The following is a 144,179-nucleotide window of genomic DNA, read 5'->3' on the forward strand; positions in this document are numbered from 1 at the left end:
ATCTGCAAAAAGCTACCGCACTGTTGTTAGAGTCTGACCCAGAATTGATCGAAGTTTTGTCCATAGTAGTCCTACGTCAACCCCGCGGTAATGTAACAGACATTACCCACCCTAATTTTTTGTTCTAAATTTTCTCTCCATGGACCAGTGCACGAGTTCACGAATTTGACGTTTGAACGGTGCCGAATTCACTCGTTGCCATGATCACACAAATAACACGGAGCGTCAGATAGTAAACTCGTGCATTGGTCCATATGCCGATATGAACATAAAAAGGTTACTAGACCCGATTATTATGATTCAGAACAATTTGGGAACTCGAAAGGAAGTTTGTTTGTTCTTTATTCTTTATCTCGATATCTCCCTATCTCTATGGTCGATATCTTAGATATCGAGATGTGGAGTGGCGACTGTATCACAATTAAATGATCAGCATCAAATTATCAGAATAAGTAGAATTTTCATGAACTAGCACGAACTACAATATCTTTACATTGAAGAGGATATTTTTTGATTGAAAATTTGAATTTTCTTTATTAGGTAGCTAGAAACTTTACAGTTTACTATAGAAAATATCATGTAAAATTAAGTTCACTAAGAGGCTCATAAAAGAAGCGAACCAAATGACGCCTTTTTACGTCCGTTTTTAAAATTACATGTACCGTTTTGATTCATATTACGGACAGCTTCATATTCCGGACACTCACGTTTGTATGGGAAACATTTCACACGAAATGTTTCAATTTTCGCCGTCCAAAAGTTCTCATTTTCGAGGCTCGTTTTATTAGGTTTTTTTTCCATAAATATCATTGCAAATTTATAATGCCCAACTACCTTAGACGTCTCTTAAGTGGTTAAACGATTTCAATTGATGATTTGACTGTTCCATTAATGATTATCATGAGCTGTCCGTAATTCGAATCATAGCGTCCGGAATATGAGGCAAAAGTGAGGGAGCGTCCGGAATAATAATCACGAAAAGGCCACACGTTTTGATTTATTTAAAATTATTCAAGTTGCGAACGCGTATTCTTTACCCACCATCAGAAAGTTAAGGGCTTCCGACGCTTGATAACGCTAAGAATTCATACAGAATGATTTATTTTGTATTGTCCAAGCTGGGTTAAACTTCACTGAGGCCTTAAGTGTCCGTAATATGAATCAAAACGGTATTATGCAGGAATGAAAAAAAAAAACTTACCATCTAATATTTATAACTCAGTGTCTCCCTCCTGGAATTATACCATTTATCTTCTATACACTAATGAATTACACTTGCAGAATCACACACTTCGAAAAAATCGTGTAATTTTGTGTCATATAAGACCGACATATTAAAGCAAGTAAAATGACACAAAATTACGTTAGAATTCATTTTACACTCGTGGTTTTGTGAGCAAAACTAGTAATTTTACTAGTGTCAATGTTGTGTGCCGTAAATTTCAAACATGACGTAATTGATAATTGCATATCAACATAACCTCAAACATTCCAAGGGATTCCCCGCACTCATTTATTTCGGATACTAATTGTGAGTAATAATGAACACTTAAGTTAAATTTTCACATTGTATTTTATTCTTCGAAATTGTATTCCACAAAAAATTCCATTCAAATACTTGATTGCTGTATCGACGGGTGTAAGAGGAACATCTTCCATGAAATCGATCAAGCAGCAGCTGCATGCCACCACGGGCACAATGATATATACAAATCACTAAACACTCTTTTATATTTATTTCTTATGCTCTAAATTCACTTAACACTTGCCAAGTCAAAGAACATTGTGATTGCACTGAATTGATAGTTATATCAAGGTTTTCACTCGAAAGCTATAAATTACTTGGCTCATATATGTTTTGTTTTACTCCCATTGCGTTTGACGTTTAACAAATGTGCTGCGGTGCATTATGTCATCATTCGAGTAATTTTAAATCATTATGCTGTAAAATCAAATCAAGTGACAAAATACTGCAGTGCATATTTAAAAATGGAACTGAATTTTGGTGTTTTCATGTTTACGTCATCGTTGATTTAATAAAGTTTCAGATTTCAATTTGTGTCATGATCAATTACGTCAATATAGACGACTACGTCACCTTCAAAAATGAGATTTTTTTAGTGTGCACACCAATATTTACGACCACATATTAATTACTAGCAAATCAAGAATCTTTTCACATAAAATAGCTTCAGGATTATAACTGCACCATTACTATGTCAGCAATTTTGTTTTTGTTTTGCATCAAACATTTTCACTGCTCAAATCTAATACTTTATTTAATTCACTAAGCCATCCCGGGGAGCAGTATTCAGTTCTACACAAAGCGAAATCCAGAGGAAACAAACTTTCGTATCCTTTCGGCCAACTTAATCCTCTACGAATTCTCCAATCACTCGCGCACTAATAAAAACAAATGTATAATGTTCTCTTAATAAGAAGCTGTCGAACATTGATGATTTTTTGATTAATAAGATCTGTTTGGAAAATAAAACGCACGAGTACGTCTTATCGCGGTCATGATTCAAAACAAACTTGACGGTGCGAATGACGCCGTCAACAAAGTTGATAATCACGTAAATTTACATTTCGGTACACTAAAATTTAGTGTTACGATATACTTTTATGGTTTGAAATATCTGAATTAATAACTCAGCCATTAATTTCTAATGGAGCTGTAAAATAGGTTATAGGACATTGAGACTTCCTAATACATCAATGGTAACGTAAAACTTTTGAGTTTAGGTCGTAAAATAATAAATCAAAATAAGTTTTACGTCATCTGTAAATCTCATTATTTTTAAAAGTGTGTGTCTTAATCACCCTCTCTTTTAAAAGAATCGTTCCCATCCATTGCACTCAACCATTACTCTCCGCATTTAGTGCCTGCTGTCTGCACCAAATTCTTCATCACCTCTTGCAGCACCACTCAAGACATTGTTTAATCAATACTGCATACACGCCGAAACGAGAGTGGAACTACTCCCAAATCCCCAAGACACATACAACACCTTTCTTCCTTCCCCGCATTAAAACCGGCAGTGCTTTCTTATCTGCATAGAGGCAACTTACGAAGCCTTGACGCCCGACCGAAGGGAAGAAGAACTCTGCGGCAAACCAAACCCTCTGCTTACTGGAGCGAAAACCTTGCTTCGATTCGCAAACCGCAACCAAATTAAAGGGACTACTTGCAAGAAATGCGTGTTTCGAACCGAGGACGACTCCAAGCCACCATCAGTGGGATTTATTCGACGCCCCAAGCGAACCAGACAATGGAATTAATGAGATTACTTTTTGCGGGTGATTCGAAACAGAACGAAGCTGCTCGCATGTGTGGAAAATTTTATTGGTTTAATTACGACCCCGTCGTCGACGTTTCTTCGAGCGGCTGGATAGTCCTTGTCACGAGCAATTACTGCCGGGAGGGCTCAACCGAAAGGCTGGGAGGGATCAATCGTCGAACTGCAAATCCCCAATGGTTGCGTACTGGGGTGGGTAATCCTTCGGTGGTCGAGGGCTTTCGGGTGCCTGGTCCTTTCCATGGTCCACCGGAATTGGAAGAGAAAATGGCTTACGAACGGCTACGTCCCACTGCGTTCCATTACAGTACATGTAATTGACGCGGATTAAATCGCTATAGGAGAAACCGGTCCGGTTGCCGAAGTCCTCTTCGGGATCCCATGGTTTCTGAAAATGTACGAACTCCAAGTGTTTTTCGGGAGTACATTGCGTTATAGTCCAAGGAACTTACCAAATTGACCATCACGGCATCATCGGGTCCACCGGCCGCAGCATACCGCGAATACATCATCACGCTTCCGTAATCAAAATCAGTCCCATAAACCTCCGATTCTTCAGATTTCTTCACTTCGAAATTCTTCGCAACCATGGGCCAACTAAAGGTTGCGCTTTGGTTAACCCAGATGTACTGATTTCGGTCCGGTCGGATAAACTCATGATGGAATCCAATTGAATGCATCAGTTCATGGACAACCATTCCAGGTCCTTGGGAGAAGCACGGGGGCTGTAGATTAACTCGATTCCATTGATTGTTCTGATACCGCCCTGTGTAGGACCAACAGCCTGAATCGTCACGTGTAAACGTCACATAGTACGGTTGATTGGTTCGTGGAACAAAACGTATACAGGTCTGCGTGTTGAATTGCCATATGGCATGATCTATAAGAAACTCCTCCAACTCGGCTACAAAAAATGCAATGTTAATAGCAACAAATTTTGAAAATTACGATTCGTTAAAAATCTCACTGAATTCTGCTCCATACACATATGGAACGACTGCCTTTGGCCACAGCCGAATCTGAAACGTCGAAGTGGGAAGCGAATTTGCTGCCTGCTTGGTGTCGGGTTCCATCTGGTCGAAGTGTTTCATTCCCACCTGGCACCCGAATGGGTTTCCAACGGCTCCCTTGGCGTACCATTCTTCAACACATTTAGCGTTTTGTCGATCCCGGGCGACCGTGGGATCAACTTTGTCACTCTTACCCGGAACAGGTCGACGCTGACCGTTAACCGAAAGACCGAAGAAGGCGAAAACGGCCACCGAACAGAAAATTTCGAACCAAATGTTGCGCATTGTGGATTTTGACTAACTAAGATCGTACTTCAACATGAATCTGGTTTTACAGGCTGGAATTTGTGCGATGATTGGAGAAAGCCACGACACTTGTGTAAATATTGAACGGATTAGTGTAAACAGCTGTTTTTCGATTTGGAAAGTATTCTGATGGTACATATGGCATTGTTTGTTAAGACTTCGACAAGACAGATCGTAGTTTGAAATATATGAATAAGCTTGGATTTTATTATTTACTACATTAATTGAACTTTGAAGTTTTAATGAAGTAGATGGAGAAAAGCCTCGTTGAATACTACTAGGAGATCATTCAAAATGGCGTAAAAACTCCATATATTTTAAAAACATAATAATAAATGAAAATGGCAAGCGCGCATCGAGCACGTAGCTAAGGATTTCAGAACCCAGTGTGGAATTAAATTTGGAATCATCTTCATTTGTAAATTGTGCACTGATGATAACTAAATTCGCAATAATTTTGTTTGTCGAGGTGAACTAGCCGGGGCTTGTAGTAAAATTTGATACTTGATAAAGGTTCCGAGCACTCACACTGAAAGCTGTCATTTTTTAATGATCTGCATTTTTGTATATATAAAATAATGATATTTTGAAAGTATAATAAATTCAACAAATCATTATGTTTCCAACGTTCAGCAATAGAGTACTTTTTCACACTTAAAATCCCCAAATATTAAGATAAACTTGGAATAAATAATTCTATAGAATTCGGCGCTACATATTAGCTTTTACAAATTGGGTGGAAAAAACGACCCATATTCCAATCATAAAACGGCTGAAGGATAGACACATTTGCAAGAATAATAGATCCTATTTAGACACAACTACACATACTATACCCAATGAAATCGTTGATTATATATATCATGTAGATAGATTCGATATAGATTCTCCACAATCCGTTATTACATCATAACATAACCCTCAACATTGCTTCTCGTATTCATAATACTAGACAATTTAATACTCTCTCTCGATCTAGAGCGCATTCCAATTTTGGTCAAAAACGTTTTTCCTTCCTTGGTCTTTCGAAATATAACGTCTTACCTAGACATCTCCAACAAATTACTAACAGCTTTTTCTTCAAAACTAACCTTAAAGAATTCCTGCGGCGAAGAATTCCACATTTACTTATTTGAATTGAAACTATGTCGTTAAAACAAAAGATTGTTAATCGTCTCCAAACAATTAGTTTAACTGTTTAATAATAATGATAATTCGTATTTATTTAAAATTTCGTATTTGTAGTGTAAAATTTTCTTTTTCATATGTGCTTCTTTAAAAGGATTTACAATCCACTAGAAGCACTTAGCTTTGTTATTTTGTTTCAAACTCCCTGTTGTTGTCATTTTTGATTATTCTCAGCCTCTTATAAATATTTGTTTTCTTAATTTAGCGTTGCCTGTGGCTGAGAATTGAGTGTCCATTACCAGGGGGCTCGTCATGAGCTTTTTGGTATGGGGGAGAGCGGAGGGTCACTCAAAAAAAAAAAAAAAAAGATTCCTGATAAAAAGTATGTTTGTCAAATTCTCACACGATTTAATATCTGTGGAACCAAACGACTTTATTTGCTGATATGTTCTGAAGCCATTCGACCAAATGTCCATTCAACGAAATGTCCCTTCGACCTAATGTACGTTCGACCAAATGTCTTTCGACCAAATGTCATAAATCCAAATTCGTAATGTAAGATTTTAATGAATTTAAATCTTAAGCTAAAAATGTACATTACTTTGAAGCTTTGTTGAGGAATTCCTGATGGACTTTCAGAAATCAGGAACTGCCGAAGAAACCTGCAATTTTTCAAAACTCTTATAGTTTACCTCTTTTAGATAAAAAAATTTCCTTACTCCTAAGGGCAACATTTTTGAGTTACTCCTAAAGTAAGGGAAATTGTTTGTACGAAATTCCTCAGAGCGTCATGTAAAGCAAGGACAAACAACAAATTGTGGAAACAGGCAGAACAATAGATGGATAATGGAACAATGAAAGATAATTCATAATCTTTTCTTTAGAGGTAAATTACAGCATACATACTTAAAACCTCCCAAATGAATTTACAAACAAAATATATTTCCCAAGAAAATTCATCAGAATCTTCTTTAGGAAAAGGAAATCGATCCTTCCTTGACTTTTAGTTTTTATGAATTCTGCCAGAAAGTCTCTAGAAATTTCGCCCTCGTATCGCACAAAAGTCCTTAAAGAATTCTATCGGACGAATATTCAAACCAAGAATATGGATTCTACCAATAATTGGAAACATTATTTCTTAAGAATTCTTAAGAAAGATCAATACAAATTTCTTTATGAACATCTCAATAAAACTTTTCCTCCTTTCAAGTTATTTTGCTACATGTTGCTCAACAGTTTCCTTTACCGCCATGCTAATTTCGGAAGCAAAGATTTTCCTGGGGGGTTTCAACAAATTTCCTCTAAAGATTCAAAAGCAAGAGATTTTTCAAAAACGATTTTCTTTTCAATTGTGATTCAAATGGTTTTTGATGAGCTTCGTGGAGGAATTTGTAATATTTTTTGGGAATACTATTAAAAACAATTCACAGAAGAATTTCGAATTGAACCTTCAGAGAAATATTTCAGAATTGCACACTTAATCGCGGTTTCTCAAACTAACAAAAACACCGATATTTAAGCTAACTCATTTGAAACTACTGATGTTAACTGAACTCAGTAAATACACTGATTTTGTGCAAGATTTGAAATTTACCGTAAAATTCAATAATAATTGAAAGTCAGTAAAGAGTAGGTACCGTAATTCGGGAGCAAATTGGTCACTGGGTTGAATTTGATCAGGTCGGGACTTCAAACATTTCCTCTCCAAGATGCTAAACGTTTCGTTGGCACCACAGACATTCAATGTTTTCTAGTTTATGGATGTTAATTAATTTAATTTATTTGGCTCTACATCAATTATCTTGATAAAGCCTCGCCAACAATATTCCCTCGGTTCATGGCCGCTTCTCTCCATCCTCGACTGTGACCCACGCTCTCCAGGTCCTGGTGTACCTGGTCAATCCACCTAGCTCGCTGCGCCCCACGCCTTCTTGTTCCGACTGGATTCGTGGCGAACACCATCTTTACAGGGTTGTTGTCCGGCATTCTTGCAACATGCCCTGCCTAGCGTATCCTTCCAGCTTTAGCTACCTTCACGATACTGGGTTCTCCGTAGAGTTGAGCGAGCTCGTGGTTCATCCTTCGCCGCCACACGCCGTTTTCCTGCACGCCGCCGAAGATCGTCCTTAGCCGTCGGCGTTCGAAACCCCCAAGAGCTTGCAAGTCCTCCTCGAGCATAGTCCACGCCTCATGCCCGTAGAGGACTACCGGTCTTATGAGCGTTTTGTACATCGTGCATTTGGTGCGGGGGTGAATCTTTCTTAACCGCAGTTTCTTCTGGAGCCCATAGTAGGCACGACTTCCGCTGATGATGCGCCTTCGTATTTCCCGACTAACATTGTTGTCAGCCGTCAATAAGGATCCGAGGTAGACGAATTCGTCCACCACCTCGAAGGTATCTCCGTCTATCGTAACACTGCTTCCTAGGCGGGTCCTGTCGCGCTCAGTTCCGCCAACCAGCATGTACTTTGTTTTCGACGCATTCACCATTAGCCCGTCTCTTGTTGCTTCGCGTTTCAGGCGGGTGAACAGATCTGCCACCGTTTCTAATTTTCTCCCAATAATATCCATGTCGTCCGCGAAGCAAACAAATTGTCCGGATCTCGTGAAAATCGTGCCTCGACTGTTAATTCCGGCTCTCAGCATAACACCTTCAAGCACAATATTGACCAACAGGCACGAAAGTCCATCGCCCTATCCTAGTCCCCGCCGAGACTCGAACGAACTGGAGTGTTCGCCCGAGATCTTCACGCAGTTTTGTACACGGCCTATCGTCCATGATCTTCCATAGCTCTACGCGGTCGATACCATCGTATGCCGCCTTGAAATCGATGAACAAATGGTGCGTAGGGACCTGGTACTCACGGCATTTCTGGAGGATTTGCCGCACGGAAAAGATCTGGTCCGTTGTCGAGCGGCCGTCGATGAAACCTGCTTGATAACTTCCCACGAACTTGTTTGCTATAGGTGATAGACGACGGAAGAGAATCTGGGATAGCACTTTATAGGCGGCGTTTAGGATGGTGAATGCACGATAATTTTCACACTCCAGTTTGTCGCCCTTTTTGTAGATAGGGCATATAACGCCTTGCTTCCACTCCTCCGGTAGCTGTTCCGTTTCCCAGATTCTGACTATCAGCCGATGCAGACAAGCGGCCAACCTGTCCGGGCCCATCTTGATGAGTTCGGCTCCGATACCATCCTTGCCAGCAGCTTTGTTGTTCTGCTGTCCGCTGTGCTGACGTAGCCATCGCCTTCGCTGTCCTGACCTTCTGTGCCTGTGTTCTCTGCGCCATTCAGGTGTTCATCGTAGTGCTGCTTCCAGCTTTCAATCACCTCGCGTCCGTCCGTCAAGATGCTCCCATCCTTATCCCGGCACATCTCAGCTCGCGGCACGAAGCCTTTGCGGGATGCGTTGAGCTTCTGATAGTACTTCCGCGTTTCTGGAGAAGGGTACAGCAACTCCATCTCTTGGCATTCCACCTCTTCCAGGCGGCGCTTTTTGTCCCGGAATAGGCGGATTTGCTGTTTCCGCTTCAGTCTGTATCGTTCCACGTTTTGCCGCGTACCATGCTGCAGCATTGCAGCCCGCGCTGCATTCTTCTCCTCTAAAACCTCCTGGCACTCCTCGTCGAACCAATCGTTTCTTGAGCTCCGTTCCACATATCCGACAACGCTCTTGGCAGCGTCGTTGATGGCTGCTTTGACTGTCCTCCAGCAGTCCTCAAGAGGGGCCCTGTCGAGCTCGCCCTCATCCGGCAACGCTGCCTCAAGATGCTGCGCGTACGCATTGGCGACATCCGGTTGTTTCAGCCGCTCGAGATTGTACCGGGGCGGGCGTCGGTATCGTACATTGTTGATGACGGATAGTTTTGGGCGCAGTTTCACCATCACCAGGTAGTAGTCGTAGTCAATGTTGGCGCGACGATAGGTTCTGACGTCGGTTATGTCGGAGAAGTGCCGTCCATCGATCAAAACGTGGTCGATTTGCGATTCTGTCTGCTGAGGTGATCTCCAGGTGTACCGATACGGAAGGCTGTGCTGGAAATAGGTGCTACGAATGGCCATGTTCTTGGAGGCGGCAAAATCTATCAGTCGTAGGCCGTTCTTGTTCGTCAGCCGGTGGGCGCTGAACTTTCCAATCGTCGGTCTGAACTCCTCCTCCTGGCCAACCTGAGCGTTCAAATCTCCTATGATGATCTTGACGTCGTAGCTTGGGCAGCGGTCGTACTCGCGTTCGAGCTGCGCGTAAAATGCGTCCTTGTCATCATCAGTGCTTCCGGAGTGTGGGCTATACACGTTGATTATGCTGAAGTTAACTTGCACATTCGTTCATTGATCGGCCACCACCAAATCACGCGCCTTTGCATATCACCCATCACTATGAAAGCTGTTCCCAGCTCGCGTGTGTTGCCGCAGCTCTGGTAGATTGTATGATTACCTCTAAACGTTCGCACCAATGCTCCTGTCCAGCACACCTCCTGCAGCGCTACGATGTCGAAACCGCGGGTCTTCAGTACATCGGAGAGTATGCGAGTACTTCCAATGAAGTTGAGAGATTTGCAGTTCCACGTACCGAGTTTCCAATCGCTAGTCCATTTTCGTCGCTGTGGTCTTTGCCGATTGTTCCGGTCCGTATTCTCTCGTTGACGTTCCTGTGCTGATGTGTTTTTACGGCTGGCTCGCAGGGCCTGACACCAACCCCCTAGATTTCCGGAGGAACATTCCCCCTAAATATTCGGAGGGCCATAGTGCGCAGTTTAGCGTAGAGTCCTTCTCTGGCACTCGGACGATGATCAGCCGCCCCTGACATGGGGAACAGACGCTGTTGTGAGCCGCTCCTAACGTGGAGTACAGACGCTCCAGGTTTGCAAAAGTAAACCCCCCCTTCCCTGTCAGCATACGACCAAAGTTCCCACCGGGGGTTGGTTACCCGATCTTCCCCAAGGTTACTCGTACCCCGGCCAGTACCACGAGGAGGTAGCGATAGGAGTTGCTGGGCAAGAGGCTAAGGACCGCACAAAGGGGTCTATTTTATTCCTGCAGGTACGCGAGGTACCAATGGTACGCCATGCCCAGCCATTTACCGCGCCATGGAGTTTATGGATGTCTAATGATGATTTTAAACTATTTAAATTTTAATATGGCCAGATTTGCATAGAAATATTCACAGTTTTTGAAGGTGTAAGCAATGCTGTTGGAAATGTCGGTGCTAAACAATTCACTGGTGCTATGCCTTCATGTTGATTTTGAGTGTTTGAAAGGTTGTGTAAGCTTAAGTATAAACTACTGAACTCATTTTTGATATCATACAGCATAGCAAGTATAGTTTTTCGCTGATAAAACCGTTTATTCTCAAATAATGTGCTTATTTCTAGGAAAAATGCCTACATTTAGGCGTATTGGGCAGATTTTTAAAGTTCAATTTTGCAATAAAATGATCAAATACTCGAGTTGCAAGAACTTTGACATTATTTTCAGATTCAGGAGTCTCATATTTAGTGGATAGGGAAATTTTTTATTCTTAAACCTGCTTTGTTATATGGTGATCAATTTCGCCTCAATGTGTCATTTTGATTATTTTGATATTGAAACAATTTTTATTATATGTTAAATATAATTTCATGAAAATTCTATTACATAAACCGGTAAAGATCAATGGAATACTGATTCTGGCGAAATTTTTTTGGCAATATTTTCGTTCCGAAGGATGATACAACAAAAAGTTGTCAAATAGTGATCAATTTGCCCCCGGTTTACGGTTAGTGGTAACGCACCCTATCTTATGAACAGGGAGTCGCGAGTTCGATTGTCACCAAGAAGACGTATAAGTTTTTCGCAAATTTCACATCAATTTTGTCCATTTAGTTCAATTGCAAAGCATATGTAAGTTTAGTTTTTCGGTAGTAGTGAATATGCTGCTTTATGCTGAAATAGCATTATTATTAAAAAGAAATGAATTTTAGGAATAAAACTCCAGAATATTGACGCTTTTTTGTACCACGGTATTCTTAGCAACGGAGATGTCGGAAAATTGCGTTTATCGGATACAACAAGAAGCTAGTTATAACAGTAACCAATCGATCGACTGCTGGATGGTTAATCTTTCGGTTGTCGCGCGGTTCACCGAAGTCAGAACCGCAACGCTGATGCTGTGTAAGACAAGTGAGGTTTTCTCACTATAGTTGTAAATCGAACCGTATGACTTGATCAGGTGCAACTATATCCGGAGCGTGGCCGAAATCGATGTTAAAAAGACACAGCCATGGGTCGAGTAAATCGGTGCAATATCATTACCGAGGTTATATCAAATTACTCGATGTATTACCAATTAATTGCCCTTAAGGCCCAAGTATATATAGAACAAATGTCAAAACAGAAAAATTAGTTTTTGGAGAAAATAAAAACCCACAGCTCTTTTGTTTTGGAAATGAAAAAGCTGTGTGTTTTTTTCGGTTTGTAGATTTTAACACCGAAAACTGATTTTTCTGTTATGACATTTATCCAAGGATGAAGAAAAGTTTAAATTATCTTCTCAACACAGCTTTAATCAGAACTGAAGCACTCTGAAGCTTCATTATGACAAAGACTTCGCTGCTCTTGAAATATTTAAATTTATCGATTTTTCATTATAGATTATACAGCCACAAAAAAAGGAAACCGCGGGGCGCTGACGGCTGCCACCAGCTCTCTTAAGCGTATTAAAAACCATCACTTTCGGAAACCGCATATACCGCCATTCAGCCAACCCATCCCGATAACCACCGGCATCTTCGTCGTCATCTTTGAATTTTTACGCACGCCGATAAAGACGACAACGACTCATGAGAACGAAAATGAATTAACCGAACACAAAGCCTTCACTTTTTGCTGTCGCCCGCCCACCCTTTAAGGATGTCCGTCCAGAAAGGAAGATGCTGCAGCAGCCGGGAGCGAACCGTCGTCTTCGTCTTCTACGGCGAGGACGTCAACAGCAGCCATCAACCGGGGAACAGGAGGACACTTTTCACCGCCGACCACCACTGCCGCTGCCACGATAATGAGTTAACGGAATATTGGAGAGGGAAGACAACTTTTCCGAAATGCGAGAGCGCGCAAGTTGTAAAATAAACTTCTTCGACAAGTTGTTCGCCTACGTCTTGAGGCGCGCACATCATCTACGTCTCAGCAGCTCTTCAACCGAGTTCCGGATTTCCCGGGATCCACACCCTTATTCGGGCACTACTTTTGTTATCCCGAACACACTGCGGTGGGCTCATTACCCTTGCTTGGGGGTTTCTCGCTTGCTGTGCAGCCAGCAGCAGGAAGGCGTAGTCGAGGTCTGGAAAGTTGCCGAGTTTGGGTGGCCCAGTTTTTTGTTGGGAGTTCCGGCTTGCCCGAGTCTTCTACGCACTGAGTATGAAGGCCCCGGCGGTGAAATGCGGGAGGAGACGACGCGACACTGAACTCTCGGGAGGGGAATAAATTAAAAATTAAAAATCCCACAAGTTTTAGCAAACTGCGCAAAACTTTTCATCCATTGAGTGTAGCAGCAGCAGCAAGTGGGAAAAGTTTTCTTTGTCGACAGTTTTCGTCAGTCAGCCAGGACACATGCAAAATATTGAAAAATCGATAGCAACTTGACTGTTGCGTTGGCTCTGGTGAAAGTTTGTGCTGGAGCTGATGAGTAGATTAAAGAGGTTTTTAGGGAAATTTAGATCAGGTGATTAGGAAGAAAGCTCTCCAGTTAGCCTAGGCTTTTGATTGGGAACACAATAATCCTTTTCTCAAAAAACAGTGAAACACTTTAATTCAGAAACATCGAAATACAGCGAGACTTATTTCAAACGATGTATGATTCATTTTGAAGAGTTTGCCTGTTAACCCGTCATGTTGCATCTTAACACATATCCGCCCAGCAATCTGTGAAAATATTCAAGTCATTCTGACAATTTTTGACAGATTTCCTTCGATTCAGCTCCAGTGAAGTCACAGGAATAACTTGTTTTTCGAGAACCATTTTATGTTTAGAAAACATCCACCAATAGGGCGATATCCAAAACTGAAAAGGCAATAGATAGCTCTTTTTCAGTGGTAGTAAAAACGAAATCCTGAAGCAAAGAAAGCACAACGGAAGATGAACTAAACACGCAAAGTTATGTATTCACTTTACACTTGATTTCTAATCACTACTTTTTTTGATCCACTTCACTGTACCTAAATCAATGCGTTCAATGCTGCAGGAGATCTCCACTCAGCCAATTCAACGATTTGTTTTCATGTCTGTCACTCTCTGGCACTCTTCATCGAACTAGTCGTTTCGTCTTCATCGTTGACCAGTGCCGATCACTTCTCGTGCCGTTGTTGTCACAGCTTCGTGGATAGGGTCCCACAGGCTGTCGACATCTCCAGCAACGTTGATTATTTCTAACTGTTCATGTAGTTGCTGGCGGTGCTGTGCAGCTACCCCAATCGTCGACAAGCTTAGGATATTGAAGCGCATCATGGTTCGAATGCTACTCAAGTAAGAGATTTGCATTCCAAATATCATAAAAATCGATCGAGATTTGGAAAAGTTACGGTTATTTGTTGTTTTCCGACGTGAATATTGTAATATTTGGCCAACTTTCGTTGCATGTAACCAAATAAAGATAAAAACTTTTGTAATATTTCATGTAAGAGCGTTTCGAGGCCTATCATAAGGAAGCTTTTAGATGTATCAGTTTTTGCATAAATGCTTGGAAACAATTTTTGGCCCATAGCGGGGCAAAAGTTCGACCCATGTATAAACCCACGGAAAATTTTGCAAATTGTCTAAAATCCACATATTATCTTCAAATTTAGCGAAATTTGTCTGATCGTGCAAAAAAATGTCACCAAAATTTTACATTTTCACTTATTTTTGCAAAAAATTAACTAACTTTTGAGCAATTTTTTGATGAAAATTTAGAGTGCATTTTTCGGCAAACATAAGTTTACGGCTAGTGTAGAGTATGCCATGAAGGTATTAATATTTTGCGTTTTAGCCAGCGAACTTTTGCCCCACACTAGATTTGAATTCTTGCCCCACTGGTGGGGAAATGGTTCGTTTAAGGCAATTAATTTTGAAACTATTATAACTAAAAGTGGGTAAATATGTTGACACAATTTTTTTTAGCAAAATGATAGCCAATATGTTGAATGTTCACTGTATGGTATTCATTTTGTTTCACCTGCTATTGTTTGTCTAGAAGGGTGCAGGTCGTTAGGCCGAATGTCATTAGGCTGGAGGCCATTAGGCCGAATGTCATTAGCCCGAAAGGTTTGATAGGCCGAAATAACATTTGATCATTTACTACTTTATTAAATGGCTAACACATTCATCAGTGTTTTTTCCTTCTTTTAATTAAAGGCTGTTCTTTCTAGTTGTATATCACAGCGGATTTTGTAAGCTTCTAGGTAATGCTAGTAATCCAAGCAAACAATAAACAATAATCAATAATCCTGATCTAACATCTGACAATTCATTCCACGGCTTCTTCTTCTTCTTCTTCTTTCTGGCGTTACGTCCCAACTGGGACAAAGACTGCTTCTCAGATTAGTGTTCTTATGAGCACTTCCATAGTTATCGTGTGGCAGGTACGAGGATACTCTATGCCCTAGGAATCGAGACAATTTCCTTTACGAAAAGATCCTCGACCAGCGGGATTTGAACCCACGACCCTCAGCATGATCATGCTGAATAGCTGCGCGTTTACCGCTACGGCTATCTGGGCCCCCTGGCGGCTTCTAGGTAATGCAAATTGTCCTGACCTACCCCTGTTAGTTACCCATTGGACCTTACGGTTCATTAGAACTATCGGCCATTTTCGGCTAACGACCCTTTCGGGCCAACGGCATTCGGCTTAACGGGATAGCACTGTCTGGAAACTTTGATTATACCACTAAGGTCGAACTTTTACCACACCTTACTCTACCGACTCCAAGATTAGGAAATTAGAGTTAGCTAGCGTAGAGAGTTAGAGGGAATGAATTAGATATATAGGTCTATAAGAATGTGAAATGTCGATAAAAAAAGAATTGTAAATACCAACATTTGTTTTAAATGAAAAGCTAAGTTGAATAAAGGTTCACTTTACACAATAAACTTTGAAAGGTTCGCCTCTATAATGGCATAAGAGTGTTCTGTGATGGTCCAGCCAATAAAGTTTTTTTTTCTTTTCGCATGAGTAAAATAGCACATGCTTTAGTCCTGACAGCGGTAAGAATTATGCGTTTAGTTATTTGTTCAACATATTTTGAATGGTTCATCACTTTAAGTGTCAACATTATTCCTTTGCACTTGAAAATTTTTCATATCAATTGAAAATATTATATATAATAGCATGTTTATATCTCTCAAATAATTGTTTACCATGATCTAATCAATTATCAAAGTGAATCCTGTGATCCAACGATTCTCCCCATTAACAAACATCCCTCTCATTATCCTTTGTGGAGATGCAGAGGTTAACACGCACTGCCTGCAAGGACGTGGTCGGCGCCGTTATTGACTTGGAATAAATAGAGGTAGGTACTGAATTACAGTCCAAACTAAGCAATTGCCTTTTTGATGGAAAACTTGGCTTTGCCCTTAATTGTTGATCTTCAACTCGAAACGAACCACGAGTTAATCGATTCTTTCCAGCAGCATTGTCTTTAGATTTATGTGAATTATAATAATGTAAGTGATTTTAGAAGATGTGTGATGGGCAACAGCAAGACTTGAATTTTGGTACGATCATGATTAGAAAGCTGGTTTCAGATCTTCAATTCAGCACTTTAATCTTCGTAGAAAATTTTCCACAACACATAAAGTCGTGGTCAAACCAATGCTTCTTCGATGGCGCTTACTTGGAACCTAATTAATGCCACACTCGTACCGGAATCCCTCTTCCCCCTAAACCCGGATGGTTGATCCGTCTCCGACTTCAAACAACCGAGTCCGAGTCCCAAAACATCCAGGGATAAATTTCATTTGGCAGTTTATTGTGTGCTGGAAATTAAACCAAAATGATGCCACTAATTTATTCCGCTGACGTTAAGTGCGGAAGTAAATCTCATTTCTGCGAATGATCCCTCTGCAGCAGCGCCGAACCAAATCTTCGACCATCTCTTATGAGCTCATCATCACCATCGCCAGGCCGCTGTGAGTTGGCTTTGGTTGAGGTTGGGGTGCAGATCAGAAAAGGATTTCATCGGAACGCGTACTCACTCGCCAGTAAAAGTCTTTCGACGGCTTAAAACAATCTTTTATCCTTGCTTGCCAGCCCTTAATTTATGTTTTCGGATCCCGGTCACGTCCTCATTAAAGATTCCAGTTTGTGTGGGGGTACTTTTCGCTTCTGTTTAGCAGCTCTCGAACACAGACAGCTCAATTTCAGGTCGTTCCGAACGTCGAATCTGTGTAGCCGGTCAGCCGAGTTTGCGGGGAGGCTAAAAGAACGCTCCGGCTTCAAATCCAGCGGTTCCTTACGTTTACTTCCAAGTCAATATAGGTACCAATACGACTATTTGTTTTCCACTCATCACGGAGTCAAGTCGGTCTTTGATATGGCACCTCAAACAGGGACGAATCGGGAGAAATTCGTGACGAGCCTACCGGAGAGAAAGTTTGTATTCCATGCTACTCGTTACGGGCTCGAATCAGGCTCAGTAGCGTTGATTGCCCTTGGCTGGAACGTGCGTCTTATGGTCAGCTGGTTGGGAATCCTTGGGAATCTTGCGCTTACCATCCGTCGACCGCAAAGGGAAACTTCGTGGAATGGGATTTTCAGGACAGGATGGGATAGAAGTGAAAAGTACATCAAGGTGGAAATGGTAGCGGAGAACAGAGGGCGAATGTCGGTCCAGGTACCACTTGAGTGTAACTTTTTTTTTCCTACAGTTGATTCTCCCTCTTCTGGAAACATTCCTCCGGTTGAAAAGTTTGGCCGCCAAGGTTTAGCCGAGCGTGGCTTTGTTGTGGTTTGTTTGATTTACATTTTTCTTCGAAAAGTGGGGTTGCTATTTCGGTTCGGGAATTCTTGGGATTGGGAAAGAATATCATTTCACCGGTAGGAATGCCATTTCATGTTCAGCTATGCATGATTTGATTTGGCGGAGAGGAGTTTGTTCAGGTTGTTTTCGAAAATCGGTATGCTGAACAATTGCCGAGTTCTTTGAGATAACTACGATGTCAACGGCATGCTGCTGGATTAGGCCAAGCACTAAGACTTTAGCATTCTCATTTTAACTCTGACGTGATACTGTTTAATTTAACCACGGTTTCATTGCAGTTTTATTGTGAATTTTGTGTGGAGTTTGCAAGCGTGTGGAGAACATCAATTCATTTAAAATTGAATCGTGATATTTTTTACAAATTATATCTTAAATTGAAGTTTAAGTCCTATTTTGCATGCTTCGTTGACTAGATCACAAAAAAAAATCGAAAAATCATACATTAAATTTTATGTTAACTTCAATAAAACCAGTGTTTTTTGGTGCTTTGGCGACCTGTTAAATTGTGACGTGCTTAAACATGTCTGAGAAAGGCATCAGATTAAACAACCCCAAATCTACTAGAGACACACACATAAATAATTTGAGACACGCAAAAAATGTAATTTATGTTACGCTGTGTTATACGTTATTAAGGTGAAGATGAATAGAAGCCAAACCACAAATTTTCAAGAGTACAACCCGTTTGAGCTGAACACTTAATCGATTGGTCACCACCTACTAGTAACCAATCGATTAAGTTTTCAACGATTCTATGACACTACCCCGAACGCCACTACCCCGAATACCATTACCCCGAACGCCATTACCCCGAAAGCCATTACCCCGAATGAATAACATTTTAAGAAAAATTATAATTACAAGGTGGGGAGATAATTGTACCATTCCGTATGAGAATTGAACAAGTTTGGCTCAACAATGTATTTTTCAAATACAAGAAGGTAAGAAAGGAGCTAGATTTTCAGCAAATAAATTTTATATTCTAAGTTTCGTTTGGATTTGTCCTCTCATTTTGTTGAGATTCACACAGCCTCACTACAATTCTATAAAGAACAGTATTTCAAAAAGAAGGGTGAATTGATTATAAAAAGGAGAGCTATAATATGCACAAAATTAGGATGTATTAAACTCTCCCTTTTGGACGCGGCTACCCAATTTTTTCATTCAGTTTATTTAGATGCAGGTCTTCTAGCATTAAGATCTCCTAAAAGATTTTGTTTCGTAAACGATGGCAACAGAAGATCACCCTGACATTATCGCTGCAAGTGGTGTTCTATGTAACCCAAATAAAGACAATCGTTCCGTTGTGGCATAGAAGCTATTACACTTGTACATGTTAAAAAAACGGTGACTTCTGATCGCCGCTATAATAAAACTTTCGTTGGTTTGTAGAATCATTCAGCAGAATTTCGATAACATAACCACCAAAAATAGTTGTTTTTGATTCCTGAAAATTAATAAATAATGGCTACAAAGTGGTGAGTAGTTCCATTAGAGACCTGACTATATTAGTACAATAAGATAAAATAAGGGGAAATTTTTGAATAGAATGACAGCAAGATTAACTTCAATTAATGCCTAGATATCCTCTTGCTAAAACAAACTTTTCCCTATGAAAACATTAGTGTAGGTAGTCATTCAACGAAAATTTATAAGAACAGCCTATTTAAGTAAGAAGGGCAAATTTCTGGTGAAATGTTTGCAGCTATGACGTGAATAATCATTGTAACGACGTGATGCTATAGCACAATCTAGGAAAATCTTTGTTAAAATCAAAATTGAAATATGAACGCCACCAGCAGGTCAAATACCGGAGAGTACGCAGCTGTTCAGCAGGACCATATTGAAAGTATGGATTTGAATTCCTCCGGTGATGAATCTTATTGCATTGAAAATTTCCTTGACATCCCTGTGCATAGAGGTATATGTATAAGAATAGTAAATTGGCAGGAAAAGCTCTCAGTCAATAAAAGCATTATTTTATTTTTTTATTTTTTTTTTATTTTTTTTTAGGGGCAAAAATGTTTTGGGTTGTTGTTCTCAAAATGTTACACCTCATACAAAATTTGTAGAATTTACATACAAAAAATATTACGATTGGGTGGGTAGGTTCAAAAATGGCAAGTTTTGGCGTTATTAAATTTGTGAATGATCCCTTGAACTACGAAAGTGCCCACTGTGCAATAGGCACTGTTCCAGTAAGAAAAAGAAGGAGATAGTTGCCAACCAAATATTTCGAAAGAATAGCTGACATATGAAAGAAGGGAAAATATGATGATGAACATTTTAACGATGAATTTAATACACCATTGATTGCCAGTTTACATTAGAGACACATGCATGGATGGTCAATCCTTTATTAAAGTACGGTCAACATTTTTGCCCGCAAAGCAAGATACGGCACTGTATCTCATAATTTTCGGGGTAATGGCTCATTCGGGGTAGTGGCATTCGGGGTAGTGACCCATTCGGGGTAACGGCTTTCGGGGTAATGACCCATTCGGGGTAGTGGCGTTCGGGGTAGTGGCGTTCGGGGTAATGGCGTTCGGGGTAATGGGACGGAGCCGTTTTCAACTAAAACGGATGTTTGGTTCTCTAGATTTGTGCTCTTGAAAATTTGAGGTTTGGCTTCGATTCATCTTCACCTTAAAAGGCTTCGGTAGATCTATCGGTTCAATTATTTTTATTTATTTATTTATTTATTTATTTATTTATTTATTTAACAAAAATTTGGAAGAGGGAAAAATCCCTTTGAGTGATTTCTATAGAAATCTTTCTCAAAGAGGCACAAAACCTCTTCATCTTTTCCAAAACGTTATAATATGAATATATAATCTTTAAGCTCCAACTGACATAAACCATAACAGGGCCGAGCGCTTGATTTTCCAGGGTAACAACATCATATGGATAAAGGAGGGTCATCATGAAATTATGGTACTAATCTGAAAATAAACAAAAAAAATGCACGAGTATCAAACAATATATGAAATTTCATTCAAAAAGTCAAATAATAATTTCAAAATAGAAGGACATTTGCTACCAAGTATACTTATGTGTTGATTGTCATCGAGGACTTTTTAAAAAAAGCACTAAGTCTTTACCTTTTATTCATTCACTTAATTATTTGGTTTTACAAAGTACACTACACTGCGACTTGTCGCTCCTAACTCACAATCTTAACTGGCTTTCCTGTCTGAATCCTCCTGTCTCTAAACCTGTCACCTGGACTAGCAACTGCTGGCTCAGCGGGATCAATTAAGTGGCGTCGACTGGCCTTTGTTCCTTGGCAGGCGACGAACTGCTGACTCCTCGGATTCCTCTTGGCTGATACAATAGCGGTGGCCGGATGTGGGTTGCAACATCAGCGTACCTGTGGCTGACCGTTGGTCGGTAGGTGGATCGCTGATGTCTCCACGTGTTTGGTACTAACGATGGGTTTCGGCTAGCGCGTACTTTGCTGACGTCTGCGTGTACTGGGGCTCAAGTTGTCGAGAGGTTGGAGGATGCGTACATAACTGTATATCACGAACAGATCCAGGAATACAATTCATAATGTTTTTTAAGCGATTCTCAAATTCAATTCTAGGTAGGACATATTTCGAACATACAAATACAATATGATCAATATCTTCATAAAAATCACCGCAATCACATAAATTTGAATCCTTTAAATTTATACGATATAAATGACTGTTACAAATATAATGATTTGAAATCAATCTTGAAAAGCAACAAATGAAGTTTCTACTAAAACTTATATTTTTAAACCAGGGAGAATATTTTACCACAGGACAAATAGAATGACACCAACGACCTTTGTCGCTTGAATTCCAAGAATTCTGCCATTCATCCACACAAAATGATTTAAGTTCAGAATAGAATTCTGAAGCAAAAATATTACGATCATAAATTATACCACGAGCAACACCCAGTTTTGCTAAACAATCAGCTTGTTCATTGCCATATATATTACAATGACCAGGTACCCAAACAAATTTAATCAAAAATCCTCGGGAATATAAGTCAAATAACGTTTTTTTTGAGTGCCAAAAATATATGATGTGATTTGAAATTAAAATTAATGGAATTCAATACATGTAGACAACTCATGCTGTCAGAACATACTATAAATAAATTTGGTTTACAATCATTAATTAAGTTACATGCATAGTATAAAGCAACTAATTCAGCTATAAAAATTGAACAAGGATTTTGTAGTTTCAATAAATGACCTAACATAGTATTATATACTCCAAAACCTGCAACATTTTGAATAAGAGAACCATCCGTGAAATAAAACTGATTACAATTAATGCCTTCAAATTTCCTTTCAAATAATAAATTAACTAAACGAGAATGTTCTTGTTTTGGAATTTGTTTCAACTCTTCATATAGAGAAAAATCAATTAGTGGTTGAAATGTATGAACATTTATATTGTAATTATGAAAACCAATAGAATTTTCATGATTTATATTTAACGTGGAACAATAAATGTAAGAACTTAATATTTTACCTGTGGGATTAATTTCATATAAAATTTGCAAGGTATTAATTATTGGATGATTGTATGAAATGTATTGAATCAAAAATTTACAATTTAAGAAAACGAATTTTAAGAGGGTCAATGCCAGCTAAGACTTCAACGGATTGAGTATGAGTTGAAGTCATTAATTTTAAACAAATTCTTAAACATCGAAATTGAATTTTCTTTAGTTTTGAAAAATGAGTTTGAATAGCACTACCATATGTGAAACATCCATATTCCATTACTGAACGAATAGTTGTTTTATGAAGGGTTATCATATCAGAAGGGTGAGCACCCCACCAAGTACCAGTAATAGTACGGAGAAAATTTATTCTTTTCGAACATACTTTCTGAATATATGAAATGTGATTCTTCCAATTTAATTTTGAATCAAACCATATACCAAGATATTTATAATCAAAAACTTGTTCAATTTCATAGCCGTTTATATATAAACAAATATTAATGATTGAATGTTTTCTAGAAAATATTATATATTTTGTTTTTGAAATAGAATATGTGAAACCATTATTATGTGCCCAGGTATCAATGTTATCTAAAGAAAGTTGCATAAAATGTCGTATGGTTTCTCTGTTTTTGCTACTAATAGATAAAACATTATCATCTGCAAATTGTAATAAATAACAACCATTAGGAATAATAAAGCCATATCTGAAGTAAATAAATTATATAAAAATGGACTCAAACAAAAACCTTGTGGAAGTCCAAAACAACTATAACGAATAGTTCTTGAAGATCCATTATGGAAAAAGTGCATAATTTTTAAAGAAAATAAATTGTAAAGGAAATTTGAAATCATGTTAGGAATTTTTAAATTATTCATTTTTTCGAAAAGCAAATCAATCAAAACAGAATCATATGCACCAGAAACATCAAGAAAAGTAGAAACAACATCTTGTTTCTTGTTAAACGAAAGCTGTATTTGAGAAGCCAAGAGCGCAGTACAATCACGAGTACCACGACCTTTTCGAAATCCAAATTTTGAAGAAGAAAATATGTTATTACTCTCAGCCCACAGTTCCAAACGATTTAATAACATACGTTCCATAAGCTACGTAAACATAAAAATAAGCTTATAGGTCTTCGACTATCAACTAAAGATGGATCCTTAACAGGTTTTAAAATACTTACTACTTTAACAAAACGCCACTCAGAAGGAATAATATTTTGAGAAATAAATGAATTATATATCGAAAGTAAATATTATTTTCCATCATCTGGTAACTTTTGAAGAACAATGAATTTTATATTACCAATACCTGGAGCAGTATTATTGGTTAGTGATAAGGCCAAACTCATCTCCGCTAAATAAAATGGAATACACAAATCAGGAAAATGATTCACACATCTTGTTTTGTAATTTACAAAATTGGGAACTTGGGCATATTTTGGATGCAAATTGATCAATCCACTCTTCTGAATATTCTAACACATTTGGAGAAGCACAATCATAATTCCTCAAATTTCTAGCTACGGACCAAAATTTTGTAAGTAAAGTATCTTTATCGAGACTTTCTACAAATGTTTTCCAATATTTTCTTTTCTTGAATTTAGTAATTCTAGTGAATAATGCTTCAGCTTTCCGATATGAAAAATAATGTACCAGATTTACGAAATAGTTTAAATGCAGCAGATTTATTTTTAAAGCAATAGTACACTCATTATCCCACCAAAAAGAAGGGCGCTTTTTCTTAAAAACACCTGGAACGACCTTTATTTTCTGTGCTTTATGTAAACAATCAGTTAAAAGATTTGAAAAATGATACATAATCGACAAATTTAATTCAATCCACATTATTACATAGATCAGGAACATGTACTTCTTGTGGCGTTTTGTTATACATAGGATTTTGAAATTCAATTGAAATAGGTAAATGATCACTATTATTCGGATCATCAATAGTTTTCCAAGACGACATCATGGATAAACTATTAGAACAAAGAGATTAATCAATACATGATGAATGAGAAGGAGATACTGCAATTCTGGTAAAAGATCCATCATTTAAAATATTTAAATTTAACTCATCAATCAATTCCAATATCAAAGAACCTCTTCCATCAGAGCTATGACTACCCCACGCTATATTATGGGCATTGAAATCACCCAATATATAAAAAGGAGAAGGAATTTCTTTTAAAATACATTTAATTTGCGATAAAGAAAAACTTACGTTGGGAGGTAAATAGAAACAAACAATAGAAAATTCAAAACCATCTTTTCTAATTGAAACGGCAATATATTCAATTTGTGATTGTATTGATGTATCCAAATATTTAAATTCAATATTATATCGTATTCCAATCAGAACTCCTCCATATGAATCACAACGATCTTTTCTAAAAAAATGAAATGTGGGACACGTAAAAAAAAGATTCTGTTAGCCAAGTTTCATTTAAACAAAAAATATCGGTATTTAAGCTATTTATCAATGCTTTTAATCTATCGAGTTTGTTAATGATGCTGCTACAATTCCATTGTAAAATATTCATACTATTTGTATGTTTTGAAGTCATTAGGATGAAAACATAGATGCAATGAGTGGTCCAAAATTATTCAATTTATCCAAAATAGAAGCCACAAAAGGTAAGATAATTTTAATATTTTTTTTTTCCAAAAATCACTAAGACCTAAAAATTCAACTAATTCTTCTAAAATATTCGAAATGGAATTATCGCTACCTTCATTTTTTCTCTCTCCTGAAGTATTATTAGTGTTTGAATCAACATTGTTTGAGGAGTTATCAACTTTTTGAAAACCAGGAATGATTTTGGGGGTATTGGAAGTATTGAGTGAAGGAAAATGTGTCTCATAAGAAGTAGATGGTTGAGGTTCAAAAGTAGGAATATATTCTCTTGATGAGTTATTATAAGTTCGTTTTCTTTTGTTCGGAGGATTGTAAAGAAAATTTTGTTGTTTGTCACAATCGTTATCATCGACATCTGGTAATAATGCAAATGAATTTGAAGTACTAATATTATCAGAAGATTTCATTATATCAACATATGATAAAAGATTTTTGTTTTTAATTTTTTTATTCAATTTTGTTTGATGCTCAATATATACAGAACATTCTCTCAAACTAGTATGTTTTTGTCTACAATAAATACAAACATCAGAATTTTTCTTACAATCTTCCGATGAATGAAGATCTCCACATTTGGAGCATTTCAATTTATTTGAACAAAAATTAGATGTGTGGCCAAAAAGAAGACAACGCTCACAGTGCATGAGCTTAAGGTAGTAAAGTCTAACATGAAAAATGACATTATCAATCATAACATAATCTGGGAGAACAGATCCAGAAAATGTTATTTATATACAATTAGATTGAACATATTTGGATTCATTACTACTAAACATTAATTTTGATAAACGATTACAATCTAAATGGATTTGTTTTTAAACATACCAGTACCATTATTCCTAATGTCGTCACAATTTTAATCTTCATCGTATATAACTCCATTAATTTCACAAGAATCACATGGAGCATACACACGATAAGAATTTACAAATAATTTTGATTCTAAAAGAGAGTTGGCATCCTCTCGAGATGCAAAAACTACTCTTAATTTGTCGAGATAAATATTCTTGATTTCTTTTACTGATTTAAATTTTTTGTAAACCTCAGCAGAGATCAACAAAACATCAATAGGTTTCTCCTTTTTTCTAAAATAAACTACATATGGACCCGGAAAAGTGGATGGATAAATTTTTATGCGGAAAGGTTTAACTGAAGGGGTTTCTGTAGAATTATCATTTTCATTTGAATCTCCTTCACCTGAATCAGTTTCCATAATTGTAAATAAATTCAAAACAATAACTAAATGTAAGATAGGAATAGAGAAAAAGAAACTTATACTATACTAGGGGTATTCACTTAACAGCGTAAAACGCTGCGTAAACCATGCTAAATTGATTAATTAAATATTTCATGGCATTGTCAAACAATGCAAATGAAACATTTCGGAGTGCTCAAATTCAACAGCTAAACAATCCAAGAACGCATTGGTAATCTAACAAATGTCAATAATTTGTTTTGTTGGGACGGGTACGGAAGAAAAAAGTTTAGATTCTCGGCTGGGTGCAAGACGAAATTGCACAATGAACTACAACTTGATGTTGCCAAACGGTTGCTGATTCCCAATTAGAGCTTGTATTCCGATCCGTAACTTGTAAACCTCAATCTTAGACGAGTTGGTTTACACTCTTTTCAGCCACATAGGAAACGTGATTTTTTTAGAGACCATCTCCAGGCGTAAATATCTCAAGCTATTAACTCAATCACCAGGACTTTCTATTTTATACCAATTTAGTGAAGGCCATCGTGTATAATATTAATTTTGTATACCGTTAGTGAAGACGGACAATAAAAAGGCTTCAGTACTTTGGTACTGTTTTCGAATCAATTTTAAAGCTATGCAATTTTTGGGATTATTGAAGAGATCTTCATCGCCTTTTACAAGAGTTCCCTCTTCATTATACAAAATCAGCTGCAGCTCACGAGGGCAGAAAGCGATTCTATTTGAAATTTCTGAACATCAACCATGGTGCGCCAACAAACTTTCAGTGTTTTAGACCCCAAATGGAGTTCCTATTGAAAGCTGAAACAACAGGTTTTGAAGCAAATTGTTGGTGTTTACAGCGGCAAAATCTGTAGACAACTAGATTGAAAATTTCTCGTTTGACATTCCACCGAACAAAGTACGGAATATTTCATTTGAAACATTTCATTGTAGAAGTTACGCAAAATTGCACTTTACGCGACTTTAAGTGAATACCCCTACTATAATAATATAATAATGATACTTATCGAGCTTTCAACAAAGAAAATGTGAAGTTGGAACCATCAAATTGAAGATCCAGGAATCTTATAAAATCCAAAAATCTTGCCGCCACTCGAACAGCAATACTCTTGTCAATACGCCATTCAAACTTGAAAGCAACCGCCAAATCAACGCACAAACAAACGTCCCAGGAACGTAGTCTTCAAATCTTCCGAGAACCAGATCCCAAACGCACGCAAGTCCCAAGATTGCACAACCACTCTTTAACAAATCCAAACGATCCAAATACGGTCCTTGAATCACCTCCTTACACGTAAATCCTCACAATCGGAAATTCTTGAAAAAATTATTTTCAATAATAAAAACTTTAAAATGTTACACAGGATGTTTTCCTAGCTGCTCGTTGTTTTGACGGATTTCCAAATTCAACGTAATACAAGTAAACCAACATTTTTATACTTTTTTCATTTCAATCTTAAAATTGATTCCATTATCAGCCAAAACTTATTGCATTTCACACACAACCTCAATAATTCAACGGTTTATCAACACCATCAGCATGAAATATGCAGGTACCTAGCGCCAGTACGGACCAGTCGAACCTCTCGATCCGTATAGTAGCTCCCGGAAACAGTGCCGGGCGAGTGGAAACCACAACGAGAACGCGATAACCGCAAAAAGTGTTTTCCGTCCTGTCGAATGTGGGTTTTAAAAGTTTAAATATTTCATCGGTCCGCTTTGAGGATGTATCTGCTGCCCGGTGGCTTGCAGTGGACACTACTGGAGTCCGATGGTGGAGGAGGGGGAGGTGGAGGTTTGTTCCCGTTCAATTTCCAATAATGGAAGTATGTTTGGAACTGCCTGCAACCGGGATACGAATAGCTTCGGCATGTTGTGACACTACGGGAACCATAATTCGAATGACATCCCGGTGGTTATTAGCATTAAAATTTCAAACTGTCCTCCCACACCTGCTATAATGAATATATGGAAGCCGATGAGCGATGGACATTTCGGGCACTAGCTCTATAGTGGTGGTGCACTAAAGGAAAGTAGTTAAACAAACATGACAGCCTGATGCGATGGCCAGACCCGGAGTTGATGGAAGTGCAAAACCACTCGTTAGCGGTAACCGCAAAACGAGGTTAATTGAACTTTGAGATGCTATTGGCCGTATGTCATTAAGGTGACAAGGGATGGTAGAAGAGTAAGAGTCCAGCCCAGCGATGCCAGATTTTCAGAAAATCGATTCATATTGTTCGCCCACATAAGAGCGTCTGTGTGGTATCAGGTATCAGAAAGCCGGCTCCAGAGGCACGTTTCCCGCCATATGGGAGATTTGTGCCATCGCCATATTTGAGCCTATTTCATCATCTACCCGATGGAAGAGGAAAGGGAAGGGAAATATGGGAGGAAATAGGAGTGGAGTCCCTTAAAGAGGGAAAATCGCCTCAGCGAAATGAGAGCTGTGGCTCCATACCACAATGGGTTCGAACAGCGCCCTAAAAAGGGCTCTGCAAAACGCATGAGCGTAAAGAGAGCCTATAGCTCATTACCACAGCGGGTTAAGAATAACAGAATGTCCTGAAGATTCAGGCTTCTGAATTCAGTTTCACTTAATAAGTGTTTACCAAGTAATTGGAATCGCATTTGCACAAAAGCTGGACAGTTACATATCAGGTGATACGAAGTTCCATAATTGGAGTCACAACTACCACACACAAACGAGTCACCACGCTGAATATTTGCCATGTGATAGTTGAGTTGGCAGTGGCCTGCAGTGGCGTAGCTAGGGTTTTGGGGGCCCGGTGCGGAGGTAGATTTGGGGGCCCCTCAAATAGAGGTTTGCAAAATATGTCTTATTAGCTTACACATACCTATAAATGTTTGTCAACAACGTTGATTATTAAAAAACGTGATTTTAAGGTCAACATATTTTCTGCTAGTAAAAATTAACCCGTACGAGGATTTAGGAATAAAAAAATATATATGAAGCAATTGCTGCTGAAGTTCCTATAAATTTCTGTTTCAAAGGATCTTTGAAGGATAGACGTCATTATTTAAGAGATTTGCAGCCCGAGGCTGGATCATCTCTTTCGATCTTTGAAGGAATTCTTGGATAACTTTCTGTATGATGTACGGTATTTAGTAGTTTGCTTACGGTTATACCTAGATGAACGCTTTAAAGGCCCGTGGAAAAATATATCAATTCATAGGAAAATAGCTGATGAAACGGCTCTATTTTAGTATTGTGAAAATCATTGAATTTTTCTGTGGTTTTTTAATCAGATCTAGGAGGCAATCAAGATGAAATATTTGATGTAATTATTGATATTATTTTATGAAGAATCCCTGCGAAACTCATAGAGGTATCTTGAGATAAAATTTTGGAATATACCTTAAAAAACATGCAGGAATTCTGCTGAAGTAAAAATATTTTCCTGGACTCTGTCAAAATTCCTGAAATTTTTGGATTCTATTTTTTTATTTTTGAGAAACTTCTTATAACAGAATTGTAAGAATATATAAAAATAATCTTGAAGAAACTGGTAGAATCGCTTAGAAGTTTCTGGGAATATTAGTGCTTTTATCACTTGAAGGACTTATTGTAGTAATGGATGAATCCATGAAGAGCTCCCTGGAAAATAATGAGGGACGTATCTAAAAGGATTTCCAATTATCTGAGGAATTCAAACTTACTTATACCAGATGAAAAATTTTCAAATAAATTTCAGAAAGTATATTCGAAATATATAAAACAAAGAATCCCTGAAGCTAGTGGTAAAGGAATACTTAGGAAAACCACGGGATTTCTTGGCCAACGGTACGCCAAGAAATCCCTCTAGTGGTTTTCAGAGGCCTTCTCAGTGGAGTTTGTGGTTAAAACCTTGATAAATTCCTAGAATGATTTCTGTAGGAGTTTTTGAACGATCTTTGAGAAAATCCGGGTATAAATTTTCGGATTTTCTGCGGCAATTTGATTGAAAATACCTTCATGAATTTACAACCATATAGGAAAGCCAAATAGATTATTATTACTAGCAATATTGTAGTGTATTTTTTTCAAAAAATATTAGAAAAGTCCTACTGGCGTTGTTTAGAATATTCTGTACAGTTTCTACATGAAAGTGCTGAAAAAAGTTCCCTGGATTTGTTGTTTGTGTTTATTCCGAAAAAATAAAGAATTTTTGCAAAAATTCCAAAATGAATGATTGAAAATATTTTCTCGTTTTTGTTCAACGTAATCTTAAAGGAATCTCTGAATACGTTTAATGAAAAAAAAAACCATGGCATAGTTTTATATAAATTACCAGGAGAAATGTTTTAAGAAATGCCCTGATGAGTTATTCACGGTCATTTGAGAATAAGTTTGGATGATTTTTGGTAGGTATTTTTGGATGATTTAAAAATTAAATCTGAAAAATTTCAACATACATTTAATGTTTAAATTAATAAATTAAATTAAAATTTGTAAACTTTTTGTATTTTATCTGTTTTTACTCAAGTTTGTGCCCTTAAGGTAGGCTTACCAGAAGAATATTTCAGAAAGGAGGACATTTTGCTTCACTGACTCTGAAAAAGGACGACATTTCAAAAACGTGTCATACCAGAACTTTTTTTTTTGATTGACATTTTTGTCATTTGTTCGAAAAGCAATAAACTAAAAAGTTGTTCCTTGAAACTGTGAAAAACCGTGTATCTGCACCAAAAAAAATCTTAGCAGTGGACTCATTTATGACGAAAATCCTTAGCAACAAACCTTAGTGTTCTATTTTCTCTGATACAAAACATAAGACAACAACAACCTTAAAGAAAAATATTTTGTATTGGGCTTAGAAAAGCAAAGAATTTTGGTCTGTTTTTTACCGAATTTAATTTGATTTCATTTAATAGAGCATTTTTTTTTTTCAAAAAATATAATTTTGATGAATAATTCTGAAAAAATAAATTTAATTGTTTTCCATACGAGAGTTAAAGTTTATTTGTTACATTATATATATTTTTTTAAAAGATGAAAAGGGTTTGTGCCTCTGTGGAATAGATATTCGTATAATATGACTCAAAATTATTTTTTTCTCCTTAGAATTTAAATAATTGGACCCGTGGTGTGCATTTTTCAATATCACTTTTTAAGATAAAATAAAGGTTGGTTATATGATTGATAAGTTTGTTTTTGAATTCAACCCCAATATAAGATAATTGTAATATACTTAAAATTTGAGTGCAAAAAATGTGTATTGAAAAATCCAAAAGCATTTCAACCCATTAATAAGTCCTCAAACAGCATGGAAAAGGTCGCTCAACATGCACAGCGAGGGGACAATATAGAGTTTTCAAAGGAATAATCGAACATTATTTAGATAAGACACCAAAATACTATTTCACATTCAATTCTAAACTCGTTAATTTTACCATTGGGTTTATAAGTGAAAGATCTTTCATCCTTATTCGAAGTGAATAAATACCTAGATATTCTAACAAATAAATAATTAGAAAACTAATTGATATCAAATTATTTATTCAATTCAGAGGAGGACATTTTCAGCGCAAAGGAGGATGGGAGGATATATGATCAAAAAGGAGGGCATGTCCTCCCAAAAGATACCGTCTGGTAAGCCTACCCTAAGGAGGCAGGATCCGTCATTGATTTCGGAATTTTCAAAAGCAGTTTTTTCGTTCAAAATCAACAAAATTATCAGGTAAAAGTGTTTACTGTATTCTTTTCTACAACCGAACCACAGTGAACACATTTTCATCGATTAGTTTCGTGTTTTGAACAGAAAAACTGCTTTTGAAGTTTCAATGATCACGATGATTACGATGACGGAGCGTTGAACGTTAATATTTTTTCTCACCCTCCGTTGTGGTCTCGGATTTAAATGAGAATAAATAGACGACCTAAAGTCGTTGGCTTTCTTATTCTACAAAATTCATGCTTTTGAGAATATCTCAAACATATCTGTCAAATTTCTAAAATGAGTGACAATGAGAACAGCTAATATCGTAAGAAAATATATACAGGCTCCAAAATTCTGGAGGCCTACAAACTTGGTTAGATTTGATTGGAAATCAGAATTCACGAAGTAGGGAAAGTGTACCAGTTATGGCCATAGTGGTTCCCTATTTGGCCATATGTAAAGTTTCGATAACTTTCACATTTTTTTAAATTTTCAATGTTTTAACATCTAGATACATCCTTTATCTTACTGCTAAAACACACCAAACTTTTCAAGTGTGAAGAAATTCAAGTTAACACGTATGGCGAAATAGGGAACCACTATGGCCATAACTGGTACACCTACCCTATTATATAAATATAAATAATTATGAATCCAAAGCCTCAACATCTTCAACATAGGTAGTTCAGCCTACTTAAGTATCTATATCAGGGCCCCGTTTAGCTATTAGAAGACTCGGATTTCTCATGCGTGCTATCGATTGAACAACAACAAGAAAAATAACTATACAGGAGGAGGTCCCTAAAATGTGTAAAATGTGAGTAGATTAAGGTTGGGCTGTGGGCCCCGGTAGGACCGTGGCTGTGGGCCCCACATTTTAGGGGCCCCCAGTCACGGTCCTCTCGGAGCCCTCAACCCACTCTAAAATATTAAAAATAAGGGATAATCAAGAGGCCCCTGAACATCGCAGATCCAAGTCTGCTTATCATGCTCATTTTTTTACAAATTGCCAGTTTCTCACAAGCTATGTCGATCTTTTAATGCTATGAGATATCCGTACTGCGATTTTGGGGCCCCTAGAAACTCGGGGCCCGGTGCGGACCGCACCCACCGCACCCCCCTAGCTACACCACTGGTGGCCTGTCAACGCTCTGACCAAGAGACTGCAATTCTGCTTTGATAGATTTGTTAAATACCTCGCCACCCTTGGAGATGGCTAAGTAATATACAATTTTGTTTGACGACATGACTCCAAACTATTCAAATATTGCTTGTGCTGAGTAGTCGCCCAAGAATTTATCTGAAGCTTCCCCCAACACTTTGGGATTGGAAAAGCTGGCTCAGGGCCAATGAAGTCATGCAATGCGCCATCGCGAGCTAGCTCATCAGCCAATTCATTTCCAACGATGGAAGAATGGCCAGGTACCCATACAAGGTTTACAGAGTTGACTAAATTCAGCTCCTCAATTTGAGTTCGACATGCGATTACAAGCTTCGACCTTGAGTTGGCCGAAGCAAGAGCTTTTATAACAGCCTGGCTATCTGAGAAGTATATGACTTTACCCATTACGCGCTGTTGAAGTGCTGATTGCACTCCACACAAAAGAGCAAATATTTCCGCCTGAAAAACGGTGCAGTTTCTACCATGTGAGTAAAACTGATTCAGCCTTAGCTCACGAGAATATACTCCTGCACCAGCTCTACCTTCAAGAAGGGAGCCATCAGTGTAACATACTATATTGTTTGATATACTTCTTTCCAAATAGCCAGACGTCCGCTCTTCCCGTGAAAGGAATTGTGTGGTAAATGTCCTGTAAGGAAAACGAGAAGCAATTATGAGATCACTTGAAGCAAGGACAATTTTGTCCCACTTCAGCAAAATGGAAACAACGAAGTGTTTGTACATCTACGATTCATTGGATTTTTCTTCAGTAGATCCAGACCCATAAACGGTAAGAGCAAGAAAGTGCTTCTTGTTTAAGATGTATGTGTAGTGGCGCAACGTCGAAAAGGACTTCGAGCGCTGCTGTGGGAGTTGTAGATAACGCACCAGACATCGCCATCAAGCACATCCTTTGGAGATGGCCCAATTTTGATTAGATTGTTCTCACTTCGCCCTTTTGCCACCACACAAGACATCCATATGCCAATATTGGTCGAACAATTGTTGTGTAAATCCATTTGATATATTTGGGTTTGAGGCCCTAAGTTTAACCACAGGTTCGCCGGCATTGACCGAAGGCCATGCAAGCTTTTTTGACTCTGAAATCAATGTGAGGTGTCCATGGGAGTTTGGAATCTAGAATGACTCCTACATACTTTACCTGATCAGTTACAATAATCTCAGTGCCAAAAAGACGTAAAGGTCGAATTCCATCGCGGTTTCGTCTTTCCGTAAACAGAACAATAGATGTTCTATTCGGGTTAACCGAAAGGCCATATTGGCGACACCAACTCTCGACTACCTGAAGAGCACTTTGCATCAGGTCGAAAAGGGTGCTTATGCACATACCAACTACCAAAGCTAGATAGTCGTCGGCAAATCCATAAGTTGGAAAACCGCTGCTATTGAGTTGCCTCAATAGCGTATTTGCTACGAGATTCCACAAAAGTGGTGACAAGACTCCCCCTTGGGGGCATCCGCAAACACTCAATTTTCGAATCGCTGCTTGACGCAATGTCGAGAAGCGATTTCGGTTTTTGAGCATTTAATGAATCCAATTGGTAATCATTGTAGGCAACCCATGGTTTCACGCGGCTTCCAATATGGCATCGTTAGACACGTTATCAAAGGCACCCTCAATATCCTAGAAAACACCCAAGCAGGATTGCTTCTGAGCGAATGCTTTCTCGATATCGTATACAACTTTGTGTAAAAGAGTCACTGTGGACTTTTCAGATTGGTTAGCATGTTGATTCACATGAAGAGGCATGTTAGCCAAATAAACATCACGGATGTGATGATCGATAAGAGGTCAGACTGATTGGTCTAAAACTCTTCGCTTTTTCATACGACGTACGTCCTCCTTTCGGGATAAACTTTACAGTAATATCACGCCAGGATCTGGGAATGTACCCGGTAGCAAAACTGCTTACAAGTAGCTTTTTCAAATATGTTTGATAAACTCAAATCCCTTCTGGAGCAAAACAGGATAAATCCCATCCGCTCCTGGAGATTTGAAAGGAGCCAAACTATTAAGTGCCCATTGAATCGATTCAGTAGTTACGATACTGCGAGCCGGGGCCAGACACTCGTAACTACATGAAAAGACATTTGGTTCATCCGTAGATGCTATGTCCACACATCCGGGGAAGTGTGTATTGAATGAACATTCTAAAACTTTTTCATCGGAAGAATTAAAGTCACCATTAGGTTGGCGAATTTCGTTCACTTGGAAATACTTAGATTTTGCAGGGATTTTGTTCTGCCGACTGACTTCACTCAAACTGGAAACATTTGTACAAAGGTTTTTCCAGCCGGATCGTTCAGCAGAACGAAGAGCCTTCTTGTAAGCCTTGCGAACCGACTTGAACGACTCTAATCCAGCTGAACGTGGTCTGTTCCAACTCCTTCTACATTGTTTCCTGAGTTTAGTCGGATCGGAATTCCACCATGGGGTCCCTCTTGTAGTCTTCACAGACCGCAGAGGACATGCTTCTTAAACAGCTTCCATAATGTAGGATGTTGATTTTCAATGGACGGAGAATATCCATGAAATTTGGTTGCAACCAATTCAGTGTAGAGTTCCCAGTTTGTTGACCAGGGATAACTAAAACGCAAAATTTGCGCAGTAACATTTCAATGTTCAAAGAAGATGTAGCGATGATCAGATAATGCTTCCTCATCTGATACATGCCAATTCGTCAACTCGTGACTGATTCTATTCGAGCAGAGCGTTATGTCTAACACTTCTTCTCTATTAGATACCATGAAGGTTGGGCGATTGCCTATGTTAAGTAATCCAAGATCTGTACTACTTAAGTATTCCATCAGACTGGAGCCTTTCAAATTGATATCTGAGCTGCCCCAGATGATGTGATGAGCATTGGCATCACTGCCCACAATCTGCGGGAGGCCTTTTGTTACGCAGTGTACGACAACTCGTTTGAAGTCCTCCGTTGGGGATGGTTCATCATGTGGTAAATATACCGAACAATCGACGTATTTCCTGTTGAGGTCAGAAATGAGTGTAGCAACGATTGCTTTATTAACGAGCTCGCATGCGCGGGGCATGGAGCGCGAGTTTGCCATTTCAAGTATGCTGAAAGTAGCAAAAACTGAGTCTACAAGATAGAAGATAGAAGATAGATAGAAGTTCCCTCTACGAAAGTAGGGGTGTTGAACTAGCGCCACTTTGGGCTGTCCCATTTTGCATGAGTCTGCAAAGATTGATTGTTGGTGTTCTTTTATGAATTAATGGTTTGAATACAAGAAGGTAGTTTATTCCAGAAATGTATGCCTCTTACAATAAATAAACTCCCATATTGTAATGTTCTTTGACGCGGGATTTGAAACTTCCTGCTAAGCTGACTACTATTTTCAAAAATAAATACAGTGGTGTTTTGGATTGTAAAATGTTTTGGAACAAATCAACACTTCTACGTTTCGAAAACTTATCAAACCTGCAAACAATTAAAAATGCTGTAAATGAGTCACGCTTTCATGTCTGTTGAGATTGAATACAAATCTAACACATCAATTTAAAGCTACTTACATTACCCAATTGAATTCTTGGATGAAGCCCAAGCAATTCTTGTAGCGTAGAGAAAAAAAAACATATTCCGTTTATTTTACCTAAGGAATCCATAGATCCATAGAAAGTATCCCTCGTAGATCTACGGGATTTTCTGTACTTCTGGCATCCCGTTAGACCATACAGCCGAATAGTCCATTAAAAACTTACCAATGAAGAATGTTTCGTTCCAACAGTGTCTTTCATATTGACTCGATCGCTGTTTCCACACATAAGCTTGTGCCGAGGAAATAAATCACCGACAGAGTTGTCCAGGAGCTTCTCTTTTATGCATGCCTGCATAAATCTGACAAATCTTTTGACAGACTTTCACCCGAACGGAGTCGACCTTAGAGTTTCTCGCCGAGGCTCCTGCTGGGCGAAAGTCCCTCCCACTCTCGAAAAGCCAGGTGGCAAAGTTCATAAATCAAACGTCAAAAGCATTAGGATGATTACGCTTTGATCTGTGGGGAATCGTGTGCTGGCATGGCATGGATGGACGCCACCAAATAGCTTCACCTCATGTTGGTATGTTAGGAATCGGCGCTGGTGGCAGATATGACGACGATGATGTCCCTTGCTTCGGATTTGGGAAACCTATAAAGTTGAGGTATTTATGGGCTGATACGAACAGTGTACTAGCAGCGCTATGAAGCAGGCGAATGTGATATGGAAAATCGAACGAAATCGAGGGGGAATCGAAGCGGACAGCTCCCGGGGGTTGGGGATTTGGCATTCCAAAGAACATTTATGACGTGTGATGTGTAACGAGACTTTAACTGTGGGGAACGTGCGCTATGGGATGATTGGATACGTTGGAATTGATGGAGCTGATAGGTTTTGGGACTAAGAGTGTGTACAGAAGCGTGGGAACGAATACATTCTTCGTTCCACGAAGAGTAACTTGACTTCATGAGAGTTTCAATATGTGTGAATATGCATAGTAAGCTGACCCATTTATTATTAAACTACAAATATCTTGAACTATACTACCTAGGCTATTTCATTTGGACTTTCAAAAGCTTCTGTGAAAATTTGAGAGGAATACGTCAAACGTGCTTGAAATTTGTAAGAAAAAATATGGAATAACCGAAGATGATTCTATATTTAATCATGATGCTTTCCTTAATACTTCGAGAAACCCTTCTACAATTCATACAGACTGCATTCAGGAATCTTCATTGACGCTTTCTCAAACCTATCTTGATGCTTTGAGAATCCTTCCAGAATTCTTCCAGGGTGCTTCTAACTATCAGGTATCAGATATAAGAAGGCACATTACTGAGCCATTCCCAGAGGTGGCAATAGTAGTTTACGGAACAAGTTGCAGAATGATGATTTTTACAGCACGAGGCGTGAATTTATCCTACGAGGCTTACCGAGTAGGATAATTACGACGAATGTTGTAAAAATCGAGTTCAGCAATGAGTTACGTACCGTAATCCGGGGTAAAATTGATCAGCGGGGTAACATTGATCGGGATGACACATCTTGTTAAACGTTCAAATAAAGATTTATTGATGAAACATTTTCGAACCATGAATGGTGCCTCTCTTTCGTATAATCGTAAGCTAATGATAATTAAGGTTTTTGCCAAAATTGCGTTTAGTTCATGCGCAAATTTGTCAACATTTTGAAACAATGATTTCTATCATTTTCACTGACTTTACCGAAAATTCATGTCTCACATGAGTTCTGCAGACGATGTAATCAAGGAAAATGCGGGTGTTACTAAAAATGGCATCGCCGAAAACGATTCCGTTGTCAAATCTTTCATAAGTTTATTCATTTAGGCAACATTAACTAAATACTATTACGAATGTAGAATTTCCTGAGGAAATTGCCTACTTTTAGGCGTATTATGCGGTTCAAGGTGTTTTTTAATTTTGAAATAACTCAAAAAGTAAATGACTTGTAAGAGTTTGGTCTTCATATTCGGCTTCAGGGGCCCTGATTTTAGTAAGTAACGACATTTCCAATATTAGCGAACGTTGTTTACTTGGGTGATCAATGTTACCCCATATCAGCTGAATCAAAAAATCACTTAAAACATTTATTTAAACATGTTTAAATCTTTCGAAAAACAAAATACAGTACATATTTACGAGCAGTGGGTGCCAGTACTTGTTTTAAAATTAAGAAACTTGTAACATTTGTATTGTGAAATGAAAAATTTAAGAAAAACTAAAAAAATGATCAATGTTACCCCGGATTACGGTACAACATTTTTTGCAATTTCGTGGAAGACCGCTTGAGGGTATCAGAAATTATATCGGAATGCATGCACCATTATTTTACAATTTCTGAAAAAAATGTGTTATGATTCATTACGCATCTAAAAACAGTTGCGTAATTCATCATTACAGCACTGGTTTCAGTTCGTAATGACTATTCCCGCACTGCATACTTCAGTGTAGGAAAGCAGGCCGTTTCATGACAGATTGGCGTGACTTGAACTTTGGATGTTGTGGATGTTCGACGATACGACTTTAACGTTCAACGCTCCGTCATCGTAATCATCGTCATCATCGAAATTTCAAAAGCAGTTTTTCTGTTCAAATCTAAAAATCATTCGACGAAAAAGTGTTCACTGTGTTTCGGTTAGAAAATAGAATTTTCCTGTAAATTTTCTTGGTTTTGAACGAAAAAACTGCTTTAGAAAACTCCGAAATCAATGACGGATCCTGTCCCCTTAAAACATTCCAATATTGCTTGTGCTGAGTTGCCGCCCAAGAATTTTTAAAGCTTCACACAGCTTTTAAAAATTGGAAGAGCTGTTTTAGGGCCAATGTAGTCAAGTTGTGCTCGATTGTGAGCTAAGTCATTAGCCAACTCATTCCCAGCGATGGGAAAATGTCCAGATACCCATACAAGGTTCACAGAGTTGACTGAATTCAGTTACTCAATTTGAGTTCGACATGTGATAACAAAACTAGACTTTGAGTAGCAAGAGCTTCCATAGCAGCCTGACTATTTTACATGCTTCTTTACAAATACCAGACGTCCACTCTTCTTGTAGAGGGAGTTGTGCGGAAAATTTCCTATAAGGAAAGTGATCAGGAATGGATTTTCTGCTTAGCTCTTGTTCACAGTGGATCAGCAGAAGTTTTCTCGTTTTGTTTTGTATGGGGAAAGGTATCTTCAATTTTCTCTTTAATGAAAGCATTAATCGGAAAAATATTTTGTAGGCGTCATTGTCATTATCATTACGTACAACCGGCACCAAATATTTTGTCGTAAATAGTTTCCAATTTTGAGAAATCATTCGTTGGATGCATTTCGTCTTACAAATATTTTTCGTGTTACTTTTTAGCGATTTTTCGTGCATGGACACTAGCGCATGTGCGTTACTATGTGGTGAGTAGTGAATCAGGCCATTATTTACTCAATTAAGGGTTGCTGAATCCATTGTCGTTTTCAAAAATATCATAGCATGTGCAGATTTTGAAATATTGGCTGTTGAAAATGACAAAAATGACTATTTTTTTGCATGCAATTTTGCCAGCTTGTAAGGCAATATATTTGCTTAATTTGCTACAGAATTCAAACTTTATGTGTATAACAATACTTATCAACAAAGTTCATAATACTATCGGTTAAAGTTATTTTTTGGTGTTTTAGAAGTATTGTATTTTACCATAAAAAACTACAATCCTTTGTTTTATTTATTGGATTGGATAACATAAACAGAAAAAAAAGATCCCAATGATGTATAGCTCAGTTTGACAATTAGTACCAGTTACAAACAAAAACACAATCCATGACAAAAATATAAATAAAATTTCATTATTCATCAAGAAATGAGAGAAAACAGCTTTAAACGCTTTCCAGATCGTTTGTGGGGGGCGTTCAAGTCGAAAAAAGTGATTTAATTTTTGATTTGCAGGCAAAAAGTGTTAAAAGAACTTTTTGTAGTTTTTGAAATAAAATAAATTTTGAACGCACCCAAAAAGTTTACATTCTGGCCGATCACCAGGCCCATTACCAGACTTCTATAATGGAATTCATAGCGACAAAACAAGATATCATCGCAGTTTTTTTAATTTATTGGAAAATAAATAATATAAAAAACGGGGTTTCGCTAATTTTCTAAATTGAAATCAAGTTAGAATGTAAACAAAAACATATATTTCTGCACAAATATATTCAATTAACTTCAGCAGCAGTCTTGGGAACTGTGACCACAATTCACCACAGTTCATCGATTCTGCCATTCCACCAAAACACAAAGCAGCAGCAGCATCAATACCATCAGGCGTTGCGCTGCCAACGGTTCACACACTGCTTGACTGTTTTTGTCTCTCCACTATGACCATTTTCGGGCAGCCATTCCAAGCTGAATGATTGAAAAAAGTGTTAAATCATTCAATCGCTAATATTTCGCTTGTGTTTTCAACTAATTGAAATCTATTAGCTCTAACAGAAAGACCACAATCATTCCGTTACGATACATATAAACAAGTTCAATTTCATACTGCCTTTATCGAGCAAAAATGCAAAACCCCGAAAACCGCAAAAATCGTGTCACCACTGTGCTCGAGTCATTTCGCATTCGGGGTTGAAAAACGTTAGGAAGAAGAAGATTACATTTTTTGAAGAGCCGTGACATTTTTTGTTTTGAACCGTCATGGTGTGCTTTGGATTTTGATGGTCGTGTAGAAAGATGTAAATGTAGAGGCGGTAAATGTTTGCTCCAGTACTTTTCTCATCCCTGTTCAGCAGTCATCTTTCAGTCGAGAAACCTACCAGTTATTGCTTTGAATTTCGCTTTATAGGCAAACAGTATAAAAAAAAATATGAATTTTTATATTCATGTAGAAAAACTACATGCCAGCGGGTCGAATTTTGATTTATAGGAGAAAAGTTTTTAAAATAGAGTTTTTCGAGGTTTCTTGAGTAAAATAAATTTTGAGTGTTATCAGAAATTTATTTTTCATCCCAAAAATGTTAATTATGGTTCCGGAACATATTTTTCCCCAAGAAAACCTTAATTTATATCTTGAATATCACATTAAATAACAAATAATAATAAGAAGTACCGTAATTTCGGGTGAAATTGATCATTTTCACTGTTTTCTTGGTATGCTTTCTAAACTGTTATCAATATCATACAACTAAATGCAGGAAAACAAGTACGACGGTGAACCTCATTGGCTCATGTACCGAAATTTTTCAACAAATGTGATGTTAGTGCCAAAAATCTGGTCTAAACAGAGAAGAACTAGCTCATATGTTAAAATTCTCGTTAATAAAGAAATTAAAAAAAAAAAATCTGGTCTAAAATTAAAAATCGGGGAATCCTATTTCGGGGTGAAATTGATCACTTGTCAATGTTATTATTGTTAGTTTCGAAATCAACTTTACATACTTAATTTGGGCCTCCTGAATCCAAATCTGCTTGCCAAATTCTTAACAAGACAATATTTATGGAAATAATCAATAATTAAATTTCAAGAATACCGCGAAAAACGCCTAAATGTAGGCAATTTCTAAAGGATATCCCTGCTTTGTTGCAGAAAATTGAATTTTTCAACAAAACTAGCAAATTGGTAAGAGTTTTGATAGTAAAATCTGTTTTGGAGATATATTGTTAGTAGAGATGGGCAAAACGGTTCATTTCAGTGAACGGATCCGAGCCGAGTCACTAATTTTAGTGAACCGGAGCTTTTGAACGGTTCAGTGGCTCTGCGGCTCGCAAGAGAAGAGCGAACGAAAAACGAGCGGTTCACTCACTGTTGCGCGACATGCGTCGTTCCTTTCGTATCTTTCGCTCTCTCATTCTTCGTACATTCTTCCCCAAAAACTCACAATATACTCGGCCGTATTCCCCTACCCGAACCAAAATGAAGAAGCAAAATGTCAAGTATGCACTTTTTCTCTCTGTCTCATATTTGCCTGTATGGAGTACCGTAATCCGGGGTATCATTGATCAGCGGGGTAACATTGATCGGAATGGCTCATCCCGTAGAAAGTTCGTATCGTCATTTATTGATGCAACATTTCCAAATCATGAATGGTGCTTCTCTTTCTTATATTCATAAGCTCATGAAAGTTAAGTTTTTTGCAAAAATTTCGTTTACCTTATGCGTAAATTTGTCAACTTTTTGAAAAAATGATTTCAATGGGTAAGGATAACACTACCGAAGATTCATGTCTCACATAAGTTCTGCAAACGATATGAGTGAGGAAAATGCGATTCTTACTAAAAATGGCATCGCCGAAAACGATTCCGTTGTCAAAACTTTCATAAGTATTCTCAATTAGGTAACATTAACGTATTACTGTTAAGAATATAGAATTCCTTTAGGAAATTGCCTACCTTCAGGCGTATTCCGTGGTTCGAGGTGTTTTTAATTTTATAATAACTCAAAAAATAAATGACTTGTAAGCGTTTGGCTTTCATATTCAGCCGGGGGCCATGATTTAAGAAAGAAACGACATTTTCAATATTACCGAACGTTGTTTAAATAGGTGATCAATGTTACCCCATATCCGCTAAATAAAAAAAAAATCGTTTAAAACATATTTTTGAACATGCTTAAATCTTTCAAAAAACAAAATACAATATATAGTCACGAGCTATGGGTAGCAGTACTTGTTTTGAAAATATAATATTTGGAATATTTGCATTTTCATACGAAATATTTAAGAAATATTCAAAAAAATGATCGATGTTACCCCGGATTACGGTAGTGTTTGATCCTTTGCTTGCGTCACTTGCTCCTGCGGGGGCGGGTGATGTGAGCAGGATCAATCGTGTTGCGCGTCGCTCGCGTGGCATGATAAATTAGTGGCGCGGATCGCGAAGCACTGTCATCTATGTTCATGCTCATGCTCACAAATAATTATTTATCATGGTCTAATCGCTTATGAAAGTGAATCCTGTGACCCAACCATCCTCCCCATTAACAAACATCCCTCCCAGTAACCTTTGTGGAGATGCAGAGGCAAACGCGGTCTCCAAATAGCAACGGTTACACACTAACATTTCTTCCCCCAATCCCACCTGACTGCAAGGACGTGGCCGGCGCCGGTATTGACCCTGTATAAATAGAGGCACTGAATTATGCACACTGAAGAAGATTATGGCCAATCCCAGCCGAACTTCTAGTTGATTCTTTGTGCATTTTCACTGACTTCGATCAATCACGGAATAGCAACCATTGATATGTGTAGTCAGTCTAAGCTAAGCTAAGCTTTCTTATATTTGCCTGTATGTAAGTGGGCGGGGCAAATTTGTCTTTCTATGCTGAGAGCATGGAGTAGCAAAAATCTTTGCTTATGTGTGGCGTGGCGCGCAAAGTGAGGCACGTGTCAAATATTATAATGAAGCAGAAAAATGAACGAAGGAGAATAGGGGAAAATAATCGGTTCGTTCTTCTCTCGGGTCACTTTTAGTCTGATCCGTGCTGATCAAATGAACGGACTCTTGTCAAAAAAGAGCCACGGATCACTCGTTCTTTTGAGTGATCCGGATCTTTTGAACGGCTCGGATTCTTTTCGCCCATCTCTAATTGTTAGCATCCTCACAAACGTTCAGGTTTACACCATGTCCAAATCCTTGTTTAGAACTAGAAGCTTATAGATGATGATCAATTTCACACCAAACCTGATACTAGAATTTTACATTATTTTCATAGAAATAAACATTCTGTGGCACAAAAAACTTCACTATACACAATTAAACATCATTTAAGACAAACAACGTTCATTTACTATAAGTTGCAATGAGCTTGGTGCACTATTAGTAAGAAATAAAATCGGGTGACACAGTGATCAATTTCCCCCTACTGATCAATTACACCCGAATTTACGGTATCTCTTGTTAAAAAATGGGTTTACCATCTTTTTAAATACAGTTCAAATGGGTAATGATCTCGAATAGTGTTTGATTCTTCTGCTGCAAAAATATTGAAAATTAGAAAACGACGGAGATATGCATTGCAAAAGTTGGACTTTTAACTTTTTCTGAACACTTTGTTGTGAGCGTAAGTTTTCTCCCCCGTGGTAGTAAAATAGTTGAACCTTTCCAACCGAGAATACTTTTTACAACGCTCACTGTTCCTTAAGGATCAACCAGCGAAAATTTTGTCTTAATAAAATGCGAAATTAATTCTATAGAGCTATCAAATATCGACGTCACACTTTTAAGATTTTTTTTGGATCCTCACCATACCTTTATTTATTTTTTGCTGAAACTGTGTTTATTTTATGGGAACGTAACTATTGATAACAATTTTGGGATTGAAGCACAATTGTGGGGGTACCTTGGGTGTTAACGGGTTAAGTAGGTTGATATGAAACATATTTTGATGTTAAAACATTCAAAAATATTGAAAATGTGAAAGTATTTTAGAAAACACATATGACCAAATAGAGGGATTCACTATAGTCATAACTGGAACACTTTCTCTAGTTGTTATTGCCAGATAGCCCTTGATATTTTAAACAACTTTGCCGAAGACTCCATCCTTCTAGCTTAGGGTCTTGAAATATCCGATTACACAGCGCAACAAAAATGACATTGTTGCGTGTCTCAAGGATCAAATTCTGTGTCTTTAGTAGATTTGGGGTTACTGAATCTGATGCCGTTTCCCGAAATTTCCCAGCACGTCACAATTTTTAGCTACAGGTAGCCAAAGTTGTACAAAACATTGGTTTTATTGATGTTTACCTTAAATTTGAAGTATATTTTATCAAACTTTTTTGTGATCTTATCCACCAAACATGCAAAAAAGGACTTAAACTTTCGTTTTAGCTATATTTTGGTTGAAATTTCACGATAAAATTAAGATTAAACCGATTTTTTCAACATGCTTGCAGTCTCCAGACAAAATTCTTCGTTTCTCTTATATGGCAAAATACACAACTTTTCTAAACCATCAAAAAATAACTTTTCCGCGTCAAAAGTATTATAAACTTTGATGATAAGTATTGTTAATCATATAAAGTTTGAATTCTGTGGCAAATTAAGCAGATAAATTGTCTTACAAGCTGGCAAACTTGCATGCAAGTTGGCTGAAATAGTCAATTTTTGCATTTTCAACAACTTATATCTCAAAAATTAGACATGCTATGATATTTCTGTAAACGGCAATGTATTCAGCAACCCTTAATTGAGTAAATAGAGGTATTTTGATGCTGGAGACAGAAACGTGTTCCGCAGTGTTATTTGGGCAATTTTGGTACCCCAAGACAATCCGAAATAAGCATAAACTAGAAGAGTTTTTCGGAAAGTTCTGAAAATTTCAACATAATCCATAAAAACAACCGAAAAATTTATGCAAATTTTAGTGTGTTTTTCAGCATGTGAAAAGTATGTTGGCTGGATGAACATTACTTTATATATTATTTCCATAAATAAGAAATTATCAAGGACTTAGTAAGCTTATTCTGATTAGGGGTTCTCAAATTAAGTATGTTGAGCCATTTTCAAAACTAACAACAACCACATTGATATGCGATCAATTTCACTCAAAAATGGTAGGGTAGAAGTACCAATTATGGCTATAGCACCAATTATGGCAATAGTGGGAACAAAAAGAGATTTTTATTAATGTTTCACTAGAATATAACGGCTAATATTCACAGAAATGATAAAACTATTTGTTTTTGATGGTAACTAAACCTTGAAAAGAACATTCGTGCAATAAGCTTCGAAAAATGAACATTTGAAAATTTTACCTCACATTTATGTCACCTTCTTAGCAGTTTGCTAAGGGACACCCGTTACGAAATGTATGTTTTCATCCAGAAAAACTGCTTCAACCGATGAATGTATGATGCCTAGTGAGAACAAATGAATAGCTGGTGTGCAAACAAATCTTCTGTTTTAAGTTGGAAATCGTGTTATTTCCACTATGTCGATAAATGGTACAAAGAGTGTATGAGAGCCCAATTATGGCAATACTCTGGAGGCGGTTTGTTTACACTCTTAAAAATAATTAATTTCACATGTGATGTAATTATCATTACACATAAACATTTGGAGACGTAAATATAAATTGGACTCATTTTTGCGTCTTATGGTCTGTATTGTAGCCTACGTTTGAAAAATAAAGCATCTAAATAAATAATAGGTGTTGAAAGCCGTTAACTGAGGACGTTGAATATTTTTGTGGCTTGAAGCACGTAAATTTACACGTTATTTACTTGCTTGCCGATGTCGATTTCGGCCAGCCATTTTTCTCACTGATTCCAAGTTGTTTATTCACACAGTCGAACGTTTGATCGCAAAATTTATGTAAATCGTGCAAGACGCGTAGAGATTATAAATTAATTTCGAACTCAGTACAGTAACGTATCGCGGAAGTGGAAAATGAACCCAAGGATGCGTCGGAACTACGCCTGGGCCTGGTGCATAAACTGTGGAGAAAAACTTCGTATGCCACATATAATTGCACAAGACGGGATGGACCTTGAAAGAAGTTCTTGTTACGATGAAGCAGAAAGTGAATGAATATGGACAAGAAATTAAGTGAGTAATTGAAAATCTAATGATTTAAAAAAGATTCTGTACCTCAAGTGCGAATGGAACTCAATTTGCAGAAGCCAAGTGTAGCAGAAACGTTGTTGAAAAACGATGATAGAAATTTATTGTGAAGTGCGGGTGAAGGGTGAGGGGGACGACGTTCGAAATTTGAAACAGCAAACAAGAAAAACTGATCGCGGTGGACAAGGTGGAAAACATAAGGAATATTCTAATAAAATCAGGTTTATTTTAATTTCTTGCTTTCCAAGTGATTACTGCAACAAATCGGCTGTTGTTTTTTCAGCTACGATGAGTTCTGATCATGTAAGTATATTATTCTATGACCCTCCATTCCTAAGCACCACGAAATGAAAGTTTTGGGCTCAGATTATTGGATTTGGATTTTGTTAGATGCGTCTGACCTGTGCAAATCGACCACACAAATATGAAAGCAATACACGGCATGACGTAAAAATAATGCACAATGTGCTTATTTTAACGTCATGCCGTGTTTTATTTTGGGTTTTCATTGACATGTAATTTTAAGAACGCACTTAAATTTATGTCCAAATGTTCGCTTCTTTTATGTGCATCCAACAGGATTTAAATTTACATGATTTTTTATAAGAGTGTACATTTTTTGATCAGTGAAATAAAAAAAAGTAAAGCTGTTTCACGGGTTACTTCCACGACGGGACGGTTTGGTAAGGCATTATCTGCGTGTTTTGTACCCAATTACTAAGATTTTTCAATCACACGTTCGAAAACGTTCGCAAGCGGAAGATGCTAATTTCATGGTATAGAAGGGTTTTCAGCGACACTCGATTTTTGAATTTTCCCTCTTTTTTTCGTTAAAATTAGGCACTGGAAAGCTAATGTGAGATCATTAATGCTGTTTTGTATCATAATTTGCATTTACACTACATTTCGACTCCTTTTCGAAAAATAATTTTCTCCCATGAAACCATTGCAATAAATTGATTTAAAATCTATTTTACACAATTTTTTTGGAAAGTTTCATGAGCAATCACTTCATTACATATTAGCGTTGCATTATCATTCGCTCTGGATGGCGTTTGAATTCATTTCGTGCAAATATTCGACAGTCCATAATTGGTACACTTTTATGTCGAATGCTAGGAACACTATTGCCATTATTGGTACAAAGACAACGCTTTTTAAAATAAATTTTTAGCAGCTCAAAGTCAATTTAGTACTAAAACTGTTTAAATCAACAGATTCGCAAGGTTTTAAACTAGTAATTGACACCAACAAGTCATGCTTACGTTTTAGAAACGCGGTTTAAACTTGATTTTTATCACTACTGTTGACATATTGCATCCATAATTGGTACACCTACCCTAATTCGATTTTTTTTATAGTTGATTTTCAGTACGTTAATCACATACACTCCCGTGCATAAGTTTGGGTTCACCCCCTCAAAAACATGCAAAAGTATTCTGTCCATATCTCTGTTATTACACTTCCAATTGAACTTCTTTAAGCCGCATTCGAAAGGCAAAGAGTTATTCTTACTTCGTATGTATTTTTCCAAAAACATTTTTTTAATTTTGTATACTAAATTTTTACTTAAAATTGTGACATTTTTCAAAAAACACACTGAAAAATCATATCTAATTTCTTCAGCATTGGGTCGACCAAAATTTTAAATCAAAATGTCATTAGAATCGTAATCTTATATTCTTTTAAAAGACCCCACGAAATTTTGGCGGAAAAATCTGGAAAGTCGTCGTGCAAAAGTTTGGGTTCAGCTGAGCCACACGCACATCATTTTTGTCAATATCTCTGCCATTTTTCAACCGATTTTAATAGTTTAAAGCTTTTTTGAGCGCAAATAATGCCGCGTACATGATTGGTTTGAGATTTCACAGATTTAAGTAAGGTCAGGCGAACCCAAACTTTTTCACGATGACTTGACTGATTGTTTTATTTATTTTGAATACTTTTCAGATTTTTCCTCAAAAATTTCATGAGTGCTCTTCAAAGAATATAGGATTACGCGATTCTAAAGACACCTTGTTTTAAAATTTTGATCGATCCAATGCTGAGGAAATTAGTAATGTTTTTTCAGCGTGTTTTTTGAAAAATGTCACAACTTTAAGTACATATTTTGTATACAAAGTTCAAAGAATGTTTTTGGAAAATTACATATGAAGTAAGAATAACCCTTTTCCTTTCGAATGCGGCTTAAAGGGTTAGAATTGGACTTGTAATCACAGAGATATGGACTGAACACTTTTGCATGTTTTTTAGGGGGTGAACCCAAACTTATGCACGGGAGTGTATGTTGCAAAATATCGGTATATGAGGCAATGTAGTTCACTGTCGTACTGATTTTACTACATTCAATTGATTAGCAATGGCAATATTTTAGAAAACAAACTTGACGAAAACAAATTGCATTTCCCTTCACGGTTTGTAACACTACTATTTTGCTACGACAAAAACATGGTAACCAACAATTAAATTACGCATTGTAAAATGCAGTAATCCATCCAGCGCAACTCTGCATGAGAGCTTTTCTTGCTTCGTTTCCGCGAAGTACCTCCTGTAATTAAATTACGCTTGCTATCCGACCGGAACAGAACGCAAAGATAGTTCACAATGCTTCGAAAAAGGCTCTTGAAACCGAATGAAAAACTGTTTATAATTTGTTATGAACAAAATCATTTTTCCCTGTGTCATGATTGCGATGTTGCGCTGCGGTCCCCCCGGTGGAAAGCTTCTCGTCCATATCTTACGTCCCCGCTGAGTGCTGACTGGTTCACTGATAAAAAATAAATATAAAAAAAAAATTACCGTTGCTTTCGGGCTGTGACGGGATGCAATCCTTCACATGCCGGACCACTTCAGTCATAAGGCGGATCCCTTGGATGAATTCCACTGTCCGTCGGTGCCTTCCGAAGACACAGAGCGGAAAAGCGGAAAAGCTGCAAAGCGCACGCGTCCTTCCAACCCTCCCACGTGGAAAAGTGGAACATCACGCCATCTCGCTTGCTCGCTAAGAAGGCTAGGTGGTTGCACTCTCCTGATTCAGTAGCTGCAGCAGCACCTTGTTCCTGCAAGCCTGAATTCATTCACCAACACACCCGCCGGAAGCCTACATCCAGGCGCGGTTTGTAACAGCGCTGGACGAAGCAAGTGTCCCTTTGCAGGTTGCTTTCCATGTGTGAGTGCACACACATACAAACACACATCCACCGGGCTGCACAATTACCCGTTTTCCGCCGGTTCGGAGGGAATTCCGTCGTCAGTACGTTGTAAACCCAGTGAAGGTAAAGATGAGTTTTCAGCGTGGTCCCGTCGCCGTTCAGGGTTCTGCTTCGGTCCTGCCTTTGCTGTGAGTGAGAGTGTGCCCCAAAAGTTTACCCCAACAACAAAGTTTTCATCAGCGGCAGCGGCAAAGTTTCCCTCTTCGAGAAGTGAAAAACTTTTGACTTTGGGTGGCAAAACTGCACACAACCGAAAAGTTTTCAAAAACTCACCCAAACTTTTGGCCAGGTTCCGCGAGGGAAAAGTTTCGACAAATATAGCACTACCGGTTTCCGAGTGAACTAGGGGGAAAAGTTTGGTGCAGCAGTGAGTGTAAGCAAAAAAAAGACAATTATTTTTGGCTGCCCGCCATCGACAGGCGGCATTGAAGTCTGAAGACGTGGTGCTAATCTTGCGAGGAGTTGTTGTGGGCCAACAACAATTACGCGCGGGAACGGAAAGTTTTACAAGTCAACTGCAACGGGCTGCATTCCACCCCCCATTGGGCGAAAAAGTTTCGATTGAAGGACGATCTGCTAAAGGAAAATTTACGACATGTAAAACAGTGCTCTGAATGTTTTGCAGTGCGTTCGCTGTAAATTGTTACCCAAAATTGAAATGAGCAATGAATTAGACTAGAACAAGTTGTGCAAGAAGAGTTATCCTGGCGAAGTTCGAACAACGAAAAGAATAAGGAAGTGTCTGGCTTTGTGGTATCATTTGTTGAAAAATAGTTGAGTTTGGTGTAAAAACCACGAGATTGGGATAGTGGCAATAGAAGTGGATGATAAAGTGAAGATAGGGTGGATACGTGATAGTTTGAATTTAAGGTAAGTTGTTTATGAGTGTCAATAATAGAATGTTCAGTGAAATATAGTACGTATAGTATATTTTTTCTCTTTAAACATATGTAACTCTCAATATGCTCAAGTTCAATCTAATCTGTGACTGAATTCCATCAAAGAGATAACATATTTGGATATAGTGATAGCATAATTCGCTATCACTTTGAAATATACATTGGAAGTTGACTATCGACTGTTAATAACAACTTGTTAGATTTTTTATAAAGAAATCTCGAACGTTTGGACCGTGTTAGCCTGCGACTAACACAATGAACTTACAGGTACTTGCAAGAGTATTCCTGCCAGATTGTTTGCAGAGTTTACACTCAACTTCCTTATCCGCAGTACTGGTAGCAGGTCATTTTTCTAAAACCTTTTCTCTATTTTAAAGCAAGTTTCAAAAAAGTCTCTAGTTTCGATGGAAGGTTTCTCAAGTCTCTATTTCATCCAAAATGGCCTCTAGAGTATTTTTTCTTTATACTGCTTGCACTAAATCCTGCTGTCTAATTATATAGCTTCCACAGAAAGCTTCAGACCTTATACGAGACTATTTCACAGGTTATTCAGGAAGTTTCTTAGATTCCTCGAAGAAAAGCATCAGGAATTTCAGGGACTCCTACAGAGATCCCTCTAGAAGTTCATCATATGATTTCTCCACCAAGCTTCCCAGATTTTTTTCAAACTCCAGCAAATCATTGAGCTCTCCCGTGCTTTTTCCTCCTGTAATTTCCACAAGAATTGCTGTAAAACTTTTCCTAGAGACTATCTCGTCCCCTGAATGCTACAACCAGATAACTCGAACTTTCGATTTTTAGAGTTCAAAATCTTAATTAAATTTGCCAGATATTCACAGATCATAGGCGTGCGATTCAAAGTAAACAAGTCAAATATTACTTTTTAATCATATTATCTGTGATTATTCATCACCTTGTGAAACGGTCCAACTTTCAATGTTGAATAGTTCGAAATTCAGATTATCGAGTTATCTAGTTGTAGCATCAAGAAGACGATTTTTGGATTTACTCCAGATCTTTCAAAGATCAATGAAATTATCCATAGAATTCCACAAAGAATCATTCTACATATTTTGAAGATTTTTAGGGTTTTTTTTTTTTAAGAAAGATCTACAATAATTCCTATGCAAATTTCTCCAGTTACCCTTCCATGTATTTTCATATGGATTCCGTCATGAATTCACCAGATTATTCGAGATATGTTTAATGAATCTTCCAAAGATTGCTCAATAAATTCGATTTTGGTATTCTTCACGAAAGAACTTCCAAAAATTTGGCTTTGAATATCCAACAATTTATACAAAGACTAATCCTGCAGTTCTTCTAAAGAATTTCTCGAGTATGTTCTCCAGTAAAACAAGTCATAATGACTTGTTCAAAAGTTCATTTAAGATCTTACACAAAATAGTTCCGTCAGTACGGTACTTCTTTTGACATTATTTCAACATTCTTCAACTTTGAGATTTTTTAACTCTACGTGTTTTAGGTAGATTAGGATTATACTTGCATATATCTGAGTTGTATATATTAACAAATGTACAAAATATGAAAAAAAAAAAAATACATTCATAGCAAAAAATAAAGGACCGTCAGGACCAAAAAGTGGTTACTTTGGACATTTATAGTAATTAGTACAATTCTTTGGTAAAATGATATTTTTCTCATAAATTTTAAGTAATAATTCTATGGAGTATCGTCTATTTTGATGTTTTTGAAGTTTTCTCAATGATAAATATACTTTAGTTCCTTTCAAAAAAAATTATCAATTATGAATGCTTGATTGTTTAAGTTACCTTCAACGAACTATGTTCCTACCAGGTCCTGCGAAAATTAACCTTCCTAAGGTGTTCAATAAAAGTTACGTTTAAGGTGTTCGGGTCATATTGACCCGGTTTAGACCTACGACTTTTGCAGTCGTTTTTTACCAAATGTAAATGTTTTTGTACTCAAAATTATCGTCAAGGCTTTTGAGAATCTAACTAAAAATCTTGGTTTGGTTGGAATTGGTCGTTTAGAATCGGTGTCAAAGGGACCAAGGTTTGGCGATTTTTTCAAGAGTAAAATACATTTGTTGTGAATTGTGAAACATAGAATTTGGTCTAAAATGCATTAAAAATTGTATCTAATCAACTAATAAATTCTTCGAAGCACTACTGGTTACCAAGTGGCCAAAAGACCAATTCCGGAGGTCATTGAACGGTTCCCAGGGCATCTGGAATAGTGGCCAACTTTTTTTTCGGTTGAACCAATAATTGGGTTGTACATCAAAACTTGCAGAATTTTATAACAAATTGATCCAAAACGTTGCTATCTAAGTATGGCAACATTGTCCCTATGGGTTCCCATGGCAGATTCTTGGGTTCCCTGGGGGGCCAATTCATTTATTTGATAGAACCATATCATGTAACCTATCTAAATTTTCTAAATTTTCAGAATTTCATACAGAATTCATAAGAGATATCCTCAGTTATCTAAAGAAACATTAGCCTAGTGGTTCCGTAACAGGCCACAGGATTCTCGGATAAGTGCCAAAATCAAACATTTGATCGAACTAAGCCATGTTGCATTTAGAAATTTGTAGAATTACATAGAGAATTTATCAGAAAAGTGTTAAGTTATGTAAAGCAACATTGACCACCTAATGGTTCCGTAACATGTTCGCGGATTGCCGTATCAGTACCAAAAATTAAAACCAAGCCATGTATCCCAATTTTCAGACCACATGGAGAATTCCTAAGGTAAATCATTAGATATCTAAAGTAATACTGGCCACCTTAAGGTTCTGAAATAGGCTCTATGGTTTCCGAATAAGTGGATAATTAGATAGAACTATAGATCTTTGCAGAATTGTATAAAGAACTCAGCAAAGAAATCTTCAGTTATGTAAGAAACGTTGGGCCCTAGCGGTTCAGGAACTCCCTGATAAGTGTCAAATTCAAACATTTGATAGAATTAAACCGTAACCGTAAGAAACATAAGGATTTGCAGAATTCAATAGAGAAGTCATCAGGCATATATTAAGCTGCCTAAGCAACATTGGCCACCTAGTGGTTCCGTATCAGGTTCCGGGATTCCCGAAAAAGTGATCAATTCAAATATTTCATAGAGCTGAGCAGTGCGGAGTATCATAATGGTTATAATTCTAGTTAGAATTTATCAAAAATATCAACAGTTATCTTGGGTATCATTGACCAAAAAGGTCAATAAAATAGTTGATAGATTTTTTTTTGAGGTGCTATCACAAATATCTGCCGTTGTCTCATACAACATTTGGTGTATGTGCCAAGGTCAATATCAAAATGAACATGACTTATGGGAAAAATCACCAGCTAACTTGTCTGAAGCAATATTGATCACCTGGTGCTCCATGAACTGTTTGCAGAAATTCGGAAAAATTGCAGTACTTGGCTGCTCCCATCAAATGTGATCGCCAATTTTGATGAAAGGTGTGTCAAAGCAACTACGCCCTTTTGAAAAGTTTTTATCAATTGGAAACACGTGAAACAAACGTAAACATAAAAATGCGATCAATTTTAATATTTTTGACAGAACAAAATCATCATAACTATCAAATATTACAGAATTTTATGGAGAACCAAGCTGATAATAAATAAGTAAAATCATCTAAATATTCCCTTATTAGCCATGCCGTAAGGACTATAATATAGCGGATATGTCGAGAATTTTCCTTTGTACGGTAGCGGCAGAGTTCTATCGAAGCTGTTCAAGTTCTACCGCAGGATTGAGAATCATTCTATCATTGAATATAACATTCTGATCAAAGTATTCTGGAAGCACATGAAGCCCACGGCATAAAAATTAACAAGGCAGGCTCTTTACTGGTGTAAACATCGAATCTGGTTGTAAACATGTGACGTCACTCCTATCGTACCATATACCATCCGGACTACTAGATCATTATTTTCAAAACATTGTTCGAGATGGATAGGAATGACGTAGTCAAGTTACTGTCAGTTTTCGGAATATATCACCTTCTCAATATAGTACACCATGATGAAGCCATGAAAAACAGTTGTGGAAGTTTTCTGTTAAACCATCAAACGAAGAGTTATCTCTTAAATAGCAATACATCAAACAATTTTACTAAAAATAGATTATGTGATTCTCAGAGCAGGTTAGTGCACCATCAAAATTTATAATTTTCAGTTCGAAATATACGCGATAAATAATTCATGAAATCTATAAATGTTGATGTGTAGAATTCATTTGAATTGACCACTAGTCCGTAACTCCTAAAACATGTAACGGAACCACTAAGTAGCCAAAATTACTAATCATTACTGAATACATCTCTGAAGAATTATCTATACAATTCTAAAAGGTTTCATGAGCTCTACGTTTAGGTTTCATTGAATGTTTAAATTGGTCATTTATCCAATACTTTCGAAACCACTAAGTGACCAATGTTATTTTCGATAACTGTGGACATCTCTGATCAATTTTCTATACAATTTTGACTTTCTACAGTGGTGTAGTGACCTATGTTATTTTGGATAACTGAAGAAATCCTTGATAAGTAATCTTTAAATTGAAAATACTGATGAGCCACACTCAGTCCCATCAAATATTTAAATTGATTATTTATCCACGACTCCTAGAAATTGCTACGAGGCCAGTTAGTTCACAATTTAATTTGAGATAACTGCAGACATTTATGATGGGTGCTCAAGAAAATTTAGGTGATATGATATTTCACAAGGCTCAGTGCCATCAACTATTGGAATTAACCACTTTCCGTAACTCCCGGAACCTGTTACGGAGCCAATTAGTTATTTATATATTTGGTTTTACACCAATTAGCTTGATAAAACCGCGATAACAATATTTCACCAATTCACTCGGTTTATGGCCGCTTTTCTCCAGGTCCTGGCGCACCTGGTCAATCCACCAAGCTCGCTGCGCCTCACGCCTTCTTGTTCCGACCGGATTCGCAGCGAACACCATCTTTACAGGGCTGTTGTCTGGCATTCTTGCAGCATGCCCTGCCCAGCGTATCCTTCCAGCTTTAGCTACCTTCAGGATACTGGGTTTGCCGTAGAGTTGATCGAGCTCGTGGTTCATCCTTCGTCGCCACACGTCGTTCTCCTGCACGCCGCCGAAGATCGTCCTTAGCACTCACCGTTCGAAAAACCTCAAGAGCTCGCAAGTCTTCCTCGAGTGTCGTCTACGTTTCATGCTCGTAGAGAACTACCGGTCTTATGAGCGTTTTGTACATTGTGCATTTGGTGCGAGGGTGAATCTTTCTCGACCGCAGTTTCTTCTGGAGCCCATAGTAGGCACGACTTCCACTGATGATGCTCCTTCGTATTTCCCGACTAACATTGTTGTCAGCCGTCAGCAAAGATCCGAGGTAGACGAACTCGTTCCGTAAGAAAATTATTATTCATGCGATTAAATGTATGAACCAACACTTTTTCTTATGAAATATAAGTCATAAAATTAGTACCTTCGATCAATTATGTTTATAAAACAACAATTTTAAGCATAAAACTATCACCAATTTTTATGAAACATGACGATTTAATAGTTTTGTGATGCTCCCAACAACTTTCCTCGAATTGTGAAAAATTCAAATAATATTTCTATAGCAAATGTGGTGTACCTTGTAAATATTAAGTTGGACTTATTCGAAATGTTTTCTCGTTCATATGGTTTATAATTATCTTGTTATTGTTGATGTTGTTCCAAACAATGTTCCTACCTGGTTGAATAGCTTATTTTGGTTCATAAAAGCACTGAAGACACAAAATTGCTCTGATCAATATTTATGCTGTAAATAAATCCAAATATAATATGTCCAAAGTAGCCCGCTGAATCAAAAGTAGCTCCGCCTGACGGTTATTATTCCAGTAATTCCTCCAATCTTTCCACTTAAATTTCTTCAGGGATTCCGCTCGTTAGTTTTCAGGGAATTCTTTCAGGATGCTATCCAAATATTTGATTTCATATTTATTTATTCAATTATCCAAGAAATTTACTTATACAATCTTTCGAGTCTAGGAGTTCTTTCAGAGAACCTTATAAGAATTCATAAACTTCAGAACTCAATCTGTTAATCACTTTCGAACTAAATCAATGATAATAAATCTTTAAGATGTACAGTGAAACACATGTAAATAAATGAAAACCGAATTCAGTGCTATAACATTTAATTCCAATAGAGTTAGTTTTGTTTGACAGATACGCGTATATGAACCTCACCTGTAAGGCCGTCTTCAGCGTCGACACTAAAAACGACCCAAATTCGGTTTTCGTTTATTTTAATTCAAGTTTAATCGTACTCCAGTATTTAAATATCAAATATCTTATGGATTAACTAGACCAATAATTTCTGAAAAAAACGAGTTGTGTCTGAAAAATGAATCGATTTTTTTTAGAAGTTTGCTACTCAATTTCTGGGATAATTTATTTGGCAATCTTAGGAGTAATCTCAGAAGTAATTCCAGAATTAACCATGGTGAATCAAAATCCGGACGGTATCAATATCCGGACACTCTTCTGATATTCATTAATTAACAGCTAAATTGAATGTTAATATGTTAGTTTAAATTTTTGGCTTCTTCTGTAAATATACATGAATATTTACAATTCGTTTATAATTTAGTTACCATTGCCAAATAAAAAATAACAACAAAAATGAAAAAGTTGTTATAGTTGAATGCTTTTTCTTCGCAGTGTGATTTTTGTGATTGCGCCAACGAACGCACCCACAACGTTTAGCTAACTATAATGGATTCAAATGTGTCTGTTAGTGTAGTGTTTCCTGAAAAATGTTTACGAAGTGAAAGTTGAAGAGCTTAGTGACACTACATTTCACAAAAATGAAAAAAACGTATATTTAAATCAGTGTAAATGAGTGAAACGAGTGGTGAGCTCAATTCTCACCGGGAAGACGTGTAACTTTTTCTCAAATTTCACATCAATTTGTCCATTCAATCCAATTGCAAAGTGTATGTAATGTTTAGTTTTAAGGTCGTTGTTCATTCTTTCAAAACTGATACTTTCCGAATTTTCCGACTTATACGAAGGGTTACGAGATATATTCAATAATTCAAAACGATCAATAAACAATTGATAGATCTCAAGGCCTGTACTCCATGGAGTTCTTGTGGAACGGTATGAATAAAACAGGTACTCCGTTTATTCATGTAAATGGCTAAGGGTCTGTGATATAATCAAAACCTATCAGTAGACCACTGGTTACGCTTATAGATCCTTGAAGGACCTAGAACATCCATACAAATCAAAGCAATACCATGTTTGGTCCCGGCAAACCTCGTCTTGCCATCAAGTAGGCTATTGTTAAACGTCATGAAATCCCCCATACAAAATGATAAATTAGTCTTCCCCCGATTTCCCGATCATTTCAGAGAATTTTTCAAACCATTTCCTTGCACGATCGCATCGCATCCCTTGCCGAGTGCAACAGTGAAAAACTTACGTCAATTCGTTCATCCGTTCTCAAATTATTTCGTGACATACAAACACCACTTCATTTTATTTATATAGAAAATAAATCATAAATATTCAACTGCTTATGCTTGTAGATCCTTAGACCTGTGTACTATTAAGTCCTTGGAGGACCAATAAAAACTGTTGCACTCTTTTTGGTACCAAAAAATGGGACCTTTACGATACGTATTGTTCTTCGAAATATAACAATCTCTTTGTGTCCAGTATTGTGAGATATGCTTTTACTAAGAAATGATAAATTCATCTCCATTTATTCATGTAGAATTATATACTCCAAGGAGTTTATACGAGCCATTTTAGCCTGATTAATAACTGAATAAATCAGGATACTGAAAACAAAATTCTCGAAATAATACAAATTTATTTCTTATAAGTGAACTCCAAAAGGAAAAACCTCGTTTAACGAATTTAGCCTTCTTGTTTTACGAACTGATTAAATTTACGAACCTCCGTTAAAAGTTAACTCGTACGATGTTGTTTAATCATAAAATCGGTTTTTGTTAAAAGAATTTATTTTTGCACACAATCGTGAGGAAAGCTGTTGTACAAAGTGAACAAACCTTCTTTCCTTGTGTAAATTGGAACTGAATTCAGTCGGAATCATATCTATCTACTGCATATATTTGAACGGAAGTGGGTGAAAAAAATCATCAAAACCGTGTCGGCATCGATACATGCCAAAGTTGTTTCAATCTAAGGGGTACGGTCTCCAACATCCTGGTCATTCAATTTAAACACATTTTTCTACCAGTGCTAATCGTTGTCTCGCAAAAAAAAAAAAAAACATTTTCAAGATGTACACTTAAAATACTTCACACAAAGCTTCTGCAGTTTTATACAGGCAATAAGTTCAAAAAATCAGCTGAATCAGATAGTTTCTGACTGTATATTAGTAAAAATGTATTTCACAAAAGTTCTGAAAAACATACGCATCAATAAGATCAAGCAAACGTTTTTCCAACAGTTGTCAGTGTTTGTGTCACATAAAATGTATAGCATATTCTAGCGTGACGAAGTAATGGCCGCACACTCCTAGACATACTCGAATCATTTTGATGAAAATTTTAAAGTGACATGTAATTCGATTATTTTAATAATTTATAGAATATTTTTTTCATTTATACATAACACTATTTTTTCTCTATATAATAAAGAATAATTTTTCAATTTATACAAAACACTATTATAACAGAATTTTTTAATTACACATCATGTTACTAAAAGTCATTATAAATCTTATTACAATGTTGTAATAACTAGAGCACAATTTTAGCTACATTCATCATTATGACAAAATTGTATAATAGATTGTTATGATCGCAGGACATTATATAATTGTGCTTCATTGTATAAAGAATATTTACCAAGAACGAGTCAGTTTGTCGTTTATTTACATCACTAACTGTAACGTCATGATTAACAGCTCAGACGCGGAAGAAATTTGAAGAACACCAAGCCCATGTTCAAATGGGATGAAAATAAGTAGAACCAGTTAAGTTTGTATCATCCTTAACTTCAAGTGTACCAAAAGCCTCAATGTAAGGGGCGTAGGTCTTTCCTGTGGGTTTGGTCTCGGTTCGATTCCCATTTAATACTTGTTTTTTTTTTTATTAAACTGTATGAAATCGTTTTGGTTTCATTTCTGTCATTTTCAAAATAAAAATGACTTACACAATTCCCGACACTTTCTGATAATTTTCAATGGATGTTTCAGGAACTTCTCAAGAATAAGTTCCAGAAATGGTCACTGCAATTTGTCCCAGAACATATACAAAGTCAACGGTAGATTTTTTTATAAACCATACATTGATTCGTTCAGAAATACCATGAGAATAGCTTCATTAGTTTTTCTAACGGTTATTTTCCCAATATATTCTCAAACGAATCAGAACTTTTGGGTTCATGAAAAAAATATGTCACGCTTCACTGGTATGATAAAACAATGAAAGCCCCGATTATGTCTTCCATCCTCCAATAAGCACAACCTTGATCGAGTTTGTATGGATATTGAACAGATACATAATAGTCTCTATTGTTTTATTTGTTGAATCATGAGTAGGACAATCCTTTGACTGTCTCCCAGGTGTTTTGTGCGTAATACATGTTCTACCTGCCTTACCCACTTCGCGTAACTACGTAACAATAATAAATGCATGCTGATATGCATACATCACTTCGAATCAGTGATGAGTTCTCTTGCTATAAAATCTAACACATAACTCAATTGTATAGAAAATATCTATCGCCGCTTCTGATGAAGTACGGCAGACAAAGCTTTCACTGTGTGACTTGCAGTTGCCACTGTGTCGTGTTTTTGCATACTATTGTTTACTCGCAAAGTGATCAAGTAGAATCATTTTGTTTCAAACGGACGAAGTTTGAGACAGTTGTATTGATAATATTTTCTCCTACACTTGGTATCAAACTTAAAGGTAAGTAAATGAAATTTAGTACCACAATTTGAACTAATATGTCCGGAACCTACAGGAATGGATTCGAAAGATGATCTATTGATGTTCACCGCGAGTGAAAAGGCTACCCAAACCAATGCTGCGGACCCTTTGCCTGTGCTTTCCAGCAAGCGTGTCAATTCACCAGCTTCTAATCATGACAAAAAGTCTCGCACTAAGCAGGATCTATCAACTTCTTTGAAATTGGTGGTCAAGCTTTCGAGAGGCTATGTCGATGAGATTTTCTTCAATGATTTGATGACCCAGCTCTTCACCATTCTACAAAAGCATGCAGATGATGCAGTTCAGGCAACTTTTACTGGCTCAGGATATTCTCAAGGAATGGCATGGTTTTCGGCAAACGATGTCTATAGCAAAGAGTGGCTAGTTAGTTCCCTTAAGCAAATAGCAGACAAAATGATTCTTCCAGAATTTGATGTTTAAGCTTTTGTTCCAATTCAACCGTTGAGGAAAATAATTTTTTCGGCTCCATTGGTACCGAAACTCGATCGAAATTCTCACAAAATTGTGATGAACATGATTACCAAATTGAACAAAAATTTGGATACCAGATTCTGGAAGGTATCTCGTATATGTCCACCAATCAATGGTAAACATTCAATTATTTTGATGATTGACGAAGCTTCGGTCAACTTGCTTGCACAACAAGCGAATCGCATCTTCTATTCATTCACCCAGTTGTATGTGAAAGTCTATCCAAAAGCTTGAAAAACACATTTGTAAGTCGAAAATATGAAGAAAAGGAAATGAATAACAATAAATCATATATTTTGCAATGAGCTACTACTCCAAATGTAATCCATTATAAGAAAGAAGTGTGTAAAAATGCAGATTACAATATAATTGAAATGAAATAATTGACGCTGTTATTTATTTTTAAAATATGTTGCTTGTCCTATCTGAATTAGTTTTTCTAACAATCATGTCTAGAACATGTGTAACAATGCCATGTGCAAGTTCATTTTGAACAATCGAAACACGATAAGCATTCTTGCCCAAGTAACAATCTTAGAATATTCGTGTAATATGTTCAACTTTGGACAATTGAACTGCAATAAAATTATTCGGTAAAATTACGGTTCAAAACTCTACTATAGACGAAAACTCTATATCATGTTACTATTCGTTCAAATATGACGTTGAAGGTCAGTGATCATATATATTCAGTTTTGAATTATGGAAAATATTTCAAAAGCGATAAGCTAGTGACCTGCAATGCCCCTAAGGTGTCAAATGTTTCTTTTGCATCAGGTAAATGATGAAAAAGGCTTTATAAGTCGCGAGGCACAAATCTCCCATTTTGAGGAAAACGTGCCACTTGAGCCAAAGTTCTGATACCTGATTTGGTACTATGAAATAGGGGTGTTTTATACCTTTTTATCGTTTTTGGCGATTTTCTTGAGAAAAAATTCATATAAATTTAGGGGAATTTACATATTCCCGGCAGTCTAAGCCAATGCCACGCTTCTTTTGTTATTTTCTTGGTCATCAGCAGAAAATTACGTGTTTGTCTATTTATACTTATGCGCTGCTCAATTCTCTATCGATTCACAAAGACAGACTTGTTAAAAATTTTTTGGAAATGTTTTTGCAGCACTTCGGACATTACGGTGGGGCTTATTTCACAAAAATCTTCCGTAGTCAGGATTTACAAAGTGGAAAATGATCATCGGTACCAAAATAACATTCTGTGAAAAAATGAGAATTTTTGGTGAAGGTTTAGAGGTGGCGCAAAGGGCGTAAGTGCAGTTTTCCCATTTTAGTGACCTCTGAAAAATTTTGGTATGCTTTTCAGCTTGTTTTGGTGATTTTAAGACCCTTAAGGACAAAAAATCACCTCAAAATTGCGATATCTCCACTCCTTTAGATGATATTTGACGAAATATATATTATGCATGCGATTTTTGGCCCTTGAATAGGTTACTCTGACTGATTAATATGAACCCGAATAAGCATATGAAAAGCTGGGGAGAACTCCTATGCTAGTAGAATGGAACAAAGAGCAAAGAAGAATGAGAGAAAGAACAAAGAACACAGAAGAAGGTAAGGTGTGGTGGGTTAAACAGGTGGCAGGGTGAAACTAGTGATGTCTTGAGCGTAACTGAGGAATCTAGAAAACGATGATTATATTTATTGACTTCATTTTTTTTCTCAATCTTTATTAACGAGATTTTCAGCTCTTTAGCTATGGGCTAGTTCATCTCGGGACCAACGGGTTTACTTCCCTTCCGAAGGATGTCACCACTGAAATTTTTAGTGACTATCTCGGGGATGGGATTCGATGTTCTAACCACTACACCAGGTCCGACCCCTTGACTTCTATTTAATATTACCTACTTCAGAAATATATCGAGCAATTTTTTTCAAGTAGGAGTAGAGCACCAATTTTTTAACCATCTCTAGTTTTCGACCCATGTATACGATTATATTGGAACTTATTGCAACTTTATTGGACTTTATGGAAATATTTCAATAACAGCTAAAATGTCCTTAATTCCATGCGAAGTTTCATCATTATTCTCCTGCTGAATAAAGATAAATGCACGTCACTTTACTGCTTTAGTTCAATAATCGTTTGGTTGTTTTTTTTTTGAATGATGATAGCAATTTATCGAAAAGAACCGTTGCAAAATTTACATCCTGGAAATTCAGTCTCACGCAATATCTATTGAATTCATAACTTATTTATATAATTATTTATATATACATAGGACATCCTGTGAAAATTCCTTCATGTAGCTCTGTCCTAAAAAATATGTTTCAGAACTGTGACGACTTAATTTTGGTTTTATTTGAGAGGTTTTCAACCTGAAGTGCTTTATCTATTGCACCCTATAGAAGCTCGTGCACTAATTTGAATTTTGACTACCGATTTTTTTTCCTTCTGCTGTTGTTTATACACATCGATTTCAAATACAGATGTAGAACGATGTGTTGAACTTCATCTGCATTTTCGTTTGTCCGAAGTTATGTTGAAGGTGTTGTGGCGAAAGTGAAGTATTGGAACTCCAAACGCAATTAATTGCTGAAATGGCATCATAATCCAGAAATTCATGTGGAAATTCTGACAAGAAGTGTTATTGCTGGAAAGCAAAAATCGTTTATAGATTTACCTAATAAGGATATATCGTGTGGGATCAAAATGCGAACACCTAAGAAATGAATCTAAACCCTTCCACTTCATATAAAACTTCTTCTATTTGTATGACGTGTACGGATTTTGAGCCTGTATGGATTTGGGCCCCTCTGTAATTTCTTTCAGATTATAAAAGCAATTGCTGGAGTTATATCAAACGGACATTCTAAAATACTTAATGAGTGTTTAACTTGCATATAATCACATCTCATACATCCAACCGAGATATTTTCACGGCTCCATAGTTGATTCTAATATAATATCATCAGTTACACCCTCCCCCCTGTTTAACCAACCCCACCTTAATTCTTCTGTGTTCTTTGTTCTTTCTATCATTCTTCTTTGCGCTTTGTTCCATTCTACAAGCATAGGAATCCTCCCCAGCTATTCTTATTCGGGTTCATAGTAATCAGTCATTGTAACCTATTCAAGGGCCAAAAATCGCATGCATAAAATATATTTCGTCAAATATCATCTAAAAGAGTGGAGATATCGCAATTTTGAGAAATCTCGTCAGAACATTTGGCGTTTGAAACACAGGTCAATTGAATCTGAGGTTTCTTGATTTTCCCCATAATTCACTGTTTGAAATACTCTAGGTACCTGAACAAATTTTAATAAAAAATATCATAGAATCAGTATTGGTATACTCTCACTCAGGGGCCTTCCTTAGCCGAGAGGTTAGAGTCCACGGCTATAAATCAAAGCCATCCTGTGAAGGCGTCTGGGTTCGATTCCCGGTCGGTCCAGGATCTTTTCGTGATGAAAATTCCCTTGACTTCCCTAGGCATAAAGTATAATCGTATCTGTCACACGATATACGAATGCAAAAATGGCATTTTTGCCAAAGAAAACTCTCAGTTAATAACTGTGGAAGTGCTCATAAGAACACTAAGCTGAGAAGCAAGCTCTGTCCCAATGAGGACGTTAACGCCAAGAAAAAGAAGACTCACACTCAAATTTCCATCATCAAGTTCTCACGCGAGAGCAAACTCATTTGAGATCTGCTTCGCAACACTCACGCATGAGTTTCGATGCAAAATCATTTGCTCACGATCATGTCGTCAAAAATGATTCAATTATAAAATTTACTGGAAATTTGTCAAAACCTATTGTTATTATAACTTTGAAATCAATACACAATCCCGTCAGAAATTTGTTAATATTGGAAGGATTTCAAAAAAAAAAGGTCTTAAAAATTTCGGAGACTCTTTCATTTATTATGGATATCTTCAATTTATTCAGTTATTTTTTTTCAGAATAGAAGAATAGAAGAAATGTCATTATTCGGGTAGAATCACATGGTGCACATGCGAAATATTTCTTATTTCGATCAACATAGATCCGATCACGCACCACTTGCGTGCCTCGCAGTTCCAAATACTCCTCCGAAGAAATTGCAACAGCAACACAAATCGAACGTTCCGAAATTGATTGAAGCTTCCTGTGCCGGGTATTGCTTCCGGATTGCCATTCATATGCACACACCAACCGGGGCTCAAATTCCAATTTCCTTCCGGAAATCGGTATAAGCGGTTCAATTTCTTTATCAAGCTCAATCAACTGCCGACTGCCACAAAGCGACGGCCTTAAGACAGCCATCCGTTCCGTGGCGGGGAAATCGACCAACCGACTACTAGAGCAATGAATTAGGGAAGAAGAAATTTTGCCGTCGCGTTGGCCCCCTTCTACTCTGTGCCTGTCCTCACAGTTTAGCCTCCACGGGCAAAGCCTTGCATGTCATCACGTAAACCTCGACCGGCCGGGTTGGCTTTTGAAGATGGGGGAGTTGTTGGTCGCCGACGGGGCCCTTATTGCTCATGGGCATACTTGTACTCGGTGCTAATCGTTACAATCGTAGGCTAAGGCACCCTTTTTGGCTTTTTGTTTCCATTGGATTAAAAGCACAGTTTACTCTCATACCCTACGCCACACTATGCTGATGTATAAGCCTACTTGCGTTACATTAATTTCCTTAGAAAAAATACTGCCTCAGAACCAAAGGCATCTACGAGAACTTTCTTCGAGCCTAATTCGCCTTATGGTATACGGGGATCAACGTTGAAAGCGCATTGTCACAGTTGGGAACATTTACCGTGACTGCCTCACGGCTGTCAACGAGCAGGACAAGTGAAAATTGTAAGACCTCGTGCGTGTTCTTTGGCGGTGGCAGCATGTTCCTGTCGTGACATTGCAATACTGGATGCTTGCCCATCAAACGTCACTCTTGGTTGCAGGGCCTATGGATCACTCGCTAGCATGGTACCGGCTGACAGGTTGACGACATTCGGGTGAAATGGGTACATTGTGTTTTATGATTGTCGTCAATGACACAATCCGTGGGAAATTACTATAAACGGAACTGCTTATTAAGACATGGTGGTTTGCAGAGGGAAACATGTGTTTTGGCACTGAAAACACTGAAATTGGCCCGTAAACAGAGGAGTGTGGAAAAACATGGTACATTAATCGTTGTTTGACACGAACCTCACTGGAGCTGTGCATTAATTTTTGGTTGGAAAGATTACGATTAAAAACCCGAAGAATGATAAAAATTATATGTAGGCTAAGAATTGAGAAAATTAAACTTTAGTAAAAGAAGCCAAAAATTCTCAAGATTAGGGATTCAAATAAAATCTAATGTTAACATTTAAAAATAAAACGAAAAATGTCATTGAATTTTAAAACCACAAATCTTAACAGTAGACTACAATTGTGCTTATTACAACTTTAAGTGTTTCAACCCACTCATAACTTAAATTAAGGTTCAGAATGATTTTGATGTTTCGTTATTTTAACGTTATTTTAAAATAAAATATGGATGGTTGGTAACTGCAGGTGTCGAGATAAGCTATTATTCCGTTTTTTTACAATTTATACAATTGTTTTTTTCGTAATTACTGAATCAAAGCTTTGTATAGTTTGACATTATGAATGTCGACGTACTTTTTTAATCTCTACAAATATCATTGCACCACGAGGAAAAAATGCAAAACTAGTTTTAATGAACAGTCATAGATTTCTTCCTTTTGCATGGATCGTATCACCGACAAAAAGTGACTCCAAATTCCTCCCACACTAATACATATCCTTTCCGTGGTGATTGTGAAGATGCAGAAGTATTTTCGGTCTCTAGAAGCATTAATTATTACGCACCAACATTCCTCCCTCATAACTCACACACCGTGTAATAGGAGACTCAATTGCACTCTTCGCAAGACGTATCCTCGGAAAACTCCTCGAACAATGATAAACAGCCGTAAATCATTCGCAATAAATTGCAAGCTACTCTCAATAACCACCCAGAATACATTTCACTAAATCACACTTATTCACGGAACTCTTTATCGAAATCCACTTCGCAACATGCACCCATGAATAAATGTATAACAATGCGATTACATACCGAGAAAAATGTCCCGAGACAGGAAACAGGCCAAATCCACCTTTCCTTTTGACTCGATAAAAAAAGGAAAACAGGAAAAAATACACTTGTTCACCGCTGCATTCGAATGAAGCCATCCCAGCAGACAGACAGACAGACAGCAGCCCACCTTCTACATATGATCTGAAGCGCCATCACCGCGTGAAACTCTGAAGTTTGCCCGAGCAAGGACTCTCACTCGTCTACTTTATCGTCCGTACAATCAATAAAAATTATGAATGTCACAAGTGCTCTTTACTGTCATCGTCACTATTTTTCCTTCCGTGTTCGCCCCTTCATCAGCTTCATCGGTTGGTTGGTTGGTTGGTTGGGTTGCTTTAGAGCAGAACCCTTGCATGCGCCGCACTATGGGGCATTTGGACAATCTAGCTGGCCAAAAATATTTCCAATTATTTTTTCTTTCTTTATTTTTTGTTAGTTAGCCATTCCATGAAAAACCGATCTAGTGGGTCTCCGAATTCCGTGAAAATTTGCTATTTTGTTCCTTATCCGAAATAAGGATACACATATTTTTGGATTTTTTTATTAGGGTGACCATTTCCGAAATAGGGTGACCAAAAAAATCGCGATTTTGCAAAATTGTTATTTAAAAAAAAATTATAACTTTTGAACCGTTAGACCGATTTTCAATCGTTTTGGACGAAATGAAGGCTAAAGATTTTGACTTTTCGGGAAAAATATAAAATTTCACAAAAAATGTGTTTTTTATACGAAAAAACTTAATAGTTTCCGTTTTTTCGTGTTTTGAAGGCCTCGGGACCATTTTTTCTTAAAAGTTCAGAAAATTTTACGTTAACTGTCAAATTTTCAGCGATGCATGTTTTTTTAGTTTTTGAGATATATTTTTTTGAAAATAAAAAATCAGTCATTTTTCATCGGCTCACACTGTAGATCTCAGCGCATTAGATTTGTAATGTTTAAAAAAAATCATAACTTTTGAACAGCTCAACCGATTTCTAATCTTTTTTTTTATGGATATAGTTGCTCTGGTTATAAAACACCGATTCCATTTTAATACAAACGTTATGGTGATTTTGTTATTGTGTATCAATTAAAAGCATTGTCTTGTATTTGACGATTTTAGAAAACTTGCATGCAAGTTTATCAGCTTGTATGGCAATTTATTTACTTTTTTTGCCATAGAATGCATACCTCATTTTTTTAACAACAACATTCAAAATATTTTCGACTTTCAAAAGTTATTTTTTGATAGTTTAGATAAACTTTGTTCAATATAATTCTTATTTAATCGAATAATTTCAACCAAACTATTTCTAAAATGGAAGCTGAAGTTCTGTTGCATGGTGGATTGGATCATTTAAAGGTTTGATAAATCATATCCTAAATTTCATGTATACTTCAATAAAATCAATAAAATGCGAGATGTAGCGTGAAATTCTGACGTGCTGAATTATTTCTGAGAATGAAATTAGATTCAGCAACCCCAAATTAACTGGAGACACAAAATTGATCGTTGAGAATCGCAAAGTATTGTTTTTTTTCGCGGTGAATTCAAACTCCTGCCAATGATCATTAGCAGGCTTTGAAAGCTCTTGCAAGGAATCCTTCAAAAAAAATGTATGCAGCTTGAAGGATGTTGACAGCAAGATTACTTGTTACCTTGATAAAGCAAGAAAAGGTTTTACGAAAAGTACCGTTTTGTCTCATATTCCGAACACTCGGTTATTGTATGGCGATTTGGTTGAAATGTTTCGCTGAAATATTTCATCAAATTACCAGGAAATGGCAGTCAATTGCAATTCAATTTTAACGTCTTCCAATCCGTTTTATATCTCGGAAATAGTGATGATTCTCTAGTTCTTGACCAGTAGAACTAGCTCAAATGAATTAATTTGCGAAGTTATTCATTTGAATTTGATTTATTCGTGCTGTTTGGTATTCGAATCAAGGTGTTCGGAATATGAGACAGAATGAACACAGTGTTCGGCATTTAAATCAAAATGTTGTTGTATACTTTTACGTAAAAATAATACTAAACAAGTTCAAATAAACATTTTTATCGGCACACCCAACTGCTAACAGTCAGACTTTGCGAAGAAATTGAAATTTTCACAAAAATCATTTAATATATGCTCATGAGGCGCATTTGATGTCACGGTTGGCCTTATGTGTTCGGAATATGAATGAAAACAGTAAAAGTTTTAGAGATACCTCCACAAAATCCAAGAATACCTCCGGGAATCAGTTTACATACTTCTCAAGATATTTTTTATGGGATTCTTCTAGGAATTCCTCGAAGAGCTCATGACAGATTTTATTTAACGCAAATTGCTTTATATTTTTCAGCACTTTCAGAAATTCTTCTTTAGACTATCATACACATTTTCAGATATTCTTTTTTCACTCGTATAGAAACCTTACGGGAGAATTTTTCGAGAAACAATTGAGGATTTTTTTTATTCAGTGCAGTTTTTGGGTATCATTGAATATCTTCAGTTATGCTTAGAGATATTTATAAAGGAATTTACACAATCAGTTTGTTTTAAAATTCTATCTCTTTTTCGTGAAAAGGCCGTAAATTCTTGTTGAAAAATAATCTGGTTTATCGAAAAATTCATCAAGAGAAACCTTCACTCATGAATTAAAATAAAATCGTTCAGAAATTTGCTGCTTCCTGTATTTAGGAAGTCAGTTTGTTTCGCTAATAACGAATGGCACTATAAATACCCTGCGTAGAAGTGAGATGATACCAACTTGTATACAATTTATATGATGCAATTTTTATAATGTAATTTAAAACGAAACGTCAAATACGTGTTGTATGTAAATTATTGTTTTTGTATCCGTACTTTGTAAGCGTCTGAACTAAAAGTTTTCGAGTGTCTGTAGAGCAAAACATTGGAGAACGGGTTTCTGTACCAGCGTCCAAATAACAAACGCGACAAGCTGAATTCCCATCGCAACATAATTGATTAGTCAACTGATTTCCTTGGTAATTCCCATATTTTTCAAGATTTAAAGAAAAAAACCGTTTCAAGAATTCATAAGTAACTAGCTTACCCGACGTGGCTAGCCACGTTCCAACGAAATTTTAAAGCGAAAAGCTACGTGTATAATGTTTCAAATCGCTTGATACTGATGACCGCAAAATCGCCTGAATTTATGCTCTCGCCATAGTCCATCGAGCATATGGCTCCAATACTGTTGTAGTGTTCTCATCTGAAACAATTATAGCCTAATATGCTGTTGTAGTGTTCCTTGTGTTGTGAAATATTTCAAAAGTTCCAGAAGTTTCTATAAATTCTCTTACTAAAATTTGTAGCATATTCTCCCGAATAGCTGATGTCATTGTCATTTTTCAAAATCTCAGTTGTGGTGAAAAGACCATCGACTCAGGGAAATATCGAGTCATGTAACAGGAATGTTTTGGAAAGCTGTTTTAGGGGATCATCATAGTAAGCATGAAATTTTGTTTCAAGTATGCATCCATGAGTCGATTTCGAGTCATTGAACGTCGACTCATTGAGGTTTCACTGTAAATTAATAAAACTCGAATATATGGCGCACATTCATCTCATTCATGTTTATCTTGCTTCTACATATATCGAACTCGTTTTTGAACCTGAGTTGGAACTGAAGAAACCCGTTTCACATTTCAACTCACACCCGATTCAAGTTCGACCGAATTACAATTTGCTTGAAGTTGATTCCTAAATAGACGACAATGGTGAAGGGCTCGGAATATTCTACGAATTGGAATGCACAATGTTCCAGAAAACTCCAGAATATTCTGTCAAAGAGCTATTGTAGTGCTCTACAATTCGCAGTTGTAATGTTCTAATATTAAAATTGACCGTTGTAGTGCTCTTAAATCGCTATTGTAAAGCTCAACGAAACTTTTCGATACAACACTATAATACTAATTTGGTATAACAAAATTAAGCATTTATTAACATTTTGTTAACAACATATTACATTTCATTAGCCGTAGCAGTTAGGAATTTTTACAGGTGAGTGAACTTGAATCTATTCTTGAGCAAAACATTGACCAAATCTTTAAAATGATTCCAAGATAAATCCCGGTTGTTATTCGGACGTAATTCAAAAGGAAATATTTAAAAGTATATTGCAGATGTCATAAGTAGACCTACATTGCACATATTTTTGGTGAAATTATGCAATAGTCTCTTAGGTTTTAAAGCATTACTTTTGAAGGAATTAAAAAAAATCGGAGAAAACTAATGTAAGATTTCCATTGGCGTAGCAAGGGTTTTTTTCTAGATGGGGGCTAAGGGGGGTCTAGAAAATTCTGGTTTTATAGAAATGTTGTCGTTGAAATATATACGATCATCAAAAATTTCGTAGTTTGCATAGATTTGTATTGATTTTATATTTTTGTTTGTAATTTTGTCTCTTATCGCTGGTTATTAGTGACATCTGTAAATTATCGTTTTCACTAAGGAAATAGTAAAACAAAAGTCAAAAATTTTCCTAAGAATTCACGAGGAATATCCATTTTTCAACCATGTGCTTTTAATAGATTACTCTGAGAATTCCCTCGGGGATTCTTTTCATAAACTTTTTCCATACTTATTCAGTGCTTTCTACGAAAACTTGTTTAGTCTTTCTGATTTTACCAGAAAATTTTTCAAATAATCTCTATCAAGCTACCTACAACAAAATCTTAAGCCAGAGGTTTCTTTAGAAACTTTCTTTGAATATTTATCTAGGAAGGTACTCCACGTGCATAAATAACTGCGTACTTCCCAAAAAAAAAAAAATAGAACAAAAAACACCAACTTTGCCTATGAGGCTCTTCCTAAAGTTTTTCTTCAGATACCTTGAACATTTTTTTTCAGATAATCTCTCAGGAAAATTCGCAGTAAAATTACATTCTCCCCTAGAAACTCACGTAGGAGTATACTCAGCTGATTTCCCCTACCCGAACGAAAAGGAAGAAGCAAAATGTGCTCTGTCATTCCAGTGGAAACTTTTTTATCTATATTCCATCTGCCACGGCGGGGCAAATTAGTTGTTTGGCTGTGTATGCTGAGAGTGCGAAGCTGCATCAAACTGTGTTTGCATTTGTGTCGTGGCGCGCAAAGCAAGGCACGTGTCAAGCGTTATAATAAAGCCGAAAAACGAAGGAAAAAACAAATCATGATCAAACGTCATCAACCTACCGTTTAATCGCTAGTGCTTGGATGTAATGTTTGCTTCCAAAATGAGAAATCATCACCTCTAAATTAGTTCTAATACCCTCCACTATATGAACAATGGTGGCGCGTCGAACGTCGTAAGTTTCTCGTTATTTAGTCAATGGGGAAAACAATCGATTTGTTCTTTGTCTGGGTCCCTTTTTGTCTGATTTGTACTGGTCAAATGAATCGAATCTCGCCAAAAAAGAGCCATGGATCACTCGTTCTTTTGAGTGATCCGGATCTTTTAAACGGCTCCGATTCTTTTCGCCCATCTCTACTCCTAGCATTCCATAAGGTTTTACAATCAATTAACCAGGATTCAACTGGGAATAAATTCTTAGCGATTTCTCAGAGAAGTTCTTCGCAGATCTATCTGATTTTTTTTCACAGAAAATTCTCTATATGCTAAGATTTCTTCATAAATCAAAAATTTTTCGAAAATATGTTTTAGATTCATCCTAGTATTATCCCGTCATTTTTTTTTTCAAACAGCACTAGCGAATCTTCTGGCGTTTTTCTAAATAAATTTTCCCAAGGATTTTGCAATTCATTCTTGAGCTTCTAGAAATATTCATCCAGAAATTTCATCAGCTATTATTTTAGGGTTTAGAAATCACATCCCGGGTTTCTTGCATAAATTGCATCTAGAAATGTATCAAGTCTCAAAATGTGATGCAAAAACTATTCCAGGAATATCTCAATAATCTCTCTAGTAAAGAAATCCTCACAAATGACTTTACGAATCACTCCATATTCAATTGATATCAGATTTCTAGAGTAATCAATACAAAGTTAGGAAGAACTTTTGAGGATAACAGATTAATTAAATAAGAACAATATATCAAATTTCTGTCGGAAAATTCAAGAATTCGCTTTAAAGTTTCTGATTTTTTTTGACGAAATTCCTTCACAGGGAAGATTAAATGGTTTTTGCGAAATTTACTACAAAAAATAATGCTATTTTTTTCATCGTCTTTTATAATGGACAATTATTCACGTTAAACGGATGGAATTTTTACTGGAGGTTTGTGTCTGAGACTTTGAGGTTTTGTATGAACTCCGTAGTTCCTTGATAGTATGGTGAACAGATTGATCTAAAAGCATTTTTTCCTACTTTTAGAAATCCCAAACAAAATTTTTTTGGGGGCATTTTCTTTATTATTGTGCTAGTACTGTAAAAGCTTAACACGAAATTATTGGTATTTCAAGGAACATTTTCATAATTTAGAATATATTTAAATTTGAATCTTGGAGGAAATTTTTGCCTCACTTTGAACAATTTTCAAGGAATTTGCTTTGGAACATATCTTTGAAATCTAGCAAACCTCCTTTCTTGGCTTCTGGATTTCACAGAAATCTATATAAAATTATTTGCAAAGAAATAGTCTGTGGAAAATTTTTACAAACTTTTTTATGAATATTCTTATTTCTTCGCCATTCCCAGCTATTTTTCTCAATGCATCTTCAAAAAAATCTTTACTCTCGATTTGTGTACATTGAAGAATGCCCCATTCATAAAGTATATATTTTCCATATATTATTTTCATCGCAATCCACGAATAACAATTTTTTGGCAGTCTAGGCATCGAGAAGCTAAATAACATATAATGAAGAGTGTTTATTAACTACTATGAAGATGCAACGCCAATTAATTTAAACGTCTCTAAGAAAGGCCTCAAAAAAAAAATATTGGACTGAATTCAATACAAAATGTTATAACTCTGGAATGGCTCTAGTGAATTGAAAAAAAATGATAGACGCGTACAAATAAATTGATAATCTACAAACTGAAGATAAGCAAACGAGATTGGAAGAGAATTATTTTGAAGAGAACCAAACTTTTATGGAAACAGCTTAATCTGGTAGCAAATTCAACAAAAGATGAAAAAAAGCTTTCTGTAATGTATGGAGCCCCTGATAGTTTCTAATATTTTAATAAACCGCTTCTGTTTGTTTGTTGATTTTATTCTCTTTGTGTTCATTAGAGTGATTGATTTGAATTTTTGCCTTACGATTTTTATTATGGTTAATAGGATCCTTCCAAAGTTTGGAATGATTCGGAAGATACGCTATTTGAAGTTTATATGGAAATTACTATGGAAAACGCAAACTTTTCGTGTTAAGCCTTCTATCTCTTTGTCATTATATATTATGGAAAAGTGAACAAACTCCTCTTATGTGAAATCGTTTCAGTTACAACATTACCGAAGACCACATTTTGCTCTTTTGTGTTTTTTTTTTCGCTTGGATGCTGTCAGTTCAATTAAAGATGGCGTCGAAACAGCATGCACTCCGTGAGCGTGTTGTACGTTTTCAATAAACAATACTGAATTCGCTGAAAATTTTTGTATGGCGGTTTGATTGAAATGTTTCGCTGAAATATGCCATCATTGGAATATGTTCGGAATATGAGACAGATTGAACACAGTGTTCGGCATTTGAATCAAAATGTTGTTCCATACCTTAACGTAAAAAAATACTAAACAAGGTCAAATAAACAATATTATCGGCATACCCAGCAGCAAAAAGTTAAACTTTGCGAAGAAATGGAAATTTCCTCAAATATAAGCTAAATTATACTTATCACACGCATTTGAAGTCACTGTTGGCCATTTCCAACGTCCAATATCTCGAAAAGCTGACGTATACCGACGGTATATGATATACACGGTGTGCCAGAAACCGTTATTAACAGAAAAAAATGTCCAAGAATTTGGCACCCACCATTCGAAAGATATATCACTCAAGCATCTTCTCTGTGAATTTGAAAATATTTTAACGAGGGAATCGAAAGTTAACGTGATTTGAAAGTTTTGAGCTATTTTGGAAGGGAATTTCACATGCTCATAAACATTCCTCAACGGTGCATCATAATTAACTTGTAAACCTGCCAAGTTATCACCAGCTTTGCATTAAGCAATCAAAACATGTGATATCCAAGCACCTTCTCTGCAAATTTGAAATCATTTGGTCGAGAAAATCTGAAGTTACAGTGATTTGTATTTTTATGATTATTTATATGAAATTTAAGGTGAATATGAATCGAAGCCAAACTTAAAATTTTCGAGACCACAAATCTGGAAAACCATGCTCGTTTGAGCTGAAAACTTAATCGATTGGTCACTACCAGCTAGTGACCAATCGATTAAGTTTTCAGCTTAAACGGATATTTGTGATTTGTGCTCTTGAAATTTTGAGGTTTTGCTTTGATTTATCTTCACCTTAAATTAGAGCTTATTTTTATGCCTTTGTTATGAAAGTGTACATAATTTACAAATAAAAATGTCTATACGACTGACCCTCAGCATTCAAAAGATACAGTAGTCAATTATTTCGGCAGTTTGTTTGAGAATATTTTATAAAAATATAACATAACTAGAGTACTTTGAAGTTTTGGAGTCATGAGGATATTTTTTCAATCGTCTAAAATAGTGTTTTCAACACGCATTTAATAATTGCGACACAAATTAACTTAACAGATTTGCATTCAACTTGTATCTTTCATTGAAGAAATCCAGTGCTTCGTTAAATCACAACCAAATGGATTCGTTTTTGTAAATTTTGTTTCATTTCCAGCGTTTTGCGGGGCATTGTTTCGTTATGGCTCAAATAAGCATATTGGTGAAACTGAATAATTTGAAAGTGGCACCTTGTTGATCAGTCGAGTTTGGATTATCAACTGGTTAGATCATTATAGGCTAGTATTTTAAATAAGCTTAATATGATGGTTCACATATTATTCATGACAGCGAAGTATCCCCTTTATATATGTGTTTGTTTAATTAATAGTCATTAGGATTTTATTGTATAAATTAACATTGTTTCACGTTTTGCAAAATATGTGAATGCAACAAGCCTTATATTTTGTTTGGTTCCTTGAATTATTCGATACTATGAGTGTCGACTTTTCCTTTAGATACTGATAGATTACTTTTTTGGATTGATGCTGCATGATTTGCATCATGCAAAATCTTTGAATGGTTCGTAATCAAAGGTATCGTTATATTGGTTCTTCAGTCTTGTTTTGTGCATATTAATATATATTGAAGAGGCTTTAAAATACAATTCATTCGCCTCCCAACTTTTTATTTTATTTTATTCATTATGTTGATGACTTCATCTTGTTTTGAGGGAGGTATAACAAGGTATGACCAGTGGAAATGATGTGATGATCCCTAGGACTATACTGTAATTAAGCGTTTTGTTTACCAAGACGAATCTGTAATATAACCCCTTCCAATTTTCCAAACTCCCATTGACTTCTCGTGGAAGTGCAGAGGAATCCAACGACTTCCTCAAAGATAGTAACACGTAAATATTTATTCCATAACCCCAATTGACCTGTATTCGGACGCAGCAAGACGCGGTATTGCTTAGTACAAGAAATGAGAACTCCATTACTTACACACTAAGAGTGCTGCGGTTAATCCTAAGTAGCATCCGTTGGTTCTTTGTGCATGTATTGCTTTTGTAATAACGGAGGTGCAACAGTAGGTCGTCAATCACGCTATTAAATTACATTGATCAACATATCGATAAAATCTGTTGCAATTAGTAGTGGTAAAAGCATTGAACATGGTAATTTAATAATCAAAATATACTTCCAAAACTTCAAAGTACTTTAGTTATGTTGTCTCTAGATAAAGTATTCTCGAATTAGCTGCGAAGATGATTGAATAATACATCTTTTGAATGCCGAGTGTCAGTCGTATGGACATTTTTATTAATAAAATCTGTGCATTAATATAACAAAGCTATACAAAGGCTCTAATTAGAAATAATGGTAAATATACAAATCACTGTAACTTCTGATTTTCTTGACCAAATGATTTCAAATTTGCAAAGAAGGTGCTTGGATATCACATGTTTTGATTGCTTAATGTAAAGCTGGTGATAACTTGGCTGGTTTATAAGTTAATTATGATGCACCGTTGGGGAATGTTTATAAGCATGTGAAATTTCCTTCCAAAATAGCTCAAAACTTTCAAATCACGATAACTTTCGATTCCCTCGTTAAAATATTTTCAAATTCACAGAGAAGATGCTTGAGTGATATATCTTTCGAATGGTGGGTGCCAAATTCTTGGACATTTTTTTCTGTTAATAACGGTTTCTGGCACACCGTGTATACCGTCGTTGGGGGTGAGAATGGGTCAAAAAGGGATATGTACGATTTATTTATTGAATACCCAGTAAACACACGATCGTAAATGATACGATATAAGAGTACAAATGTGGAGGCGATATACGTACACTTTGCATGCAGTCTTTTGGCGCATGTACGTATATCGCCTCCACAAATGTACTCTTATGCGCTATCGTATACGAGTTTGTGTTTACTGGGTAACTATCGCAATTTAACTCCAATAAACTTCAAATTGGGTGTGTATGTACTTTGATGGTACATTAACAAATGTTCAAAAAAATTAAATAAAATAATTATCCACAGTGGCACCACAAGTGAATGAAAAATGACCCAATCTCACCCCATAGAGGGGGTGACATTGGGTCACTGTAATTGAAATAACTTGTTTTTGAGAATATGATTGTAAAACCATTCACAGCTAAAAATATTAATGAAATACGATGCAAACAAGACGAAAAGATATCTAAGATGTTTCACAGGTAGGATTAACCCACTTTCACGGGTATGCTATGATAATAAATATGTAAACCGAACATTTATTGTCATGTTTACATAAATTTTATTGTTTTTTCCCTCAAATTGTCTTCAAAGTCTCATCCCCATTGCCATGAAGCCTATTCAGTTTCCCCAAAGGTGTACTGAAACAGTGATTATTTTAAACCATTTCAGGCAGATGTTGACCCAGTATTTCAGCGATCCACCTCATTTGTACTTCCGTGAGATGTTTCTATAATATGAAAACACTAATAAATAATTAAATTTAAAATAATCCATTTGATAAAATATTACGATGTTGCTGCGCACGAAACACAGTTGCTGGTTTGAGAAGTTGTCAAAACGCGTTGCATTGTTATTCAATGCACGGCATACTCAAGTAAACTTGCTTGATGTTTCAGAGATGCTGCATTTAGAAAGAATAAACACATCTTAATGAAAAAAGAGAACACCCGGCACCGTAAAATGTCAAAAAAGTGGACTTGCAATTTCATTTACTATCGTTCTTGCTTGACCCAATCTCACTCCCATTTTTGATGTTTTAGACACCGTACTGAAAAAAAAAAACTAAATTTTTGTTGAAAAATCAAATAGATTCCGGAAAATACGTGTGAAGTGTAATGAAAAGACTTTCAACCTTCTACTAATATAACGAGGGAGGTTAAAGTACATGCTTGATACTTTGCACAGGAGAAATTTAATGTTGTAAATTTTATCTAGTTTCAACATGCAAGTTTATTGATATAGTAAACAAAAACTACTATTTCTAAAAGAGTAAATTGTGATAAATTACGTGTAATAATTTGTGCCCTAACATATGAATTATAGATTTTAGTAATATCAGCGTTTTTAGCTGAAATATTTCATAAAACATATTTTTTCGTTTTGACCCAATCTCACCCGCTAGACCCATTGTCACCTCCATCGACGGTATCTGAAAAAGGCAAGAGATGCAGCAACTCCAATGCTAAAAGCGATAGTTCGGTGCATGGGACAAACAAAATCTGAACGAATCTAAAAATTTGATTTCTGGCCAACTAGATACATCGAATACCCCTTAGTGCACCGATCGCACGCAAAAGGGGTTCAAAAAGTTCGCCCAAAAACAGCGGAGGGAGCGGCGGATAAGAATAAAGAATTGTCATCTCCGGTTGTCGCACACGGAAGGGTGGCTGGCTGGCAGCAGAAGGCAGAACGATAAATCATATCCTTCATGTCTTTGGCAATTCCTCTAGGACACATGCCTCTCCGTTGCTGCTGCTGCTGCTTGCCATTTCACAACACGGCAGCTTCAGCGGGACCCGGAGGAACACGATTTTACTTCCGTCGCAGAGATAAATATGATGGTTTGCTATTATCTCTCTAGGTTGGTCTCGTCGTCGTCATCGGTTTCGGTTGGTCGGTGTCTAACAGGAAGATGGTCCTGCCAACGGCGAATTCCGGATTCGAGCATGCATGCTGTAGTATAAGGAGGAACGCTGTTTCTAGCCTAGGGGGGTGGTGATGGAACGAGATGTGAAAGGGGTGCAAGCCTCTAGTTGCTCATTATCTTTTTACGACTACGAGATGGTTCTTTGAAAGTAGGATAGTCTGGCCAGATTTTTAATGTAGGCAAATTTGGCGCTCGGTGAGGATTTTTGGGCTCTAGTGTAGGGTTGCTAAGGAATAGCGCTAGGAGCGAATCAAACGTTCAATGGCAATTTGCTTTCAACTATGGGTGAGGCAGCCGCAGGCGGTCAATAATTAAAGCTGACGTTTTAAAGATCAGCGTTACATGACGAAAAACTTGTGAAATTTCGAACTGTTCATACATTTCTTATAGCTAGGTGTTCTGTGATTAGTAACACAATCATTCTTATTTGGTGAAATTAAAATAAGCTATTATTAACATCTCTTTTACAACCTACTACAGATGATCGTAGGCTTCGTCCTTTGGCGGAGAGGCCTGTGTCATCCGCAAACAAAGATTTTTGACATCCCTGAGGTAAGTCAGGTAAGTCTGATGTGAAAATGTATTCAGATGTGTAAAATGTGAATTCATGGACTCACAATTGTTTTTTGACGTTAACTACGTCTTACGGCAATATACTGGATGTCAATTGAAAATCTAAAATGTTGCGACCGTCACGATATTATGTTAGAGTTTGAACTAAAGGAAGGCTGCAACTATGAAAATCGACTAAAATTTAAATGCAGAAAATCACTTGGTCTAGTTAACATCATGCGGTCGTGTCTTGTACACAACCCCCTCTGATTTTTTTTTTGTAGTAGCAACCGTGCTAAAAAAGAGATCTTTCGAGAAGGTTTTCTCAAGACGGTGTCTAAGAAGTATTACTACCGCTAACGATATTTTACTTTCGTCGACGGGTACAACGAAAAATCGAAAAAACGGGTCCAAACAAGCATTGATTTGTAGCACTGAGATGTATTATCATATTTATATGAGTAGTTCTAAAATTACTGTACTGTACTGTACGTTATTACTATCTGAACTTAACAACTGTAGCTAACTAAGCGTATTTCTTCTCTATTTTCCAGATCTTACCGGTTCAACGATAAGTGTTAGTGTTAGAAAAAATCACAAGGAAATCCACAATACTACAAGTGCAATATTTATACGATTTCTACCGTACATCACCAATTAACCGTAAGAGTGTTACGTTAGTGTGTATTCCTAAGTGTTACTCAACGTTCCATACCAAATAAGTCAAAATGATCGATAACAGTTACTCGTACGTTACGCGGGACAACCTGCGCTACACGGATCTCAACGACGGACGCTCATACGCTCAGATGAGTACTCTGTCATCGCCGCCCTCGATGGGTAACCGTTTGGGGGAATACGACACAACGGCTTCGCATTTGACCAATCATCGACCGTACGAGCCAGCTCCACAGACGGCATTCGAACGATACGACAACAGTTATCCTCCGCAACGTAGCAATCTCTATTCCTCCTATGGCTATTCTCAATCCATCTTAGATGAAGAACAAAAATATATTTCTGCAGAACCTCCAGCTCCCCCAGAAATCCAATCAAGTCAACACCATCTTGGTTTGCCCACCGGTCCGACAGACAGACTTCATCCCATGATGAAAGTTGAGATGGATGAAAGTGCCGGACCGATCTATCCCAGACCTATGTATCACTACGATCCCACGTGTGGAACAATGCCTCCAGGATTCTCAGCCATCAACTTAAGTGTCAAAGAAGCGAGTCCTCCTATCCCCTACAAAACTAGTGGTACGCCTTCCCCTAATCCTATCAGCCGAAAGGCTGACGATCCTCGAACAAATAAGATCTCCTCAACCAGTCCCGAACCCGGGGCGAGTCCCCAGCAACGTAGCAGTCCTCAAGCCAGCCTAGATCTGAGTTCCAATAATAGGTAAGTGAATCTTGCATGTAATTAACCAATCCTCTCAAGCATAAATCCCATCATTCCCAAACAGCGGTGGAACGAGTCCACACTTTGCCAGAAACTCCGCCACTGGACCGTCGAACGCCAGCAACCCCGTCACAAACTCATCCACGACGAACAACAATAACCCGAATACTACCAACAACAACAACCCAGTGTATACGAACGAAGTTCCAGAATCGCGCAGCAACTCGGACGTCAACCAGACCGAATACAGCAGCGGCAACAGTGAGCGACCGCTCGGAATCGGTTTCGCACGACCGCAGCCTCCTTCGGCATCGTACAGCCGCGAATCCACCCCGGACAGTGGTGGATCGTATTATGCGGACACGTATCGCGATACCAGCGGTGAGTGCAACGTGCCACCGTCTTCCTCCGCGTCGGCAGTGGCGGCAGCGGATCGCAGCCAGAGCTTTTTCTCGAGCGAGAATCTTTCTCCGTACTCGGCCGGGTACAGCCCGCACGCCAGCTACGGGATGGTGGTTCAGCCAGATTACAGCAATGGCTACCCGGGATATGCTCCAAACGCATACCAATACAGCGGTCCGTATGCGAGTTCGCTCGGGTCCGGCGTTTATCCACCGTCGGTTGCTTCAGGATACCCACCGAGCTCGGGTTCCAGCTTCGTGACGCCACCGGCACTAGGGCAGCACATTTCGCCGCACGACAATCTGCTCAAAGCTGGGTAAGTTGCTTTGTTAACACCTTGATTGATTGACACCTTAATCTTGATTCTATGTTCTCCGATATGATGCTTGTAATACAAATAAAAAAGGTTAAACTTATGAATATATCAGAAAACTTTTTTTTAACACAAATAATGAAAGACTGCATAGCAGTAGCATACAGACCGTTCAATTTAGATATACGTATAGTTTGTTTTGAACAGTATCTTGGTATACGCTCATCATACTGTGTGTTTAAGTTTTCTTCTAAGACACTTGCAACATTGCAGACTCATTAAAATGCATATGGAAATATTACCCATTTTGAAAAATTTTCACCCAAATATTGTTTTTTTTCAGGCAGTTTGCATATTGTTTTCCTCTGAGTTTCACAACTACATCTCATTGGCGTGAGAGGTATGAATTCTTATCACTACACCAGGCCTGTCCCACTCTCCATATAAGATAGATGCAATGTTTTCTCATACGTTCCATAGATTGTTGAACTGGTTATCAACGCTGTTAATTTCAACGGCATAAAAAATAACAACTCACATACATAATCGGATAGTACATTTGCTACTTTCTAGATTTTCCTTTGAAAATGATCAACCTTATCAGAGTTATCATCCGTCCTGATTTAGCAGGACATGTCTTAATTTTGAGATTATTTAGAGGCGTCCGGATTAATTTTACATAACTCAAGTTTTGTCCTTCTCTTTCCTGCTTGGCGAACACCATCGAATTTTAGAGATAATTCGAAGTACAGTCGAATTTCGTTCGTTGCTTTATCTTTAAACACTCTTCGAAAGCTCCAGGCTTCGGTCTCATTCAAATTAAGCGATACTTTCTTCGTCGCTTTAAGTATTCTAAGTGTCTGTGGTCTCGGCACCATTATTGGGTTTTCCGTCTTGCTGCTCCATCTTGTTGAACTCGACTACTTCCAGGATGAGGTTTTTCTTCAGGAAAAAGCGGGTTCTACTCAAGAATCGATAACAGTGCATCATAACAAACCCATCTAAACAAGCTTCAGACCTGGGGGCACTATTGTCATAGGATGCTCGGGAATTGCTTATCATGCCAGTAAAATAAAACACCTAGGTGTCTTTTTAATGTAACTTTATAACAAAAAATTCGGCATGTCTCAAATTTGGACAGAGGAAAGCCAAGATTTTCCTCTTTCATTTGCTGCTAAAATCAAAATAGCATCGGGGGTTCTAGTGCAACTTTTTTTTAATTTTGTTTTATGAAAAATGTACAGTATACTGAATAATTTAGGTGAGGTGAACTATTGAAACTGAACTAGTTGAAAACTTTGCAAAAATTCAGTGTCAAAATGATGTAGATTATTCTCAAGAAAAAAAATCACAGACACAGGCAAACAGACGTAACAGCTAGAAAAATTATCGATTTGAAACATAGTAACGCGAACCAGTGTTGTAAACATTCGACACGTTGCGCGACGTTCGTTTCGTTGCTATGGTCAGCAGTCACAGTACGAGTTTTTGAATGAACGTCGACAAACACAATAAAGTGTCAATTGAATGTCGTCTGACACGATGACATTTGCATAAATCATAAGTTTTGCATAGAATTCGGATCATAAATCACATGAATAGTTTGATCTTGCCTGTTATGTCGAATGTGACACACACACTGAAAGCAGAACAGAAACTAACAAAACCGTAACGTTTCCTAGCGAAGCTATCGTGGTTAGTGGCATTCAATTGACATTTTTCTTTTGAGGATGTTTAAGGGAAGCGCTGCCGAATATCAGCGAAAACGTGTCGACTACCGTGATTGCTTACAACACTGACGCGAACATTATCGCTTGATGCTACAAATGCTGAGATTGGCCCATCCGATGCGATGGCGGTAGTATTAAAAGCTATAAGAGCGCCACAAGTGAGCCATTGGTCAACTTCAAAATATTATAATTGAGCGCTATTTCGCTGTCTGATGCCAATAATTTGAGTGTTAAGTCTATTGTCTGTTAGATACCAGTTGCCCACCTCTTCTTTCTTTCTTCGCATTTGTTTTACTTTAATAATTGTAAGGCAAACTATCCTTCTTCCTCTCAAATTGGTTTGTAACTCACATCTTTACTGGTACAAAGTTGGTTTCTCAGCTTAGCGTTGTATGAGCATTCTGAAAATTTTGTAAGGCTTGTTACACTTTCCATAACCCCCTCTCTCCCCTAGAAGCGTGAAATCCTAGTACAATGTTGATAGAATATTATTTGTTTTTTTTTTTTGCATAACCTAAAAGTAAACAGATCTGCTGATGATCACATACTTTCTGGTTGAACTAGCGTTGGAAATAAGGGGAAATGATGCCAAAAAGCATCGAAACGTTTTCATGCATAGGGAATTCTTGTTTTAGTTAAATCGTGTATAGTGTTTGTGATACTTTACTTGGGGACCCTAATAACTAAAATGTTTAGTTTTGTAGCAGTTTTACCATGATTGTACTGAGTTCTAAAAATATTCAGTTTAAATAGCATCGAAAACATAGATCATGACAATTATAAAACTTTCATGAACATAAATAAATTCAATCATCTTTGAAAATGTTGAATGGTAACTTACCGCGATTATTTTAAAAAGCTCAGCACAGTCATCTTATACGAGATTTAAACAAAATTAAAAAAAAAAACATCTCCGACTTAAAACAATAAATAAAAACAAATAACCAAAACGACGAGTTTTTAGTACAACCTAATTCGTTATTCAATTATATCCAGATGAGCTCAACTATGCACTTTGTTGTGTTCCATTCATGTTGAGGAAATTTAGATTGGAATGTACCGTTGTTAGTACGTTGAACGAATAAACAATAAGGACAAAATTTATACAAACTGAATAGAAGATTTCTATGAAACCAAAAGAAAATTTTCACAAAATGCTTCAATAATGTCAAACTTGAGCTTCCAAAGTTTGAAAATTCCTCTCTCTGTAAATATAAAAACCATGTATATGTTTCAAAATTTCCAAATGCATATAAGTCTTATATTATTTGATATTGTTGACTGTCTCTCATGCATAAAGTAAAATTTCAACCCGAAATTTTTAAATACCATGACCCCACAGTTATGGATCAAATAGTTTGAAGTCCAACCTATAAAATTCAATAAAACTACATGGAAAACGTGAAATTGCAATTTAAAAGCACGAATTGAATCGTTTCAAATTGGAACTTCGGTTAGTAAACTGTTTTGAGTGTAATATTTACATAGGATTGCATAAAAATTAAAAATTTAATCGGTTTCTGAAAACCATATTATGGATCAATTTTCATATTATGGATCAAATTGCGCATCAGTGCGCAAAATCAAGAGATTTTCAACTCAATGCATCTGTATTGCATGATTTAGCGAAAGTTAGCAATGTGTCATATATTACTGCAAAAAATAGCAGTGTTAGAGCTGGAAACAAGGGTAAAATGCCCTTTTTTTGTGATACTGCGTTGTAGTAACTGAGAAATGAACTGTTTTCGCTCCACACAAAGTTTTCCACCCATTATTGTCTGCTAAAAAATGAAATTTACAAAGCTTGATGTTTTATTAGTTTTATCCTCAGTGCTATTGTCTGAAAATGTCGAATCCAATGCTTAAAATGGCAGAAATCTACATTCTTTGGGAGTTATCCATAACCGTGGTAAACAATCATTTCCTGATCCATATTATGGATCACTAGTTAGAAGTGGTAATACTCGGTATTTAGAATCAACAATCAAGAAAAATGTTTTCCAAAAATGAATTCATACTAAAAAGAAGTGAACAAGCATGTTTTATGCTATAACATTCGAATTTTACCACTTGTGGGAGCTTATGAATGCTGACGGCACTTCTTACAGAAAACGACCATATAATGATAGATGTGTGGTACCAACTAAACATTTGTCAAATACACCGTTATTTAGCGGTTTAATGTTGTGCTTAACATTACAAATGATAGAAGACAAATAGTATAACATGGGAAAAATATGTTTTACGTCAACGTTCATGTTTTGAGCTAGTTATCCGATGTTGAACGCCAAAGTGATCCGTCACTGTGGGTGATCCGTAACTGTGTGGGCATGGTATTTTTATTTTTTTTTTTATTTTTTTTTCTGCTAAATGGATTTTTTGCTATCAGGGCTTTGGGAGATTCACGTACACAGCTTACATACCGCTGAAACTAGTAATCTCGATTTTTTCAATATTAATTGTATCAACTTAACTCTCCACTTGCTACTACGTTCCGTATTTTTTGTAAGGATTTTTACCAGCTTCTAAGTCCTTTTTTCTATCGTTATGAACGAAATTTTTAGCCCATAGCTAGCTCGAGACTGACGGCTTTACTTCCTTTTTCCCTTCCAAATGAAGTTGTCATTACGTATAACCTTAATGTAAAGTGACCTTCTCATCTCGGGTATGGGATCTCAAGTTCTCGGAATTCATGGCGAGTATTCTTACTACTATACCAAGACGATCCGAAGTTTAATAATTGATTTTTTAACGCTGAATATGCACAGTCAATTTAAAGTAACAATTTTCCAAATTTTGGCTATGAGGTACTTCCCAAAGCCAGTTAAAATTTGAGAAAAAGAAATATTCTAGACACCCCGACCGATTATTTTCGTTTTAATTGCAAATCAAAGGGGATAATCTCGGCTTTCTTGTGTCAAAACTTCAGACATGCCAATTTTTTTGTTTTGAAATTGTTCTACGCCAACGAGAATATATACCAAGGTGTGGAAGAAGAAGCAATGGCTATGGATTAGTGAAGAGAAAAAATGTAAACAAAATTAACTACGTCACTAATTTACACGGCTTCTTATGGGAGCTAACTCGCTTGTAGTTGTGAAACATTTTGCACCAATGTTATTCGTCGGTGAATCCGATTAATTTGACATCTCCTGGTAGCCCCAAAATCACCACTCATTTGCATTACGTTCTACAACGTTCGACATTGTGGTCTCCATAGAGGTCTACAAAGAGGTCCCCTCAAAGGTCTTTTCATGGAGGTCTTTACGGATGTTCCAACAGATGTCTCCATAATGGTCTCCACAAAGATCTTTACTATCCATAAAGTTTTTATCAAAGTCGAATTTAAAGTTGGTAATAAGTTTGTAAAACTAAGTACATAGGTGACATTTAATAACAACTGTAACAGTGAAATTGGAGACTGGAGTGAAGACTTCTATGGAATGCCATAAACCCTTCAGTTTTCGGCCATGCCACAGAGGGCAAACATCTCCTATCTTCTCAATAACATGCCAACCCCCATCAACGTTACAAGTCGGCGAATCCGACACCTACCGGTAGCTTCAGGATCAGCAAACATTGCGTTCCACAGCGTTCAACGTTGTGGTCTGCACCGAAATTTCTACAGAAATCTGCACCAAAGTCTTCACAGAGGTCTACAAAGAAGTCACCGCGAAGGACTCTTCATCAAAGTCTCTACGCAGGTCTCAACAGAAGTGTCTACACAGGATTTCGCATAGATCTCCACAGTGATCTTTACCTATTTCCTTTTCCATCAACGGTCTTTACATAGATTTTCGCATAGGTCTCAATAGAAGATTTTACCCAATTACCCCCAATGAAATGAGCCCGAATTCCATTTAGACAAACGTACCATTACTCCGAATGCACAATCACCCTGCATGACTAATGTGATTAAGGGAATTCTGGGAAATCGCGAGGAAATGGAATTTGGGGCATTCGGGTTCATGGCATTTCACACAAGTCTCCACGTAGGTCTACACTGAGATCTCATAAGAAGTCTTCACAGAATTCTCCATAGAAGACTTCTCAGGAACCGAGAACCACACCTCAGGGGTTTGTGGAGTAAGCATGTATTCTGGTATCAATGTCTAATTTCACTGATGCAGTTGTTATTAAATATCACAAGTGTTCTTAGTTTAATAAACTTATCTACAACCTTAAACTCAACGCCGTCGATTGTTTCTGTATGCTTCCATCGTTGGTAGTTCGACTGTAGTTCCTTGTTGGTGATATATTGGCTTTCCTGTCAGCAAATAAGTCTTTAACGTATTTAGCTTAAATCGTAGAATTGTCGAATTTCTTTGTGTGTTTCTAACAAGTCGTATAACGCACCCAGTATCTACACTCAACACCGTACACCATTGATTGTAGACTTTTATCATACATGACATGTTTTTGTAAAAACCAAATCAATGAATAGATGATGCATAGAAACTTCATATTCGTGACACCTTAAGGGGATCTAACGCAATGTTGATGTATAGTTCTTTGTCGAATGGTCATTCTTGAAACTAGTTTGATAGCGACAAATCTGATTGCTAGCATCCAAAGACGACAACAAACGCACGGTTATTCTCACATACTAGCTTGTGCGGTAGCTGTTCTATAGCCCAATTCTTGACTACTAATGGGTGCAAATAGGTAGTCTACTTACTCGGTCACATCTTAATAAGTTCCGCTCTAATAATCTTCTCCAGTTGCCTTATTGTTCTTGGGCTTTTTTGATTGACTGCTTGGAAGTCAGCTTGTCGCGCTCATCCACCGTACCAATGTAGCTCTAAATCCTGTACACCTTGTCATTCAGATGTTCATCGTAGTATTGCTTCCACCTTTTAATTATCTCACGCTATTCCGTCAACATTCCTCCATCAATCTCAAGAAAAGATGTGGTTGCAGTCTCCTCATCTGTTAGTACCGTTTTGATTCATATTATGGATAGTTTTAAATTTCGGACACTCTACTTTGTATGGGAAAGATTTCACACGAAATGTTTCAGTTTTTGCCGTTCAGAGATCTGACTTTCGGGACTCGTTATATTGAACATTTTCCATAAATATCTATGAAAATTTATAAAGTTCATTTGCCTCAGATGTCTTTTTAGTGGTTTGAAGATTTAAATTGATGATTTGATTCTTTCATTTATGATTTGCTTGCGCTTTCCGGAATTCGAATCAAAGTGTTCGGAATATAAGTCAAAAGTATTGAAGCGTCCGAAATAAGAATCATGAAAAGGTTGCTTATTTATATTCATTTAAAATTATTCATGTTGCAGAATCAAAATCTTCACTCATCATTTGAAAGTTAAGTGTTTTGAAATCTTGATAACGCAAATTTTGATGAGTTGTACTTCAATGAGGCCTTAACTGTTTGTAATATGAAACAAAACGCGATCGCTTCAAATAATTGAATTATTTTCGTCTAAAACCATTTAACACTGCTCGATAAACCAAATGTTTCGCAGATGTCATTCCTTGATTGTAGATCTGGAAACTACATTTCACAGGGTCATTTGCCCGAACTCCATTTGGACATTTGTTATGAATTTGAATTTCGAAGAAATTATTCAGCTTATTCTGAAAGAAGGATAAATCATCATCGATTTAACATCAATAAGCTTTTTAGTGTAAGTTCAAGAATCAGTCAGTGTTGAAAGAAGAACATCCTAAACAGGCTCGGGAACTGTGATCACAATTTGTCATAGTTCATCGATTCTGCCAGTCAACCAAAACACAACGCAGCAGCAGCATCAATACCATCAGGCGTTGCGCTGCCAACGGTTCACATACTGTTTGACTGTTTTTGTCTCTCCACTATGACCGTTTTCGGGCAGCCATCTCGAGTCGAATGATTGAAAATAATGTTAAATAATTCAATCACTAATATTTCGCGTGTGTTCTCAATTAATTGAAATCTTTTAGCTTTAATAGCAAGAGCACAATCATTCCGTTGCGATACATATAAACAAGTTCAATTTCATGCTGCCTTTATCGAGCAAAAATGCAAAACCCCGAAAACCGGAAAAATCGTGTTACCACTGTGCTCGAGTCATTTCGCATTCGGGTTTGAAAAAACGTTAGGAAGAAGAAGATTACAGTTTTGAAGAGCCGTGACATTTTTTTGTTTTGAATGGTCATGGTTTGCTTTGGATTTAGATGGTCGTGTAGAAAAATGTGAATGTCGAGGTGGTAAATGTTTGCGACAGTACATTTCCCATCACTGATCCTAAATGTAAGCAATTGTTCACTTCTCTGTTAGCGGTAAAAATTGCCAGCAGATGTTCTGTTTGTAGTCAGCGTTTGACAGTAACAAAAACAGTTTTCGACTTCTCTTAAAAGAACTGCCTATGATTAAAAGAAGGGAAAATCTCCTACAAAAAAAATTGCAAGTGTAATTCAAATAATCTTTACATCAGTACCGTAATTCGGGGTAACATTGATCAGTTTTTATGATTCATATTTTCTAAATATTACGTTTCAAAATTTGAATGTTGCAAGTTTTGTATTTTTAAAACAAAAACTGATACTCACCGCTCGTGACAATATACTGTATATTATAATAAATCTTCGAGCTGTTTAGTAGAATACCTATAAGTAGATGAAAAACCGAATTTAGTACTATACCATTTAATTCCACTAGAGTTTGTATCCTTTGACAGATACGCGTATTTCGACCTCAACTGTAAGGCCGTCTTTAGTGTCGGTCAGTTGAGGTCGAAATACGCGTATCTGTCAAAGGATACAAACTCTAGTGGAATTAAATGGTATAGTACTAAATTCATTTCGTTTCATCTACTTATACTGTATATTGTTTTTTTTTAAGATTTAATCATGTTTAAAATATTGTTTAAGTGATTTTTTAATTCTGCTGATATAAGGTAACATTGATCATCCATGTAAATAACGTTTGGAATATCGAAAATGTCATTACTTACTTAAATCATGGGCCCCCGCCGAATATGAAGTCCAAACTCTTAGAAGTCATTTAGTTTTTTTAAATTAAATACACATTAAACCGCGGAATACCCATTGGTAGGCAATTTCCTAAGAGAATTCTACATGATTGATGGTAATATGTTAATTATGCCTACCTGAACAATCTTAAGAAAGTTTTGACAACTGAATCGTTTTCGGCGAAGCCATTTTTATTTACAATCGCATTTTCCTGCTAATATTGTTTGCAGATCTTATATGGAGCCTAAATCTTCGTTTGCGTCATTTATAATTATAGAAATCATTGTTCTGAAAAGTAGACAAATTTATGCATGAACTAAACGCCATTTTCGCAAAAACCTTATGCTTATGAAAATAAGAGAGAGAATCAGCATTCATGCTTTGAAAATGTTCCATCAATATATGGTGATTCGAGCATTTTACGAGATTAGTCATTTCGATCAATGTTACCACGCTAATCTATTTTACCCCGGATTACGGTGTATCTAAATAGAACTGCCGATGACTTAAAGAAGAAAAAGTTCCCAATTTGAATACAAGCTAAATTATTGCCAACAGCTATGAAACCAGTATAACTTATAAGAATAGCCTATGATTAAAGGAAGGAAAAAATTCTGATGAAATCATTAAAAACACTTGAAACCCCAGCACACCGTTGGTAACCCAGAGACGAATCATCAATCAGCTTAGAATCTTTTTCGATGTATCGAGTTCATAACTTCGTTCTGAATTAACGGATTGATTTTATCATTCTTTTGGAGCACTTATACAGCGACAAACATGACGTCCCGTCCCATCATAAAAAATAACAAACTAATTAGAGGATCAGTTATTGGGCCACAATGAGAATCTTACACATCAGCGTTGTAGCAATTTGATTATTTGTTTTTGTTCGTAATTCGGCCAATCGACCCGTTCGGTCAAACGGCTGGGCGTCGTTCCACAGACTTATTTAGGTAGGGCAGGTATAATATGTATAATCATTTCATTGGTTGAAAAACGTCGGAATTCAATTAACAAGTACCTAGTAGAGGAAACCAAATTTCAATATTTCCGTGAAAATTCATCAATTCAGTTCATCCCTTTCTATTGAATGCTATTTCCACTTGTGAACTTCGTTACAATACAACGTTGGTTGGTTAAACATTTTCATAAAGTTAGTTTTAATATCATAAATTGCAAATGACGCACTGGGGTCAAATTTATAACCATAAAACAAAGCAGGTTGGAGGATAAAAGATATCTTTATCTACTAAATTTGGTATCCTGAATCTGAAAATTTATGTCAAAACTCTTACAACTTGTGTAGGTATCTTGTTTGTTTCATTGCAAAATTTAACTTTGTAAATCTGTCTGAAACGCCTAAATTTAGGCAATTTCTCAAGAAATAAGCACGTTATTCGAGAATAAATTGTATTATGAGCAAAACGCTATGCTTGTAATGCTATATGATTTCAAACATGAATGGAGTAGCTCACACTTAACCTTCGGGCTGTCGCGCTGTTATACTTTGTACAACAGTTGTGATTTATGTGCTATCATTTTGCAACAAAGATATCTATCGACACCAAACCAAAATGTTTTCCTCAAAAATCTACCTAAGAACAATACTTGAAAGTTTTTTGTTACAGTATGGCTCTTTATAATGCGGTAAAATCAACAAAGTTCAGTAAAGTTGTTCTGGAGGTGGAGCGCTATCTGATGGTACCGCATTTATTTCGGAATTTTACCGCTAGGTGGCACTAGTGGGCATAGAACTTTTGCTTTTGTTCTGCTGATATTTCAGGATCCTGATCATTTAGAAGGATGGCATCTTCGGTAAAATTGTTCAGTAAGTTAAGGGCTATCATTGTTCGAGCTAGTTGATTCAAAATTTTTACACCAGCCAGCGCTAGTGAACATGAAACTTTTGTTTCGCGGATACTTCAGGATTCTGACCTTTTAGAAAAATGGCATCGTCTACAAAGTTGATGCGTAGCTCAAGGACCAACATTATTTTACATAATCTCGAACTTCAAGGATTCAACAATGGAAGCATTTGAGCTACTGAACAACTTTTCCGGAGATGCCATCTTTTTAAGCGGTCAAGATCCTAAGATCTGCAAAAAAAATGTTTCATGCTCACTAGCGTCACCTGTTGGCAAAATTAAGAACCAACTAACTCAATCAATGATAGCTCTTGAGCCACTGAACAACTTTGCCGAAGACGCCATCTCTCTAAGTAGTCAGGCTCCTGGGATATTCGCAAAACCAAGCGCGTGGTACAAAGTACATCGTGCGACTACTCTCGTTACAAAAATTCGCCCGACGTCCGAAAGGTTAACCTTACACAACATTTTGAACACTCAAAGTTTGTATATAGGCTTAGCACCTGCGGATTGTTGAGTCTCAACATTTCCAACAGTATTACTCACACTTTCAAAAACTGTTAATATGTCTTTGCAAAACTAACCTTAATCAGGCAAAATAGTTCAAAATCGTCATTGGACATCTATAAACTAGAAAACATGGAAGGTTTGTGTTGCCAACAGAACATTAGGCATCATTGAAAGGAAATGCTATTTGGTACCGACCTGATCAAATTCACCCAGTGATCAATTTGTCCCCGGATTACGGAAATTAATTGTTATCATCCATAACTTATAAAATAGATCTTGTAAGGTTTTAATAACGTTGTTGGTCACAGAGCAAAAATATATTTCGATTACTGACATCGAACTATCGATGTGTAATAAGCTAAGCCGAAAATAGGTACCGTAATTTCGGGTGAAATTGATCATTTTTCATGGTTTTTCTTGTCTGTTTTCTATAATGTTGACAATGACACACAATTGAATGCAGGAAAACAAGTACCAAGGTGAGCCTTATTGGCTCATGTACCGAAATTTTCTAACAAATGTCACTTTAGTGCAGAGAAATATTTCTAAAATAAAAAATCTGGGAATTCATTTCGGGGTGAAATTGATCACTTGTAAATGCGATTATTGTTAGTATTCAAAACAACTCTACATTATCAATTTGAGCTCCCTGAATCCGAATATGCATGCAAAATTCTTAACAATACAATATTTATAGAAATAATGTATAGTTAAACTTCATGAATTACACGGAAACGCCTAAATGTATGCAATTTCCTAAGGAATTTCGTGATATCTACCAGAAATTGAATTATTAAAAAAAAAAAATGAGCAAGTTGGTACGAATTTTACTGATGAAATCTGGTTTGGGGATATATCTCAAGCATCCTCACAAACTTTCAGGTTTATACCATGTTCAATTCCTTGTTTAGAACTAGAAGTTTATGGATGTTTGTCAATACTGCACTGCACATGATTTTTAATTTTTCATTATTTTCCAAAGAAATAAGCCTTATTTAACGTAAAAAGCTTCACAACACACAATTCGACAATAGTTTCGACAAACAAGGTTCATTCACTGCAGGTTACATAGATATTTGTGCTCCATTAGAAAGAAATAAAATCGTTTGACACGGTGATCAATTTCACCCTAATGATCAATTTCACCCGATTTTACAGTACCCTGTAGGAAATAAGATCTCAAAGTTAATTCAGCTCGATAACATATTTGCGTATATATTCAACATACACTCCCGTGCAAAAGTTGGGGTTCTTCTTCTTCTTGGCATCACGTCCTCACTGAGACAACTGCTTCTCAGCTTAGTGTGTTCAATGAGCACTTCCACAGTTATTGACTGAGAGCTTTCTTTGTCAAAGTTGCCATTTTCACATTCATATGTCGTGTGGCAGATATGACGATACTTTATGCTCAGGGAAGTCAAGGAAATTTCCATTACGAAAAGATCCTGGACCGACCGGGAATCGAACCCAGACACCTTCAGCATGGCTTTGCTTTGTAGCCATGGACTCTAACCACTCGGCTAAGCAAGGCCCCAAAAAAGTTTGGGTTTACCCCCTAAAAACATACATAAGTGTTTTGTTCATATCTCTGTGTTTACACGTACAATTGAAACTGCCTATGGCGTATTCAAAAGGCAATGAGTTATACTTACTTCGTAGTTTTGAATTTTGTATACTAAATTTTTTATTAGAGTTGAGAAAACATACTGGAAAAACATAGCTTAATTTCTTAGCATTGGATCGACCAAAATTTTAAATCAATGTGTCTTTAGAATCGTAATCTTATATTCTTTGAAGAGCACTCACAAAATTTTGACGGAAAAATCTGAAAACCATTCAAAAACAATGAATCAGTCATTCAAGTCATTATGGAAAAGTTTGGGTGCAACTGAATTTACTTAAAACACGAAAATTTTGTGAACTTTCAAACCGTTCGTGTTATTATTTGCGTTTGAAAAGCTATGAACTTTTGAAATCGGTTGCAAAATGGCAGAGATATTAACAAAAAATGATTTGCTTGCGGCGCAGGTGATCCCAAACTTTTGCACGATGACTTGAATTACTGGTTTTTCAGTGTGTTTTTTTTAATGTCACAACTGTAGGTAAAAATGTAGTACCGTAAAACGGGGTAATTTTGATAATGCGGGTAACTTTGATAATGCGAGACTCTCAACATACTAAACGAAATAACAAAGTTCCTGTTAATCTGTTAAGCAAAACTAATGCAAAAGTAAAGAGTATTAGTATGACACTTCATGTTAAAGTTATTTCCGTTGGAATCAAGTACATTTGAGGATTTATATGCAAATATGGAAAATTTAGAAGATTTTAGCAATTTTGAAATGCTCTCAAACAATCTGTTCTACGATCACTATTTGATGAAGTCATAATGAATTCGTCACTTATACTTGATAGCCTAGTTATAGTAGAACTCGAATTCGGTCTCAAAACTCTTAGCGAATACTATTTTTACAAACTGGGACCATTTTTGTAATCTAAGTCAGAAATTTCCATATAACATTAAACGCCTACAGATATGCAACGCCCTACAAATGTTCTGTAATTCATTCAATTTTGTTCGAGTCATGCTCCATTATCAAAGTTACCCCAAAACAGAAAACCGACTTTCGATTATATGAAAAATTATATATCCATTAAGAATAAATCTATTGGAAATCTATCAACTGGAATCAATAGTTAGGATACCAGTACATGTTTCAAAAATATGAATTGAAATTATTTGAAACAGCATGCATAAATATTCAAGTTTTCTTCGAAAAAGCTATCAAAGTTACCCCGTTTTACGGTATACAAAATTCAAAAACTGTTTTCGTAAAAATACCTACGAAGTAAGAATAACTCATTGCCTTTTGAATGCGCCATAGAGAGTTTCAATTGGACGTGTAATCACTGAGATGTGGACGGAAAACTTCTGTATGTTTTTAAGGGGCTGAGCCCAAACTTTTGCACGGGAGTGTATGACTAGTAGTTGACCGAAAATTTGAATGTCAAATAGAAGACCATTAACATTGTTGAGTAACGATTGCTTCATCCCCAACAAAATCTTAATTATATTCCTCCTTTCCAACAGCCTAACCGGATACCAACGGCTGGATCGGCCCCAATTTCCATCGCAATCACAAGAACTGAAATGTCCAACGCCGGGATGTGACGGCTCTGGGCACGCGACCGGCAACTACAGCTCACACCGAAGCCTCTCCGGATGTCCCCGAGCGTCGAAACCCAAAAGCAAACCACGCGACGGCCAGGAATCGGAACCGCTAAGGTAATTCCCGCTAAATGCCCTCCGGCTATTTCCATCGATTTATTTGTGTCGTGTGTTCTCTTCTTGTCGATTCCATTTCCCATAAGCAGATGCCCCATTCCGGGTTGCGATGGATCCGGCCACTCCACGGGCAAGTTCCTGTCACACCGAAGGTAGTCATCAAAAGCTAAACCAAACCAAACCCTCAAAACCTTACCAATGTCTGTCGGTTTCTTCAACAGTGCGTCCGGCTGCCCGATAGCGTTGCGCAACAAGATGCATATCCTGGAGAGTGGCGGCACCATCGAGCAAGCGAAAGCAGCGATGGCCCAAGCCGCAGCCGGTAAGTTCGAACCGTTCCAGTGTCAGACACCGGGTTGCGACGGAAACGGCCACATCGATGGTACATTCAGTACCCATCGTACGACGGCCAGTTGCCCGACAGCCCAAGCTACCGCCGGCCAGCAGGCAAACAAGAAGCCACGCTACAGCGATGAGGTCCTCATGAACTCGACCTCGGCGGCAGCGAAATCTTTCAACGGTAAGCTGATCGAAGATTGACCCATTGTGTAGGTGTGTCCTAAAGATCTGGATCTCTATTGCTTCGACAGACCTGGCAACGAATTATAACCCGACAAAGAATGGCCTGCTTGGCACTAGCGGAGGATCGGCCATCGTAACGGGACCGTCCCTCGGGGGTGTCCTCGGAAGCGTCTCTTCGGATGACCATCACTCGAAGAACAGTCACCCCTCGGATTCGGGTCCGGTACCTGGTTCCGGCGGGATCGGTTCAATTCCGGGATCAGTTAGCGGAAACCCGGCACAGTCTCAGCCGCAATCCAACGCCGGACCCGGTGGTACTGAAGACATTCTCACCTTAGACGAGGAAATTAGTGAGCTCAAGCGGGAAAATGCCCGCGTTGAGCTGCAGATGCTGCGATTGAAGTCGAACATCAACGCGATGGAATCGCAGCTGAACAACAACGAGCCGAAGCTCCTTGAGATCGGAACTCGGGGGATCACATGAAATTTCCTGACCTGTTAGAGCTTTTTAGTTTCCGCATGAATGGGATTGTGAATGTGTGGGATTCGACGCGTGAATGGGAAGTGAATGACACTATTTGCACTGTATACTAAATGACAGCCGAAAACCGACATCGATTGAAGGGTATAGTGATGGGAAGCGAGAACATTCGATTGAAGTTCGGTGGATGAAGTTATAACGATTACATCTTAAACCATTAGAGATCACACAGAAACAATGAAAAGAAGTGAACCTAGTTGAAATGTGCTATACGAACTCATTTTAATTATAAATATTTGAAAATGAAACAGGAAGATAGAGAAGCAGTAACCCATTACCGGACACTATTAAAATGCTACTATTTTAAGTACGTCGTAAATTGGAAAATAAAATCGTCAAAGTCAGCTAACTGTAAGGATTATTGTGAAGAAAGCTAGTTTCCGATAAAAAAATCCAAACCAGCAGACACATTAGCAAAATTGTAAAAAGTCATTATTGTATGTAACCCAGTTATAAATTTTAATAACGATAATAAAAATTACATATTTGTGATACTAACTTTCATGTGGGTTCGGTTGTTCATTGGCACGAGAAAAGAAATCCTCATCTGATGTTTTAACAAAGACATAAATAGGTTTGTCTGTAACTTATAATGCTCAATGTCTGAAAGCGTAACAGTTTCCATGGATATTCGTATTTTTGCGAGAGATAAATATGATGACAATGGTAAGTACAAATATGAACAAATAAGTTATAAAGAATTCACTGACGAAATTTCTAGCGATATTCGTGGATCTTACTCGTAATCGCCCGAAAACTTTGCATATCGCCCACTACTTAAAAACACTGTTAGCAGCTCTTGTAGATCGTATAATTTCTTCTATTCATCATTGATCCCTTCCAAGATATTTCCATGCCACGGTTAATCGAAACATCGCACAGTGGCGCATGGTCGAAGAAAGTTTTTATTAACTTGTTCGCTTTTAACATTTCTCATAGACTTCTGTGCCCTTTAGTGATTATTATTGATCAATAACGGCGCGGCCAAGTCCTTACAGTCAGTTGGGATGGGGAAGGAATGTTAGGGTGTAATGATTGTTGCTTCTAGAGACCGAGAATACCTCTGCATCTCCACAATCACCACGGGAAGGGTGTTTATTAGTGAGGGAGGAAAAGATCTGGGAGTCACCTCTGGTCGTGATGCGATCCATGGACAAGGGGGAAATATACGACTTGTATTTAAAGCTAGATTTGTATTTTTGTCTCGAGAAGTTTTTGGAAAAAATACGTCAACATCTATAAATGTCGAACAATTCAAAAGACGTTTTTATTAATGACGAAAACTGAAAATTACATGTATATATTTTAACTTATATGAAACAGGAATAATGCCGACACTTGTAGTGACGAACCATACATAGTTTGTTTGAAAATTACATATGAGTATTACTGTGCATTTTGTCTCGATATGGTAGAAGTTTTAGAAAATACGTCAACATTCACAATGTCGAACAATTCAAAAGATTTTTTTAATAAATAATTTTTAATAATGTCAAAAAGAGAAAAATATATGTATATTCAAATTGTATAAGAAAAAAGCATAATGCCGACAAATATAGTAACGAACCATACAAAGTTTGTTTTAATATTACATAAAAGTTACGCTTTCAAGAAAATATGTGTTATCATAAGCATGAAACGAACTCACCAGTTGGTAATCCATTCTCGACTGAACACAAAACTGACACTGACAGCAAAACTTCTTGGCGTCCCGAAAATAAACCGTCTTGCTTGGGCCTTCCCAAATACGTACCCAGCAAGACGCTCCAAAACAGGTGAAAAAAAATCTCCGGCGACGAAAACACGCGGCGAATCCGTCAGCAAAATCAATCGGACGACGCAAAACCGAACTGTCCTGCTTGGGCTTCACGAAGCACTACCCAGCAAAACGCTCCAAAACAGGGGAAAAAAAAATTCTCCGGCAACAAAAACGCGCGAATCCGTCACCAAAATCAATCGGATGCGGTTGACCAGTTTTGTTTTCAAGTTTTTGGCAGCATCTTAAGCGAGGATTATCAGCAAAATAGGATTGCTTTGAATTAAAAATTAGGTACACTTAGCAAATTTTAAATAGCTATATCTCAATGAAATTATGACCGATTTGAGCTCAGTATGCTTCATTCGGAAACTTGGTTCAAAGCCTTTGGCGATAGCTTTCGTTGTTTTACGATCTTCCTTTGATTATTTTTAAAAACTCCGCGGGTTATGAGTCACTCACAATTGAGCAGCAGCATCCGTACTTTCAGATGCAGAATAGAGTTTTTGACCCTGGAGATGAACATTTAATTCACATATTTCATAAGAATTCAGCTGTTTCATCATTCAGATCTTCCATAATTATTATTTTTTTATTTAACTGAAATAACTAGGAAGAAGTAAAATTTACGTCATTTGTTAAGATTAACGTACAAATGGTTGCAGTATTATCAAATTTTACTGTTAACTAGCTGTCTTTCTTTGAGGCGTTTTAGCTGATCAAGTCGTTCGCGTAGTCAACTATTATATAATAATAGCGGTTTTATCTATTTGAATGGAAACCCTTAACCCCTATACCGGCAGCTTCATTTTTTACCGCAAAATTCAAATTCAAATCGTTATAACTTTTTTGTTTTTCAATATTTTTGCACCATTTTTTCACAAGCTCTCAAAAAACTCTTCTAGTTTTAGGATCTGTGTCGATATTGATCATTGGTCATCTGGTTTTGTATGTATTCCAAAATTCCTTGGGGGACCGACCTGTAATTAGAACCCCCCGTTAATATCTCAGGCTACAGAATTTTAATCGTATTCGGATATTCACTCTTCGGAACAATACATTAATGAGAGTATGTTGTGAAAAAATGAAGCAATTTGGAGCAGCCGTCTTTAAGTAATCTCCATTTAGGATTCTGGAACCACGCTGGCCAAATGAAGATCTTAAAAACTTCAAAAAACATCATATCGTAATTTTCAGATATCTCCAAGAACACTGAACCGATATGTATGATTTTTTCAGAGAAGCTCCTTATTACCTGGCATTACATAGCCCACATTTTATTTTTTTTGATAAATTTATCAAGAACAAAATGGCCGCCAGAGACATTTTGTATGGAAAATGTCGGTCCCCCAAGGAACATCGAAATATATTTAAAACCAGATGACCAATAATTAATATCGACACGGATTTCGAAACTAGAAGAGTTTTTTGAGAACTTTTGGAAAAATGGTGCAATAATATTGAAAAACAAAAAAGTTATAACGATTTGAATTTGAATTTTGCGGTAAAATATGAAGCTGCCGGTAGAGGGGTTAATCTGGATCAAATCAACGAAAAAAAAAATTAAATTTTCAAATTGAAGTTTATTTCCTACGGAATGGTACCGCAAGATGCAAGTCAACCCGCAGAGGAGCATATTAATAAAAACAACACTAAGGGGTTTTTACAAGGGAGATCCGTACAGTGTAAAAAATAGCGCGCAAAAAAAAAATCATGTTGATTTTAAAATCCGTGTAAGAAACATGATAATTCTGAATTCTGTATTCTTGTTTTTTTTTATCCTTGCGAAGCCTGTTCTTGCTTATGCATATTTGCCAACAAAATTTGTTTTATCCATACAATTCCTACTTAATATAATTATAGGAAATAATTAAGCTTGCTCAGAGCATGTGGTTTATGCAAGCATTGTAGAATTTGTTCTCATATGATTTCAGCACAATCAAAGCAAGCGAAAAAAAATTCCACTTGTGTCGGTCCATGATCAGGATTAACAAATTAAACCAGCGAATGAGAGTCCCAAAGAAAAAGCGATGGTAAAATCCATATTCTCGCTTATTTGTCATTAGGGGTAGGTGTTTTATTTTACTGACATAATAAATAATCCCCAAACATCCTATAGAAATAGTCCTCCCCGGTTTCGAGCTACAGTGGCTCAATTTCATATTCGTACAGGATACTATTTTCACATCAAGTAAGTAAAAAACTGTGAAATGATGTATTGAATTTAAAATACTTTATCCACATTGAAGGTAATAGGTGTCATCTATTATTTGCCAATCACAAACTGTTTCCATTTATGTTCATCTTTGGATTAATGAAAAAGTATTGAATTGATGTCTAAAATTCACTCAATTCCATATTCGTACACATATCAAAATTCAAGCGTACAACATTAAAAACTAAATTTAAATGCTCTAATTGATTGCTGAAGTGCTTTATTATGATGTTCAAATGTAGTGAAGTACATTTGGACAATTAATTAGCTGACATATATAAAATTTAGGTAAAATTATAAGAAATGACAGTTTTCTAATTATTTTTGCTATTAAATCCAATAATTCGAACAATAACTTTCATTTTTGTCATTGGATCCAATCTACTAATTATATTCGTGAGTTCTGATAGAAATATAGTTAAAATGTAAACAGTTTACAGAAATCATAAAGTGATTTTATCCCTTTTGAGTTTAGAAAATTGTTTTGCCATAACTTCAAAACTCTTCTAAAATGATATTTTTCATCAATGTAAACCAAATTTTCATTCTAAACAACAGGTAGATGTTCATTTTGAAATTGTCTGTAAAAAGAATTTGAATTACGAACTTCGTTTTACAACAAAGTACCCTAAACTACGCTGTACATACCTCCACATATTGATGGTATGGCAATATTCAATTATCTTTGAATTTCAAATTTCAAATTATATTCAAAATAGCATCCTGTTTTGCAATTTATTGATTTTATAAGGAAAATACACAATAACTTGAACGAGCAGAGAGCATTGATATACTTTTTACTAGAATATATCCTGTTGTTTTCATCATTTAAAAAAAAAACGTTTGTGTTGCGGTTATGGCAATAATATTTATTCTTATCTCTATAATCATGTTTGGTAGTGAAATGTAAATTTAAAACAATAATTACGCAATGTTTTGATAGGAACATTAACTATTAATTATGTATATACATTTAGGAGCCAAACTGAGAGAAATTTACTAAAATTTTTGGTTTTGGATTTGTTATAATTGTTATATTGCTTAAGATCCAAAAGTATAAGTTGTCGATATACACTCCTAGCTACTCTAAAACTGATTATATATTTTTGAAACTTGTGTAATATTCGCAGTAATCATTCTTAAGGAAGTGATGTTGAAAAAAATGTAAGTTATTGTTCGACTTACCGAAAATTTTACCAAAAAACATGGGAAAAGTGGTATTTTTCTTAAATTTACTTAAGTTTCATATATGTACGCTTATAAATTTACCAAATGTACTCTACTACATCTGAACAATACAACGAAGGACTTAAGCAATCATCTAGTCCATTTGAAATTAGTTTTGAATGTTGTGTATTTCTTTTTTGTTTTGTGTACGAATATGGAATTGAGTCAATTATAGACACAAACTCAATACTTTTGCATTATTCCAAAGATTTAAGCAAATGAATACAGTTTGTCATTGCCAAACAATAGATGACACCTATAACCTTAAAAGTAATGGTGGAAGATCTAAATATAGGACACCGAATTCCAGACCGCTCGCTAGGTAGGAGATTGTCCGCCCCACGATGGTTCAGAACCGGTCGGACTCAATCGATGTGAGTACAGTGTAGGACGGAAAAAACATGACAAATGAATGTTAACTTAAATTCTTCCAATTCAGACGTTTAGCAAAGCCATCTTGACTAGAAAACCGTAGTGATTGGTAATTAATTTTGACTTTAAATTACATGTAAAACTTTAAAATTGATTATAACATTAAAATTTTAGAACCCTTGAAAAAAGTCCCAAACGGACCGAAACGTCGGAAAAAAATCAAAAATTAGCTATTTTAATTCCCTGAAGACTGCTCAGCCAACATTGGTTCAATGATGATAAACAGGTTCTTATGAAGTGTTACGGATCATAGTTGTTACGGAAAACGATAAATGAGAGATTCTCTCAATTTTTATCAGAACTCAATCCCTGAGTTCATGATATCATCAGAAAAAAAAAACATGTAACGTGACCAGCGGATTTGACAAAGTTATTGATATTCACATACTTAATGTTTTAAGTTTAAACGTAAGAACTCAATGTTTTTACTTCCAATTTAAGAGTAGCTATGAATGTATTTTAATTGCATATTATCTGTTGGAAACAATTTTTTTTTTCATTTGAGTTTAATAACTGTATTCAAAAATATTATTTGTATAATAAACTCCGCTAGTTAACGACAACGATTTCAAGTTAATGTACTTTTTGAAACACTCACATTTCGCATAAGGGCGATTCACATACGGACGTTTGGCATAATGGGCATTTGACGTAATGATAATTATATGCTGTTCCGAAGACAGCTCAGGGGATTTGGATTTTTACCGGATTGGAATTAAGTTGAACTGTAAACGCGTGGGTTGATTTTCAAGATAACTAACTTTATTTAGGTACTTCGATTTCTTCGCGAGAACATCACTTCACGAAGCCTGTTAGTGGACTGTTGCATGTTCATTCATGCATTCCATTCAGTTGCATTCTTTCTTTTATCGACTGTACCTTTCACCTCTTCACAAACGCTAGCAAGCTTTCAGTCTAGGCGCGAAAACAGTCTATGTACACACGAAAAGCTCTCACATTAAACCCTGCTATCCTGCGGTGCGTCAAGTACAAGATTTTTATCAAACATATGCCTTCTTTAAAATGCTACCTGTGCTTATATGGAACCACTTCATGCGAAACGACTTTATGCGAAATGGGCAACCCCCCTGTGTAACGACGTGTTCTACTCATGTGCTGGCTTCACGTCAGCGCCCTGTTGAACTTCTACTGGACGCTCATGTGCACTTTGCTACTCTTCGATGACTCGTTCTTCGCTGCTACTTTTCGAGCTCTCCTGGTGGACTAGTTGAATGCCGAGGTCGGTCCAGCGATTCCGGTTGACTGGCGCCTCGACGACCCAAAACTGGTTTAGGACAATCGATGTTACTCGGCCTAGTCCCCAACAGTGGAGCTAGCCTTCTCCGGCTACGCGTTTCTACATGCTTCGATACTGACCGGTGGAGTGATGAAATCGATCCAGCGATTCCGGTTTAAGGATAGCTTCCGAATCACTAGCGCTCTGACAACTCAAGCTGGTGATACGTTACGTACTACTCAGAGTAGTCCCTTGCGGTGGATATATTTTACTCCGACGAAGATTTACACAGGCGGCCCCGACGATCATTTTCCGGGTGCTGATTTCCCGGCCCGAATTACTCAGCTAGACCCTGGCGGTGGACCTAGCCTATCCGACTCGACGTTGGTCGGTCAAGTGCCAGGGTCGGTTCTGCAGTTCTGGTTGGAGGATGACTTCCGGTTTATCGCTCGCTCTACTCGATCTAGTCCCCGACGAAGGATCTAGCTTACTTCGGTCGCGGCCGGGAGCTCTCTGGTCTTCACGCCATCTCCTTCGCAGCGACACAACATAATCTGCGTTGTCCCTCTGTTCACCGAATTTCAAAAGCTTTCTGGCTGGCACATGTTCTGCGTATATCCCTGAATCGAGGGCAGTCGAATATAACATGCTCTGGTGTCTCCTCGATATTTGGATAGGCCAAACAATGTGGAAAAGTTAACTTCTCTATGTTTTCTGGTTGCCAACACTGACACGTTAGGAATAAGCCTGCTGTTCCACCTTCTATTGTCCGAGTTATTCCTGCTGCCACTTGGCAATTGTATCTAATTTGATGGTATTCCTTCTCCTTGCATGCTCTGTCCTCAGCCGGAGTGATGCAGATCATTCTCGATTGCGTTTGGTTCTCTACGTTGCAGCCCAAGCCGGAGCTCCGTATCTCAATATGAACGATGATACGGTCGCCGGAAGATGCCTAGTACTGCTTCCTGGTCCTCCAATATTGGGCATGATCCTAGCTACAGTGTTAGCTGCTTTCGATGCTTTTCCGCAAACATAGTCTACGTGGATGTTAAAGTTCAGTATGTCGTCGACCAAGGTGCTAAGAAGAGCGCATCGATGAGATTGAGTGTCCTCCGACGTTGATCTCGAACTGTTGAACCGCCTTGTAGTTGCTGACCAGCACCACCTCCGTCGATCTTACCCACAGTGCCGGTTTGACCCAGATTTTCCCTCCTATGAGTAGTGCATGTTGCAAGAAAGCCAAACAGCAACCCTGGCAGTGGCGTAGCTAGGGTTTTAAGGGCCCGGTGCGGTGTTCGATTATGGGGCCCTCAAAAAATTAATGTGAACGCCGTCTAAATGCGAGCGCTAATGTGAAATCAACTGTTGAAATAAACGATGACCAAATAGTTTTAAGAGAATTATGACTTATATGATGGAACTTATGTAGATATGTTGATAATGTTGTTGTAGTCGTTTAATGAAAAATAGAATTCTATAGAAAAGTTGACACTTCCTAAATTTTGTGTTTTGTTTGATTTTAAAATTATTGATGGAAGGAAAGCCTTAAATTAATAAATTTGCCCAAAGTTTGCTTCAACTAATTATAAAATGTACTCCAATGATTTCATTAGGAGTTCGTTTTGTGATTTTCACGAACTTCCTAAATATCATACCTTAAGAAATTCAACGTAGAATTCTCCTTAGGATAATCATAAAAGTTACCTCAGAGATTCCAGCATGAATTCCTTCAGAAATTTTTCAAGAAAATCATGAGTACTTCAGGGATGTTTACAATGATTTTACTATCATTTTCTCAAAACTTCCACCAAGATTCCCGTTTACAATATCTTTAAGATTTCAAATAGAATTTTCTCAAAGGATTTTCAAGAATTTCCTTCAAATTATCGTTCCGATTTCAACCAGTAAATTTTTTCAGGTATTAATCCGGAGATTGATCCTAAGATCTCTTCGGGAATTAGAGAATATAGAGTTCTTAGCGAAAGTTTCCAAATATGTCTTCAAATAATTTCCCTAGACATTTCTCCACTAATATCTCCAGAAAAAAGAAATATGTGATTATTTTTTCAAAATTTGGGGAAATATTTGAAAGGTTCGCAAATACCCAAATAAATGTCTGATGAAACTTGATTAAGTTTGAAAGTAAACCATGATGAACTATCACAAAGTGCTCTGAAAGAACTATTGGACTCTTGAGGAAGTCTTGAAGGATTTCGTAGATAAATTGCTTTGATGACTGGAATTACTACAATATTTACTATGATCTTTAGAAGAAGCCATGAAGATTTTACTTGAAAAATACACGAGAAATCGTTAGGAAGAACTGCAGGAGTAATTTCGCATAAAATGTTGGGAAGTTTTCATAGAGGAGCTTCATGAAGAATTCCAAGTAAATTTGAAGAGGAATTCCTGGAAAAGTATTAAATATACTTCCTCGGATAATCCCTGGAGTATTTTTTGAAGTACTTTCTAGGGTAAATGTGGGTGAACCCTTAAAGAAATCCTTATAAAAAATCCTGAATGGCAAGCTGGAGAAACTAGCATAGAAATTCTCGTACGAATTCTTCGAAAAATCTTCAAATGCAAATGAACAGTAGAATGATTTTTTTTAATAACTCCTGTAGGAAGCTCAGGAAGATCTCCTCTAGTTACAACTGAGGAAATCATAATGGTCCAGGAAAGCTTCATAATGCTCATGTATTTCGAAAAGCAAATTACGAGGCAATTCCTCTAACCATCCCTTGAAACAATGCTGGAAGGTTTTTGGAAGACTTCGTGTTGGAATCAATAGAGAAATTTCTGAAGTAGATTCCAGAAGTATACCAGAATACCTGAAGAGATCTTTGTAAAATTCACTACAGTTTTGATTCATATTACGGACAGCTTCTAATTCCTGACACTCTGCTTTGTAAGAGAAACATTTCACATTTCAAGTTGCTGCTCAAAAGTTCTTATTTTCGAGGCTCGTTTTAATAAGCATTTTCCATAGATACATATGAAAATTTAAAATGCCCAACTGCCTAAGACGTTTCTTCGGTGATTCGACGATTTCAAATGATGATTTGACTTTTCTGTTATGATTTTCATTAGCTGTCCGGAACTCGAATCAAAAAGTACGGAATATGAAGCAAAACTAAGGGAGCGTCCGGAATAAGAATCATGAAAAGTCCACATATTTCTATTTATTTAAAATTATTCATGTTACGGAATCAAAATCTTCAGTCATCGCTCGAAAGTTAAGTGTTTTGAAGTTTCGATAACTCATTGGAATCATACAGAATGATTTATTTTATATGCTTTATGATGAGTTATGCTTCACTGAGGCCTTAAGTGTCCGTAATATGAATTAAAACGGTATCAGAATTTCTGAAGCTTTTCCTCGAGGAATCTGAAAAGAAAAACTCCTAAGAAACCTGTGAAAAAAATGCTTGAAATAGAAACTTTCAAGATCTTAAAAATAGAGCCTAAGCCTCTAAAAAGAGATCTTCTACCAACCTTGATTGTTTACAAACCATGTCCCGAAGATGGTAACTGATTTCTATTTTAAATTTCAATTGAAATGAAAAACAGCAAGGTCATTCCTCCAAATCAGTTTCAGATACGATTATGGGCCCGCACGTTTTGGTAGGTCCATATGAATTATATAATTAAACCGAGTTATCGAGAATGAGTTTTGAGGTATTTAAGCTTTTCTAATCACTAATACAATTGATTATGGGGCCCTACACATTGACGATCAACGTCATCTTCAAACAAGTTTTCATCTGCTTTTAACCTGTTAGTTTTCTAGAAATCAAATTCATTATATCAAATGAAACTCTTACCACGATTTGGAGGCCCCTATGAACTCGGGGCCCAGTGCGGACCGCAACCACCGCACCCCCCTACTGAACCCTGCAAAGATGTTCACTTTGGTTCCGGTTTTGTTCAAGATTGCGTGGAGCACTGTGAGCTAGGTGTATTGACCAAGTGTACCTGGAGAGCATAGCTCGCAGTCGAGAATGGAAAGAAGGGAACATAAACCGAGAGCGAAATACTTTTTGCGATTTTTTATAAAAAAAAAAGCTTTTTTTAACGTGATTTTTGATCAGTTCAATAGGGTACGTAGCTTAGAAACAGCATTTTTATTCCAAAAATTAAAAATCGAAGATATTTTACATTTTTTGCGATAAAAGTGCGATGCGGAATTCACAATGATTAATTGATTTAAAGTGTTCTGCTTCCTGTAACAACCAGTTCAAAACCCACATTCTGTTCTTGCATACATGATGTAACAAGCCATTATCAAAATACCGAATCATGATTCATCCATCGGTCATACCGTTCAACGCTCTACAAGTAAATTTGCCCTGCACTGACTGAAGCGAGAAGCAACCCATTTCCCATAAATCACCTCGCCCCTCATCCAAACGCTTACCAATCAACATGTTAGGCTTCACATGTTCATCCCCCATTGAACACCGGTCGGAAGGTATCTGTTGCATTGTCCCACCTGACAGCACCAATATCATCACTCCAAACAAACAAGTTGTACTTACCAATTAACTCTAATACTCTTCAAACGGGGAGGACTTCCCTCCCACCTTTCCACCCACAATATGTGTCCTCGTAGTTCATCGTAGTCACATTCAATGCTAAACCTGCCTACAATATCCTCCTAGAAACAGTTGAAAGCCGGAACGACAGAATCGCGCACCGTGGAAAACCAAACAACTAAAACCGCCACCAGAAGACAGGCCGTGTCATTCTACGCGACCACAAAAACCACCACCGGCACCTTCACTAGGAAAGGATGGCAGTCAACATTCCCCATTGAGGATGTGCAACAGACTATAGGAGGACTCGTTCCGACCAGAGGACTCCGATCCGATCCAATTCAAAGCCGAAAGGGAGAAATCAACCAAGCAAACAAACGATGGATGACGATGTGATGGCCAATTCAAACAAATGCACTTTTTTGTGCGCGATTCCATGCCCGGCAGTTGATAAATGCTGGAAAAATAAAAGAAACGAAACTCCCCCTCCGGTTACTTACTGTTTGCAGAGTGTGATGCGTCTGCCTGGCCTCGAACCAACGAACGCCGGGCGGGATGATGACTCCCGTTCAGAGAGTGCCGCTGGCGATGAGTCTTTTCCGTACTGCGGGTGCCGCAGGTGCAGGACAGTAAATGCCTTCAACACTGACTCCGCTGGAATGGCAGGTAGCTGAATTGTCTACTTGCCGTCGGAAGTCCATCGCTGTCAGTGGCGAAGGTATCGGGATGACTTTCTTTTCTTCTTTTTTTGCGAATGATTCATTGCAGGAAAAGGCATTCTACGCTTTGGATAGAACTCTGATAACTAGACGATGAATGGGTTTTGCTCAATTGACAAGCAGGAAAAGCTTTTGGCAACATAAAAAAGACCTGTCGGTTATTGTACGGAGAGGTTTTTACCCTTCTCGCACCTTCACAGGGGAGAGTAGAGAAATGATACATTTTGTGCAATTAAAAGTGATTATTTTTGCTGGAAACTAGTATTTGCATCCACATTTCAAACCCTTGTATACTATTGATCATTTTGATCTTTGTATGCCGTTTTAAGAGAAACGATTTTTTTAGAACTGTCCATTTATTACTTTTGTTAGCTTTGACGATTTTTTAATCGTATTTTCCATCTCTATAACACATACACCAATAGAATTGTGAAACAAAAGAAAAATTCTTGCATCAAGACACCCCGAACGTGTAGAATCGCCAGGTCCTCTTCCACTGCGTACAGCCCCTTCCCCGAAGCCACCGACCTCTACCTGGTTCCCTGCTGAATATTACTTTCACAATTCTTTCTTGCGATATTCGCACAAAGTGACCAGCCCACTGAAGTCTGCCGTATTTTACACGCTTGATAATATTCGCATCTTTGTACACTTGATACAAATCGTGATTCATACGCCTACACCATACATCATTTTCGAGTTTCCCACCGAGTATTGTCCGCAGCACTTTACGCTCGAAAACACCGAAAACTTTCTGGTCTGCCACTTTCAACGAAGCGTGGATCGTGCCCGTTGAGAGCCATCGGAAGAATCAATGTTTTGTACAGGTCGAATTTTGTTTCCGAAAAAAAAAGAAAAATAGAAGTAAAAAGAAGTTCATATATTGAGTTGTTATTTATAAAGTTTATCTTTATACATTTTACAATCGTAATTTTACTTGTTTTTACTTGAAAAACTTTAACTACCTTGCAGAGGCCAAAAAAATAATGGATCTGTTTTTTCTCTTCTTCGATATTATCGACTTTTTAAAGGGGGTTTGACATGAAATAAAAATAATATGTGTTTTAGCCTTATGATTAGTATTAAATTGCTAAAATCTGTCTTAAATAATTAAATTCGAGATCTTTGCATCCTTCAGCAAAGCCCTCTCCAGGGGGATATCATGGCCAAAATATGTTTCAAGCGGGCCATATAAAAATACAGAAGGTCTTAGTATTAGAAGAATTGATGAGAATCACAGACATTTTTTCACACAATTGAACCGAGCCTTTAACCCCTCTACCGGCAACTTCATATTTTGAAGCTAAAAAAATATTCAAATCGCAATATTTTTTTTTGTTTCTGGATATTTTTGCACCATTTTTTCACAAGACCTCTAAAAACTCTTCTAGTTTAACCCGTATAGGCCTGAGTGAAAGCAAAAATACTAAAACCCTCACCGCTCAGCGAATTCTTAACGGATTTAAATGATTTTTTGTCAATTCACTGGCCCACATATCTAGTTTCTGAAAGTGGCCAGAGGTACTTGGAAATATTCTTGTGGTCGGAGTTATTCCGGTGGGTCACTGGGTCAAGTCGGGTAAAAAAGGGCTATTTTTTGGGACATGCCAAGTTACCTTTATTTATTTGCAATGACAATCATTTTAATTTGCATAAATCATTAAGATCTGATATTCAACATTATAAATGAAGAGTTTTGCACCATTTTAAATATACCGGATGTGGCCATTTGGACGTATTGCCCGGAATAACCAGCTGTAGATTTGTTGGATACTGAACCGTTTCAACTCTCGAAAAGTAGAAATCAAACATAATTGTGCACTAAAATGCGTTCCCATAAACTTGGCACAGATGTTCAGATACAAATTAGCCACTTTATCATAAGTTTGAGGCGTCCCGGGACCAGAAAATGGTCATTTGTAGGATTATTAAAATGCAAAACTCATAGTTATCCACTTCAATCGTTTCTCAAAAGGTTTACACTGATGCAATTTTCCTTAAATTCCGTCATGCAGTAGCCACATTATAGCCGATTCCGGAAATTTTCTGTGACTTGAAATTTGCCTACCTTCAGGGGCTCAAACGCACAGTACCCTTCTCACCCGAGCTGACCCGGTGACTCACCGGAATAACTCTGGCCACAAGAATATTTCCGCGTTTACCTGTCCACTTCTAGAAACAAGATAGGGTAGGTGTACCAGTTATGGCCATAATGGTACCCTATTTCGCCATACGTTATAACTTGAATGTCTTAACATTTTGAAAAGTTTTTTTTTTGTGTTTTAGCAGTAAGATATAGCTTATATCTTGATGTTAAAACATTCAAAAAGATTTAAAATGTGGAAGTTATCCGAATTTTGCATATGGCCAAATAGGGAGCCACTATGGCCATAACTGGTACACTTTCCCTATGTGTGTCAGTATACTGACAAAAAATCATTTTAATCCATTAAGAATTCACTTAGCGGTGAGGGTTTTAGAATTTTAGCTTTCACTCAGGCCTATACGGGTTAAGAATCCGTGTCGATATTAATGATTGGTGATCTAGTTTTGAAGATATTCCTATGTTCCTTGGAAGAATTCCTATGTTCCTTGTCCCGACATTCTCCATATAAAATGTATTTTGCGGCCATTTTGTTTTTGGTCAATTCATAAAAAAATAAAATGTGAGCTTGTGAAAAAATGGTGCAAAAATATCTGGAAACAAAAAAGTTATCATGATTTGAATATTTTTTTAGCGGTAAAAAATGAAGCTGACGGTAGAGGGGTTAATCACCGTGGTATGTATCTCCCCTCCCGCTTTAAAAACGTTTTAAAGATTTGTTCAACTTTGAGAAAATTTCTATATAATGTGAACAAAGTCTAGTTTTTAAAATAAGAGCCCTCAAAAAAGTCGGATGTATTAGAACTTCCCTACTAGAAGACTGAGACATTTCTTCAAATTTTGAGGACTGTCAAACAAAAGAGGAAATTTAGAAGCCAAAAGGTTCCTGTTTGAATTCAAGAGTACTTGAGAATAATAAATTCGCGCATGAACAATCTCAAGCGTGAGATATGAGAATTTGAGTTTCTCGCAACACTGCCTATTTGATTAAAACAATCTATTCTCCAGTAATTATTATTAAAATGTCCGACACTGATGACATTCAAATAAATTGGCTTTAGAAAATATTCGCTATGATTTTTACAACCAACTTTATACTAACATCAAGTGGGCCACATTATATGATAATTCAAAATTCGTTCGCGGGTCGCACTTTGGTGACCACTGAGTTATATGAATAGTGTATCTTTGCGGAAAAATATCGCATTACAACTAAAAATAACAGCCTTTCAGTGAAAGAAGGGAAAATTATGTTTGAAAAAAAAAAAAAACGATCGGTTCTGCGCCAATAATAAAATGGTTAAATTAAATTCCAACGTTCCAACGTTCTTTCGGTCATATATTTATAAACATTATTCAGTCCTTGAAAAGAACGTTAAATTGTTTTACTCTTGAAAATAATTTGAACCACCTTACTTTTTGTTTCAAAGTAGTTTTACACCATTTGCGACAGGCTGCCGAAAAACTCTCCAATCTTCAGTATTTACCTTCATTGTTGGTTTTAGTTATCTGAACCGGAGATATTTAGAAATTCCTTGAAGGATTGCTACGATTGATGGTGAAAACTTAAAAACACATAGATATTTTTTCTCATATTCCGTTACTTGCTATACGAAACAAGTCGGTAATAAAGATTTATGTTTTTTGGAACCACCCGAGTCATTGATACCTACCTTGATGGCTACAGTGTAGCGTCACGCCATTGCCAGGCGTATTGTAGAGCTCCATCTTCGTCGGTCTTGGGCGAAACTTCTCCAGGTGCCCCGAACGTTTAGGGTCACCAGGTTCTCTTCCACTGGGTACAGCCAGCGTATTCGTGGTCTTCCCCGAAGCCGCCGACCTCTACCTGCTTCTCTGCTGAATATTATTTTCGCAATTCTTTCTTCCGATATTCGCACTAAATGACCAGCCCACTGAAGTCTGCCGTATTTTACACGCTTGATAATATTCGCATCTTTGTACACTTGATACAACTCGTGATTCATGCGTCTGCGCCACACACCATTTCCGAGTTTCCCACTGAGCATTGTCCGCAGCACTTTACGCTCGAAAACACCGAGAGCTTTCCGGTCTGACTCTTTCAACGTCCACGCTTCGTGCCCGTAGAGAGCCACCGGAAGAATCAATGTTTTATACAGGGCGAATTTTGTTTCCGTTTGCATGCTGCGGGACCTAAACTAGTTACGTAGACCGTAAAAGGCCCTATTCGCAGCCGCAACACGTCTTTTCACTTAGCGGGAAACGTCGTTGTCACATGTCACAAGTGTTTCAAGGTAAACAAATTCTTCAACAACTTCAAACACATCCCCACCAAACACTACCTTAGCACCTACACCACCATGCCTGACTCTATCTCTACCTGCAACCATGTACTTCGTTTTGGTAGAATTAATGGTCAGGTCTATTTTCACTGTCTCCCTGTTCTGAGGCACTAAAGCCTTTTCCACTAACCAGCGATCGATTCCAATTAGGTCTATATCGTCGGCAAAGCCAAGGAGCATGTGCGATCTTGTGATAATAGTGCCTTTTCTCTGCACACCAGATCTCCTAACAGTTGAACAGTAAATTCGAAGGTGCGTCTCCCTGCTTCAATCCGTCTAACGTCGTCACGAACGAGGTTGATACCTCATCTACGATCCGAATACTTGATTTTGAACCATCCAGCGTAGCACGTATCAGCCTAATTAGTTTCGCAAGCTAAACATCTGGTCCGTTGTCGAACGGCCCTCACAAAAACTAGCTTGGTATTCGCCGACGAAGGACTCCTCGAGCGGCCTCAGTCTGATAAACAGGATGCGCGACAGAATTTTGTACTCCGAATTCAGCAGGGTAATTCCTCTTTAATTGGCACACTTCAGTCTGTGAACTTTCTTGTAGATTGGGCGTATGAAGCCATCCACCGGTTAATTGTTTCTCCTCCCATATTTTCAGAAGTACTCGGTGGATCGACTGATAAACTGCTCACTTCCGTGCTTTAGAAGCTCTTCCGGGATCTCGTCCTTCCCAGTCCCTTACAGTTTTTCAGCTCGCTGATAGCCTTTTTAACCTCTCTTCGGTGGGTCCACAGCTTGATCGTCATCATCAATGTTCACCCTGTCCCTCGCCACATTTCCATTTTTACCGTTCAACAATTGCTGAAAGTGCTCCTTCCACCTGGCAGTTTTATCGGTTAACAAATTCCCTTCCGATCATTGCACATGGCGGGCAACGGTACGGTATTGTGCCGCGCACCATTGACCGTTGCATAGAATCTTCGCATATCATTCCGAGTCATGCTTTCTTGTGCTTCAGCTACCGCACTTTCTTCGTGCTACCTTTTCTTTCTGCGGTGGATTCTTTCGGCTCTCGCTGCCCTGTACCGCTCTCTGTAATGTTGGGTACCGGCCACAAGCATACGGCTTCTGGCGACATTCTTCATGTCTGTCACTCTCTGGCACTCTTCATTAAACCAGTCGTTTCGTCTTCGTCGTTGACCAGTGCCAATCATTTCCCGCGCCGTTGTTGTCGCAGCTTCGTGGATAGGGTCCCACAGGCTGTCGACGTCTCCAGCAACGTTGATTCTTCCCAACTGCTCGTCTAACTGCTGACGGTACTGTGCAGCTACCCCATCAGTCGACAAGCGTTGTATATTGAAACGCTGTCTGTTCTCGAACTCGTGACGCCCGATCTTTAGTTACAACGAGATAATGATCCGAGTCGACATTAGGGCCGCGGAAGGTCTTGGCATCTGAGAAATGTCGCCCATCAATCAGCACGTGGTCTATTTGGGAGCAGGCATCGCCACTCGGGTGTCGCCAGGTGTGTTTGCGGATATTCTTTCGTGCGAAGTAGGTACTGCTGATTGATACATCCCTCTAGCTGCAGTGAAGGTTACTAGCCGCAGGCCATTATCAATGGTAACGGAATGAAAGCTTTCCGTTCCAATGACGGGTTAGAAGAAAACTTCTTTCCCGATCTGCGCATTTGCGTCGCCGACGATTATCTTGACGTCTTGTTTTGGGCACTCTCCGTAGGCCTTATCAGACTCATAGAACTCATCCTCCATGTCATCGGGCTTATCGTTCGTTGGCGCATTTATTCTGATCAGGCTGTAGTTGAAGAACTTGCCCTTCATTCTGAATACACAGGTTCGGCCGCTTACCGTCCACCGGTCCACCGAATAATTCGCTTCATCTGCTTCCCAATCACTATGAAGCCAACTCCACGTTCTGCTCTGTCGCCACTAGTAGATGTGGTACTTGAATGAAGTGTTGGCGATGGGGTCTACCGCTCGGAATTCGCGTTCTCCGGTTCTCGACCAGCGTATTTCCTGGATAGCTGTCACGTTTACGGTGACATTCCGCAATTCACGAGCCAGGAGCCCAACATGCGCGGGTTCATTCAAAGTTCTCACGTTCCAAGATCCAAATTTTCAATCGTTCTCCTTTATTCGTTGCCAGGTCTGTTGCCGTTAAATCAATCCGTTTTATTTACTTTTGACTTTCTTGGTTGGTGAAGAGTCTTCGATAGGCCATCTAACCAGGGTTGCGCTACCTACATCGTGCTAGAGGAACTGCCTCCTCGGTGCTGACACGTTACAGCATTGTCCATTTGTTCTTTATATGATGACCACGGTCATAGCCATCATAACCATTCACCTTTATCAGGGCTTTGGACCTGAAGCTCTGGTTCTCAATAGTTTCAAGTTCTTTCGGACATGCTACTATGGTGAGTCGTCATACGCTAGCGGTGTTAACATTATAATATCTACACAACCTGGTCAAAATGGACATAGATTGTAAAAATGGAATAATTTATAGAAAACTTGTGAAAAATTGTACATATATGTCAAAAAACAGACGTTTTGAAAATTCAAATAGTGTTTATGGTCAAAACAATAATGCTGCTGGGGTTAAGCAGTATGAACATAAATATCATTTGTCACCCAAAAAAACCATCTCTTCTCACAAAACCACGATAACAAATCAAAATCTTCAAAATCCATCGATAGCTTAGGGATCATCGAAACAAAAGGTCTCACCAAGCAGTTTGAATGCGAAATTTGTTCCATCCGGTTATGGCCTTAAACACGCAATCTGCCCCCCTCCCCAGGATGACGTGCTGCTATACCGAGACAGAGAGCAATAATTACTGCAGGCTATTTTTCGGCAACCGTGGCCAAACCGTGTTTATGGAAAAGTAATTTTTCATGTTCCTTCAGATTCAGCACGGAATCACGCCTTTGCCAACGCGTTCGCCGTCGTCATTGCACAATGGTCGGAAAAAATGTAGATTGGCCCAAACTAGTTTTATCACTTCATTAGTATGCTATGTAATGTTTTATTTTTTTTCTGAAGGAATATTGTACCGTAATTTCGGGTGAAATTGATCATTTTTCACGGTTTTTCTAATCTGTTTTCTATTATGTTAACAATGCCAAACAACTAAATGCAGGAAAACAAGTACGAAGGTGAGCCTCATCGACTTATGTACTGAATTTTCCTAACAAATGTCATTTTAGTGTTAACAAATACCTCTAAAATAAAAATTAGAGGATCTCATTTCGGGGTGAAATTGATCAATGCCATTATTGTTAGTTTCCAAAACAACTCTTTATGGTAAAGTAGAGCTCCCTGAACCCGAATATGCTTGTAAAATTCTTAACAATGCAATATTCATATAAATAACGAATAGTTAAATTTCAAGAATTACGCGGAAAACGCCTAAATGTATGCAATTTCCTAAGGAATTCAATGATATCTAACAGAAATTCAATTATTTCAACCATATGAGCTAATTGGTACGAGTTTTGGTGATGAAATCTGGTTTGGGGATATATCTCAAGCATCCTCACAAACTTTCAGGTTTATACCATGTTCAAATCCTTGCTTATAAATAGAAGATCATAGGTGTTTGTCAATACTGCACCGTGCATGATTTTGAAATTTTACGTTATTTTCATATTAATGAACATTCTATAACGCAAAAAACTTCACAACACACAATTCAACAATAGTTACGACAAGAAACGTTCATTTATTGCAGCTTACATTGATATTTTTGGTCCATTACGTATAAATAAAATCGTGTGATACGATGATCAATTTCACCCTTCTGATCAATTACACCCGATTTTACGGTACCGTAAAACGGGGTAACTTTGATAGTTTTTTCGAAGAAAACTTGAATATTTTTGCATGCTGTTTCAAAGATTTACAATTTATATTTTTAAAACAAGTACTGACATCCTAGCTATCGATTACAGTCGATAAATTGGCAAAATATTCATTTTGAATGGATGTATTATTTTTCATATAATCGAAAAATGGTTTTCTGTTTGGGGTAACTTTGATAATGGAGTATGATTCGAACAAAATTGAATGAATAACGAACATTTGTAGGGCATTGCATACCTCTAGGCGTTTAACGTTATATGAAAATTTCTGACTTAGATTACAAAAATGGTCCCAGTTTGTGAATATGCTTTTCGCTAAGAGATTTGAGACCGTATTCTAGTTCTATGATAACTAGGCTATCAAAGATAAGTGGCCAACTATTCAAAACTACATCAAATAGTGATCGTAGAACAGATTGTTTGTAAGCGTTTTGAGAATGCTAAAATTGTGTAAATTTTTTAAATTCGTATAAAAAGCCTACAATGTTCTTGATTCAAATGAAAACCACTCTTACATGAAGTGTCATACTAATATTCTTTAGTTTTGCATTCGTTTTGCTTAGCTGATTAACAGAAATTATGATATTTCATTTAGTATGCGGTGGGTTATGCACTATCAAAGTTACCCGCATTATCAAAGTTACCCCGTTTTACGGTACATGGTTTTATTGGAAATTTAATACACATTTTTTTTAGTTAAATCGAGTTGAATCAAAATATGTGTTAATTGTGCATGCCTAATTTCTTAGTTAATTAATTATAAAAATATTGTTGAAATATATGTAATACATTGAACTTTAAGCACAAAAGCATCAAAATATCGCTAATTACCTTTCAAAATTATCATAGCACGTTCAGTTTATGAGATATTAACTGTTAAAAATGCAAAATATGATTGTTTCACACAACTTGCATGCAAGTTTGTAGCTTGAATGGCAATTTATTTGTTTGAGTTGCCACAGAATTCAAACTTCATGTGTATAAACATACTTATCAACAAAGTTCATAATACTTTCGATACTCTTAAAAGTTATTTTTTGGCGGTTAAGAAAAGCATTGCATTTTGCCATATAAGAAAAACGGACTTTAGATAAAGACTGCAAACTTGTTGAAATAATCGATTTACATTTAAATTTTATCGTGTTATTCAATGAATTATATCTGATATGAAAGTTTTGGTTCTGTTTTGCATACTTGGTGGATAAGAGCACAGAAAAAAAAATAATAAATCACACTCTATGTTTCATGTAAACACCAATGAAACCTGCGTTCAATACAATTTTGGCGACCTGTAGCTCAAAATTGTGACGTGCTAGAAAATTTCTGAAAACGTCATCAGATTCAACGTTCACAAATGTTTCGAAATAATAAAATATTTAAAAACCTCAAAATCATTAAAATAGTTTTGGCCGCTTTTTTGTATGCACCGTTGTTCATCGTTTGAAACTGAAAGCAACCGAGCATCGATGATGATGACGAAAATTATGAGGGTGGTGGCGGCGGTGATCAATTAACAGCGGCAAATGCGCTTCGGGGACAGCGCTAAGAAACAACGACGGTTCGTGATTTCCGCCAAATGAAGGCAAAAACAATAAGGTTGAAGAAAAAGAAGTGGAGCGGGGAGAAGAAAGGAACCAGGGTGCGTACATTTCGTAAACGCTCCGTGCCTTTCGGGAGTGGATTCGGGCACAGCAGGAAAAACCATTGATTAATTGAAATTAATTAAAAATCACTCGAGCTTAAAGGACTGATGTGCTGCTGACAGATTTTTAAGCCCAGTGTGGTTGCGATACAATGATTTAGGCAGTTTTGCTTTCACAGTGATTCTTGAGATGCTCGGGGGAATTCTACCAGTATTGAAGTATTTGAGGGAAGCACGTTTGAAACCAAATTTAACTTGATTCTGGAGTAGTATTTTCTCATCTAGCGATATTTTTCTCATTTCTTATATCTTGGTGTTATTCTTCTTGGCTTTTCTCCCTCACTGGGCAGAGCCTGCTTTTCAGCTTAGTGTTCAATTAGCACTTTCACAGTTGTTAACTGAGAGCTTTCTTTGCCAATGTTGCCATTTTCGCATTCGTAAATCGTGTGGCAGGTACGATGATACTTTATGCCCAGGGAAGTTAAGAAAATTTCCATTACGAAAAAATCCTGTACCGACCGGGAATCAAACCCAGACACCTTCTGTATTGCTTTGCATTGTAGCCGTGGACGTTACTACTAGGCCAAGGACGGCCCCCGAATGTCCAGACAGCAGAAAATAACTAAAGTGGACTACGCATTTGATTGGTTATTGTATGTTATCCAAACTATCAGTAATGTCACTATCTCACTCGAGTTTCAAAGGCTCAACACAATACCTTAGCATGCATTTTGATTTTTTTTTCTCATAATTGAATCCTAAAATACCATTAGAGCAATCAAAATGGTCGATATTTTTGCTGATATGGGTACCTCATTCAACATTCCAAGTCATAAATCAATCAGGCTTCATGGATTTAACAAGGTTCATTATCGCTGAAAGCAATGCATGCATCCTGTGCAATAAAGCTGCCATTTTGTCGTTCACACAGAGCGGTCTGTGGATTTTCGCACGCCGTTCCGGAAATCGAATCTATCCTCAGTCCCATCCATTTATCTTGTGTGTGACATTGCAGCCAGCCAGCCAGCGAACTCGAAGACCGAACGGACATGCATTATTCATTGGACGTAGAGATATCTTCTACGATGCATTTCTCTCGTTTACGACCACTTGTTCGTCAGACACCATCCGCACTACCACCGGTCGCTACCATCCCATTTCCGCAAGGATGGAATCGCGAAGCTTAGCCATTGCACAGAAGAGCCAGCATAATCGATACAAGTGCTCGTTTGTGTGTGCCAGTGGGCATGATTCGAAGGAATCGTGAGAGAGATCCGCCTTCCACCCACAGATACCCATACAAACACAGTAAAGCTGTCGCGGTGTTCCTTCGAAAATAAAATTTTCTCTCAAACAAAATGCATCGTGCGTTTGCATTGAATAAGGCGTTCAGAATTTATATCCTCGTTAGGCAATAACACAATAAAATGTAATTAATGTAAACTTTATGAATTCTGACTACAATTGCTGAAATCACTATAGTCAAGATCAGCTATAGACCATGTAGAGCTATGGGAGATCGTGGACGAGAACAGCTTTCCCGGGAAGCTCACAAGATTGATTAGAGCAACGTATGCAAAACTGCGTCAAGATTTCGGGCAAAAACTCCAGTTCGTTAAATTCTCGGCGGGGACTACGATAGGGCGATGGACTTTGGTGCCTGTTGATCAATATTGCACTTGAAGGGGTCTTGTGGAGAGCCGGACTTAACAGTCGAGGTACGATCTTCACAAGTTCCTGACAATTTGTTTGCTTTGCGGACGACATGGATATTATTGAGAGAAAATTTTAAACGGTGGCAGATTTGTTCACCCGCCTGAAACGCTGGACGAGTTCGTCTACCTCGGATCTTTGCTGCCAACAATGTTAGGCGGGAAATACGAAGGTGCATCATCAGTGGAAGTCGTGCCTACTGTGGGCTCCAGAAATAACTGCGGTTAAGGCTAAGTAGCCCGTCATTCGTTTTGGCAGCCATGTTGAATTTGCAGCTTACATTTTCAAAGTGATAAAACTCAGTCATCTTAAGTAATATTGATTCAGAAAAGTATCCCTACTTGCGCTTACATGCTGATACTTTTTCAGCTATGTCAGTGCAAAACCGAGTGATTTTCTTTAATTCGCAATTTTGAGACGAATTAGCTACAATCATTGAGCTCGCTGAAGGTGGCTAAAGCTGAAAGGATACGCTAGGCATACCATTAGCTAGCTAGACACATCATTATCATATACGACGTAGGCAATATTACTCTGAGGAAAATGACTAGTAGATTCACTGAGTAGAAAAGAGTGGCGACATTCTTATTTTAATATGGTTTTTACATTGCCATAATAAGAAATACCTCTTTAGTAACAATGGTATAAATAATCTAATTCAAGCTTCATTTTCGCAAAATTTACAAATAGAAAGTAGGCGTTGTGAAGCATTGCATTTGCCATCGAAAAGTGAATCTTGTAGGAGACCGTAATAGAAGCCTAAGGTAACTTTACTCTTAAATATTCATTATAATAATAACTATGGAAAGTAAGACGCTGAGAACGATCATTAGGGTACACTAACTAGTTTCGAGAAATCGTTGAACAGACAAGGAAAGTGACTTTTTTCTTTAAGGATATTTGAACGTGATGACCAATAAATACTTTTAACAACAAAAAAAGAAATTGACTAGAACTACTACTAAACAGCCTTACTTTGTTAAGGCTTGACGACAATTGACATATAAGACTCTAATCTTACTAAATGCCAGGAGTAATCAGAATAGCACTAAAATGACAAATTATTCAAAACCATTTCGACTAGACAGTATTAGTAATGATACTACTACACTACTATTTCAAACAAACTCAGATCGAGCTGCTGATTTTCACAATGCTTCCTTTTCTCAGAAGCAAGGGAATATGGGTATTTTTCAGAAACTACCACGTGTTGTGTGGGCTCCATAGCCTAGTCCGTCTGAGTATTGGTCCTGGTAGAGGCGAAACTTGGCAAAATCCAGACCGAGTGTTCAGCCTTGACAAGGAAAGCTGTCAGGCAGTTCCAACTGAATAACATACAAAAAAAAAATCAAATAAATAAAACCGCGTCTCAAACTCCACGCAATACTACTCGGTTTGCTGTTGTCTCGGCTGCAGCAAAAACTCGAAAAATTTGAAACACCTTGTCAGTCCATCGTACCCGCTGTGTTCTTTAGCTTCCTGTACTTGCAGTGTTAAAAACGAACACCATCTTTGCAGGAATGTTGTCCGGCATTCTTAAAACATGACCCTGCCAATGAATTCTTCCAAAGTTTCGCTACCTTCAGAATACTAGGTTCGCTTTAGAGTTCAGCAATTAGTTTAGTTTTGCTGGCTCTACGTCCTTCAAGACATAACCTGCGCCACAATGTTACGCCAACTAATTCGGTCCATGGCTGCTAGCCTCCAGATTCTTGATCGCCCTACACTTCCAAGATCCTGTTCCACTTGGTCAAACCACCTAGCTCGTTGCACTTCCCTTCGTCTTGTACCGGCCGGATTTGAAGTAAACACCATTTTTGCAGGATTGTTGTCCGGCATTCTCACAACGTGTCCTGCCCATCGTTCCCTTCCAGCTCTGGCGACTTTCTGGAAACTGGGTTCACCGTAGCGTTGCGCAAGCTTCTTCTCAATACACCGTTCTCACATACTCCGATCGTCCTAAGCACACGTCGTTCAAAAACTCCTAGCGCTTGCAGATCCTCTTCGAGCCTTGTCCACGTCTCATGCCCGTAGAGGACTACAGGTCTTATCAGCGTCTTGTACATGGTACACTTAGTACGGAAGTGAAGCTTACCAGACCGCAAGGTCTTGTGGAGTCCGTAGTAAGCACGACTTCCGGTAATGATACGTCTTCGGATTTCTCTGCTGCAGTTGTTACCCGACGTTAGCAATGATCTGAGGTAGAAAAATTCGTCCACCACCTCGAACTCATCCCCGTCGATCATCACGCGTATGCCAATGCGAGCTCTATCGCGCTCGGCTCCTCCAGCCAGCAGATATTTCGTCTTCGACGTATTTACCTTCAATCCAATCCGATCTGCTTCACGTTTCAGCCTGGTATACGGTTCAGAAACCACCTGGAATGTTCTTCCGACAATGTTCACGTCTTTAGCAAAACAGATGATCCGGCTGGATTTATTGAGAATCGTTCCCCGCTTGTTGAAGCCTGTCCGTTTCATAACACCTTCTAGCGCAATAAATTTATTAAACAGGAGGCAGGAAAGACCATCGCCTTGTCGAAGTCCTTTACGTGTTTCAAACGGGTCCGATAATGCACGCGAAATCTTCACCCTGCACTGTTGCCTTGATCAGTCTAGTCAGTTTCCCGGGAAAACCATTTTCATACATAATCTTCTAAAACTCTTCGCGGTCGATTAGAGTTCAGCAAGCTAGTATTTAAAACCGTCAAAGATGGTCCTAAGCACTCGACGGTCGAAGACTTCAAGTGCCCGTAGAGAACTATCGGTCTTTTGCGAGTTCTGTATATGGTACATTTGGTGTGGGGACGAATCCTTTTTGATCACAGTAGAATAAATCGCCCGGTTTGGTTCGTGGACAAAATACAAATGAAAATTTATTCCACTTCAACTCTCTGAAGCACCACATGCTTCCAGGCGTTCCTATGGTAACGTTATATACAACAAAGCTAGTACGTAAGTTATGTAAGGTTGGAGTTGCTTATTCCAATGCCTACTATAAATTCAACAATTCCCTAAGCAATTAATCCAATCAACTTATTATTTTCTTCTAGCTTCTGATTCGCCAGGGTTTTCGTGAATCCATCTGCAGGTTGCTGCTTTGCGCCCACGTATAGAGAGCTGGGTACTACTCCTTACTCTAACACGTCTCGGATAAAGTGATACCGGATATCCAAGTGCTTCGTTCGCGAATTGCATCATTTATTGCGTGCGATACAGATAGCTGATTGGTTGTTACACCGGATTGATATTTCCTGAACACTGAATATTTGTGACTGGAAGTGATGCCACCAAAGTGCTTCCTGGATTGTTCGAGAAAGTGCGATGTATTCCGCTTCACACGAAGACAAAGCTACTGTTGGTTGCCATTTGACATTCCACGACACAGCTCCTCCCATGAAAATGATCACGTATTCAGTGGTGGATTTCCTGGAGCCAGGTTCTCCTCCCCAGCCAACCAAATTCGAGCCAAATTCCTTCGAGTTGTCGGTTTGATTTCGTACCTCGCAGGTACCGCATGATTCGCTTCACAGCATTCCAATGATCACGTACACTCAGAATCCTTACAAAACTTAAAACATATTGATTTAATATGTTTTATGATTGTAGGGTTGTAAACTTGACATTGTTTAAGAAGTATACTATTTCGTCATAATATTGCTGTTTGCATTTAGGATGCAAATCTAGACTAAACGTCCTCCAAATGCGTTAACACAAAACAATCAAAGGACACCTAGCAACGATTCAATAAATCACCGCCGCCCTAGCAAGAAAAATCTATCTTTGACATCGCATTTCTTGTGAAAAATCTTACCGCGTTTGGTGTTCCCGCATTTGATATTTGCATTTCAAATGCACACAGCAATAAACTATACAAAGCGTGATTACGGCGAACATATTTTTTTTTCAGTGCATTATTTGGACTTTGTCATGTTTCTTGTTTACGTTCAACGTTTCCAAACATTTTCACTAATTCTCAGTCGTGTACGTCGCAAATCCATCGTAATTGTGTAAAGAAGTAAGTAAATTTGTTGTGTGACCCTGCAATAACTAATAGTATTTCATTTTTTAGTACCGGTAGTCCGAAAACATCGCTCATGATGCCTGCATTGAGGAAGTTGTGTCGTGCTATATTCGATTGATGTTCCGGATCCTCCACCGTCCGTTCCGAATCATTCCTTAGATAGGCGAAGCCAACATCTTGGATATAACTAGTTGGCGGAATTGCATTTTCAACTTGCAAGAAATATTTTCTACAATTTCCTCCCCTTCCGAGTTGGATGTTCAATTTCCCGGGATACTGCTACACAACAACATATCGACCAGCAACGACAGAGTAGAACCGACGAAACTATCTTGGAATAAGTCGCAGATTACACAATGGTCCTAAGGGCAAGCAGCGTATCAATCTCAAGTCTGACCAATTACCGGTGCCAACAAACATCTGATTCATCCGGTGGGCGATGAGTATAGCGGAAAAAGAACAACATGTTCCGGTTTAGATTGATAAATTGTTTCATTCATTAGTTTGTATATAAAAAACCGAGCCTTTGTATGAAATAGAGTATAAATGTTCTTGGTTTTCCTTGTTTCGTAAAATAGCATTGTTTTTATCACAACTCTAAGTAATTCCGATCAAATTCTAGCTAAACTAGACATCATTTGAACTTGTCTATACATGATAATGTTTTAGTCAAAGTTTTACTAGGCCAGTCTAGTCAGCACCTAAACGAAGTCTAGGATCAACCAGGCGAATATCATTTTAGTGAGTCTTTTAAACTAATTAGTTTTAACTTTTTTCAGAGTGTACTCGCGTTCTTTTTCTTTCTTGTGTTCGGTAGCACTGTTCTTTTGTGCACTACCTCCTAATGGAGCGGCATCTTAGGCCATAGGGGAAGACGGGAGAAGACCGCCCGCCTAAGCAATTTAATTCATATATCAAAATCAAGAATCAATAAATACTTTTCCGACGCAGCATGTCGTTTTTTGAAGCCTTAGGCATGATCAAAAAATATCACAGGTGTTTTATTTGTAAAAATATATTTATTTCTTAAAGCTTGAAAAAGTGATGTCTTATCACGATTATTTTTAGCGACGGGATAAAACCGCCCACCCACGGAGTAAAAGCGACCAGCACAATTTTCATACACAATTTTGCGAAAAAAAAAATCAGTTCCCTGTGATTCTAAAAAGTATTATATTTTATGAGTACTGCATTGATTGACGTAGATATTGGATCATTTTTAGAACTAATATATCCAAAAAAAACTTTGATATATACTTATTATCACCTTCAGACACCCATATTTAGTAAAAATATGCGGATTTGGCTTGTATTTTCAACAAAATTGATTTAATTTAACTTAAATAGTAATGTACAAAGTAGTTACAACATTTAACATCTTTTAGACATTTTATTTGGCATAAATTAGGGGTGGCGGTCTCATCCCATCAATAGTGGTCGGTTTTACCCCGCTTGCGCAATCTTCACAATCAGCGCCCTTTCAAAGCTAAATATTTATAATTCATATTCTACTTTACTGAACCATATTTCACATTTCTGTTAAAATATGGACGGCTAATTGGTTATGATGTTACAAAAAAACCTTCTGAGATCGTTAAAGAAGCATCTGTTAAAGTTAGATCAAATTCAAAATCGAAGAGCAGAAACTTTGTTTTTGATATTTGTTATGAATAATTTTATGTAAACATCACCCTAGATGGTTCGGAATGTCAAAAATCTTGTGTTTATGGAAAGTGCTTGGTGAACTTTTAAGGAAACTGCCATTTTCATGCCAAACTGTTGTTCTTTTTATCGACACTGTGCGTTTGTATTTCAGTCCTTAGACTTTACAATCATTTTAACGTCCGTAGACTTGCTCATTTTCTTTTATAGTCTGTAGACTGTATTCTGTTCTGGAAGGAGTGGGAATTGAACCCAAGACCTAGCCCAATACCTCCTGATCCATAACCAGAAGTGTAGACCACTACTCTACATCTCCCCCCCAATTGCCTGACGCCAGATAAGTGAGACAGCCCACAGCCTCTTGATATGGAACCTCCTTCATTTCACGCATTTCGTCCAGCTTTGATGGTGACATCGACTTGTCCTGGTCCTGCTGGTATAGAGACAGGATTACAGTTCGCAAAGTTGAACCGTTGCAATATGACGAAAATCACTTTCTCACCGTCGATTCGTAAGTACAACTGACTATTCCATACCCGGCTTGCATGTTTAAGCCCGTTCATTGCCTTCCGCAATCGACAAACTTGCTTCGATGTGCTACCAAATCCTCCATCAAGATAACCTTGTCCGACAAATCGCCTCCGCTTCCATCTGCTCTGTGTCGAGGTCGTGTTTTACTGCCAACGCCAGAAAATATCGGATAGTGGAATATCGTACCACCGGGGAGACTCATGCTCTACCGACTAACACGCTTGATCAAATCGTTCAATCGATACCCCTTGTTACCGTCGGCATATCTCACGAAAATCGCTTTCTGGGATTTGGCATCGAACTTAGTTCTCTTCTGTTTCGGCACGTGCCCAAAGGCTAGCGATCCAAAAACCCTCAAATATTGTAAACCGGGCTTCTTATCACTCCAAGCATCTACTGGTGTTATTACGATCACTTTCGTTGGACTCCTGTTGACGAGATACGCTGCTGTAGAAACCGCCTCGGCCTATTTTTTTTTCGGCAGTCACGAGTCGTTCAGCATGCTTCTGGCTCTCGATGAGTGTCCGATTCATACTTTCCGCCACACTATTTTGCTCCGGGTATACGGACAAGGCTTCTCGAGGTGTATTCCATGCTCTTCGCCATTCTACTTCTGAAGGGTTCGTTGACGTATTTGGTATCGTTATCCGTCCTCAGTACCTTTAACTTCCTTCCTGTTTGACGCTCGGTCATGGACTTGAAACTCTTGTATGCACCAAAAGCTTCACTTTTTCGGTCCAGGAAATAGAAGAACACTTTTCGACTCGCATCGTCGATAAAAGTCATCACATAAGGGCTGTTACCGAGAGATGGAACTTCGATGGGTCCAACCAGGTCCGAATTAATCAAATTTAGTAGTCCTTCAGCTCGCGAGACACCGAAAGGAAAGGGATTACGTGTATGTATACCCTCAATACAAGCGATGCATTGTATTGATTCAGGGGGCAGGTCGCTTGTTGATGCCTCTACGCCTCTTCGTCACCTCTTGCTCTGTTCGATCTGGCTGCAATTTTTCTCTTCAACGTCACTCACATTTTGGGGTCGACCACACGCGTGTGCCATGTGAGACTTTTTCGATAGATGCTACTGCGTTTGTTAGTGCGCTTGACTCCATTTATCTGCTCATCATGCTCTACGGGCGGACCGTTTGGATGTCGAGGTTGGTCTTGCGATTCCGTCTGAGAGGTGACTTCCGGTTCGCAAGCGCCCCGACGATGCAAAGCCGGAGATTCGTAGCGATCGATACTACTCGGCGTAGTTCCCAACGGTGAAGGTAGCCTACTCCGATGAAGAGTACCTCGACGGAGGAATATCTCCAGAAACCGGTAACGTTACGCGCTGTTCATACTCCGTTGTTGGCCGGTAGAGTGCAGAAGTCGGCTCAGTGGTTCCGGTTCACTGGCGCTCAGACGACTTTTGTCGGTGATACGCTCGTTCTATTCAGAATAGCCCCCGAAGGTGTATCTATCCTATTCCGACGAATATTTCCCCGGCGACGAAACATCTTCCGAACCGATACCATCCGGGCAGATGCCGAGGTCGGTCCTGCGATTCTGGTGGAGGGAAACTTACGGTTCACAGGTACCCCGACGACCATTGTCCGGTGCTGCTTCGCGATCTACTCAGTTAGTCACCGGCGGAGGATCTAGCTTACTCCGACTCGATGGTGGTCGTCCAAGTGTCAGGTTCGGTTCTGCAATTCCGGTTGAAGGGTGACGTTGCGTTCGTTCTACTCGGTCTAGTCCCCGACGGAGGATCTAGCCTACTCCGGTCGCGCCCGATGGTCTACTCTCATCAACAGACTGACTTGTCGAGTGTCGAGGTCGGTCCGACAATTCCGGTTGGAGGTTGGCTTCCGGTTCATCAGCGCCTCGACGACCCGACGTTAAGCGCTGTTCCCTGCGTCTCGTTTCACTGCTTTACTCTGCTCGCCAGTTGCGCTGTAAGCCAGACATTATTTGAACAACCATGTTGCTCATCATATTCTAAAGCATGGGATCGCTTATTCCGTGTACCGTAATCTGGGGTAACATTGATCATTTTTTTTGAATATTTCTTAAATATTTCGTTCGAAACTGCAAATGTCGCAAATTTTTTATTTTTAAAACTAGTACTGCCACCTATAGCTCGTGACTATGTACTGTATTTTGTTTTTTGAAAGATTTAAGCATGTTTAAAAAAATGTTTTAGGCGATTTTTTGATTTAGCTGATATGGGGTAACATTGATCACCTATGTAAACAATATTCGGTAATATTGAAAATGTCGATACTTACTTAAATCATGGCTTCCGAAGCCGAATATGAAGGCCAAACGCTTACAAGTCATTTACTTTTTAAGTTATTTTAAAATTAAAAACACCTCGAACCACGGAATACGCCTACAGGTAGGCAATTTCCTAAGAAAATTCTATATTCTTAACAGTAATTCGGTAATGTTGATTAATTGAGCATACTTATAAAGGTTTTGACAACGGAATCGTTTTCGGCGATGCCATTTTTAGTAAGAACTACATTTTCCTTGCTTATATCGTTTGCGGAACTCATGTGAGACATGAATATTCGGTAGTGTCATCCTTACCAAGTAAAATCATTATTTCGAAAAGTTAACAAATTTACGCATAAGGTAAACGCAATTTTCGCAAAAATATTATCTTTTATTAGCTCATGAATATAAGAAAGAGAAGCACCATTCATGGTTTGGAAATATTTTATCAATAAATGGTCGGGGTTCTGCTAAACCGCACCAAGTGCCATTTTTTCACAAATTGAGTTTTTTACACCAAAGGACTTAAATAATCATAATCTCTCTACCATAAAAATATCGAGTGATTTGAACAATCTCTTGTAATCTTAGATCACAAATTTTGTTTGGAAGGACACGTAAAACTGTAATTTTGTTCAGCCAGAGTGAACCATAAACCAACGCACGTCATCAGAGGGAATTCATTTTTCAGATATAAAGGTATATTTTTCCCATTTCCTTCTATATTCTTACAATTTATCCATTCCAAGCAACTCATAGAAATAGAGGTCAGTGAAATTGGGCAACAATTGATTCATCAAAATTAAATATTTGTTTTGGTGGCGTTGATCTATTTTCTTTGAAATTTTATCCAGCCACACCGCACTAAGTACTTTTTATCTGAAAATCACATTTAGACATGAAGTAGAGGCATTTACATGCAATAAATACTTGCATTTGCTTGTTATAGAATATGTTTATCAATCCACACAGTAGCCGTAATGAAAAAAACGAATTAATTTAATCTGATACTGTGTGAACAACTCAGGTGGACTTGGTGCGTTTTAGCTGTTCATGAAATGGCATTATCGCCATCAAACCCCGTCAGACAAAGTGCACATTACTTGATTCAAGTTTATCACCACTCCTTCAAGAAGTGAAGGTGACCTAGTGGTAGCACACTAGATTACCACTCAAAAGGCACGAGTTCGAATCCCGATGAAATTTTTTTTCTGATGTCCTATCCGATGGTGATGGAAATCAAACAACTTTTAGTCTAAAAGTTTTAGATTCTGTGGTTATTTTTATTTTGCAGTAAAACACCAGCAGGTCAATGTACATCTGAAATGATGGTCATTCCTGGTGAACGCATTCACGCATTGAACTGTGAACTTGATCAGCAAAGGTGCACCAAATGGAAGCAACTTGGTGCGCTTTGGCAGAGCGAATTCATGGTTTTCTTCGATCATTAGGATCCATGTATGAACACGCGAGAACCTTGATTCAATACATACGGATCCTTCTCATAAACATTTGTGACATGGCTTCCAACATGCACGGTGATGATAAACATCATTTGTCTGCAATTTTACTTGTGTTGTTGAAAACTATGAAACACATCCAACCATACCGAACCAAGAACCATATTTTTCTGTTTTTGTTCAGCCAGAGTGAACTGAGTGCTTCATATTGTTTAATGAAATCCAATTACATCGTTAATTTTAAACAATTTACTAGTATATTTAATAGGGTGACCAGACGTCCCGCGTTTCGCGGGACAACGCAATTTTCAATATGATTTTACTGCGTCAAATTTAATTGTTTGACTAAACTAAGCAATTAGATCATGATTTAGACCCAAAATGTTTGTAAAATACACATCCAATACGAATAATGTTTAATTGGGAACGAGATCTGACTCGGTGTACTTATTGAACACTGTTCATCGCATGTGAGCGATACAAAAATTAAAATTATCGTGCGCGATAAACTAGTACAGGAAAATACTTTAAAGTAAAATATCTCGGAATAAAGATTTTGGCACTTGGTGCGGTTTAGCAGAACCCCGACCAAATGATAATACTAACTTTTGATGAGATAAGTCATTCCGATCAATGTTACCCCCGCTGATCAATGATACCCCGGATTACGGTACCACACCTTCCACGCTGAAGTACTCACCAAAAGCGGCCGCCTCCGTGTTTCTTACTATGTTGAATCTCGGGCAGTCGAAGACAACATGTTCTGGCGTTTTTTCAATCTCCATACGCTCAGGACAGAATGGTGCAGACCCATGGCCGAATCAATGCTTGGAGCAGCCGTGACCTGACAAGAACTGTGTCAGGTGGAAGTTCACTTCTCCGTGCTCCCTGTTCACTCAGACCGACAGATTCGCGATGAGCCTGTGGGTCCACCTTCCTTTCTCGGAGGCATCCCATTCCTGCTTCCACTTAGCCAGCGAACGAACTCTTGCCAACATACTCGCCTGTCTGGTTTCTCTTTGCTGATAGCACTCGATGTCATCGGACAGGATGATGCAGATCGGGATCATCCTAGCGATTACGCATGCCGCTCCCCCGAGCCCATCAGGCTTATCATCAAGAAAGATGTCCTGTGTGTCTACAACAGGTGGCAAATGCCCCGGGCCCCCCGATTAGAGGCCCACACCTCACCCCCCCCCCCCCCCCCCCCCCCGAGGAACCAAAATTAAGTTCAAAAAACAGTTTAAAATACTTTACTTACTTTCATGTCAACATTTTAATAATTTATTGTTCTTTTCCTATTATGTATCTGAATCACATAGTAAGATTTGGTCGAATATTATCCGTAAATACATGTAAAAAATATCAATGATGTTAAGCCACAATATTTAAAATTCTTCAAAATTTATTGGAATTGAAAATGCGCACTTTGTTTCTGACGAATCTTATAATATAGGACTAAACCTGTAAAATACTGCTCAATTCATAAATGGTTATTGGTGTCGTATCTGAACTCTATAGTTTAAACATATTTGAAATGCTATCAGAAACTCAAAGTGTAAGGAAAATAATATTTTGATGAAGTAGCCAGTATTTATAATAACTTTTCTATTTTGATATGGTTCTATAGTTGATGAAGTTTTCTTTGAATTCAGAAAAGGTTCATAGTTAATTTCGAAAAAAATCCATAGAATATAAATGCAATGTTTATTTTTTTTTTCAAAACCATGCGACAACCAGAGATTAAAAATTATACTTTCACTCAATAGAGTCAACCGATTGTAAAAGAAAATACCATTTTTTAAATTGATAATAGATAAAAAGGATTGAAAACTAGGAAGAAGAAAATAAGGCAGAGTACAGAATAACTAGAAAGAACACTTTATCAATTACAATACGATTAATAACAGTTAATCGGTTCGTTTGATATCTTTGGAAACTCGAAACGTTTAATGATAAATACAAGAAACTTTCCTGGTTATAAGTACCCAGACAAGAAAAAATCGTGTTTTGGAAGTGACACTTAGGGAAAAGTAGCATTACCTAGCCTGAGGCGAAATTGTTGAAATCTTGATACAACTATTACTCTTATCATTTAAGATTCCAATGAAAATAACATCATTTCATATAAAATTGAAAAAAGTGCTGGTTATTATATCAACAAGAGGCTTTTTTATTTTTAGCTATATGGAAAAAAATATAAAATTGAAAAAAAAAAAATCTATATGAGGGGTTTAAAAGCTACATTAGAAGAAAACGGCTTTGAAATGTTTCAGCATTTTTTCACTCCATACAAAATATATAGAAGCTAACACATAAGCCATTCCTCTACAAACAATGATATTGTTTCCTATTGGACGGAAAAATTACCAAAAATACTATTGGAAAGCTTGAAAAGAGTCGAATTTTCAATGTATGTAGCTCAAAACCAACCAAAATGTTGCTTACACTCCTTTGCTTATCCTAGGACCAAACGTTTCCTTGAAAAATCAGATTCATTAGATTTGTATCAAGGGGCCCCCTTTATGAGATTTGACCCAGGCCCTCCGGAGCCCAAATCCGGCACTGCCTATAGTAACCATGTCCTGACAGAAACTGCGTCAGCTGAATGCACACTTCTCCATGATTTCTTACACACCAATCTCACACATTTAGTTTAGCCGTGCCCATCTACCTTCAGTTGAGTTATTTCAATTTGTGGACAACCTCTAAGTTTTGTTTTTTACATGTTTTCCGGTCGGATCCCATACTGGTTTTACAATTAACAAAAGTGTACGATAATTCTGAAAAATTCTAATTAAACAAAATAGTTGTGTTGAATTCGTGTGGTCTAAATTACAATAAGGTGATTCTTTTTAATTTTAAATCAAACTTTCTTCTTATAACTTCTATGTGAGTGCACTTTTCAATAACTTTTCAGGAAAAAATGTCTTGTTCAACTATAACATATTTGTCATTTCAGCTTGTTGTTTTTTGAATGCATTTGATTTGAAATAAAAAAAAAACAGCCCTTAACCTATTTCAGGTTGATGATTCACAAAATAAAGAAACATTATAATGCTTCTATGTTGATACCTGTAGAAGTGTAATCAGCTATAGAATATTTTTCATTCGACCAAACCTTGCAGAAATTCCGTGTACAACATCCGACCTGGCAAGAGAATGGGCAGAAAAGCTCCATCACGTACCAGCACGAGAAAAAAAAATAAAACTTCCTCGTCTTCGCCGTCAGGAGGGAATCACCAGGGTCCTCTCCACTCTGTGGTTGGTGAGAGATAGGACTCCCGCCAACCAGGGGTGTGAGTGAAACGGAAAAAATCCTGCAGCTTTCCCGTATGTCTCGTTCCTTTATAGCCAACGAGTGCCCAGCAGAGAGCTCACGTGTTGTGCAAAAGGAAGAAGATCGATGCAGCTCGGAATTTTTACGCTAGTGTTGGTAGAATGGAACCACTAGCAATTGCTGTCGGTCTTCGGCTTCATTCTTTCTCGCTTTTCCACGCTGAAGTTCATGGGGCAAGAACGCGGGAAAAAAGCTCTCATCAACCCGTTTCAGTGGATGGGACCTTGGGTGGCATGTAGCGTCAATTGAGGGTATGCGATATTACGAATGATTCCGTCAAATACCATTTAATACGCAATACTAGAGAAACCCTCAGGAATCCCTGAAAATGCGAGTTCAATGAAAGCTTCCGTGTACTGTTTCGTTTCGTATCGCCATACTGTATACCATTAGTGCCCATCAACGTCGACCAGAGCACATTTGAGGAATGGCTGCTGGAGATAAGACTTGGCCACCAGAAGCAAAAAAAGGCAAACTGTTTTGCAAAAAGCGAAGAATGTTAAATGCATTTAGCGTATCTGCAAATGAAATATTTCAATTTATTTTCGTTCGCCATTTTACATTTTCTGCATCCCGTCCCAACGGAGTTCCGTGCTCAGTTCGGCAAGCAGTTAGGCATCCGATTTTTTTGCTACGTTTGCCAACTCGTACTTTTACATCCAATCAACCCTGGGCAAGGATGATTACACACCGACCAAATCTAACAAAGAAGCTAGCCGAGCAACAGCAGCAGTTTCCGTGTGCCTGAAAAGTGCTTTTTTTTGGAGTCGTTTGCAGTTCCACTAACAGCGCGATGTGAATTTCCAAATCCTTAGTGCCGGTTCTGAAAAAAACTATGCAGGTTTTTACGGATATTTAAATTTTCTCTCATCAAGCTCCATTAAGTGGGGTGTACTTTATGTACTTTAGCCTTTTGGAAGATTGAAATTAAGTGTCGTTTTTCGCCTTTGGATGATTTACACACTTCTGGTCAAATGTTCCGGGACAATATGATAGCTATGCATTCCTAGTTTGATGGACAGTAGACTGGCCCCAAAACAAAAATGTTGTAAAACTCAACGGGGCACCCCTTAAATATGTGCCTTAGGGTAAGAAAAAAGCGCTCACAAAATTTCAACTCGATTGATTGCTACACCAGCTGGCGCATTCCATTTGAAGTTTGTATGGAATATTCGTTCCGAATATATTGAGAATTTACCCAATGTCACTGTTTCGTTCCGTATACTAGTTGATCGCGTTCAATTGAGCCTAGAAGGACAAATACACTAGTTGATACCCTAATGAACATAATTGCAGAAGGTTGTATCTAGATTTAAGCTCGTTTTTATTAACATTTCAGTTATTGAAAGTAAGGCTTAGATCAGCCTCCCGTACAGTCACATATGGGCATGCGCCTTGTGGAGCAGCTTGCCCAGGGTCATAGGTGGCTATGATGCGCTTAGTGGCTATGTTGAGGAAATACAAAGCAGTATAGCATGAGCTTAGCAAATCTACTTCAAATAGTAAAAACACCAACTTTATAAATTTTGATCATGATACAACCTTCTATAATATTGTTTGCTATGGTATCAAGTAGTGTTTTTGACATTCTGGGTGCAATTGAACGCGATCAACGATTTTTCTGAACCAAACATTAGATGATGCACTAAACCCCATATGTTTGAGCTGAAAATCCCATATAAACTTCAATTCAAATGCGCCAGCTCATGGAACGACCAAATGAGCTGAAATTTTCAGGAAGTCTTCTTCTAACTCTAAGGAATAATTCTGGAGGGTGCCCGTGGAATTATACAACTTTAATTTTCTTTCATACTAAGCTGGGCCAGTCTAATGGACAGCCAAGTTTAAATGGTTTGAGATTCATTCGCAGTTTATGTTCCGCCTTGTAACATATAAAAAAAGTGAATTATGACGTAAGTTGCGATAAACACTAGTAAGCTTGCGTTCGAGACTATTTTGTCTCGATCAATTTATCGTGATTTCCTCTAACTTCCACAATTTGCAGCTGATAACAATTAAATTTTTACATAGAATCACAAAACTATTCAAGTTTTATGAACTGTACTGGGAAACAATGATTCGTTTCGGGAACATATCATTCTGTATATTGAGTAATAAGGCAATTTATAAGCACTTTGGGACGTCCTGCAATTAATCCCCGTTTCCTGGAAAAGGATATCTATCCAATGATTACAAATCTTACCATGCACAGCTTATAAAGGGTGCCCCAGAAAGTATGAGCACGACTTTGATAACGAGAATAACCTTTTACATTGCAATTTTTGATTTGAGAAAATCAATTCTTATCATGCCAACACAGACCCTACTCTTGTGATTTGTTGGTGCATAACAAGTAATGCATGTTTTTATCCAAATTATTCTATATACTTACTTACTTACTTACTTGGTATAATGTCTGTTATATGCACAGTAAAGGGTTTTATAATAATCTTCGGATGCTTGAGATACAACACCGAGTTGTTTCAGCTTGCACGCTCTGACAAACACTGATCAGAACTTTATTTCAAAAGTATGACGAACCCGTAGTGGCACTCAATCACTCACAGTGACCACTACAGTTCTCCCTTCTCGAGATTGTTATTACAATTCATTTAAAACATGTTCATATTTCATCTAACTGAACGAATTACTATTTACAATAATATAGACCGAATAAAATTCAAATTAATAGTATTCATATTCATCACTGTTCTTCTTACGCTTTGAACGAAGAGATCTTCTTAAATTTAAATCACTGCGATTACCAAATGCTTTATCTTGGTTACGTTTTCTTCTTGTTTTCCTTTGCCTAGACCCTGGTAACTGTGGAGGCTTATTTATTGGATCGAGTAGATCAACTGCAGTTGTAACCGATGGGCCATTTTTGCACTCCGTTCTTCCGACCGAATCTTCGTTGAGCTGCAGCGTTGATCCGTCAGTATGTGTTAAAGGAGTTCGAATAGGCACACAATTGCCTGAATGCTCGGTTACTGGCAAACTATTGCCTTGAGCTAATGATCGTGACAAACCACTGTCAGAGGCTGATGAACTTGGCAAACTATTGCCAGAAACTGATGAACATGGCAAACCACTGCCAGAAATTGTCGAGTATGACCCTTTCTGCGACAGTACGTACAGTAGTATGGCTGGTAACCCCGCTTTCTGGATTCAGAACGGCTCCTGCTACTACTCCGGCTGTCGTTCAAACGGTTACGAAGATCGTGATTCCGACCCCTACTCCTAGACGGTGGCGGTGAACCATCTCGACGAAAATCAACCCTCTTACTACCTCCAAAACGTTCAATGGCACTAACTCTACCTGTTTCTGGTTCATTCATCAGACTAGCCCTTTCCATCGCTTCTTCACGGTTAGTTATGATCCGCTCGGCCCTAGCAAGAGTTAAATCTTCTTCATCTAAGAGCCGCTCCTGTAGCTGTTTACTTGAAATACCGCACAGCAACTTGTCACGAATTGCCGTCTCTTTAAACGTATCGAACTTACAGTACTCTGCCAGCTGCTTTACCGCCAGAATAAAATCTACGGCTTTTCCGCCAGGTTTCTGCACCCTCGCATAAAATTTGATACGTTGGACTAAATCACTTTCACTTTTGTCGAAACGTTTACGTAGCGAATCTGTCAAATCTTTGTATTCAATATCTTTCAAGTTTCGGCCAGGGTACAGCAACCTGAGCTCACTGTAGACAGCGGTACCACACGATGCAAGGAATGTAGTCTTCTTATCCCCATCTGCTACTTTTTGATGCAAGTAAATCCACTCCAGTTGATCCAGATATTGCGAGAAAGTTATGCTTCCATCTGGATGGAACGGTTCAATTGTACTCATAATTGGCATTGCCACTTTAATAAAAATTAGAAACAAACAGAAAAACGAAAAAAAAATCAACTTCTAAATTTGTATAATTTTTGATATTTTATGAAAAAAAAATATCAACTACAAACACATAATATGTTGTACTAACATAAATTTTAAACTACTACCAGAGAGACACAAATGATGAAGAAAACAAACTTAAATTGCTCAAGTTTTCAAATAACTTCGGAAAAAAAAAAACAAACACAATCGCAATCACAACAAAACAAATTAAACCAAAAACGATAAAACAATTTAAAACATACCTGGTTAGTCAACGTGTTGTCTTCAAACGATGATGTGGACCAGTCTAAGCGGTACCAAAAACTTCAACACACACTACAAGCTTATACACTGTAACCTCAATTTACGAACTAGATCGGGGGTGCGCAAATTGAGTTGGTGCGTAAATTGAATCAGTGCGTAAAACGAGGGAGCTCAGTTCGTAAAACGAGGTTTAGCCAATTTATCATTTCTATGTAGAAGAATGTCTCACAATACTGGACACTAGAAGATTGTTATATTTTTAAGAAGCGTTTGTAGTGTCAGATTCAAGTTTTGGTAATTAAGTAAGTACAACATGTGTTCTAGTTCATCCAAATACTTCCTGGAATATATACCTGCAATGTACAGGCATATTTAGCGATCCTTTGATGTTTTTTTTTGATATGGCACAGGCCCTTATCTATTCATAGTAGTATAATGAGTATTTTTATAATTTGTGCGGATGTCCTAGGTCCTCCAAGAACTCCATTGAATATAGGCCTTGGGATCTACGACCGTAATTAGAGATTAGCGGTTACTTTTCAATTACTCCACAGGCCCCTAACCATTCATGTGAGTAAACGGTGTGTTGTAATAATATGTGCGGATGTCCTAGGTCCTTCAAGGACTCCATTGAATATAGGCCTTGGGATCTACGACCGTTATAAGATATTAAAGGTTACTTTTCAATTACTCCACAGGCCCTTAACCATTCATGTGAGTAAACGGTGCATTGTAATAATTTGCGCGGATGTCCTAGGTCCTCCAAGGTCTCCATTGATTATAGGCCTTGGGATCTACGACCGGAATAAGAGATTAGAGGTTACTTTTCAATCACTCCACAGGCCCCTAACCATTCATGTGAGTAAACGGTGTATTGTAATAACTTTTGTGGATGTCCTAGGTCCTCCAAGGACTCCATTAAATATAGGCCTAGGGATCTACGACCGTAATAAGAGATTAGAGGTTACTTTTCAATTACTCCACAGGCCTCTAACCATTCATGTGAGTAAACGGTGTATTGTATTAATTTGTGCGGATGTCCTAGGTCCTCCAAGGACTCCATTAAATATAGGCCTAGGGATCTACGACGGTAATAAGAGATTAGAGGTTACTTTTCAATTACTCCACAGGCCTCTAACCATTCATGTGAGTAAACGGTGTATTGTAATAATTTGTGCGGATGTCCTAGGTCCTCCAAGAACTCCATTGATTATAGGCCTTGGGATCTACGACCGTTATAAGAGATTAGAGGTTACTTTTCAATTACTCCACAGGCCCCTAACCATTCATGTGAGTAAACGGTGTATTGTAATAATTTGTGCGGATGTCCTAGGTTCTCCAAGAACTCCATTGATTATAGGCCTTGGGATCTACGACCGTTATAAGAGATTAGAGGTTACTTTTCATATACTATACAAGCACCTAACCATTCATGTGAGTAAATGGTGTATTGTGATAATTTATGCGGATGTCCTAGGTCCTCCAAGGACTCCATTAAATATAGGCCTAGGGATCTACGACCGTAATAAGAGATTAGAGGTTACTTTTCAATTACTCCACAGTCCTCTAACCATTCATGTGAGTAAACGGTGTATTGTATTAATTTGTGCGGATGTCCTAGGTCCTCCAAGAACTCCATTGATTATAGGCCTTGGGATCTACGATCGTTATAGGAGATTAGAGGTTACTTTTTATTTACTCCACAAGCCCCTAACCCTTCATGTGAGTAAACGGTGTATTGCAATAATTTGTGTGGATGTCCTAGGTCCCCCAAGGACTCCATTGAATATAGGCCTTGGGATCTACATCCGTAATAAGAGATTAGAGGTTAGTTTTCAAATATTCCACAGGCCCCTAACCATTCATGTGAGTAAACCGTGTATTGTAATAATTTGTATGGATGTCCTAGGTCCTCCAAGATCTATATCGAATATAGGTCTAAAGATCTACAAGCGTAACCAATTATCAATAGATGCTTTTTTGATATGGCACAGGCCCTTATCTATATGTAGCAGTAAAATAAGTATTGTAATAATTTTTACCGATATCCTAGGTCCTCCAAAGACTTCATTGAATAGGGGCCTTTGAATCTACAAACGTGATCAATGGTCTATAGGTCGTTTTTTAATGTGGCACAGTCTCTTAACCATTCATTCAAGTCAACGGAATATTTTATTGATTAATACGGATGTTTTTGGTGCTCCAAGGACTCCATTGAATAAAAGCCTTTGGATCTACGGCCATAATAAGTGATTAGAAGATAGTTTTCAAATACCCTCGTCGTGCCCGTTCCAAAAATACCCATATTGTATGGGTTTCCAACGATTTTCCCATACCGGAGGTTGCCATCTTGGATTCCAACATGGCGTCGGACATTGATTTTCGTCATCCCCTCATCGTGCCCGTTTAAAAAAATACTTATATTGTATGGGTTTCCAACGATTTTCCCAAACCAGAGGTTTCCATCTTGGATTCCAAAATGGCGTCGGACATCGATTTTCGTCATCCCCTAGTCGTGCCCGTTCCAAAAAATACCCATATTGTATGGGTTTCCAACGATTTTCCCAAACCAGAGGTCGCCATCTCGGATTTCAAAATGGCGTTGGACATCGATTTTCGTCATCCCCTCGTCGTGCCCGTTCCAAAAATACCCATATTGTATTGGTTTCCAACGATTTTCCCATACCAGAGGTTGTCATCTTGGATTCCAACATGGCCTCGGACATTGATTTTCGTCATCCCCTCATCGTGCCCGTCTAAAAAAATACCCATATTGTATGGGTTTCCAACGATTTTCCCAAACCACAGGTCGCCATCTTGGATTCCAAAATGGCGTCGGACATCGATTTTCGTCATCCCCTAGTCGTGCCCGTTCCAAAAATACCCATATTGTATGGGTTTCCAACGATTTTCCCATACCAGAGGTCGCCATCTTGGATTCCAAAATGGCGTCGGACATCGATTTTCGTCATCCCCTAGTCATGCCCGTTCCAAAAATACCCATATTGTATTGGTTTCCAACGATTTTCCCATACCAGAGGTTGTCATCTTGGATTCCAACATGGCCTCGGACATTGATTTTCGTCATCCCCTCATCGTGCCCGTCTAAAAAAATACCCATATTGTATGGGTTTCCAACGATTTTCCCAAACCACAGGTCGCCATCTTGGATTCCAAAATGGCGTCGGACATCGATTTTCGTCATCCCCTAGTCGTGCCCGTTCCAAAAAATACCCATATTGTATGGGTTTCCAACGATTTTCCCAAACCAGAGGTCGCCATCTCGGATTTCAAAATGGCGTTGGACATCGATTTTCGTCATCCCCTCGTCGTGCCCGTTCCAAAAATACCCATATTGTATTGGTTTCCAACGATTTTCCCATACCAGAGGTTGTCATCTTGGATTCCAACATGGCCTCGGACATTGATTTTCGTCATCCCCTCATCGTGCCCGTCTAAAAAAATACCCATATTGTATGGGTTTCCAACGATTTTCCCAAACCACAGGTCGCCATCTTGGATTCCAAAATGGCGTCGGACATCGATTTTCGTCATCCCCTAGTCGTGCCCGTTCCAAAAATACCCATATTGTATGGGTTTCCAACGATTTTCCCATACCAGAGGTCGCCATCTTGGATTCCAAAATGGCGTCGGACATCGATTTTCGTCATCCCCTAGTCATGCCCGTTCCAAAAATACCCATATTGTATTGGTTTCCAACGATTTTCCCATACCAGAGGTTGTCATCTTGGATTCCAACATGGCCTCGGACATTGATTTTCGTCATCCCCTCATCGTGCCCGTTTCAAAAAATACCCATGTTGTATGGGTTTCCAACAATTTTTCCAAACCAGAGGTCGCCATCTCGGATTTCAAAATGGCGTTGGACATCGATTTTCGTCATCCCCTCGTCGTGCCCGTTCCAAAAAATACCCATATTGTATGGGTTTCCAACGATTTCCCCAAACCAGAGGTCGCCATCTTGGATTCCAAAATGGCGTCGGACATCGATTTTCGTCATCCCCTAGTCGTGCCCGTTCCAAAAATACCCATATTGTATTGGTTTCCAACGATTTTCCCATACCAGAGGTTGTCATATTGGATTCCAACATGGCGTCGGACATTGATTTTCGTCATCCCCTCATCGTGCCCGTCTAAAAAAATACCCATATTGTATGGGTTTCCAACGATTTTCCCAAACCACAGGTCGCCATCTTGGATTCCAAAATGGCGTCGGAAATCGATTTTCGTCATCCCCTAGTCATGCCCGTTCCAAAAATACCCATATTGTATTGGTTTCCAACGATTTTCCCATACCAGAGGTTGTCATCTTGGATTCCAACATGGCCTCGGACATTGATTTTCGTCATCCCCTCATCGTGCCCGTTTCAAAAAATACCCATGTTGTATGGGTTTCCAACAATTTTTCCAAACCAGAGGTCGCCATCTCGGATTTCAAAATGGCGTTGGACATCGATTTTCGTCATCCCCTCGTCGTGCCCGTTCCAAAAAATACCCATATTGTATGGGTTTCCAACGATTTCCCCAAACCAGAGGTTGCCATCTTGGATTCCAAAATGGCGTCGGACATCGATTTTCGTCATCCCCTAGTCGTGCCCGTTCCAAAAATACCCATATTGTATTGGTTTCCAACGATTTTCCCATACCAGAGGTTGTCATATTGGATTCCAACATGGCGTCGGACATTGATTTTCGTCATCCCCTCATCGTGCCCGTCTAAAAAAATACCCATATTGTATGGGTTTCCAACGATTTTCCCAAACCACAGGTCGCCATCTTGGATTCCAAAATGGCGTCGGAAATCGATTTTCGTCATCCCCTAGTCGCGCCCGTTCCAAAAATACCCATATTGTATGGGTTTCCAACGATTTTCCCAAACCAGAGGTCGCCATCTTGGATTCCAAAATGGCGTCGGACATCGATTTTCGTCATCCCCTAGTCATGCCCGTTCCAAAAATACCCATATTGTATGGGTTTCCAACGATTTTCCCAAACCAGAGGTCGCCATCTTGGATTCCAAAATGGCGTCGG

General features: G+C 37.7%; 2 protein-coding genes across 3 annotated transcripts; one reads left to right on the top strand and one right to left on the bottom strand.

Moving 5' to 3' along the window:
• Positions 1-3,291: 3,291 nt before the first annotated feature.
• Positions 3,292-4,628, bottom strand: LOC5569253 (high choriolytic enzyme 1). The gene is made up of 3 exons (XM_001658347.2): positions 4,267-4,628; positions 3,752-4,203; positions 3,292-3,687 (listed from the first exon to the last, which is right to left on the bottom strand). The coding sequence occupies exons 1-3, from the start codon at positions 4,592-4,594 to the stop codon at positions 3,451-3,453; spliced, it is 1,017 nt and encodes a 338-aa protein (XP_001658397.1). The 5' UTR covers positions 4,595-4,628; the 3' UTR covers positions 3,292-3,450.
• A 45,593-nt stretch (positions 4,629-50,221) lies between these two features.
• Positions 50,222-98,356, top strand: LOC5569255 (myelin transcription factor 1). Of its 2 annotated transcripts, none has more exons than XM_021845717.1 (7): positions 50,222-51,064; positions 80,981-81,828; positions 81,893-82,546; positions 96,717-96,911; positions 96,998-97,063; positions 97,133-97,431; positions 97,502-98,356. In XM_021845717.1, the coding sequence occupies exons 2-7, from the start codon at positions 81,155-81,157 to the stop codon at positions 97,915-97,917; spliced, it is 2,304 nt and encodes a 767-aa protein (XP_021701409.1). In that variant the 5' UTR covers positions 50,222-51,064; positions 80,981-81,154; the 3' UTR covers positions 97,918-98,356. The 2 variants fall into 2 exon arrangements, with proteins under 2 accessions (XP_021701409.1, XP_001658398.2); XM_001658348.2 differs by having other exon boundaries at positions 97,001-97,063.
• Positions 98,357-144,179: the final 45,823 nt, after the last annotated feature.

Source organism: Aedes aegypti, chromosome 1 (genome assembly GCF_002204515.2).
Source record: "Aedes aegypti strain LVP_AGWG chromosome 1, AaegL5.0 Primary Assembly, whole genome shotgun sequence".
Lineage (NCBI taxonomy): Eukaryota > Metazoa > Arthropoda > Insecta > Diptera > Culicidae > Aedes > Aedes aegypti.

Excerpts from the sequence above, each read along its gene's own strand:
- LOC5569253 (XM_001658347.2), bottom strand. The coding sequence starts at position 4,594 with ATGCGCAACATTTGGTTCGAAATTTTCTGTTCGGTGGCCGTTTTCGCC. Across the intron at positions 4,204-4,266 it reads TGTGTATGGAGCAGAATTCA|CCGAGTTGGAGGAGTTTCTT; the intron begins GTGAGATTTTTA and ends CATTTTTTGTAG. Across the intron at positions 3,688-3,751 it reads ATGCCGTGATGGTCAATTTG|AAACCATGGGATCCCGAAGA; the intron begins GTAAGTTCCTTG and ends GTACATTTTCAG.
- LOC5569255 (XM_021845717.1), top strand. The coding sequence starts at position 81,155 with ATGATCGATAACAGTTACTCGTACGTTACGCGGGACAACCTGCGCTAC. Across the intron at positions 82,547-96,716 it reads GACAATCTGCTCAAAGCTGG|CCTAACCGGATACCAACGGC; the intron begins GTAAGTTGCTTT and ends CCTTTCCAACAG. Across the intron at positions 97,064-97,132 it reads AAGTTCCTGTCACACCGAAG|TGCGTCCGGCTGCCCGATAG; the intron begins GTAGTCATCAAA and ends TTTCTTCAACAG.